The following is a 141,754-nucleotide window of genomic DNA, read 5'->3' as shown; positions in this document are numbered from 1 at the left end:
AAAAAGTATTTGAGAGACTCTTGAAAGCGACGAACCAGGAAAAGACCGTCCGGTATAGAATATAGAAACCTCCCCTCCATACCCAACCGTCATGAAGGTTAGCTCAGAAATCAAAAACAGGTAGAGAGGAAAAGGCCAAGCTGTAAAGACAAGTTTTTTACGTTAAAATCTGATATATCCCCCTTCAAAGCAAAAACCCAGAAGAGGAATGGAAATACAGGAGATAGAGAAGAAGATCGAGAAGAAGAAGTGAATATTACATAGTTTGTGTTGGGGTGTTTATTTTCACCAACCAGAATAGGGTTTGTTGGGTGAGGAGGAAAGGGAAAAAAAATGAGGTTTAAGAGGGAGATGATCGAAGATGTTGCTCTGATAGGGGGACTGGTAGGGGTGCAATTTGTGTATGCTGGGAATTCTATTTTGCTGAGCTATTTTATGTCTTTAGGCCTTGGCCCTCTCACCATTGTTATCTACTCAAGCTTCGCTACCTTCATCATCCTCTCTCCCATTGCTTACTGTTTTGAAAGGTAAATCCTTGTTTTGATATAGAAAATCATTAGTGTTATATTTCTGAATTAATAAATGCATTATTTTAGGTTAGGTTTGATGTATTCATCTGTGATTCTGTTAATTGCAGGAGCAAATGGCCAAACAAAATCAGCCTCAAGTTTATGATTCAGTTGGTCTTGATCGCCTTTGGAGGGTATGTCAAATTTTACGTTTGTTTTTTAATTTTGACGGAAATGTAGTATTTTTCCTAGAATGCCGTTTAGCTATATACTCATTTCTTACCCAACCCACAAGCATCAATCATCGTAATCTAGTAGCAAGTCTTGGTTGGATTATTCTATTTCATCACTTTGGTCTAGTGTTGAAATTAAAGTTCTGAACTTGTGGTATTTAAAAGGGGGTGAACCTCGGGCAAAAGAAAAACATATCCTTGTTAACCCGAGTTTGTAACAAATCTCATGTTTGTTTATAATAATCGAACAATATTATGAAGCCAGGCCAAATACAATTGTTCTTTAATTCTGTTCTCAAACTAAAATCAAAATATTCTTCGTTCTTGAATTAGATCAATTAATTTGATATTGAAAGGTATTTAGAATTGAAGCCCACTCGTCTAGGATTCTAGGGCATTTGAGGGTTTTGAGTATTCGATCTTAGATAGACCTTCATATTAGTGTGACATATAGTTTGTCAATTAATCTACTCGTTTTGTTTGGTATAAAACATCAGAATAAGCTTACAATGGGCAACTGGGCAAAGCCTAAAGCAACGCCCTCGAAACCTAACCTTCTAGTTTCCATAGGTATAGTGTATACAAGATTTTGACTTTGAATGTTAGTTAGTTGCTGCATCTTAAAACGAGAACTTCTATCAACTTTAAAGTTTAAACTCTCGTCTACCATTTAGTACTACTTATTCTCGCAAGTCGCAAGGAACATGTTTCTTCTTATAGATTACTCAAAAAAATGTTTCTTCTTAAAGCAGTAAATACACAATCCCTTTTTATTCTGTAAGAACATAGAAGTGTTAACCTAACCCTTTGCCTACTGGCTAAAACAACTTTTGTATTTCAGCAAAAAAAATTTGTAGATTAATAGTATAATCATGGTGGTGGTTGACCATGAATGGACCTGCTCTACGTCCAGTACTTCAGCTTAATCGTAAATTAATTTGACAAAATATGACATTTCTGCTTTGTTTGGCTGCAGAGTAACTTTGTTTCAGGTTCTATTTTTAAAGGGGATCGTGCTTACTTCACCAGCAATGGCAACAGCCATGCCTAATCTTGCTCCGGGATTCATATTTGTCATCGCTTGTACTGTAAGGTATCTAGAGTTTAACTTTCACCACTTCTTTTATAGAATCACTGGTATATATAACAGAACACGACTTTGTTCTGATGGCAAATGCAGATTGGAGAAAATAAAAATTAGTTGTCTATACAGCAAAGTAAAGATTCTAGGCACAATGTTGTGTGTGGTAGGCGCTCTGATAATGAGCGTGATGCAAAGCACCACTTCCAGCCAAGCAACAGAGATTAAATTTCAAGCTCATTCTCCTGATGTGATCTTCGACAAGCAGAAAATTATCGGTTGCTTGTATCTCCTTGCTGCCGTGTTTGTTTTATCCAGCAATATTGTCTTGCAGGTGGTGATCATCCTTGACAACTAAAAAATAGTGTTATCTTCCCTTATACATTGAGCAGTATTAATCAGTAAAATTTGTGCTCATTTTATAACTGCAGGCTACAACATTGGGTGATTTTCCTGCACCTATGTCCTTGTGTGCCATAACATCTTTGATAGGGGTGTTTATAACTGCTGCTGTACAATTCATTCAAGTTCATAAAATTGAACTTGGTTGGCCCCTCGTCAGTGCTCGAGACTTGATTGGCTTTTCTGTACTGGTACGCATGACTTCTTGTCTTTAGTTTTGAGAGCTATTCCTATTTCCTAACATTATTAGATTAATTAGGAATATATGGATCGGGGTTCCAAACCTAAAGTCTCTATTAAGTTGCAATCAAGGTTTTGATACTAATAGGCTGGCAAATAACATAATACATCAAACAAAACAGTTGCTACATGGGTTTCGGGAATGCATTGCACTCGCCTTGTGTTCTTTTTTTGCAAAATTGAACTGTTAACGTGATAGAGATAAGAGGTACTGTAACATTTCTTGATTTTCTTCTATAACTTTCTATTTCACAGGGAGGTACAGTGAGTGGGGCTTGTATTAGCTTCAATGGGTGGGCAATGAAGAAGAGAGGGCCTGTTTTGGTGTCGATGTTTAGCCCCATTGGAACTGTCTGCTCAGTTGTTCTTTCAGTTATCACCTTAGGAGAATCCATCAGTGTTGGAAGGTACTTCAACTATTTTCTACTTCTTTACTGAGTATAATCTTTACACTGAGCTGTAATTCTGTAAATGGCAGAAAAGTATTAACTTAATCTACATATGTAAATATATCTTTCAGCCTTGCTGGTATGTGCCTCATGTTTACTGGCCTCTACTTTTTCCTATGGGCGAAAGGAAAGGAAGGATTTCCAGGGATTGACATGGAAAGTGAGTTTGATGCAGAGAAGCCTCTTTTAAGTTGATAATTTGTTTCAGCATCATCATCTGGTTTGTACATATATTTTGGTAAACTCATAGGAATGCTGGACGAAATGGTTCTATGGGAGTAAGAATCTGATATAGACTACTGGCCCCCTACACAATGTGCTCTCAGATCTATCAAAACAATAAGATTAATCAAGGCCTTTTCATCTTTTGCATTGTGCCCAGAAATTTTGAACTGCGTTCTTTGCTTGATATTTGCTCAATATTAGTCGGTAAGAATAGGCTTGGGGAGGAGGATGGATCTGAATAGGCTTTTCTTTTCTTATATAGACTTATAGAGGGGTGGATTAATTTGGAAGGCTCTACAGAATTTGTAGTTCCTTCCAAGTATATCCATAGAATGGACTCATTTACCACAAATTAATCCTGCATTCTTTTATAAGAAAACAAGTAGGATTACCATGCCAACTACTGCATAACCAAGTAGGTTATGTAAAATTCTCTCAATCCTCACCACAAATAGAAGAAATAAACTGCGACAATCTTCATAGTTAAGCCCTCCAATTCTGCTAATCCACACCTGCAAAACTATCCCCTACACCATCAAATATGTGCACTGGGATTGTAAACACAAATCCGGTAAGATTTGCAGCTCGTATGAGTAAACCAACAGTATAACACACATCACATACAAAAGAAAATAACTGATAACATTTAAAGATAAATGTACTCATGAGACGCCCCATCTGGTTATCCAATAATATTAGAAAATATGTACTCATGAGACATTGGGCAACTCATCTGTTTACCGTAATACCATTTAAAACACGGGTACTCATGAGACCAAGGTACTCATCTGTTACCCCTCATGCAGTACGCCGACAAATACTGGGCAACATATCTGTTACCCAATATCACACAAAAACATGGGTATTCATGAGACCCATGCAACTCATCTGTTACCCCTCATGCATTACACAAGTAGACAAACTAGAGCTCTAACTGATTGTAACTGACACCCGGCTAAAGCTTGGTTCCGATTACTGACAACAACGTCTGAAGACCAGAAAAACGTTTTAACAATACTTCATGTTAAAACCACGTACAATACCAATCAACGCATGTTTATTATACTTACAACCAAGCGACTTTTGCTCAACAATATAAATATAGTTGCCACAATATAAACTCATTTGGAAATAAAAACGTAACATTATATAATATAGCAACTCATATATATGTATCGTATTTACCATTTTTATACACGTACACAACCCATTATATTATATACATGTCATGGTTCAATCTTTTTAAAAAATCGTAATGAGTCACCTCCAAGGGTAAACTCATCATAGTGAGATTTACTCACCTTATTTCCTGCGTGAAATTTCCACGACACCGAGAACGATTCCCTCACTCGTTTCATCGGTCACCTAATAGCATGATAAAGTGTTTAGAAAACGATACGTAAAATCTCAGGTGCCGATTCAGAACGACTGATTACTGTTCATAAAATTATTGTTCATGTAATTACTATTTATAAAACGGACGGTCAAACTCGACTTATTAGGCAATATTAAGAGAGGTTCCCATTCCATAACGACTTATGCGTACAGACTTTGACTTGATTTCAGACTCGGACCCTTTGACTGGACATTTGGACTTGGACTTGTGACCTGGACCATAATGACCTTTGGACCTAAAAGACACTTAACCGGACTTCTTAACAAAGACAAACTAAAAAAAACAATTTTTTTTTATGGAACAATTTTTTTAACTGTTCTAGGAATTTCTTTGTTTCGTTTTTGTTTGTCAGATCTGCTGAAATTCTCTTTGATCTGAAAGCTAAGCAATTGAGGTAGAAGAATGAGACAGAGAGATAGAGAGAAAAACGTAGAAGGCAATGTAATATGATTTTTACTGACTTGCATTTAGTCTTACAGTCTGGAATGCTTTTATACTAACTACATCAACCTGTTATACCTATTATACCCTTAACATTCCCCCCCCCCCCCCCTTTCAAACCCCAACATGTGTTTGAAATAACAATAGAGTTAGAAGCTCAAAAGCCAATTGCGGCACTGCATTTGACCAGAAGGAATGAGAGATTGATACTGAGACGTGCTGATATATGGCGAAGAGTTACATCGGCTTGTATGAGAGGAGAGGGAAGTTGTTGTAACTTTAGGATCTGCAAAAGCAGGTAGTTAATAATCAAAGTGATGCCTATGGAAGCATTATGTTGCACTATAACTTGTCTTTAGGCAAATTTGACATTGTAATGAAGAACCAGAGACAACAACATGTCGAGGAGCAAACCTTTGAGAACAAATTCTTTCCAAGTGACCAACTGTGAACATATTTGACATATAACACCAAGAACGAGAAGACTCCGACAGTTACTATTATATCCAGCTTTAGTAACCTTATCATTAGGATACAATGCATGTTGCAAATAGCTATTGGTTCCATATGCATTTAACAAACGCATCACACTGATTACTTCATTTATCAATTTTTTGGCTTCCTCAATTTGCTCCTTCCCTCCATTTATATATATCGATCTTTCTGTTGACTTAGCACAGTGAGGAAGCTGCAATGGTACAATCTGAATACGAGATCTTGACCTGAGAGCTAAGCAATTGAGTTAGAAGAAGGAGACATAGAGATAGAGAGAAAACATAGAAGGCAATGTAATATCATTTTTACTGACTTGAATTTAGTCTTACATGATCAAGCTAGTTGGTACAATTCAACATATATATGACGGTGTTATGAACTATCAATACATGTTAATTTTGGTTGTGTTTAAGTTATTATTATTATTTTAAGAAGATCGATTGAACAATCGTTAAGTAGGCCTTATGCCGAAATAGCCATCACACTCCTTCGTTGTCATCTTTAAACAAAAAAAAGAATATGAAAAAATCGTTAAGTCTTACACTCCTTTGTTGTCATCTTTGTTTCTGCTATGGATGTCCGGACAGTCCGCACTGTGCGGATTTGGAGATTCCGACCACCGACGACGCGCAACGATGACGCCAACCAACACAGCCACATTCCCCTCCTCCTGGCGCTCATGTATGTGCCGGTCGGAGCTGCAGCACTGGCCTACGGTGACCGAAATCTCGAAAATTCAAGTTTATGGGCACAATGCGGAGATTTCAAGATTTTGGGCACAATGCAGAGATTTCAAGATTTTGGGCACAATGCAGAGATTTCGAGATTCTGGCCACCGTAGGTCAGTGCTGCATCTCCGATCAGCACAGACATGAGCGTCGGGAGGAGGGGAGTGCGGCTAAGCTGGTCGGCGTCATCGTTGCGCGTCGCCGGTGACCGAAATCGCCGAATCCGCACGGTGCGGACTGTCCGGACGTCTGCATCTGAGAATATATATATATATATATATATATATATACAGTTCATATCCAGAGTGAAGCTTCACTCTAAAATTAATGAGTGAAGTTCTAATTTTGACACACTTTTCGGTCAAATGTTTTCACCATAAGTAATTCAATATTTAGGTATGTTATTCAAGATCATCTCTACAAAATTTCATCTAATTCAGACATCGCTAAAGTATTGGAATTAAATTAAATCAATGAGTGAATTAAAAATGTTCAACATGAACTGTTTGTGTAAATCTCAATTTTAAAAGCCTAAACCATTGTCGAATTAGATGAAACTTTGTAAAGATGATCTTGAATAGCATACCTAAATATTGAATCACTTATGGTGAAAACATTTAACCGAAAAGTGTGCTATAATTGAAAGTTCACTCTGTAATTTCAGTGTGAAACTTCACTCTGGCTAAGGACTATATATATATATATATATATATATATATACTTTCGTTGTCCATTTTGCTTGGTTCTCCATTTTCAGATTGACGCAAGACTTAAACCAAAGCACATTAGATGACGTTAAATTTATCCTCCATAGTCATATGCTAAGAATTCATTATTGACCTGAGTTGCTGAGTATATCGATTTATTACTATTAGTCGAATTGGGACGTTGGCTGCCAAGCAAGGGACTTGACCAAGATCCGGTAAGGTGGGTTGCATTCTCCGGAAAGCTTTTAGTATAGCTACTCTGATCAGGTTTGAAACTGGAATTCCTAAATTAATACAAATTATGGAAGCAGCTACTACCACTCGTCCACTCTTCATACAATCAACTGTATCTACTTCTGCAATCTGAAATTTTTCCATGTGCTAAAGTTGGTACAAAACTACAAATTAATGGCGACTAATAATACAAGACACAGATGCCAGAAGCAGAAGCAAAGTTCATAGTTTTAGAGGCCCAAAAATTGATGTAATTAATGCAGTCGTGAGATTGAGAACCTAAATTTAGACTCTTAACTCAGAACTTGAGGATCACTCCCATCAAGTTGGTTTACTCTGAAGGAACTGGCCTAAGTAAGAACTAGAATCGAGATATATGTCTCCCACACCAAATTACGACTAGATTTAAGTCATGTAACTAGCACCTCCAGAGATGTAAGTTTCCCCAAGGCACTTGGGATCTTTCCTGTTAAGATATTATAGTGTAAAACACATATATGAAGCTGAGATAAGTATAACCTCGCTAGTCCAGAAGGAATGTAACCCAGCCCACTGTACGTTATAACCGAATGGAGATAGTAGAGCTTGAAGCAATTGATATATTAGCAGGAAATCAGGAATAGGGAGACTCATGAGTTATTGTGTCGACTTAATACGTGAAACCTTGAACCTACGCAAAGCCCCGATCTGAGGAGTGATTTGATGACTACGCAAGTCACATCCACAAGACTATGAAGATTCAAGAGATATGTGAATGTGAGTTTCCAGACATGTTTATAGGGTGGAACCTTCACGTAGATATTTGCAAAAGGGGAAAATTAAAATGAAACATTGAAAATCAGAACCACTCAACTACACCGGGGCTTGATCTTTATATCTCAACACTCGTTATGTGGTTGGTCATGAACCACGATAAAGACCCCTTACGAGAATGAAACTGTCGACTGTCAAACAAAATGCATTTCATCAAGCAAAGAATCAACCTTTCCTTTTCTTTTCTTTTTTGAAAGAAACCTACCTTCCTTTTCGCTGGCCAACAAAGTGAACTATATGAAACAACTTAATATATTTTGGCCTAGCTAGTTTCTATTCTTTTTTACTAATTGTTGCGAGCAGTTCATTTGAATCATATGACAACCCTTGTATATGTATATGTATGTATGTATGTATGTATGTATGTATGTATGTATGTGTGTGTGTGTGTGTGTGACAGTTCCAAATTAAACCTACTTAAACTCAAGCTTGAACTCTTTCTCGAGAAAATATAAGAAAACTTTGATAAACGAATTTTTTTTTTTGGAAGCGTACGTATGCATTTGACATATGAACATTGCTCTTAAATTTCACAAAATGATCGAGTGTCAAATTATTGGTCTGCTTCACAAGACATACAGACAAAGATATTACTCAAGATTACATTTTTTCTTAGATGATGAATACGAAGTGGACCAGAAAAGGTACGTTAGACTCAGTTTCATTCGGTGAAACTAAAGGAGCATGTACAAAACTACAAATAGAAGACTCAGCATCGCCGATTTCGCATCATATTTTGTATCAAAGGCTCTATGTATATATAATCTCTTAGCCAAATAAGTGTACATGAACCATTCTCAATTTCCGAACTTTTCTTCTTTTCATTTCAACAAATTTACATTCTGAATACAAATACTTTACACTTCTCCAAAGTTCTAAAAGAATCTAAAACTATGAACTATCACAGTCGATCAAGAAGCGTACAAAGCTAACCGATGAAGGCATTTATCAAGTCATGCTAGTTCATGTGTAGCTTGGAGGTCAAGAAGCAAGTGCATATATGGAGAGAGAGCTATGTGTCACACATGTGATGAATCTCACCTAACGCTGGGAATCTCCCGTTATCCAATTGAATGAACCAACTAAATGAGAAAATGAGAGCAATTTTGAAGTGGACAGTATAATCCCTCATGCTATATATAGCCAAATAGCTACTGGCTGCTGGTGATGATAAATCCTTTTATACATGTAGGTTCTAAATTAAGCTTTAAAACCACTCACACCCAGAAATAGACGTACTTAAACACTGTGGTGTCAAGTCTATCGTTAGCAAACCTTATCATAAGTTCATAACCCTCGAGCAATCAAAGTCTTCTAACATGCACAAGGTCAGGCAAATTGATCTCATGAACTAAATTAAATTTTTAGTGTTGTTGACTAACCCCAATTGCAATCTGTCTCGATCGGAGAGATTTTGATGTTTTTTGTGTGTTTGATTTTATGTTTGAGTCTGGTTTTTCTTTGTCAATTAAAGTTAAGTAGTATATTATGTTGGTGTCTATATAAATTTCGTCTTTGAAATTTTGTATCCGGATTATTTCTTTTTTTTTTTTCGGAATGATCACATTACTTTAAGTTCTGAAAGCGTTATGATCTTTATTTATAAATAAAAAATAATTTGATTAAATATAAATTATCACATATGTAATAATTTAATCTTTTCGTACCCACCTCTGTCAAGAACTATAACACTCCTCTATCTGGAGAAACCCTACAATCGAAGACCGACTTCTCCCTAATTACAAAATTGGGCTCGTCACACAACAACACTCGGACCGATGTTGGCCTCCAACCTCACTGGTCTTCGGTTTTGGTCGCCTGACGGGTGCTTTGATCCAATGCAATGAACTTGTTTGGGTACCATTTGGGAATTTGGAAAAAAGAAAATTACAAAAATTCGTACTCATGAGGAGTCCTATCGTCTTCACGACTAACTATATGCAACTGTAATCACATATGATACTGTATGCATGGACCTACCTTCATTAAACGTACCCTCATATCCCCTACATAATCTTTGCAAAAATAAATAATAAAAATTCCAAACATGAAAACTAAAAAACGTACCAACTATCAAGTGCATGAGCTCTAAACTCTCTAGTGCATGAGCTTCTCAATATTTGTAGAATACCTCCCACAAATTAAAACAAAAAGGAAAATCAAATCTCATAAGGGCCCAAATATTCAAAGAGATTGAGATATACAATACAAGTGAAACACTGATGCCGTTCTTGTTTCTGGGTTTGTTTATACACTTGAATTGCACTGTGGGACGCAGAGAAAAACTGTAAACTGCGAAGTATGGGAGATTGGTATCTCTTGCCAATCCTACTCTGTTTCAGTTTGTCGGCATAGGCAGAATGCATGCCTCGAGACACGGGTCCAGAGCCAAAATTGGGTAGGATGGTAATGGTGGATGTACTATGGCTAACCACTGTGCAACCACTGCCCTTATTCTACAATTGGTTTACTCACAGAGTTACAGCCTTTCCCTGCATTTTCTGGATCATCAGTTAGTGTGTGACTCGGTCCACTCGATCCCTTTCACTGTGCAGATACACAGCGGTTCAATAATGTTGTGAGTTGAATCGAACACTAGGCACTAGGCAGGTAGGGTGAACTGAACACATGTAGCCATGCAAGTAAGGTTTTCGATGAAATGCACACAAGGTTTTGAGTTGCTTTCGGTGAAAAATTGATTAATTCACCCTACATGAATGGTTTTTTTTTTGTAGGTAAAACTGTAAAAGTATTCGATGAATTGTTTGGGGGATAATCTTTACAAGCTAAATGCGCAGGTGCATGATTGCATGCTTCTAAGTACCATATAGGTGAGCTACACTTATCTAGGTGTACAGTTTGTGGCTTTTGTATGAACAAACGGAGAATTGGATTGAAGGCAAAGACAAACTGTGACAAGTGTCATAACTGTGCTACTTATTGACGAATACAATTCCAGTCCATCAACCTGAGTCACCTTAAGTTCGGTGTCATAATAATTTTGATTCATTTCTCAACGACAAAATGCAAATGCTAATGTTGGTTTTTTACGTACTAATCCTTCAGTTATATTATGGCTGCTCTTCCAAGTTCTGTTATAAGACTCTAATCGATGAATTTTTTTTCTCATTGAAGAAATAATGGTCATTTTGCTATAAACACGTACATATTGAATACAAGGCGAGAAACCATTTATACTTCTGTCAATATTCCAGAATATACTTAAAATTCCGAATGATATAATTGACAATTTTTAAACAAAAACTAGTTTGCAAGTCCAAACTTAAATCTTCACTATATAACTATAAATCGATTTTTTAACGATCATCGGAATTGCTCAATTGTAAAATTAGGACGTAGCACAAGATAGAAGAAAAATTACTAAAATGAAGACCAACTGAGAAGTAAATTTGGCGACCACTTTTATTTAACCGCACTCATGCCCACCCACTTAGATTAATGACACATGGTCATAGATTAATTATGACATGATTATCTATATAAATTAATAACAATAAATTATATTTCTTCTAATTTTAAATTTAACAAAAAATTTAGAATTTATTTTTCTTACAATTTTTCAGGTTTAGAGTTTAATAGGGGTTTAGAGTTTTAGGGTTATGAGTTTAGAGTTTTAGGGTTTTTAGTCTTAATTATCGCAAACTCTAAAAATTCTAAAACACTAAATTATAAACTTGAAACTCTAAACTTGTTATATATTTATTATTAATAATATTATCGAATATAAAGTAAAAATAAGAAAATAAATCAATAACAAATTTTAGAATTTTAGAGTAAACTACGGTATAACATAACCATGGTACTTAAAAAGGACACATGTCATTAATCTAAGGAGTGGTCATAACCGGGTAAATAAGGAATGATCCCAAATTTGATTCCATACCTACTGTATATTGCAAGTGGATGTAGGGAGTTTATTAAGAGCACCAAGATTTACTTGAACCCACTAACTTGCACTAACAGAGTTTGGTTAGTCAACCAACTGCATACAAAAAAAAAGTCTTTCCTAACTATCTTAATTTGAGTGATAATGGGGACACAAAAACCTAAAAGAAGTGTCATCCAATTTATTTGTTTTATATGATTGATTTCATTGTCTTCTCTGTCCTCCTGACTCCAAATGGTAGTGAGAGATTTCTATTATAATTTCCCATGAATAAATATCGAAGAATCAACGTCTCCTCATATTCTAATTAACCCAAACTTTACAACACAATCTCAACACCTCCATCAAGCCCAAAACATCAATAGCAAACCCAGAAATAAAAATTCATCAAAACTTGCAGGAATCTCAAATTACCTTCAAATTTACATAAATCTTTTGATGGCTCTGGAAACCCCCTTCTTGCTCTATGATAATTACCAAACACAGGAAGCCATGGGTTTTTATGGTGACCCATACCAAAATTCTCCTCCACTTTTTTTGTTATAATTTGATTGATTCTCGTTGTTGTTTTCTTCTGCTCTTCCTTATTTTTCGACGTGAATGACTATCGATCTTGGCTATTCTCGGGCTTCTTTCTCATTTTCCTTGCGTTGCAGCCGAGAACTCTTTTACAAAGCTCGTCAGTAATCACAGGGGCATCTTATCGATCTCTCCAACCAACTCAACAAAATCTCCGATTGTTCATGAAATGCTCCCAGTTCTAATTTGATTTTTTTTTTACAGTTTGACTAGATTTTCTTGTTTTAGTCTTTTTTAACGGCGTCAATTTTGGTGTTAGTGTCATAAAAATATCATATCAAATAAATGACTGAGATTACACAATATTTGTTGGTGCAAATGGACTTTGGTGTCCTGAATAAGTTTCGATGTAACGATCCATATATGAAAAGCACCGGCCGGCATGGCAAAGCAAGCTGCTGGTTATAATTGTATAATGTAAGAGTTGGTGCTGACAACCAAGGCAAAAGGTTGAAGATTCTTAAATATTAATTAGCATAGTAAATGCTGGGATATCACTGTTTCTCTTAGGTTGGTGGTAACATACATTTGCTGATGAGTGATCAGTATACTCTTCTTGCTAAAAATATCAAGCTCTAGTAAATACAAAAATCTACTTGACATTTCCGTTATCCATGCACATAACTAGCTATTCATCGCCAATTAATTTTCTGTTACAGAATTAAGATTTTTCTCAAAAATAAGAAAACTGAAGACTGCCATTCATGAGTATGCAGTTGAAAAGTATGAGATGAAACCACAAACTAGTAACTCAGATGAATAAGTAGAAAAATTATTGGTTCATAGTTGTAATCACATGATCTGATGACCTTTAGTCTATTGTTACAACAAACCCAACAGTTTGATTGACTTTTATAAGCTCTCTAAGTTAGAGACAATTCTGTTCTCAAATCTCACCTTTAGACAATTCAAGAAGTCTCAGATAAAAAAAAACTATTCTTGTTGAGAAAAAAAACGAGTAAAAGGATTCAAGGGAAGAACAATTTGTGTATGGGCAAGTACGAAATTTCTTTACTTTATTCAGTACGGCAACCCTAAATTATCCAAAAAAAAAACCTACAAGTGATGCCAAATTGAAATTATGTTGCAATATAAAGTTAAATTTCTTTGATCAATCATGCAATGTACCACCAAGAAAGGTTGCAAATGAAGCACAAAGAGCATAGGCGCTCATAGGATTTAAACCAAAACCATGGCACCCAATGGATTTGATCTTGAACTCAACAAAATAATGGTGTTTGGCAATGAGTACAACTTCCATAAAACACACATTCATTAAAAAAAAACTTCAAGAACATGGAATGGGAGGGTGTTTAATCCTCCAAATCTAAAAAGTGGTAAAAAGAAAAGGTTATTTACTGAAATGAGCAAGGATTGCATGTTACTTGTTCCTCTTTCCTCCATTCATCATCACACTTTTACAAATTTTAGGCACCAAAAAATAAAAAAAGATTTGGTCTTTTTTCAAAAACAATTTTACAACTGTTTATATCTCCATCATATTTTGTATATGTTTACTTAAAATCATATATTATTTTTGGGTTGTGCGTGTCTTTTAGAGAAGGAATGCTTGTCACCTACTCCTTTTAAGTTCCCAATCTCTTCATACTACTACTAGTTTCTCTCTCAAAGGCCAAAGCTGCAGTCTTTAGAGAGAGAGAGAGAGAGAGCAACTTCAAACTCTCATCTTTGCTCTGCTCTGCTCATGGAGAAGCACCAATGCAAGCTCTGCTCCAGGGTTTTCAGCACTGGCAGAGCATTGGGTGGTCACATGAAGGCTCACATGGCTGTCCTTCCTCTTCCTCCAAAGACACACCAACAACAACTCTCTCCTGCTGAGTCTACTCACTCTGCTTCATCCTCTTCTTCTTCATCTGAAGATGAACAGAAAAAAGGTGGTTATCAACAAGAGGAGGAAGATCAGAAGGCTTTGTCTTATGGGTTGAGGGAGAATCCCAAGAAAAGTTTCAGACTTGCAGATCCTGAGTTTGCTTTTCAGGTTGATGCTGGTTCTGTTGTTATTCAAGACAGGGAGAGCGAGACTGAGTCGAGAAACCCAACTCGGAGACGATCCAAGAGGAACCGGAGAATGAGTTTTACAGGGAAACTGGAGATGAAGAAACCCAAGTTGACAACTTCAACGGTTGACTCGCCGCTGGCCGAGCCGGAGCCGTTGAGTTCAGTCTCCGACACTTCACCGGAAGAGGATGTTGCCATGTGCCTCATGATGCTGTCGAGGGATGTTTGGATGGTAACAAAATATGGGGAGGCAGATCAAGAACAAAATGGGAAAGAGGTGGTGGTGGTTGCAGTGAAAGGTGAGGAGTTCGAGCAATTGGAGGAGATCAAATTGAAGAAAGTGAGAGGTAAGAATCGTTGCGACAAATGCAGCAAGCTGTTTCGATCTCATCAAGCAATGTGCGTACACATGAAGATTTGCTTTCGAACCGAAGAAGAAGCCAACAATGCAGCTAGCAGTGCCAGTCTGTTCAAGTGCCCATTTTGCAACAAGATTTTTGGGTCCGGACAAGCACTTGGGGGTCACAAAAGGTCTCATCTTTCGCGTACTTCGGGTTACACGAGGGTTGTCACAGAAGTTAAAGAAGTTCGGGAGAGTTTCATAGATCTCAACATGCCTGCTCCACAAGAAGAAGATGATTTCAGTGTTGTTTCTGATGCTTAGAAGAGTTGCAGAGTCTTGTCATGGTGGATGTGATTCAACTTGGGATCAGGTAAAAAAATATTTGATTTTTTCATGAGCATTGTGGCAGAATTGGGTGGTAAAGAAACTGGTTCATTTCCATTCAAATATCATAATGCTCTTTCAGCTATTGGGGTTTTGCTCATTCTTGACCATAATTCATTTGTTCTGAACTTTTCAAGTACTGTTTAGTCAAGTTCAACTGCAGTAACAACTTGTTATATGTGTTGTTGACCAGAAGACAGTGGCTAGGAGCCTAGGATATATCAGAAAGTTGATCAAAGTTCCTTATTATATTGCAAATTCAAGTAATGGGTTACTAGTTCAACTGAGTTTTTGTGTTGGTTCAAGTTTTTTTTTGATCAAGGTGTTAGTTCAAGTTATGTTTAGAAATTAGGTACAACTTTTCATTGTTAGAAGAGTTTGTTCCATAATGCCCATCCGACTAGTTCATTCAAACAGTGATTACTCTCACGACTCTGTCGAGCTTTCGGCACCACTACTTACTATTCGATTGTTACACATGCCAGAAAGCAAAGTACCATTCTTTCTTAAAACCCATGTCTTGTCTACTCCATTGCAGTGATTGAGAGCATCTTTTGCTTGTGATGTAAAACTTGGTTCTGACTTCTGACCAAAGTGTTGAGTTGTGCATAGTTGTTAATAATGTGCTTCTGCTTCCTTCTGTTTCAGGTTCAGTTTTCCAGTTATGCTTGTAAATTGTCCTATACCAAATTCCCAATATTTCCTTTTTCTTTAATCTAAAAAATATGTAGTGTTCTTTTCTCTATCATTTGTATTCTCCTTGTCCTACTCCTATCTACTGCGCTCTCTTCCAGTGGGGGTTGTTTTAGCTTTGAAGCATAGGGTCAATGATTTGAGGGTGATCCACAAACAAACTGCAAGCTTTTTCACTGACCAAACTGACCTCGAATGAAGAAGTAAATTACATTTTTTATGGGGATATGTTTGATTGTGACTGGAGAAGATCCCAATCCTTCATTTTCTGAATTTCATAATTAAAAAAAAATGAAAATCTGCCTTGAAATGAACGAAGTATCCGGGCAAAAGGAGAGTGCCCATCTGCCGATGCTACTATTCTTAACGAAGAATCAGTCAGACACTTAGACTTGTTAAATCCTCGTATGAATGATTTGTGTGCTTTCTTTAATGGGTAAGAAGACTGGTTGTCAATAGCAATGCCACAAACAAGGGGCACTTTGGAGTTGAATGCCCTTATTACGGCCTTGTGGGATTGATTTACGGCTTCTTTCGTGCATGTGGCTTTTCATGCTTCACATGATCCTGCTCAAATGATGGCTTGTGACATTACGACTAGAATATGCTATTTGGATCACACTACATCGGAGGTGGACGAAGTGATGGTCCGAACCCTATTCTTGTAGAGCTTCCTCATCCCCATTTGTACCCCATTTTCGTCTGTCGGTGGTAATTTCGAGGGTGGCAACACGGTATAACTTGTCGTCCAATTCTGATCCCCGTCCTCATTCCCATTTGTGTCGTATCACCGCCTACTGTTAATGACGTTCTCAATCCCCATTTGAAAATAAGTTTTCCACCTGCTTGAGATGACAATTGTACGACACGGTTGAGTTTTTCCTCCCATTGCTCAGAACTCCTACATTTCGATTATTGTTCCATTTACGGTCTAGACTTAATCTAGTCCCAGTGTGAAAGTAAAAGTAAAATTGTTAAAATAAAATTCACAATATTCCCAATTTTCTTACCCTCAAGGCCTCAACCGCTCCACTAGAGGCGGAGACCTGGTTAAGCCAGGAAAGTTCTGATACCTAAGTGACACTCGACTATGCAAGTAGATCTCGTTCTTAATAAATGTGATCCAAACAAACAATGGTATAAAACAAGTATTGCCAACTCTAATCTGCTCACATGTGGCATACCCACATCTAACAACCACCCTTGTTGTTTTATAATCCAAGAAAAGAAAATGACAAAACAAGAAAGAGCAAAAGTGGGAGAAAATAGTTGCGGAAAGATGAGAACGCAGAGCTGTGTTTGGAAGCACTTGTCTGGGCTGCTCTTAGTTTTGTGCAGTCCTAATGATTCTGCATTTTTCCTACCAAAAGCCAAAATTATGCTTTGGGAAATTGTTTGTTTCTCCTTTACCTCTTCTTCTCCTCTTCTTCTATCTTTGCTTTAAGTCATCGATGATCTCTTTTAGTTATTCAAATGCGAAATGTTTCTTTTGCTTTCAAAACCAGTTGCGGGCAGCTTAATTCAGCTTTTGCTACTAGTTTAAATGATAAGTTCTGGTCATAGTAGATGATATGGTCAATAGTTGAATTAACATGCTCACATGTAGTCATGGTTGAAGACGATCTTTCTGTTTCGATGTGACCTTAAATCTAAGACGATGTGGACGGGGGAGAAGGGGTTGAGATAGTTCTTACCGACTGAATATACATAAGGTCTATCTTTTATATGACTTGGTAGACGATTCCTTGTTACCTGTGATTTACTCCGACCTTATATATCCTCCAAGTATTTTATTTCTGAAAAATTTGTGTTGTCTGATCTATTTTTACACAGAATAATATTGAACGAGTCGCTTTGAAATATTTTAAATTTTGTACTAATTTGTACATTTAGCAATTATGAATTATTTCAGTTTGTTGAAAATATATATGATGTGCCGATAAAATCTAATAAATTTCACGTAATGAAGTCAAGCTCTATATCACTTGAGTAAATGAGAATAGTATTTGTAGCACGAAGTGACGGAAAAATTTACTAGAACCAAAACCAGCAATTTCGATCAAATACTATCGAGTTTGAAATAGATATTGTAGAGGATGAAATTATGGTATATTTTTCTCCGGTGGCATTTTTCATTTGTGGCTATGTAGCCGTCCTATGCCCACCTGAAGGAATTGTGTTCTTTTCGAACATAGGAAATGGACCATATATGGTTCTGCTAATCTTTTGCTTCATCGCAACCACCCAGGCTAGCTAATACGATAATTTACAAATGGATAATTGGTCATTGTGAGCTGTCGTTCTCTTCGATATTTATGTAACTATTTATATATAGGCAACCAAGTTATAAACTTTGGCTATCAATTATTTATAGTTCGCTATGTCTCTAGCCACCTTAAACGGCAATCCATTAGTCTCCATTATTAATTTGATTGCAATGAATTTGATTTCAGAACACTAGCCGATCATAGACATAAAAATTTAAATGCTTCTTTGAGAAATTTCTTTGTTCAAGATCGAAATGCTTTCAAAAATTGAAGATGCAAAGGTGCTGTAATTAACCACACAAAATTCTTGCTCGGCGAGATAATTCGGACGAATATAATAGAGGACACTGTAACCCCTTCAAATAAAAACCTACGAAAAAGTAGTATCAAACCAGCAGCGTACTTTTGTTCTCTTTTTGTTGTTGTTGAAAATGTACATTTGTTTCCATGCACAAATAAAAATAAAATACTTTTAATTACTAACCCTATAAGATCGACTTGTAATCAGTGTTTGAATTTTGAAATTAAACAATCACATAATAGTAGATGGAGACTAATTAAACGCGTATGGAGGATGATGGAAATTGGAATGCATATGAATCTTTGGCCAGTTGTGCAATAGCTTTGCAAGCAAGTAGGAACTGTCTTCTTCACGTGATTTAACCCTTTCAACATTTGCATGCTAAACAAGAGCACTCCTGGTGGAACCAAACTAATTTGGTGGTGTTCCTGCCGGTTCCCTGCAGTTGGTCCTCCGTCGGTTTCGTCAGCATCAACTCTTTCGGGGTAATGTGGCCTCTGCTGGATGTCATGGACTAACCTATTGGGCTCCTTCTATGCTTTTGGGCCTTGGTTGGTGGGCCCTGGAGATGTTGCGTGTTTGTTTTCTTTGGATCATAAGTCTCGTTGTTGGGACGATCAGGCAAGTACCGGATCAATATCTTTGACGTCCCATATCTACCCTCAAATGGCGAATCCTTTGACTTGTTCCTTGATCAGAGCCTCTGTGGGATAGGATGAAACTTCGTGTCACTGCATATCTCAATAGCAGGGATTAGCAGCATCTTTGGAAGGCTATGTTATACCTAACTGCTAAAGACATAGATCACACGTTATGTCATATTGTTATCTTCCCCAGATGTTGCCTCCTTTGTAAAAGCATATGGAGTTGCCGTAGTTGCACTCCTTGCTACACGTGCGCGCTCGAATGCATAAGTTGTGTATTAACTCATGATATTATTTCAAGATGTTGTTACAAATTGTATCATACAGTTTCATTAATAGTAACGGTGTGAGAGTTGACGTTTTTAGCCCTTATGTAAAAAAAAAAACTAATTTCTTGCATGAAAACCATACTTTCATTGTACGTTTATGTATGTCAAAGGTGAGCACCATGACAATTGTTATGGGTCCGATTAGTTCTTTAAAGTGGGCTGTAGCCCACAATCCTAACATATTGTTCACTTGAATGACTTGATAACTTGATTATTTGAAAGAAGACCAATAAGATTCATGTAAGCCGTTGCCCAAGATTCATTATATAGTTTTCATCATAATATGATGATGATACCACAAGTATAACTTGTTAAACTCGTTCGCCATCCAATGGAAATATAAACTAGCTTGATATTCTAATGACAATGAGTATAACAAGTAACTATACGTCTATACATCATTATCGAATTGTAGACTGTGATAAACCCAACCATTTAGCAACAACCTATTGCTAATTTTTCATCACATGTTGGCAACTTGGCATGTTCAGTTTTAATTTGCTCTCTCTCTCTCTCTCTCTCAATAAAAGTACCCTTCAACTCGGATTCAACTAACACACTGGAAAACCAAACCGAATGTGTATACGATCATATATAAGTGCAGTTTAGTATATCCACACAAATATGTATAAGGTACTTAATCAACAGTTTTTACCAGTCTCTCAAAAATCAAAACAATACCGTAGTTGTCATTCATGAATCAATGCTGACCTCGCTACTAGATTGTTTTTGTGCATTGTGCTCAATTCGCAAGCACTTCAGCTTCTCACAGATTGTTTTACATTAATACCAAACATGAATAAGAAAGAGTATATATCTCAGAAAGTCATGTGATAGTGGGCAGTTCCTTGACTAGATTGATCAATGGAGCTTGACCGGCCCTTTTCAGACAAGCAAGATTATTTGAAAACATAATAGTACGGTGCATGAATACAGTTACATAGGTATAAGGAAGTTGGTTATAAGAAGTTGCTTTTCTCCCACATCTCACACTTCCGCCGGAATCGATTCCATTCCGGCGTTTACTTGCACATAGGAATAGAATTCATGGTGGGACCAACCATCAAAACCCGGAATCGATTCCGGAAAAGGCCCATAATAGGGAGGTGGGAATGGGGTGGAATGAAAAATTCTTCCAAAACTACCCGATTCTTTTTTACGGAACATAAATTTCCAAAATCTCAATTATAGGAACTTGATCAAAGTTTCACATGTTATGAACCATCTCCACCGATTTCCATTTGCAGGGGATTAACCAAACTCCATAGACTCTAAACAACCAAGGAGTTCTCAATTCACAATTTCATTGAATTCTAGCAAGCAACCATTACAAGGAAATCAACTTCAGATTCAAAGTTATAATTCTACCTTCAAATTTCCCAAATGGCAGAAGCTTCCTCATGAATTCGGTGAAGCAAAATCCATCAAGGTGAAGTCGGATAATCAACTCAGCTCAATGATACCTCACCAACTGCATACGAAGCCTAATGAATCCAAAATCGATATAATTGATAGCTTGAAACACTGATGGCACCCCAAAGCTTGACACCCCTCAGTGCAAATCCTTCGTCCATGGTCACCGGTCGGGAGAAATTGGAGTTGAGATGCGTCGGCGGCGCTGAGGAGGCTTGAACGGAGGGGACGCAGCGGCCGGAGCGTAGCTGACGATGGTGGAGGACGGCGTTGAGTCGTTGGGGTCGCGAAGGAGGAGGTCGGGAGCTTGATCTGTTTTTGGGAACACCGAAGCCTTATTGTGTTCTCACCAATATATATAGCTTGAATCCAAAGGCCGAGAGTTATTTGATCAAATTTCTACGGCCCAGATTGCATCGTAACAATTCTGATTTTCCAAATAATTTTTTTATGTTTCCATACTTCGAAAAATCATAAGGAATAATTCGGGAATCTAGAGAATTTCCCGAATATTTCTACGTTCTCGTTGTAATGTATACTCTAATACCATACTCTTAGATCAACGAACTCACATGACAGAAAATCTCTAATAAACATTTTCAAAAATTTACTTCAATTAATCACCGAGATCGTAAGACAATCCAGAAGCAAAAGAGATTGTGAATCTTCAAGAAAAGAAAAAGGGTTATTATGGTAATTAATCAAAATTTAATTCTGGTTCTTTATCGTAAGTAAACAAAAACAATCGTAATTAGTTTCATTTCTATTCCTCAGTATTATTCCATTCCGTTTCTCATTCATTCTGATTTTTATTTCATATTAATTTCATTCCGGATAAGTAAACGTGTCATTACAAAGTTGGTTCTCCATTCCCTTTGTAATCAATTCTTTTTTTTTACTTAGTTTGAAAATGCCTTCAGTAATCAATCGTCACATGAAGTTCATTATCACATATATGTGATTGAAAAATTTAAATATATGTTGCATATCGTTCATATTACCTCCATTTGTCTGATTTTTATTCACTTGAGCACCAGCTATTTCACATAAACTAATACTAATACATATTCATATTTTTAGTGTTCTCTTTTGTCTTCTTATTTACGTATATTGCTTGAAAATCTAAACAAAACACTATAGTTTTAAGTCAAATATACAAAATTGTATGAGCAAAAATACGGTCCATTTATATTTAGACTCAAATTTTACAAGATTTAGGCGTAACTTATTTGTTAGCTAGTCCAATTTTTACCTTACAGGTCATTTACTCATACAACACATGAGTTAAGAAATTTTAATTAATAACTTTTTTAATGAATTACCGCAAACAATACCCTCTGTAGTCAAAAGGTTTTACCACAAGATAGAAAAATGCAATCACCCAACAATAGATCCCAATCAGCCCCAAATTTGTAAAGCTGTCACATAAACAATACATCTTATTAGAAAAATAATTATTACTCTCCTAGTTTAATCATTAGCCTTCTAATTGCGATACCACGTGGCTTTGTTCCTCACTACGTTACCCAAATACTTGATAACATTGATAGTAAATTCTTAAGTTCTATTTTTTACAGCTCCCATTCTCAGACAAAAACACCACCGTCATTAATTTTCAGGGGCAGTAAATTTAGGAAAACTAAGATTAAACAATAAAAGAAAAACAGTAAAAAATTTATAATAGCGCTTCCTCTTTGGTGGGTGGGAGGTGCGAATTTGTGGGCTTTCCTCTCTCTCTCTCTCTCTCTCTCTCTCTCTCTCTCTCTAAAACACACCATTGCTTTTCTCTATTCTCTCATCCCCTCGATCTGTAAGTTATGCTCGTTTTTGGTTTGATTCAATTTTTAGTATTCTGAAATTCGCGCGACGAGAATGCGTTGGATTGAAGCTGGGAAAAGCAACGGGAAATCCGCGATCTCCGGTTTGAGTTTCTGAGGCGGTGGGAATGCCGGAGTCCTAGATCTTGGTCTGTGTTCGGGTTCGGGGCCGGAGGTGGGCTCCGGATCTTGATTGGAGGCTTCAATTATTCGAGGCGGTGCTGTGAAGTTTGTGGAAGATTGGATTTTGGTGGTTTAGGTTTTAGATGGCTTCCAATCCTCCTCCATTTCTGGTGGAGGATACGGATGAGGATTTCTTTGATAAACTGGTGGAGGACGACGTCATCGAGCCGCCGCAAACGGCGGCGGCGGGGCCCGGTTTGAACGAGGGGAGTGATTCCGACGAGGCCAGGGCGTTTGCTAATCTGAGCGTTGCTGACTCCGCAGCGGAGATTAAGGAGGAGGCGACAGGCGGTGTGGATTCGGACGTCGGAGAGGCGGTTGGGGTTGGAAATGCGGCGGAGCAGAGTAATTTGAGCAATGGCGCGGCGGCGGAGGAGGCGGTGATGGAGCTTAGCAATGGTGGATTGAGGCCGGTTTGGGATTCGGATTCGGGGACGAGTAAGGGGAACGATTTCGAGGGTTCGGGGATCAAGCAGGTGGATTGGGGTGTGTTTTCTGTGAAATCGAGTCAGAATTTGAGCAATGGCTTGGGTGGATCCTACTCGGATTTCTTCAGTGAGTTGGGGGACGACACCGGAGAGTTTCCCGCCAATCTGGCGGCGCAGCAGCAAACGATTGCGAGTACAGATTGCGGCAATGCGGTTAATAATGGGCAGCAGCATTATCATCAGGAGCTTCATGGTGATGGTTACAGAGGAGGAGAAAGCGAAAACAACAATGGGGTGGTGGATGTAAACAGTATCGAGTATTTGGAAAGTCTGTATCCTGGGTGGAAACTTGACCCCAACACAATGAAATGGTATCAGGTGGACACGTGGAGCACTGTGACTGATACTAAAACGGAGGTTTCGCATTTGCAGCAAACAGCAGCTCCCTCTGCTGCTGGAAGTGTGACCGAACCTAGTAGTACCACTGATGGTTCGGTTGAATCTGTTCACGTTTCACAATGGACTAATGGGTACCCGGAACACATGCTTTTTTATCCTGACCACCCTGGTTGGTACTGGGATACAATTACCGGGCAATGGGGTTCGTTGGAGGAGTATCATGCTTCCATTCAAACCACCACGGTCCCAACTGCAGCTCCGGTGCAGAATGGTGATAATGTATATCATCCTTATATACCTCTTGACAATGGGGCCCGTAACCAAAATCAAGATGGTGGTTGGCCGAGTCATGTTAATTACAATGAGCCTGTTAAGGTGTGGCAACCTGAGAATGTATCTACCAGCGAGCCTATTTCGAGTTCTGGTGGATACCAGCAGTTGGGAAATTGTAATTCATTAGGTTCTACGGGGAACAAGGATCAGCAGATGGGAGCAGTACATTTGTATAACCAACAGTTCAATCAAGGAAGTACACAGCTGAATGGACCTACCCAATTTCATAATGATTACCAACCGAATTATCCGCAACAACCTCCCCAGGGTGGCAACCAGTTTCCATATGCTCCAACTGTTGGAAGATCTTCTGACGGTCGTCCTCCACATGCACTAGTAACTTTTGGATTTGGTGGAAAACTCATTGTGATGAAGGACAGCAGTAGTCTTGGGAACTCGTCTTATGGAAGCCAGGTGAGGCCCTGAAACCTTCTTGCTTTAACATATATAAGTTTCCATTTGAATGACATCAAAAGCCAAATTCTTGAGGTTGTTATTTTAGGTGATTGTTTTATGGGGTCATAACATCTATTAGAATTTCTTGAGTGGAGAGTTTTGTTTTGTTTAGTATTTTTGTTCAATTCTCTTTTGTCCCGTCATCTTTGCTTTCACTCTCTGAATCATGGATGGAGTGAGCATTGAACTATTTTGGTTACATTGGTTTTGAGCTTTTGCTAAATGTGTATTTATGGATTTTTGTTATCATGTGAAGGATCCCGCAGCAGGCTCAGTTTCTGTCCTTAACTTGTCAGAAGTTTTCATGCAAAGGCCTGATGCTTCAGGTTTTGGGATGCCTACTTGTGATTATTTTCGGGCCTTGTGCCAACAATCCTTTCCAGGGCCCTTGGTTGGAGGGAATGTCGGAAGCAAAGAGTTGAACAAATGGATTGATGAAAGGATTGCTCACTGTGAATCACCCGACATGGAGTATAGGAAAGGAAGAGTATTGAGGTTACTTATTTCTTTGCTTAAGATAGGTTGTCAACACTATGGAAAATTTCGATCTCCTTTTGGTACCGACACTCTATCCAAGGTACATCACCTTCATGTCTTTTGATCTTGTTTCTTTTCTCTCCCTCTCCTTCTGTGCACATTTAGTTCTATGATTTTTTTTTTGCACAGTTGCTTTTACTGGTGACTATGGGTCTCTATATAGGGTATGGTTAGGTATGATGTCCTGTTTGGATCCTATTTGGTTGTGTAGTCTATAAAATGTTGAGTTCTTATTCTTCATGCTTTAAGTTAGTAGGAATTTGACAGATCAATATGGTTCTCTGGGGGTTCTTAAGCACCAAAAGGTTATGTTCTGACTCAATGCACTTGAGTAAAGTGAAATGCATTATAAAAGAAAAGAAAAATGCTGTTAGTGTACATGGGTTTCCTACTATTGTTCACCTTTCATGTTATTTTCTTTTTTATGTAATGGAAACTTGTCTGAAGTTGAATTCTTCATCATTTAAAGTGATTGGTACCGAGTCACCCGTATTGTCATCTCTCTACCTTGATAAGTACATATCATCCCAAAATGATTTCTCAAATTTTGTTCCCAACAATAGTGTCTTTTAAGTGCCACATTCATGTGCCTGGTGTAATTTTGGTATTCTCTTCTCCATAGGAAAATGATACTCCTGAATCAGCAGTTGCTAAGCTTTTTGCATCTGCGAAGAGCGATGGTGCACAGCTCGGTGTGTATAATGCTCTCAGCCACTGTGTACAGAACATTCCTTCAGAAGGACAAATACGGGTATGGGATGATTAATCTCCTATTGTTTTCCTATTATATTACTTATTGTAATAGATCTGGTTTTATTCCTAGGCAACTGCTTCTGAGGTACAAAATCTATTGGTTTCTGGTAGAAAGAAAGACGCTTTACAATGCGCCCAAGCAGGTCAATTGTGGGGGCCGGCGCTTGTCCTTGCTTCACAGCTTGGTGAACAGGTTCATTCTCATTCATCATTATATTGAGCGACTTGAGATAAATAGAGTAAAGTTTTCAGCTTATACTAATGCATGCACTCTTCTAACTCTTTCTTCTTTGTTTCTTCATCCGGTGGCTATGGTGGTTGTCAACTAATCCAGTTCTATGTGGATACTGTTAAGAAAATGGCCGTATGCCAGCTCATTCCAGGATCACCTTTGCGAACGTTGTGCCTGCTAATTGCAGGCCAACCTGCAGAAGTGTTTTCTGCTGACACTACATCTGAAATCAGTGTTCCATGTGCTGTTAATACCTTTCAACAGCCAATGCAGGTGAGATTTTTATCTATTGCGTATTGATTGTTACTTCCTTCATCACATCCATACATGATGACCTGTCCCTTGTAAAAATTCCAATGAAATTGGAACAAGATCATATGTACTGCTGAAGCTGGTACTGAAATAGTCTTTGCTGAATTTCGTAGCAATGCCTAAATAAGAATGCTGTATTCTTGTGTAAATACAGTTTGGTTCAAATAAAATGCTTGATGATTGGGAGGAGAATTTGGCTGTGATAACTGCAAACAGAACAAAAGATGATGAATTGGTAATCATACATCTTGGAGATACCTTGTGGAAGGATCGGAGTGAGGTATGTCACAAACATGTTACTACTAGTTTGCATATCAAATTGTTTTATTCCTTAATCTGACATGGTATTATTTTAGATTACTGCAGCACACATCTGTTATTTAATTGCAGAAGCAAATTTCGATTCATACTCAGATACTGCAAGACTATGTCTAATTGGAGCAGATCACTGGAAACTGCCTCGAACATATGCTAGTCCAGAGGCCATTCAGGTGCATTCAATCACTCCTGCAATTTTTTCTTTCATCCTCTTCAGAATATCTTTCAGTGCATGTCTCATATCTGATATGGTGGTTCAGCCTTGCAGAACACTACATTTAAATTTTTAACTATAAAGTGTAGCTCCAAATAAACATAAGATGTATAGCTTTCGGGGATAAAAAATGTAGTGAATGATGATGCTATCTGTAGCCTCATCATATTGTGCAAATAAGGAGGCTGTGAGACTGCAGAATAATAGTGTCCTTTCTCTCGTGTTTATTGTGTCCTAATTTTTAATTCAACTTTTTGACTTTAAACCACACAAACCAATCTTATATTTTGGCATAACGTCTTATTTTATTCTACCTGGCCACCTGGGTATATATATAAATATAATATAGTTGGTAAGCCCCCAGCACAACACTGTGTCATCATCTCTGGTAGTGTTGAGCATGATTGGCTGATTGGTAGATCATCCTACATGAATGTAGTATTGAGTAGATGCGTGACCAGACCTTTTTTCTTTTTATACACATTGTATTTTGGCGTTGTTACTTGTGGTAGTCTGGTAGTCCTCTGGTCTGTATATGAACAAAATATGTGTGTGTGTATACAAATGTAAAATCTGTGTTATCGTCAGCGATTCTAATTTGTTTGATCATATTCATTGATAAGCAGTTAATAAGTGTAGTTTATTAATTTGATTAAGTATTCCTGTCTAAAGCTTATATATACCTTTTGTTGCTGTCGAGCTTCAGGAGAGGGCTTGGTTTTCTGAATAGCAGTTTACCAGTAAATATATCCACTCAAAATTGTCACTGCAAATTCCCTGTAGTTTCGACGTTTGTAACTTGTCGTTATTTGTGTGTTCATATTCAGTGAGACCTAATACTTGTTTAATACATATTGGTTGTTAATTCATTTAGTGACACTCTTTGGAATTTATAATTAATTCGTCCTTATCATTTTGGCAGAGGACTGAGTTATATGAATATTCAAAGGTTCTCGGAAACTCTCAGTTTATTCTTCTACCATTCCAGCCATATAAGCTCATATACGCATACATGCTTGCTGAAGTTGGAAGAGTATCTGATTCATTGAAGTAAGTAGGTGTATTTTTCTTATTCCGAGTCTACACGTGTTCCCTCAATTAATGAGGTAAATTTTATACAGGTATTGTCAAATAATAGTGAAGTCCTTAAAAAATGTAAGAGCAGCTGAAGCAGACATGTGGAAGCAGTTAGTATTATCTCTCGAGGAGAGGATCCGAACTCATCAGCAGGTACTTTTTTGTCAGTTGCTTGGTATGTTCATCACTTTAGAGCTGTTATGATCATTCTATGAATGCATTTTCCAATGGCAGGGTGGATACTCTGTGAATCTGGTTTCTTCTTTCAAAGGTAAGTTGCTCAACTTTATCGATAGTACTGCCCATCGTGTTGTCGGCCTACCACCACCTGCACCATCCACATCCATAGGAAGTGGTCACGGTAATGAACAATACCATCAGCCAATGGGCCCCAGAGTATCTAGTAGTCAGTCAACTATGGCAATGTCGTCCTTAATTCCTTCTGCTTCTACGGAACCCACAAATGATTTTGGCAGTAGAAAGCCAATGCATAACAGAAGTGTTTCAGAGCCAGACTTCGGCAGAACTCAGGTGTGTACTACTCCAAACTGGTGAATTTTCAAATTCTGGCAACCTGCTATCAGACCCTATATATGCATTTTGGTCACCTAATTGGTATGTATGATTGATTATACAATCTATGTGACATCTAGCTTGTTGTAAGATCAGGTTGATTCATCAAAGGATATTGACTCGTCTGATGGACAGGGAAAACCCTCAGGGGGGACTTCCCGCTTTCCTTTTAGTAGTATCATTGACAAGTTTGTGAGACGTGGAAAACAGGTAGCTCATGAAGTTTCTATTGTAGGCTTTCCTTCCTGTTTCTAGATAAGAACTATGTGGAGTTTTCTTATGGTGACGCTCTGTAATTGTGCCCTGCATTTGATATTGAAGGCTAAGTTGGGTGTAACAAATAAGTTCTACTATGACGAAAAACTTAAGAGATGGGTTGAGCCAGGTGCTGAATTTCCTGCTGAAGAACCTGCATTGCCTCCTCCCCCAACTACTGCAGCCTTCCAGAATGGTGTTTCTGATTACAACTTGAGATCTGCCTTAAAGAAAGAAGGGTCCCCCACTAAAGGGGGCCCAGAGTTACATAATTCAACTCCTCTGGGACCAACTTCAGGGACCCCTCCTATTCCACCCAGCTCAAATCAATTCTCAGCTCGTGGGCGAATGGGCGTTCGATCCAGGTACCCCTCTTTTTCTTTACTTATAAATTTGATGATGTATAAAATGCTAAGTAGGGAATACAATTTTGTAACGAAGTATTTAAAGTTACTCTTTATACAGCCATATTTCTGTGGATTTTATGTAGCAGCAGTAATTTATATAATTGTAATTTAATGAAGCAATTTATAATAAAGCTCAAAATGCAAATAAATTATTTTCAATTTTCAGGGATGAGTTGAAAATTCGTTGCAGTAGCAAACAATGTTTAGGATTAATTTTTTATTAATTGAGAATAAAGCAATTATTCTTAAAACTTTCTGCCCTTTCATCCCGTTATTGCTATAACTTCACTACTAATGGTTTTTTGGCAGATATGTTGACACTTTTAACCAATCTGGCGGAATGCCGGCAAACTTGTTCCAGTCACCTTCTGTTCCATCTGTTAAGCCTGCTGTTGCTGCCAATGCAAAGTTTTTTATTCCCACTCCAGTGTCATCAGGTGACCAGACAATGGATGCTATTGCCGAACATGAACAAGATGGCACAACTGCCAAAGAAGATCCTTCAACATCAGCCAGGAATGACTCTTTCCATGCACCACCACTAACATCATCACCGAGTATGCAAAGGTTTCCAAGCATGGGTAATATCCATACCATGGGAGTTGTATCAAATGCCAATGGTCCTGTTCCACCTCACTCACGAAGGACGGCATCATGGGGTGGGAGCTCCAATGATATATTTAGCCCTCCAAAGATGGGTGAAGTAAAACCTTTAGGGGAGGCATTAGGCATGTCTTCTGCTTTATATAGGCCTAGTGAGCCGCCTTTTCAGTTGCATGCGCCAATGAATGGGGGTGGGGGTTATGGTGACGATCTTCATGAAGTGGAACTTTGAGCTGAAGTAGTGAAGATGTAAATATCAAATTTTGCTCTTAGTGATCAATACAAATACTTGTGACGTTCCTGCTCCTGCATCACGCAAGAGATCAAAATAGTGGTATGTGCCAGGAGTAAGTTCATAGAACGTTTATTTTCTTTCCCACTCTTCATACTCTCCCACCCTAACATGTATCTTGAAATGTAATTGGCGCAATTCCCTTTCTTTTGAGCCAATGCTTATATAAACTCCCTGAGAGTTGCCACGATCCAAGTGTCTTGGGAGAAAGATCTTTTTATTTTTGTTCTGAACCCTAAAAAGAAAGGAGAAGCCTGGGCTGGCACCAATGTACAGATCATTTGTTCATTTTAAACAAAAAACAGATAATGTTCCTTGAGGTAGATGGAATGTGAACCTCTATTGATCCTCTCAAGGGGAAAAGATAGTGTATTGAATAGAGAGAAACATAAGATGTCTCGATTTGTTTGTTTGTTTGTTTTTTTTTTTTTTGGGAAATAGGTTCCTTTTCATCTCGCTATAAAGAGATAGTTGCAATTGTTGCTAGAATGTACTGCTTTTCTGTGCAATGAGATAGAAGCGTTCTGCAAAACATGTTGATCTTCCTCCGGGAGGAATGAAGCATCATAATGGCATTTTTACTAGTCACTCTGGCTGCCGTACACAGATTTGATGACCGGCCGATAGACTGAGTAATCAATACTGGGATTCCCGAACTTGCAACTCTTGTCGATTATTTTGTGACAAATCAAGCCGGCAAATATGGCAGCAATGGTGAGACTCACTTTTCTCATCATATTCGTGGAAGAGATGCCGAATCCTGCTCCATAGGACCAGATTCAACCAAATAATCGAGGCCGTAATTCAAGTGATGCGCGTTCTTGTCGAACAAGAACTGCTTGTGTTGTGATTTGCTTGCTGACCCATCTCTACCTATTGATAAAACGATCATGGAAGAACAAACGACGACCTGCCTAAAAAAGTTAATAGACCTCAATACACGTTACTACCCCAACCTGAAAATTGAGCACAATTGCATATGGAACGACTTGTGTTACTGGTGCTATCTGTTTCTGGTTATTTATTCATTTATTCTTACAACTATCGGGATTTGGGTGTTGGTTAATCTTTCTAAACTTCTAAATTAGAGTATGAACGTTGCTACCAATGTTGATGCATATTGCATGAGATCTAGAGTTGCACGACATTAAGATAGCTGGTTCTGTAAGACATCCTTTGGGAAGATCGATGCTTTTGCTTTATTTTGGCGGAGTCTCTAACTTGTTGCTTAGAATTCGCAATCTCTCTGTTTATATACATTCTTCATTTTTCGGTACTACTTAGATCATCTAATGTAAAAAATCAGAAGTGCACTCATATTATTAACTTCACTTCATCTAATCGTAAAGCATTCATGATTGAACAATAATAATAAAAGTTCAATTTCCTCTCCAAATGTTTGCCTTAAAACTGAATGACTTTTTTAAATTTGTTGAATTTTTTGATTTTGCCAGCTTGGTGTGTTGGGTGTTGAATCATCTCTCATCTTTTCCGACGGGATTTGGCTTCTCTATAGTTGGAGGCTCTTTCAGATTTACCCAAAGATGTCTATTTCATAATGCCCCTCCTCTCAAAATGTAGTCACGTACGCATTAGTCATTGTGAAAACATACTCTATATTCAGACCTAACAACCAGTCCAATTAAGAGCATCAATTACAGAGATGGTTACGCCATTTTACACTTACACCATTATATCGATGTTCAAATGGCAAATCTTATTCCTCTGGTATTCCTTTGCTGTTGATCAGTTTAACCCCATTGCAATATGTGATCACACTAGCATTATACATATAAATACACTACAAAAAAAGATAGCAAAGACCACAAATGAATTGTGGCTCTATTGTGGGTGTTGATGGTGTGGCATTTGCCCAAATCCCACAAAACCCCCCACAAATGTGGCATTTTAATGCTATTAATAATTAACATGTCACATTTGTGAGGGTTTTGTGAGATTTTAGGTAAAGGCCACACCATCAACACCCACATTAGAGCCACAATTCATTTGTGGTCTTTGCTAACTTTTTTTTGTAGTGATACTCTTCTTATACATAATTAAGGCTCCCATATCCTGCACATGCTTTGCATTACAAAATAACAGTCTCTACAGATGCTCATCAAAATGTCTGGCGTTCCATCTCTCTTGTCTGTTCTAATATCCTTTCTCATTTTTGCTTCAACACAAAGCTTCATTATCAAAATCAACACCATACTCTCACCAAAGTCGCCCTGTTAGAAATAAAATGGACTTGACATTATCTCAACCACTTCAGATAATACAATTGGATTAAATCAAGTTGAATAGCAGAAATTATATATGCAGTAATCCTATTACAGTAGTTATCAAGATATATATCTCTTGATAAATCTAGAAGTCTTATCAGATTGACAACCTGTTCAATATGAAGATTGTGATAACAATTAGGTCTCTTAACAGATAATATTTCAGTCTACTTTGGACTCTCTATGGGTGAGCACAAAGTGGAGTTTTACACCGGTATAAATAAGAGAGATATTCCCTGATCACACACAAGAGAAAAAACATTAAGTTCAGCCCCATACTGTGTTCTTGTGCTGTGTTTCAGAAGAGTATCTTGGTGCAGTTGCAGAAAACGTGAAGCAATGGCAGGCTTAGGAAGTTCTTCAACTGGTGAGTTTCTACACTATCAGGAATTCATAATGTTCTGTTTTCATATTCTGTGTGCCATGTTTGTGGAATTAATTCTTGCTTGAGATGTTAAGATGTGGTCATTCACATAATTAGTCTAACACGCCCTTCACCCAAAACCTCAACCTCGCCGAGAAACACCAAAAACTTGCTCAAATCTCTAAGTCCCGCGCCCTTTACCTTCAATACATGACCAATTCGTCTGCAGCATTCTCGCCAAACACCATAAGAGCCCCAACTAGACATGCATTCAGTGATTTCTTCTATGCTGAAATCTCCATTGGAAGTCCTCCGGTCACGGTCTACTTAGCCTTGGATACGGGCAGCGCTTGCACTTGGGTTCAAGAAGAAGCGTGCGTCGATTGTATTGAAGTGTCGTCACGTATGTACAATCGGTTGACATCAGCACATCTCAACCTATGAAGTCTGACAACCCTCTTTGTGTTCCTCCAAATCTTTGCCACGATGGATTTGGTCTTTGTATGTATGAGCTGCTCTACGCTGATGGCTCTACAACTAGAGGTCTCTTTGCGCTTGACGTGTTTTTCTTCTCGACTGAAGGTGGCCAAAAACAAGCCATCCAGAACGTGGCATTTGGTCTAGGATTCTACAATAAGATGGACTTCTCAGATCTTTTACTCATGGCCAGCCAAATCTGATTTCAGGAATTCTCGGATTAGGGAGGGGTGACCCTACTGGTATCTTACAGCAGTTAAGCTCTATCACCCTCTTAAAGTTTTCCTACTGCCTTCCATTACGGTTCGAGGACGAAGCATTGTTACATTTCGGTGATGATGCTCAACTTACAGGTCCTAACGTACGCAGCACACTATTTTTGGGAGGCCAGAGTAGCCATTATTTCTTGAAGCTGAATGGTATAAGCGTAAACGGGGATCTTCTCCAAATCGACCCGAACCTGTTTACCGCGGGCGGAGGAATGGTCATTGATTCCGGAGCGCCATACAGTTTCATAATTGAGGGGGCTTTCTCGATCTTGATGCAAGCTATGGTGGAGTACTTCAATAACAAGTACGGATGGGAACCATTGAAGAAGAGTGAGCTGGCTGACCAAGGGTTTGATTTGTGTTACCAGATTCATGCAATATATAATGTGCCATCCATAACGCTTCACTTTGAGGAAGCAGACCTTTAGCTGGAGAAAAGAACACTGTTCGTCGACTTTGAACAACACGATCAGTTCTGCATGGCAATTTTTTCAGTCGGTGGAGATGGTCCAAACGTCTTGGGCGCGTCTCAGCAAGCAAATTACAGGTTTCTGTTCGATGCTGGTGCGTCAACATTGTCATTTGCTCCGGAGCAATGTTAACCAGAATCTTGTTTACTAGTTACTGGTTAGTATATAATAAAAGGTGGTTGCATGTGTCCATTTAACACTTGGTGATCAAATGATCAACTGCAAATGCATATATATCAAATGATCAACTGCATAAGTTTGTAATGATGAGTCACAATTTCACAAATACATAGATACACTGTCCTTGTGTCCAACACTCGGGCAGATTGACAATCAATCCTAAACTCCAAATTATATGATGGTGTAACAGTAACACTACAACACATGAACGTAAAATGAGAAATATATAGCCGGAATGGAAACGGATAATATACACCTTAGAGTATGGGCACCGACTATTAAAATATTCGGATCAACCATCCGCATAACTCCAGTGTGTCAGTCAAACATTTGCAATGACGGTCAACGTTAACGTTGCTAAAGATACTACTTCCGACAAACGAAACCAAAGCCTCTTGCCCCAAATCCTCATCCATATCATCTCTTGAAGAATTGAGCGTTGGGAATCGAAAAGGTTTAGAGAGGGACGAGAATTTGAAGACGAAGAAGATGAATATAACCAGAAAGGGAAAGAAAGGGGTTGCATCACTTACATGCTTCTAGTAACTAATTAAGCTTGTTTCTAGGTAAACCTCATCATATCTGAATCCCAACAAAGAGGCTAGAAATTTATCTCAATCCCAGGATTCACCAACACAAATCGTACTAATTTTTATAGTTCTTCATATTTTTAATGGGTTTTTCGTATTAATGATGGTTTGCCCCATTATAAGGAAATTGGGTAAGTGAGCGGGTGGGAGAGAAAGCCCTCGTGTTCTATACCCTTCGAGGGCTTTCGAGCTGTGGATTTAAATTGGGGTTTTTTAGGAATCAGAATATATAATAAGAACAGATAATAATAATCTCATAGAATAAATGATAGATTATGAATATGGATTGAGTAGATGGAACTATGGAAGTATGATAATTAAACTGTTTGTTTGAGGATGTGAGAAGAAGAGGAATTCAAAGGTTGTAGGCTGTGTTTGGTATAGCTGGACTTATAAAAAAAATTAGTTTATGCTGATTTCTGAAAATAAGTGGCTGATAAGTAAAGTAACTGAGTATTTGGTAAACTGACTTTTATAGGTGACAGAAGCAGTAACAAAACGTTTGGCAAACTCAAACTGGCTTATGTTTTTAATTTGTCAAATGACCAACTTAGACGTTTTAGAAACTTTACATGAATTGTTTGGTGATATACCGTACTCAAGGGTATTATTTATGTATCATTTTTTCTTAACTTTCAAAACTTAAATGACATTACAATTACTATGCGACATTTGAAAATAAACTTATACATATTGGACCAGTAAGAGAAACTCCAGTGGGGAGGTCTAATTTTGTTGTCAAAATTGAATTTTGACATGTGACATGTCAATTACAACAAGAAGTTAATTTGACTAATTTCATCTCTAATGGAGATGTTAAATTTCAAATATTACCAAGAAGTTAAACATTCATTTAAATATGTAAATAAGTAAAAACAACAAATGAAGTGATCTGAGCTGCTGTTATACTATGTTACATATCGTTATACATCTTCATATATATAGCAGCTGCAGTTAGACATTGCTGTTATGTAACACATAGTTTTACATCTTCATATATTACACATTGTCATATTTAACTGAAGTAGATACAGAACTACTGTACTGAGTAAATTTAGACTTCCGCGGCATATCAAAAATAATTTGCAGATGTATACTATATCCTATAATGAGATTTGTATCTTCAAATGAGCTTTGTGTGCATATCTGTCTTTTTTCCTGGAAGGCATACTTGCTTAGCTCCCAGATGCCTCTGCATGTTTATTAAGGCTAAGTAAAATAGCATATATCCATTACATTGCATCATATATATCTTCTAGAATGTAAAACTTACCTACTATGGAAGAGGAGAACGTGAACAACAGTGGCAGTAGCCAAGCAAAATATAAAGCAATGAGTAGCAAACCCAGGAAATTGAAGATAACATTAGGAATAAGTAGCCGGGAAGAATATAAAAAGCAAAGCTACAAATGAAAGCAATGAGGCAAAACTGATTCCTTGTAAAGCCAGCTCTAGGCCTCTCGTCCTTCTCATGTAAAGCTCTGTTCACACAACCATTGGACTCAAGACTCAGCATTTAGTATACCTGATATGTTCTCTGCCAGACCCTCAAGAAATATTCTTCAAGTCCTCTTCTCTCTTGACAAGTTTGAACATAATTACACCATACACCAATAACCATTCAAACACAAAAATACCCCAATTCTAAGGAAGTCTGTGTAAGCTATTCATATAGCTTAGGACACTATATTAGACCTGCATAACATATATAAACACTCATATACGAATATGTGTATTGATCTGAGTTTAAATAAAAGCTGTAAATCATATTGAATTTAGATGAGCTTAAAATTTTGATTTTGAATTCAAATTCTGGCTGCAGTTAAAGAAACATTTGAGATTTCAAATTGGCAGTTAAAGGACGTTACAGTTTTATGGATGAAACTGCTATGGTCACATTGCCTATATATGTGTCTAATTAGTCCCTCCTTATACACGTTCTGTTCTTACTTCTTGGTCCCATATACTAAGAGAACATCAAGGGTGCAATGAGGAGAACATTATCAATGGACAACAACAATCCAGGTAATCAATTAGAACTGATATGTTCAATTTAGATATGCAGCAATCAATCTCAATTAAACATAGAAGTAATTAAACATTGCAATTGATCTAATATATTATTCAGTGCTCACCCGAAATGAGATAATCTTTCAGTCTGGACAAGGAAACAAGATTGAAAATTCATATGCTAACTAGAACCCCATCACACCAAAACCCCCAAGAATCAATCTTTGGCTACAAAAAAACTAAAACTAGAGCACCTGAGATTGGGGCAATAGATTCCAATTGAAGCAAGGACTTGATACGACATTAATGAGCAACACAACAAGTTCAGTTCTTGGAGATGCTTGCCCAGAAAAATCCACAACGACGAGTTGTTCAGGCAAAGGCAGTTGAGGCTTAGGCTACTAACCCCTCTGCACCTACCAAGAATGCTACTCAAAATTTGGGCATTGGGAGAAAACGCCTGCAGAGTATTGGGTTTTAGATTCAAGCTTCAATCTTGAAAAACTAACAATAAACACAACCAAGTTAAAATTTTGAGATCAAAAGGTGGAGACTTTACGAAGAGATTGAGGAGAGAAGGAAGGGCTTGGGAGACTGAGGAGTTCATTGATGTGCTGACGCAAGATGAGACTGACCTGGAAAATACAATCAAAATCAAAATCACCAAGACCCCGTAGACTTGAGTTGATCGACCATGGACGAGAACAAAAAATAAAGGGGCGCCTATGTAAGATGATTGAGAGAGCGATCAGAGAAGAGTCGATGGAGAAGATAAGAGTATTGAAATAGATATCGGCGTCGAAAAGACAAAGGTCGGATCGTGTAATTCTTTTAACTGCATCAGGGTACCCACTCCAATTTTGAAAGTTTCATTAATTGTCGCTACAGTGATCTCTGCGCACGGATTCTGCTTCTAAAACCTGCCTTCTATGGCTCTCCTTACTTGTGCTTATCGAGCTTAAAAGCCCGAGTGAGAAGCAGATTTATCAAACACTCATGTGGACTTTGCTTATAATCACTGAAGGCAAAAAACTTTACCAAATATAGCCAAAGTCAGTGAACTTCTCTGGTTCTCCCTGCCCAGATTTGTAGAAGTTGTAGCTAACGTCTGTATTTTAAACTAACGGTGCACATGACCACGTGCTGCTGATAGTGGCGGATCTAGAGTTCAAAAATTAGGTAAGAGGAAATTTTTTTCATCAAGCATAGGAAAAAAGTTATATTCCTTCATTTTTTTTACTTAGACCTTGTTGGTTTAGTGGCTAATGAATTCGGGCAAGTGCATTTGTTATCAGAAGCTACCAAATTTTATTATGTCAAACTCATAAGTTACTTGACACAATCATACATGCGTACGGAACGGATGGAATGAACCAATGTATTGGTTATTACCTGTTGAATTTAAACAGCAAAGCAACAAACAATGAAATACCTCACAAATTTACCAAGTGGAGGCTAGGTTTTTACCCAGCAGAAAAATAAAACTAAGGTGGTGCAATCAAAGTTTACCCAGCAACCGCTGGGTGCGGTTCCTCTTAGATCCGCCTCTGGCTGCTGGTGCTCGATGGTGTGCTGAATAGGCTCTCAGCCGGAAGTGAGTTTTGCAGCTGTGACATAATATGGCTCATATATACAACACCCCAATTCTAAAGTACTAGCTAGCTGAAACACGCAAAGCCCCACAACTCCACACTTCTGCCGATGGTTTGAATCACCTTGTCTCAAGGCGCGCCTTTTTAAACATTGTTGATACTCGTGATAACTTTTTAGAGTTCCAGTCTTCATTCGCAAATAAAGAGCAGTATAAGTGCGTATCAGAAGGTTAATCCAATCATTCCAATGGTTTCGATCCATTTCCACACATAACTCTTACATTAATGTTATCAACTCGTCAAATTCAGATAACAGAAGTTAAATCATAAACACAAACAAATAACTATAGGAAGTTTACTCAGGTGATATTAATGTGACATTACTGACTTCAGAGTTGTATTATAAAAGATCAAGGTGAACAAACAGTTCAAAGAACTTTCACAGTTGCAGTACACCAGGGCCGGCCCTGAGGGAGGGCAGCCAGTGCTACCGCACTGGCCAGGGCCCAAAATTCCAATTTTTTTTTTCTCTTTGTTTTTTGTGTGTGTGGTATGGAGTTTTTCTTTGCCTTCGGTTAGTTAAAACCCCATTTCATTTTCACAATTTCACATCAGAAGGAGAGAGGGAGAGAGAGGAAAGCTTTGGACTCACCATGTCTGAGATAGTCAGCGAGGCTTGGAGAAAATACCTTATACAACTTCAGTCCCACCCTCTCAGGACCAAGGTTCATTTCCGCTCTTGAATGAGACCCAGTTCTTGTTTCATTAAATCTGTTTATAGGGAGTCTTGTTTGTATAGATTTCGTTTTGTTTCAAAGATGATTTATTTGAGCCTGGTTTTGAAGATTTCCATGTTGCTGTAATGAAGTTGATGTCTTTGTTTAATTTGGTTTGAATTTTTCGGTTTTCTAGGCAATTACAGCAGGAGTTTTGGTCGGGCTTAGTGATGGAATAGCCCAGAAGATCTCTGGGATCAAAAAGCTTCAACTCAGAAGACTGTTTCTTATGATGGTATTCTTATTTTGATCAAGGTGTTCAAAGTTGTGTTATTTTGTTGTGTCTTATGTGCTTTTGGCCTCTTGGTGTAAAATCATCATAACAAGTACGTGTCTTTATCATATTAAGAAAGCCAAGAGTTATGAATTGAAAGATTTGATTCCCAATTTCCCATTTGTCTTTTCTCATCCGGCAACTGTCAATTTCAAATATGCGGCTCGCGTATAAACTCATGGATTCACTAGGTTTATACATATGTAATTATGTTGTGCCATGCCTTGTGTATATCATGTTGGCATCTGAAGGATTTGTGACTTATTTCCAGCTCTATGGGTTTGCATATACTGGGCCGTTTGGACACTTTCTCCACAAACTGGTGGATATAATATTCAGGGCAAAGAAGGACAATAAAACTATCGCAAAGAAGGTATAATCTTTTCTGGAGTAGGATTCTTGGGCTTTCTATGAATGTTATTTTCTTGTTTGTAGCATTTTGTGTTTGAAAGATGAACCATGTCTCTGTTGCTTTGTACTCAAGGCCCTCATTGAAATTGATATAATAAAATTTTGATAATGGTTGCAATTTTGGCCTATTGTTGGTTGGGTGAACTACCAGTATATGCCTCTGCAGTTTCGGGTTTTGTTTCACAGTTTCATTGCTTCATGCTGGTAAGCTACTATTTTTAGTAATTTTTTCTTGCCTCTTAACTGACCTTCCAGAAATGTCCCCCCCATTGTACCATGTTTTAACATATCAATAAAAAATTTCAGGCGTGGGGATGAGCATCCTAACATTGCACTTGGCTAGGTTCCAAACCCCGAAAAAAAAATTTGTTTTTTTTATGTGTAAGGGCCCATTTTTTTTCTTCGCACTGGGCCTCAAATCTCTCAGGGCCGGCCCTGCAGTACAGTCGTACTTATTTACATTGTTCCGAACAGGGGAAGGAATCCCTTTTAGTCAAAGTGGAATGCAGAATTGACAATAAGGATTAAGGTCATCACCATTTACCTCTGACAATTGGGACCTAGGATCACAAACTCCAAGCCATAAAATTATAATCACCACATTACTTGCACAGAATCATAGATACATTGATGTAGACACATTTTCAGTTTTAATACAGAACTGAGCAGAGAGAAGCATTTCAGGTATGAGGAGGCATAACGAGAGTTTAGAATGCAGAACTGAATTACAAAGGGAAACCAATGGTTCATTTGTTCACTACTAAGATCTGCAAAATGCATTAAAGATTTCTCATAGATCAATTAAGGATTACCAATTGGAGTGTTTAAGTTATCAATGTGTAAATCTAAGTTAGGAAGCATGTGATCAGTTACCATCATGTAACAAGAATTTGCCAACTGAGAATATCTTACTGCCATTTTCAATCACAGATGAGTTCTTCTTGGTAAGACAAGGGTCTGAGCGCTAACAAATACTCAAAACCATACTCAAAGTTGATCCAATTGTGGTAGCATATCAATGCTTCCACTGTTTTTCTGTCAATATATTATAATAATCTGAATTGGCAAGAAGCTCAAACAATAAATATGATATGATTTAGCACATGATCAAAAAGCATAACCAGGAAACATGAATTGCCAACTTGGATAGCGAACAACAGACCACTTTTTGTTTATTACTGTTATTCTACAAGTCTTTTTTTTTTTAGGCAGCAGGATCACTATTTGCATCAATGAACATCACTGTAGTGTAACAAAGGCAACGTTTGTAATGAGATAATATTTGTTATAATGTACAGAAACGAGATTCAAATGCGTAACGACTTTGCAGATGGGTCTTCATCATCATCATGTTGATGCATCAATGCACCGTAATCAGTTCAGTTTTCCAACTTGTTGAACCAGGGTCCTTGAAATAGATCACAAACCTTTAAGTAGGAGGTGAATCATGAGCAACAATATCTCCTGCTACTTGGTTGTGATCTGCTGTGCAAATTCTACAAGTCGATATATTCAAATAATGCAATGCTGCAAGCACATACATACAGCAGAAGTATGTTACTAATAATGATCTATGTGACAGAAAATATTGGAAGGAAATGATAATTACCAAGGACTTGGCACAAGATCAAGCAGCACAACCAGGAAATATGAATTGCCAATAACCATAGACCTATCCACTAAATTGCCTCAACCATATATGTTTCAGCTGGCAATTCACTAGCAGGGCTGGCACTCTTGAAACATTTTATTGACTGAGCCTAACAATAAACACAACTACAGTAATTAGAACTTGGTATGAAACTTGAAAGCCGGTTAATTATATGTTGAAATGTATAGCACATTTTATTGTAAAAAGAACACATACCGTGCCAACAGGGTCATCTGTTCCTTGGAAATCATTATCATGTAGATCTTCCTGGTTATGGATTAGTGAGAAGAACCCCTTGAGAAGATATCTTGAACTCAATCCGGCAGTAACTGACATATAACTCAGCTGAGGGTGGGATTTTGACAGTGCAACTGGAGCAAAGGGCTTGAAGACGAAATAGAGCAAGAAGTGTCAAAGTTTGCAAGCGGTCGAAAACAATCTCACAAGTTGCTCCTGGTGTATCATCATCTTCGTTGCTTGCCCCTTTAAATATTTCTGAGTACACCCCTCCACATACAGTGTTGTCCGTTGCGTTAAGCTCTTAGCTACAGCATAACTCGCCAAGTGTTCCATTCCTCCACAAAACTGTACCGACAGACTTGTTAGATTGCGGATGACTCTATGCTCTTTAAGTTTATACACTCAACAGAAAGAGTGTCCATATGACGGATCTCTAAAGCTTTGACAGCTGAGAGGGTCTCCTCCTCACCGCCAGTCATTTCTTGATTCACAAACAATATCTTCGTGGAAGAATTGGCGCTCACTCTAAGTCTCTCAAGCTTGGGTAATTTCAGGAGGAAATCAAATGTGGCCCGGCTGGAGAAAGGTGTCATCTCGTACACAAACCTAACAGATTTTACTTTGCTGAAGAACTGTACTGGCGATGATGGACCGTACCAGATCTCCGAGACATGCAGCGCTAATTCTTCCAAGTTGGTAAAGGAATCCTGGAATACAAATCAAGGCGTGCTTCTACTGAGAGGCAGTTTTTCATTCCCAATTATTTGTGTTTATTACATTCCCAATTATGTGTTCTAATAAATAAATGCCGGATTATCATCCATTTTAGATAAAAATTACATGAATTTGGACAAAATGAGACTGCCACAGTTACAAAAGTGATACACTCATATAAACATAAAAAAATTGAGATTACAAAAAATAAGATCAGAAAATGGGTCTCATAACCCATATATTGCTTACAAAATCCTCAACTAGTGATCATTTTAGTAATCCTTACTGGCGGACTCCATTGTTTTCAATCAGGGGCTCCGAATCACGTTTTTCTGAAAAAACAGAAAGTTCTGCGGCAAGCCTCTTCACTTTACGACAAGAACATACTGAAAGTTGTTTGAGTGACGGCCACCCAGAAACATGCATTCCTGAATAGAATCTACAAAGTTTGGGCAGAGAATCAAATTTCACATTTGTTACTTTCGGAAACACAAACTGAGGAAGCTCTATTTCTACTCCTTGTTCACCAATAATGATTTCCTCCAGTTGTGGACAATTAAGCAGTCTTAGTAATTGTAGCTTCTGAAGATTTTTGACTACTGAGGCTGGAAAGATATTTTTCAGACTATAACACACGCGTATAAATACTGTCAGACTTTCCAACTTACAAAACATATTGACATCAATTTCTCCATTTGATTGATCTCTTGTGGATACTATTTCTTCCATCACTCTACATAGGGATGCTTCGAGATGCTTGAGCTCCACCAGACTTTTAGCCACAGAGATTGAGAACAAGAATTTTAGATGATCACACCCACTAACGCTCAAGGTTGTTAAGTTGGGAAACCTAACCTGCACAGACACATGTCATATTTATTGTTACAAACCTTTGTGTAAATTCCAAATGAGCACATACCATTATAACTTCATAGTAGTACAACAAGATAAAGTCAAAGGATTTACCTTCATAATAATGATATAGGTGAAATCAACATTGTTTTCAAGACGGAGGTGTATCAGTTGCTGTAAATCTTCGACATGTAATTGACACTTTCTGATCCCCCCCAGAGATAAATCTTCAGATTTCTTCAACAATGGTATTATAACATGCTCCAATACATCACTGGTAGTGAGCTTACTGAGCTCTAGTTTTAGCATGTGGAGAGCCGTTTCAGCCATAGTCCCAATTGACCAGTACCTTGAATAGCCATTACACACTTGGTACCTCACCAAGTTACTGAAGAACAAGTTTGATGGAAGAATATTGGCATCACCAATATATATCTCCAATGCAGTTAGTTGAGACAAGTCTTTCAGCTCTAAAAGACTAGCATTTCTTCCTCCCCTATTAGCCTCCCAGTTGAGAGAGACGTTTCTCAAGTTCAAGTCTTCGAGTTTTCCCAAACTTGAAATAACACCAGGTGAAATCACTTCTAGTTCGCGACAATTACTCAAATCCAACCATCTCAGTCGAATCAATTGCCCTACTTCTTTGGGTAGCAGCTTAATGTTGGATCGTGCAAAACTAAGAATCTCCAAGTTTATTAGATATCCCAACTAGAGCTACATCTCCCAACACGCATTCTTCTAAACTCAACGTCTGAAGATTCTTCAAGAACTCTAGAGATGAGGGAAGTGACAGCATAGACACTTTAGTGAAACCGTACACTTTCAACTTCTCCATCTCAGAGAAGAAAATGGACGGTATTTCCATTGATGCAACATCTTTACTGTACAAATAGAACATTTTAGCCTCTGGCGTTCCCCTGGAGGTATTTGAGAAAGCATGGGAATGTTGCTGGATTTTAAAGACACCTTACTGCACACTCTAAAGAACTCCTTATCAGGCCATTCTTCACCTCCATATTCAACTGATAAGACTTGTTGTTCTTTGTATGCAATCCACGCAGCAACCTCGCATACAAGATCATGCATTCTAACATGCATGTTTTTATCACTCTCCAGCAACAAGCAAGAATCCTTAAGCTTTTCAACCAGTTCATTCAGTGCATCTCGTGCTTCTTCTATTGTGTCAACATTTTTAAACAAACCCAACCCAAAGCCATATTTCAACAGGTCTGTTAAACAAATATGGTTTTGAACTACAAGAATCCCACAAAGCAAGAACAACGGCCTGAGCTCTTTATCTTCCAATTGATTGTAACTCCATTCAAGAGCCAAATATGCCTTTTTTTTTCTGTTCTTTTTTGTCAAACCCTCCAAGGCGTTTCCTCCTGGTGTCTTTCCATGCACTCAGCTTGTTTCTGTCTTTCATTGCTCTTGCAACTGTGACAATCAAAATTGGCAACCTTCCACATTTCTTGGCTACTTCAATCGCCACACTTCGTATGCTGCTATCTTTGACAACATCACCAGCCATCTTCTCAAATAATTCCCATGCTTCATCTTCATTCAAGACATCAAGCGGAATATCTACTTGTGTGCGCATATCCAATGACAATTTCTTTCGGCTTCTACTTGTCAACAATACTTTACAATTCACCAAGCGGGGAAGCCCGATAGCCACCAGGTTAATTTCTTCCCAAACATCATCTAAAGCTACAAGAATCCTCCTGTCTTTTATCCTATCACAGAGTTTGGGTGCTCTTTCAGCTAGAGTATGATTCTCAACAATACTCAGACCTAACTTTTTGGCAATTTCTTTTTGAATTTTTACAAGGTCTGGGTTCTCTTTAACATCTCTCACCATGACCACATCATCAAATAAGTTCTCATGCATAGCTTGCCTAAGAACTTCTTCTACAAGTGCATGTGGTCTTCCCAACTCCACCGATTATACATACCAGAATCATTTCTGTATATCAGGATTTCCCAGTTCATTCATGACTCTCGTCACAATTGAATTCCTTGAATCAAATTTACTGTAATCTCCGGTAGATAAGAGACATACCTCTTGTGAAGGAACATCATATGCAAAGTTGGAGAACTCCTTCTTTCCATAAAGTTGATCAATCTGCTCCACCAGTCTTGTTAAATTCCTGCTTAGTTGATAACGGAGCACCAGATCAGGACACAAACCATGAAGACACTCGGTCTGCGCATGGCGGCCGTCTTTCAGGAATTCCTCTGCCTCTGTGATGATTGCATCCACTCTTGTCTTCCAGTTTCATACAGTAGTCTCGATTCTTTTACCTCCTCTCTCGACTTGATCCATCTATGTTGAACCTCATCCCTGGCAGCTTTTAAGTCATCCAGTTTGGTCTTCAGATTTTGACGGTGTGTTTTGTAGTGAGCTAGATAACCCACTTGACGTCCAATCGGTGCCACTGTGTACTCGACAAGTTTTGCGGCAATTGCAGCAAGAATCTCCATCTCTGTACAGACATGAAAAGATACAAACAAGTAAACATGAGGACGGGATGAACATGCACATAGAGACATAAAAAAAACTTAGAAGAGTTGGGGTAAATTCTAGACCTAGTTATGAAGGAATTACAAGTAAACATGCAAACTAAAGAACGTACCTTATTTGGTATGAATGAAGGTAGTTGGCACTGCAAATGTTGTGTCCTTCCCTCAGGACACCAGATCAGGAATGCGAAAACAATCAATCAGTCTGTAGATGCGAATAAAGTTGCAAGTAAGAACAGAGCGTATGCATATGCATATCATAACAAGTTACCAACAAATGAGCAAATAGAGAAAAACCAGGAACATCAAGAGGCAATACTTGTTTCTTAGAGAAGTAGAAAATCCAAATGCAGAGCAACAACAAAACTGTGTTACTAAGCTTGCTTCAGTTGCTTGAGAGAAAGGGTAGGAATGGATGCCGTGAGTGGCGTGAGTGCTAGACAACAGTATTTACGAGGGTTAGCATCTCATCGATTCCTCAACAGATTGTGATGGCTCATTTGCGTTCTTGCTGTATTTGCGTCTAAGCGTCTTCATTCAACATCAAAGCAATGAGTAATGGTGTTCCGCTGCATGTGTTTTTGCATGCTGTATTGCTTTTGCCTTGGCGCAAAAGAGTAGAATGGCATGCATTCTTTTCAACATAGACCTACCTGCTAGTCAATTTCTTAATTTTGAGAATATAATCCGGTTTTCTTTTCATTCTTTTTGGCTCTGAAGCCCTGAAGAAAACTTAGTCTGTTGCGTTTTCTAAATGAATCTCATCTTCTGCTCCATTGGAAAATTGACCAAATTGTCTTTGGAAGGCTGCATACAACTTCTCCTGCATCACGAAACAAGCCAATGTGTACAGAAAAAAGGGAAATGATATCGGTCACTCCGGCATAAGCAATGCCAATCAGTTCTCACTGTAATCCAACTTGAAGATGGGTGGACAACACTGTTGAAGCATAAGCAACTCAACTTTATTCGATAAAGAAAAAAGAAGAAGAAGAAAACAACTTTACTTGATTCTGAAGCATAACCTCCCAATCCATCAGCATCTTCACTATTGTATATTGTCTATAGTACTACTGACAACCCCCTGATGTTTACAATAAACGGTCCAATATCGACAATATTCCTCAGCATTATGTGTTTTGTCCACAGCCATGTTACAGAGCTTGCTCATTTTATTTTCGCAATTTGAACTTTGAAGGTTAAGGTTACAAACACTACCAACTCATAAGAAAATGTACTGACTGGACGACAAAAAAAAAATCAAACTAATATGAGAATGTCGTCCCAAACTGCCAAACAAACCAGAAATACTATTGTTATATACACAATTTAGGTCTTATATGAGATTATCGGTCTTCACTTTAAGGCCTGAAGAATCAAATCAACCTGGGGTTCTTGTAAAACGCAAGTTGAGAAAACGGCAACATAAAATGGAAAGGTAAGAAGCGGGTGTCTTGCGGATAATGAACTACGCCTCTGATATTCCTTATCCCAGTTGCAAACTATACAAGCCTTTTAAAACCTAAACATAGCCCGCATGACGAACTGGTGAATCGAGAGGGGAAATTGAACCAAATATAACTTCCACAACATCTGTCATCTAACCCTTTCCCATACTATATTACAGCATTACTATACAAGTACGTGTAAATATTAAAAAAAGAGCAATCATTGATTGTTCGGTTTTTTTCTTTATACGAAGATCCTTCGGTTGGAGTATGGAACAACAATTTAGCTTTCTCAATACTTGCAGACTTGCAGTGTGTTTTTTTTTTTTTGGAAATGACTTGCAGTGTGTTTTAAAGAATATAATATCAGATAATCCGTTAAGGAAGCCATGATTTCCTTGCTGAAAGAAAAGAAAAGAGGAAGGCCCTTTTACAGCAGTGGGCAATTGGGAGAAACATTTGAAGTTCCAAAATAAAGCCCTTACCTGAATCACAACGGTGCAAATTAAGATACCACCAGTAGATGTACTTATTCCAAATAAATTCAGCTAATTGATTGTCTTTCGGGATTCCACCAGTACAGTGCCCAACATGACAAAAGGAGAATCACAATCTAATTAGTAAGAACAAGTACATGCAACAACATCAATTAAAATGAGCCTCTGACTCACCAAGGGAACTCGATTCTTCTTATATGTACTTTTTTTAATCTTTCGAAATAATTGCACAAATCAACCAATTTATTCCCATGATGAAAGTTTTAAAGCACTAGAAGAGAGGCTTAACAATTACACAAATCAAAATAAGAGAGAAGCTTCTCTGCGTCTCTTCTTCTTTTTTTTTTTTTTTTTGAATAGCTGTGTCTCTATTTCATGGACAGTAAAAGGGCAAAAGAATATAGAACACTTCATTCTATCTTTTTTCTGAATCAGACACTTTCATTGTAATGTCTCTAATCAATTTTCCAAATAATCATATTTCAAAAAGAGAAAGAACCAGCATATAGAAGAAGATAACCATGTCTCTAGCTGCCGTATACCCATGAGACGAGACTTACCAACACACAAGTACAACATCACACTAGCTACTTCATCTTTCTAAGCGTGTTCACATATGTGCAACTGGAAAATGCCACAAAAAGCTTGTGAAACCTGAAGATAAAACAAACTTTAGAAAGAATGAAAGCTCCCATCTTGATTGTAGAAATATGTACTATCTAGGGATGTTGAACAAGTTACTGCTTGGAGTTCTTGTAGTTGACAGAAGTATAATAGATTCACCACAAGATAGAAAAACAAGGAGGAATGTAAGAGCATAACAAGGACATTTCAATGTTTTCAATTGATTACAAGTAAAAAGCTTACCAAACCCATTGGCTTGCGTGTTGTGCCATCGCCAGGAAGCTCTTTCGGGGTTGCTCATTTACCAAGCAATGCAACATTTCATTTGAGCATTGCATGGAATATAAGTTCGACAACCATATATCGATTGGTCCGCTATACTTGCGTAATATATTAGTACTGACCTGAAAGTGGATAGGGCAACAAAAGAAAACCGTATCTCACATATTGATGGTACTTCTTCAACAATCATTATAGTACTAAAACGAAAAGTCTTTAACTGTATCAGCTTATAATTGTTAATAGAAAAATCAAAACTGGGGGACAGATCACACAATGTCACTATGTTAGGATACTGTAACCATAGAATGCGCCATTTAACTAAAATGTCAGAGATGAAAAAGCTAATAATCTGAAGAAGATATCATACAAGTTCCCAGGCTTCAAAATTCCTCTGTGACGATGCAATTAAAAGGTTCCTGCTCGTAACATCATCAGTTATAATATAGATTGAAGCATACTGTAAATGCAATCAAATAATCAATTCAGCAACTAAACAAATAACAGCACAAGATGGCCTATCCTGGAAATGGTACATCCACAGAAATGGAGTAGGCACTGACATGAGCTAAGTTTATTACAACTCAGCCCAAAAAGAAACATTTATACCATTTTCTTATTTTCTCGTAGGCACAAGTTAAAGAATTTGCATAAAATTATCTTTTATCATGGGTTGTGCAAAATACACAACTGGAAACCTTTCCCATCAAAAAAATTGCTCAACAATATAGGTTTATTTCTTTCAACTTATCACCTTTGGAAATACATAGAGTGAAAGGCTTAAAATTAGTTTTAGCTGCTTTAACTAGTTTTCATATACTTCACAGCTGAATGCAGAAAAACTAAAAGTTGTAGTAAAGACTGAAATAACTGAATATAGGTTAACAGTAATATAGAAAGAAGCAAACAATTGAACCTTGATAACTATTGGAATCGTGAGTTGAACAACTTACTAAAATACTACAACTCAGAAACTCTATCAGAATATTTTAGCAAACATATACTGGCACTATTCACAAAGTTAACTCGAGGAAAGCAGAATAAGCACTTGAATGTGCTAACTCAATCAGCGCGCTGGAGTTCCAAACATGATATTTTCACCTCATACATGAGATTTACATTTGATACTAGTTTTTCCTAAGGCATGCCACTTATAATTTGTCTAGAAGTGGTGAAATATAAAAGGATAAATGTCCAAAGGGTAGACAATCCAACCAACAAGTCACGTGAAGAGTCATCAGTTTGTAATATATGTTCAATACCTTAAAAAGTTATCAAGCATACATGGGTATTTGTTTACCATGAATTTATTTAGAAGTTTATAAGTAGTGCCTGGAGATGATTGGAAATATGGAGTTCAACATACCTTACACCATAATGCACGTCACGGTGGTTACAGTGCCCCGAAACTCCATAATTGTCAAAAGTAAGTATCTGTAAAGCCCATGTGAAATAGTTATAAGAAATGCAACATGTGATCAGAACAAGATTAGGGGTGCATATCACCAGTTAAGAGTGTTAAATGATGCTTATTTCATGAGCAAAAAAAATCACAGAGAGAGAGAGAGAATTGTAAATTCATCAGTGCATCATTGAAAGTAGAAGGTGAAGAGCTAAAGCAAAGTAACTTTAAAAAAAAAAGATTATCTTACCGTGTCAATTCCATGAGTTATGACTTCCTCTTCAACAATTTTTGCCACTAAATTGTGGTTCCAGACGTTGCCAAAACCATCCTAAGGATTTAAGAATTAGTGGGTTATAGACTCTCAAAATATTACAAATATAGGTGGTAATTACATAGTTGAAGCAGAACCTGTAGATCTGGATGGTCCAGAATCTTGACTTGTTGCTGTGGAACCTGTACAACCAATTTCAAACGTTGTAAAGTAATATGAATGCTTTGGTGGATCTTCTCAAAAAAGAATGCTTTGGTGGAAGTACTCCACAAGATATCACAGGCTCAAAAAGACGAGAAGTTCTCCAACCAATATCCCTTTATAAAGTTTTCAGAAAGGAACAAAAATAAATTGAACAGCACACAATTAACTTCCGCACTGTTCTGGTGCAACTTAGCTGCAGTCACAAGTTTATTACAAATCAATTACAAAAGCCTTATCTCTCAAGTTCCAAATTTTATATCACCTTGAGGGTTGCAGAAGCCTGGTAGAGCTCTTCTTTTCTAGTATTACCTTTACCATCTGCATCACCTGAATACAGATCAAAAAGAAAAGGAATTGGAAAGTACCATACATGATAGAGGAGAGGATTTGTAATTTATCTGCGTCTTGCCTAGAAATTTGCATAGCAATAGTTACCATCGCTTAAACAGTGGCAAAGCCTGATACTATCGTGGCACTACACAATGTATTCACAGAAAGATTTGGAAAGCAGTTTCTATCCAAACATACAGGCTTACATTTATCCTAACTACACATATGGATGGAAAACACCCCATGTATAAATGCTACTGAAAATGCAATCCAATGTAAGTTGTAGTAATAATTCACACACCAACTGTATCTTAATTTAGTGGTATAAAATTTCCCTTTTGTCAAAAAAAAGAGATAGCCCAGAAATTCTATAACTCATCCTTTAAATGCATAGAAAAAAGAAGACAATAAAAGCATTTGGTTACAGATAACCATCTTACAAATGCTCATGTACTGTTCAATTCTGAAAAATAGAGTCTCAGTGCAGTATATCTATTTCCATAAACTTTATTGACATATGACCTGAGCTATCTACACAAATAGGTCAGGTTGTGTGCAATGTAAACTTGATACGCTTGATGTATCAAAGGAAAATACTATTTACGAACAAGGCTTCAACTTCTTCCCTATCTTCATCTAGCATGGGAATGCCAAAGTTTATACTTCAGGTGTAAAAATCAATTTTTCAAAGATATTGATTGAAAAACTTGATTCACAACATTTTTATGAGCGACTTCATGGCTTGTATTATGTAGTGAGATAGATTGAACAGAATACCAGAAAGGGAAAGGAAAAGTGCAAAAGACTAGCGCTTCAGATCAAAGGGATGGATTTCTATGATAGAGTGTTACCAACTGACAAGCATAAAATGTGAATAGTATGCCGTCTTGAAGTAAGGTAGTTTATTGTTGGAGTAAAGAACCTGCACAAATGTGACAAAGAGTTTTAAAATTCCAATGCGTTACATTTTACAATTTAGCCAACAAGAATAGGCATCCTCTCTCAAAACCTAAAATTCCACCAATTGCATATAAGTAAATGACTTTCTAGGAATCAAATTAAACCTTATCATCAAGACTTACAATTGAGTTTCATCAATGTCCAAGGCCATAAGAGGCAATCTGATGTTTATATGATGACTACCTCGGCCATTTCAATTGGACTTGAAACGTGATAAAGCAAGTTGTAAAGCAATGCTTACATGGACTCATCATCTGGGTGGGCAACGACCAGCAACACATTTCTCTTCTTGCCACCGCCACCTGATATCAGAATCACCTTTTACAAAAACCAATAATCGAAAAGCGCCCTTTAAAATAGATATTGTACAGACCACCCACCATCATTAGATTCATTTAAGAAAGCACTCTTGGAAGGTGAGTAAGAACCATGGAGTAATTTGAACAGTGAAGCTATCCATATTACAATCACAGACGAGAAAATCAACAACCACGCCATCTACAATGCACCTGCAGGCAATAAAGAACATAACTTTCTTTAACTATACCCAATTCATATAACAAAAGAGCTACAACTGAAACACCTGAAACGCTATGACAGTATTAGAAATCATCAATGGCAGTGAGGATTTGGTATCAATTGACGAACTACATGGTCTATGGTGGGCTTAAGAAACCTCATAAATCAATAGGAACACCAAATTATGAATCTTTACTGTATAAAACGAAGCCCAAATGTAATGGCAAAAGATTGGTAAGATCAAAAGCAAGAGAAACAAGTAATCGGCCTGGTGAAGCAGGGGAGTCAATGGAGGGCCTTTATAACTTGAAATGTAGATTGATTGTTAGAAGCAACATTGGTATGTAATCATGGATATCAGTTTCAGTTTGAAACCAAACATTTCGACTCCAAACTCATGATTTCATGAATCTAAAGTTAAAGCTCTGCAATTCGACTTAGACCAAGAACGGATCGAAGTGAAAGTCTAGACATACTCGTGTTGGATAAAATGGTTGTTGGTTTACTTGCTAGAAGAACAGACGTACCTGGGATGCCTCCTAAGACCAGAGCTTCTCCTCCTCTTGTGTAAATACCCATATACCGAGTCACTCGGTAGCTTTCTGTTTTCTTTCTCTCTCTTTTCGTTTTTGTTTTCGTTTTTGTTTTCGTTTTTGTTTTTGCAATGTCAGAATTTTCCTAGGGTGCTTAGTGACGTGGCTTTTTTGTTGTTGTTGTTGTAATAGATGAATAATTTGCAACACCACGAAGGCACAAGTTCATGTCACTATTGTACTTCCATCTCTCTCTCACCCTGCAACAAAAAAAAAACACAACTACCTCTCTCTCTCTCTCTCCGTTGATTTCAGAAAAAAAAAAACTCAAAAGCCCCAATCTTTCATCCTCCCCAACACAACAATGGACCACCGCCAACAGCTTCAGCTTCAGCAACAGCAACTCCTCCTCCAAGCCCAACAAGAGCAAGAACACCACTTCATCCAACCACTCCAATTCCCACAACCCCCTTACAATCCCAACACCTACCCACCTCACGACCCTCCTCAATATCAATACCAGCACCCACAATTCCCACACCAAAATGGTTACCACCAATCAAATCTCTACCCCCAGTCGGCTGTGCTCCGGCCACCTGATCTCACGGTGCCACCGCTGGCTGCGGCGGTGGCTGTGCAGTCTCTTTTGGTGCAATACTCCGAGGCTTCGGGGTCTCAGTGGAACGCTCCACCAATGGTACAGTGTGCTTCTCTGTATTCTTGAATGTTCATGGGAATAGTAGCATTGTCATACTCTTGGCTAAATATTTGTTCTTGTCTGATGTTTTGTTGTGTAATGTTGAGAATGAAGTGTTTGGTCTTTTGGTGGATACAATTGTGGAACCGGTTTTATTTGATTTTCAGGGTGTTTGGAAGTTTATAAGAGGTGCATGATGTTGAGTTTGGGTCTGGGGAGGGAGAGGTTATTGTTGAGTTGCATGAACTGGAATGCACAATTGGGAGCTAGGTGGGCTAACTTGGGCAGGTCCTATGTAAAGATTTAATCTTTTTTGTAATCTAGGCCGGAACAACCGAACTACTTTACTGTGCAATGTTCGGGATCAATTGGCATCTGTTTTAACTTTTAAGGGAGTGTTCAGATTGGTCTGTTTCTTAGTTGTGAGGACTTATGCTATAATCCCAACTTCCAAGTTGTGATGATTTCTGATTTTGCTGATATTGCTTTCTAATGTCAATCTTTACGTCTCTAACTGTGGTTCTTGTTTGAATTTTTAGTTAGGTGATTTATGACTTTTGGTCTTCGTGTTATATCTTAGGAAAGATTGTATCTTCACTTAGTTCACTATTTGATGTCAGGTATAACAGATTCCCACCCCTGAAACAGTCATGGATATTGGACTTTAGAAATAAGTAGTGAGGGAGGGGTATCTCCTTCTTCTCTTTTTGGTTCTTATTAAGTGAGATACCCTTATTTCTTCTTAGCTTATCTGCACTTTTTTTCTTTAAAAAAAAAAGTATTGATAAGAACTTTCTATTAATACTTGAGGAATGAAGTTGCAATTATCAGGACAATTGGAGTTGCCCTTTTAACTGTCATGATGTGGTCGCTTCTTCTCAAAGTATACAAAACAAAATGTATCCCATATGCAATTGCTTGTTCTAACTTGACCCTATCATGTTCCTCTTCCCGCCCCCTTCTTCTTCCCATTCTTTTAGAATTTTTCTGTTTAGGTGATATGATGCTTATTAGAAAACAAGTCTAAACTCAAAACAAGTGCAAATGGTTGTGCTGATATTAACTATTATTGCCTTTGTTATTTTATTTTTTGCTCATATATGGTAAAATCAAGCTGGTAGCGTTGATTCCTGGTACTAACCTTATAAGTATGCTGAATAGCAGTGTTCATTCATGTGATAGAAATTGCACCTTGAGAATTAATATAAGAACCAACATAAATGAACACCTATTGATGAATGGCAGTGGTCTTGATTTAATCTGACTGCGGTGCCCTCTTGTTCACGGTATTCATGGTCTTACATTTTAATCTGACCTTAAGGTGTGGTCCTTTGAATAAAAGTGTTGTGATAATACTTCGATGATTCACTTTCTCTCTAAATATCTTAGTTAATATATGTTGGATCTAGTTTATTTGGGTTCAAGATTTTTCATGTATTGACTAAGTGTTTAAATGTTTCAAGGTGATGAATCTAGAGAAGGGTCGTGCACAAGGTCAAGGACGGGCAAGAGCCCGAAGTCGAGCGAGGGCTAGAGGCCGAGTCCGCAATGTGGAGAACCTCTATGAGGAGGTGGCATCACAGGATGAACAGGTTGACCCCGGGGCAGTCATTAGAGACGAGGGTCGTGTGCTAAAGCTGATCAAAGACATTAGTAGTCTGTCAGCGCCATCATTCCATGGAGGCCTGGATCATATGGTGGCAGATCATTGGATTGAGAGTATGGAAACCTACTTTGACATAGTGATGTGCTCTGAGATCGAGAAGAGGATGATAGCCACATTCTTCTTAAAAGATGATGCTATGTATTGGTGGAAGAGTACAAGACGGACTGTAGATGTGTCCACTCTGACTTGGGAGGGTTTTGTGACACTCTTTCGAGAAAAGTACTTCCCAGTTACAGTGCAGGAGGAATTAGAACTAGAGTTCCTTGATCTAGTACAAGGAGGTATGACCGTCAGGGAGTATGATGCCCGTTTTGCACAGTTGTATCGGTTTGTCAAGCCAATTGGTGCAACCTCCTTAGCCCAGAAATTTCTACGGGGACTTAAGCAAGAGTACAAGACCATCATATCAGCACTTTGTTTGTCTACCAAAGAGCTGATGTATGAGAGTGCCCTGAATATGGAACAGGCGAATAAGACTCACGGAGGAGATGTGGAAAATATGGATAATCGAGGAAAATGCAAGGCAATTAATTCAGGCAACGGGTCCACAGGACCGAAAGGTGGATCTTGGAAGAGGCCGAGAACCTATTACCAGACTCCAGCTAAGGCTGCATGTCCATCTGCTAGGACTGCACATGTTAGACAGTTAGCATCAGTAAGGTGTTTCGTTTGCAACGAAATGGGGCACTGCGCCACAACTTGTCCGAAACCAAAGAGAACATGCTGCTTTAAGTGTGGGCAAGTGGGACATATGGCTAGAGATTGCACCCGACCTCCGCAGGGTAGACAGGAACATCAGCAGATGCAGTTACCAGCGGGCCAAGCTAGAGTGTGTAGTGGGTCAACGAGACACAGGAGTAGAAGGTACCTTATCTATTTTTGACTACCTTACTATAGTACTGTTTGATACAAGAGCATCGTATTCTTTTATTGCTAGTTCAGTAGTTGAGATATTATGATTTATTCATACACCTCTTGGGAACTCTCTATGTGTCACTTCACCTCTTGGAGTGTCTCTCGAACTAGAGACAATTTGCAAGGCTTGTGATCAGAGGTAGATAATTTTCTGCTTCTTTGATAGTGATTCCGGACCACACATATGATGTGATCTTAGGAATTGATTGGTTGAGGCCGCAGCACGCATTGATAAATTGCTTTGACATGGTAGTGTTCTTCCATAGTCCCGGAGAACTAGTTTTTCGTTATTGTTGCCTCAAGTCAGATAATGTCATGAGAGCAAGAGTTTTGGCACATGCGGAATTTGTAGATCATAAAGTAACTATTGCAGACATTATGGTAGTATCTGAGTATAGTAAGGTGTTTTAGGAGATACCAGGTTTACCCCTATGAATAGTTGTGAACTTCTGCATAGATGTGGTACCCGGTACGGCACCAGTGTCAAAGACGCCTTATAGAATGAAGCAAAACGAACTTAAAGAGTTGAAGGTGCATATAGATGAACAATTGGACCAAGGGTTTATTAGATCTAGCGTCTCACCTTAGGGTGCACCGGTGTTGTTCGTGAAAAAGAAAGATGGTTCTCTGCGGTTATGTGTGGACTACAGGGAATTGAATAAGGTGACTATCAAGAATATGTATCATTTGCCTAGGATTGATGACTTGTTCGATCAGTTTAGAGGGGCTACGGTATTCTCTAAGATTGATTTAAGATTCGGTTACCATCAACTCAGGGTGAAGAAACAAGATATATCAAAAATGGCTTTCAGGACCAGATATGGACTATGAGTTTGTTGTCATGCCCTTTGGTCTGACAAATGCACCGGCTGTCTTTATGACTTTGATGAACCAAATCTTTAGTCCGTACTTGAATGAGTTTGTTGTAGTGTTTGTGGATGACATTTTGATATACTTCAAGTCTCAAGAGGAGCATGTGGTGCATCTGAGGATGATATTGCAAACTCTAAAGGAAACAAAATTGTATGTCAAACTTGAGAAGTGTGAGTTCTTGAAGAAAGAAGTCAAGTTCTTTGGTCATGTAGTCTCAAAGGATGGTGTATTAGTAGACCCGTCAAAAGTAGAGGCAGTGAAAAGTTGGAATCGTCCAAAAAATCCTAATGAGATTCGCAATTTCTTTGGTTTGGCAAGTTACTACCGGAGGTTCATTAAAGGGTTTTCTAGTACTGCATCGTCGTTGACCAAGTTGACTATGAAGGATGTTCAGTTTGTGTGGACAGAGACATGTGAGGAGGCTTTCAACAAACTAAAGACGAGCTTGACCACGGCTCTAGTGTTGACAATTCCCACTGGCGGGGGCGGCTATGTCATTTATAGTGATGCTTCGCATCAAGGCTTAAGGTGTGTGTTGATGCAGCATGGAGGTGTGGTTGCATATGGCTCTAGACAGTTAAAGGTCTGAGAATAACTACCCCACTCACGATCTAGAGTTCACTGCAATTGTTTTTGCCTTGAAGATTTGGAGGCATTATTTGTATGGTGAGAAATTTCAATTCTTTTCTGATCATAAGAGTTTGAAGTATATGTTCTCATAGAAGGAATTGAATATGAGGCAGATGAGATGGATGAAACTCCTTAACGATTACGACTTCACCTTGGAGTATCACCCTGTAAAAACAAATGTGGTGGTTGATGCCTTGAGCATGAAACCAAGGGGTATGATAGCTTCTCTCATGGTTTAAGAATGGATTATGCTCGAAACTGCATCAGAATTTGATTTGGTGTAGCTTCTCTCATGGTCTTTCTTGGTAGCGTCTCAGTGCAACCTACATTAATCTCAAGGATCATTCAGGGTCAGGCACAAAATAGATTCTCGCAAGTTAAGTTGGCAGATCTCGTGGTAGATTCACTTGATGATTGTCCATCCGAGTGGAGAGTTGAATCCGATGGAGGTTTGAGGTTTGTGACAAGATTGTGTGTCCCAGATTGTACGGATCTCAAGGAGTAGGTCCTTCATACAGCACACCGATCTCGTTATACAGTACATCCAGGGAGCACTAAGATGTACAAAAACCTATGCATGCAATTCTGGTGGAACGGGATGAAGAAAGACGTGGCTGAATTTGTATCAAAGTGCCTTACGTGTCAGTAAGTGAAGGCAGAACATCAACGACTTGCTGACATGTTGAAACCATTGACCATTCCTTTTTGGAAGTGGGAACAGATATCAATGGACTTTGTGATTGGACTGCCTAAGTCCAAGAAAGGTCATGATGTGATATGGGTGATTATCGATCGATTGACGAAGTCGGCACATTTTCTTCCAGTATCAATGAAGTACTCAGTGGATGTGCTAGGGAAACTATATGTGGATGAGATAGTGAGACTTCATAGAGCACTTGTTTTGATTGTTTTAGACCGAGACATACGTTTTACTTCGAAGTTATGGGGTGGTTTACAAAAGGCTATAGGTACTACCTTTGATATGAGTACCGCGTTACATCCTCAAACTGACAGACATACAGAAGGGGTGAATCAGGTGATGGATGATATGTTGAGAGCTTGTATGCTTGATTTTAAAAGAAGTTGAGATGATCACTTGAGGTTGATTGAGTTTGCCTACAACAATAGTTACCATTCTACCATCGGCATGGCACCTTATGAGGCTCTTTACGGTAGACCATGTAGATCACATATCTATTAGGTCGAAATTGGTGATGAAGCACTAATGGACACGGAGGTGGTTCAGGAAACCATGGAGAAGATCTCGATCATTCGAGATAGGATCCGAACGACACAGAGTAGACAGAAAAGTCATGCTGACTTAAAGAGGACACATGTCGAGTTCGAGATCGGCGATCACGTGTTCCTAAAAGTCTCACCTATGAGGGGTGTAGTGAGATTTGGTAAGAAAGGAAAGTTAGATTCTTGAGAAGGTATGAGAATTGGCCTATCGACTAGCTTTACCTACTAGCATGTCGAGCGTTCACAACGTCGTCCATGTTTCCATGTTGAGGAAGTATGTATTAGATGAGTCGCATGTGATTGATCACAGCTCCATAGAGGTGAGGGAAAATGTCACTTTTGTTATTGAGCCGGTTCGTATTTTGGATAGATCCACAAAGAAGCTTCGTATGAAGGAGGTAGAGTTAGTTAAAGTGTTATGGAGTCACCATGATGAGGGTCTGCCTCTTTGGAACTAGAGTCGGATATGAAGACAAGATATCCGCAGTTGTTTGTTGAGTAAATCACTTGAATTTCGGGACGAAATTCATTTAAGGGGGTAGAATGTAATACCCCGATTTTTGGGTCAGCGATGTAAAACAATTATTGTAAGTCTTTTAACTTGAGAATTTAATAAATCGCATTTTTCGTTTTCTCGTCAATGTCAAACGAAACAAAAACTGACTTCGGAAAGTTAAAAGTTAAAAACGTTACGTTCCGCGACACGGGAGTCGATTTTTACTCTGTCGCTCATTTCCGAAAACTTCATTCACAAAAGTTGTAGAATTCGTCGATACGATTTCGTGGACACGTCACGCGTCTTAATCGGACGTCGTATGTGAAAGTTATTGACGACAGAAGTTTGTTTCCGATTTTAGAAATTGTATAAAAGGAGATTTTTGGAAACCCTAGTTTCCAAAAACTGAAATTTCTCTCTCTTCTCTCGACCCTGACCCCTTCTCAAAAAAAAATTCCTTCGCCGATCTCGCACCTCCGGTCGGCGTGGCTCTCACCGTCGGTCCCAAGACCGTCGCAAGTTCGATTGCTCCAATCCCCAGGCGAGACGCGTCCTCCCTCGCCGCCGTGAAGCCCCGCCAACAAGTGGCGATTTTTGGAAAATCTCGCCGCCGATTCAAGCTTCGCCGCTCGTGAATGGAGCCATAGATCCTTGCAAATTGACCCTTGGGTAGAGTGTAGCACGAAATTGGAGCTCAAATCAGAGGTTTTAGCGTCGGAGGTGAGCTTGGGAACTCCCAGACTTTCCGGCCAATCCCCGGCGATCTGGGTTGCAACGAAGGTATGATTGTGATCAGCTCTGCATGTTTTTCATCTTTCATGTTCAATGTTTGTGATTTTGTGGAGTTTTAGGCGGAGTTGTTGGAGGTGGCGCGTGGGTAGTTGTGGAGGTGCAAGGAGACGGTATTAGGTCGTGGAAGGGAGGAGAAGAAATGAGAGTTTTGGGCGGCAGTAGGCAAGCCATGCGCGCCGGTTTGGGCGGCATGTGAGCTCTAAGTGCTGCTACTGTGAGTGGTTTGGCGCGTGAACAGTGATTCTGAACAGTAATTTTTGTAAAAAGTAATTTATGTACAGTAAAAATAACATTAAATTATAAAAGTAACTTCTGTACAGTAAATTAAGTAATTGATGAGCAGTAAATGTAATTACGTACAGTATTTGTAAAAGTAATTTTCTAAATAGTAAATCAGTTATTAGTATTTACTGGAACAGTGATTACATTGAAACAGTACATTGGCGTACATGAATACGTAAATAGTATGTCCATGTACAGTAATATGTGAATAGTAATTACGTAAAAAACCGTAATTTGCTTAACAATAAAAAGTAGTATTGTTTTGGCATTTGAGGTTTTACGTAACGTTTCTAACCAATTTATTATACAACTAGGTGATCGACAAAACAAGTGAATGATTTGCTGTCAGTATTGCGGAATTACGCTCAGGATAATAAGGTGAGTAAATGTCACTATGACGAGTCTACCCTTGGCGGTGATTCATAATTACGTTTTATTTTAAAAGATTGAACTATGATATGTATATGATATAGTGAGTTGTGTATGTTTATAAATGGTAAAAACGATACATATATATGGGTTGCTATATTATATACTGTCATATTCTTATTTCTAAATGAGTTTATTTACAGCACTAATATTTATTTTATTTGAGCATGAGTCGCTTGGTTTTTGTACAATAATATGTGAGGATTTTATTGTACGTGGTTTTAACTTGAGTCATGTTAAAACATTTTTTTGTCTTCGGACCTGTCTTTGGACGTGATGGCATATCGGAACCTAGCCTTGGCCGGGTGATAGTTACGATTCAGTTAGAGCCCTAGACTGTCTGCCGGTATATTGCATGAGGGATAACATATGGGTTATCTAGGTGTCATGAGTACCCATATTTTTGTGATATTTGGTAACAGATGGGTTGTCCAATGTCTGACGACGTACTGCATGAGGGGTAACAAATAAGTACCTGGGTCTCATGAGTACCCGTATTATAAATGTATTTGGGTAAACAGATGGGTTGCCCAATTTCTCATGAACACTTATATTTTCAGATATTATTTGACATCCAGATGGGTAGTCCTGTGCTTATGAAGGCATTTATAATTAAACGTTTTCATTATTTTTCTCTTGTATTTCTATGCGTGTTATATTATTGTTTTACTCATACGAGCTTTAAAGCTTACCAGGTTTGTGTTTACAATCCCAATGCACATATTCGATAGTGTAAGGGATAGTTCTGCAGGTGTGGATTAGCAGAATTGAAGGGCTACTATGAAGATTTCGAAGTTTTCATTATTTCTATTTGTGGCGAGGATTGAGAGGATTTTATATTTCCATTTGTTATAATGTTTGAATTATAAACTGGTTTTGTAATAATCAAATCGACTGAGATGTACTATGGACTCAGTTACGATATCATGTGACTATAAAATGATTTCGATTTATTTAAGATTATTTTAAAGTTTTACATGGTTTTGAATTCGAATTTTTATGATTTAAAATTTCGGGACGGTGACAAAGAGGTTGTTAAAAAACAAAAAGTACGGAAGGAATAGGCGGAGAATACAATGAAGCAACTTCAGGAACTAGAAACAATGACTGAATGGGTGGAGAATGCGTGTATCTCAGGTAATGTGATTTACCCTGCCAAGTCCCTGATTGAGTCTTCACGCGTACGCAGCTTGAGCTAAGGATAGTTTGTGAATGTTAGACATAATATTTATGGTCTAATTTCGTTATACTTGTGAGTTGTGGTGTTGATGCATATGTTTTACTAAAATGTTGTTTTTAGCTAATTTTAGCTATTGAAATTTTTAATATTGTTGGAAATGCCCTTACATGCTGGGTTAATACTTAACTAGCTCAACACACACTCAAGGTGTGTCAAGCGAATTAGCGAAGTTACAAAGTAGTGAGGAGACTTTTTAGGTAACTACCATTGTTGTATTTTTATTTTCTTTTTAATTACTATTTTAGTCCTGTTAATTAGAATTATCATAAAGTTTTTTAATATCTAAGATTCATATTGGTAAAAAAATTATGTTTTAGCTAACGAGTCTTGTTATTATGAGCCGAAATATGTTTTTTGTTTTTTTTCTACGAAGGTAAAAATAAAAAATAAAAAACATGGTAGATACTTTGTGGAAAAGATGTCTTGAAAGCTGAAGACCTCGGCCGGCCCATATCTACTACTTGACTGCGGCGTTGCCTCCTCAATTCCCTTCACTTCCATATTTGCTTTCCCGACACAAAACCCTCCAAAGTTTCATCCATGGCTGACCACTCCGACGACTTAGACCAACTACTTGACAGTAAAGACTTAACCTTTACTCTCTCTCTCTCTGTAATTCTTGATTTATTTAACCTTTTCAATTTTGCTTTTGCAGGTGCTTTAGATGACTTCCAGAATCTCAACCTCAGCAAACCCTCCCTTGAAAGGTTCCATCTTTTTCTTCAAAGCTTTCAAAGCTATAAGCTTTACTGCGGAATTAAGAATTTCATGAGTTTCTATGGGTGTTAAGATCATAAATTTGGGTGTCTAGAGCTTAATTATTTTGCTCCCAAATAGCCAAATCAGTTTCTAATGATTCACTAAGGTTGTGTTTAGAATTCTTGTGTGAAAGTAGAACCAGGAATAGCATCTTGTTTTTAGTTCAGTAAAGAAATTTCGCAATCGGTGTTTGAAGTTTACTTTGCTCAATGTCATTGCCAATTTGATGAAGTTATGTTTTCGATCGCATCAAACAATAGCGAACTTGGTAGAATAAGGTGCGTGAAGTAATGTCTTTTTAAGAATCTTGTTGTACCGGTGGAGTGCTTAAGTTTTATTCTCCAAACTGAATGTTTTACTTTCTTTTGCCGATTGTAGCAGTAAAGAAGCTGTAGAGACCAAGCGAGAATTTCCTTCATTGCCCTCTGGGGTTCAAGGACTTGGTATGGGATTACCTGACCTTAAAACTAAGAAGAAGGGGAAGCAAAAGGTTGCTGGGGGATCCCATGTCACAGAGGCGCTTGATAAGCTCAGAGAGCAGACGAGAGAGGCTGTTAGGGGTCTGGAAACCATGAGCCCACAAGCTGGGGGAGATGATTTTTCTAAGGATCCGATGATGGATGAGTGGGTCAAGCAGTTTGAGGAACTTGCTGGCGGTCAGGTACGTTGCTTTCTCATCCCTTATAGATGTCAAATTTTTGGGTTTGTGATGAATTTCAAGCTTAAATTGTTAAGAGTTGTGTGTGATGCTCTCCCTCTTATGATTTTGCATATCACGTGTTGTGTTTGGTTTAGCACTATAATATCTACTGTTGATCTTGTTCTAGCCTGGTTCATAGATGTGTCTTGGATCCATATTCTCATAGATGGAGAGGCCCAACTTTGGTTTATGGTTGTGCTCGAGTTATATATAATATGAGATAATCACAAAATCGACCAACCATGGGGTAATCCTCTACTCCATGAGTGCACAAATTATTGTAGGCTCTGCTTCTACTACGATATTCTTTCAAAATTGTGGCTATAACCTAAAGGTTATATCTGTTAATTGACCAGCTGATACTTACGTGAATACATTGGAGGTCATGACTTAATCAGGTGGAGTTCATTTAAGGGCTTAGTAGTTTATCTAGAAAGAGTATTGATTAGAAAAGAAATATCTTGTTCGGAAGCAAAATGGTTCAATGCCTATACAGAACACTTTTGGCCTACAGAGAAATAACTTTTCTAATATTATTCAAGAATCAATCTATTTGAGTATTTAACTTAAGAGTTTGTGGAACAGTGAATCTAATAGTTACTGAGACATTGTACTTACCACCAGTAGCAAAAGAAGGCTGCTTTGAGGGGGGAGGTTGCAGTAATTGTAATTTAAGTCTCTTAGCAGTTCATGTTTAGCATGTTTCTTTCCATTACCTTAACACAAAAATCTTTGCCTGGGTTAAAAAAAAAAGATTGCTGTCATTTAATACTCCTTTCCACTATTAACTTCCAATCAAATGGGATAGGCAAGTAGGTTTCTGAATTTATGTGCCTTGTGCTTTTGACTTCATTTTTATTAGTTAGTTCTTTAGCGTAGGGCCTGCATTTGGCGGAAGGAGTACTACAGCTTAAATACTTAGTGAATTAGTTTTCCTATGTTATTCCTTTTCATGTAAGTTATGTGTGTGACTACCCTGTTTATGTTAATTTAGCTTTCAAAGTCTGAGATTTTATACCCAAACGAGTTTATATTTATAAATCAAACTATTTAGAGTATTGAACTCTTATATTTCTGTACTGTGTCCCTTTGTTGATCTTAATGGCGTGCTTCGTTACTAATGTTTTGTTTCTTTGATAAATATGCATTAAAAGTTCAATATCCCCCTTTAGACTTTATTAAACTGGTAAATCTCTATGTGCTCAAGTTCTTATATACTTTTATTGTTAAAATTCCACTTTTTCTATAGGATGTGGGATCTGTGGTTGAGACCATGATGCAACAGCTTTTGTCCAAGGAGATTCTTTATGAACCAATGAAGGAAATCGGAGAAAAATATCCAAAGTGGTTGAAAGATAATGAAGCAACTTTGAGTAAAGAAGAATATGATCGTTGTTTCCACCAGTGTGAACTCATTAAAGAGCTTAATGGAGTGTATGAAAATGATTCTGGCAACTACAACAAAATCTTTGAGATCATGCAGAAAATGCAAGAATGCGGCCAACCACCTAATGCTATTGTGCAGGAACTTGCTCCCGATTTTGATCTATCTAGTCTTGGACAAATGTAAGTCTTCTACTGTTGATAAATAATAACTAGCAGTATACATGCAAGTTCCAGAGTTCACAAATCTTGAATCTAATTGATAATCACATTAGTATTTTTTGTATTTGTTCTTCTAAAAAAAATATTCAAGATATTCCTTTGGGATTTTGGAAGGACCGTTGATTAGGTAATTTTAGGAAATTTTTGTTTGAAAAAAAAAAGAAATTGATTTAGAATTCAAGCTGATGAATGAATTGTTCACCACCTTGTTCTATCAAATGGTAATGTCATTCTGTTATAGAATTCTAGAATCTGTTCTACTCGTCAAGTGTTAGAGGCCAGCCCTTCCTTAAAGGTGGGAAGAACTTCATTGTGTGATATTGGACGAATGAGAGAAAAACTCAGATGCAAATTTTTACTAAAGGATTCTGGTTGGAGCATGAGTTGTTATGCATGTGTACTTGTCATAGCCGGAATCTAAAATGCTTTCTTTTTGTCTACTTTGTATGGCTCATGCAACAATCAGTGAATTACTTTCCCAGTGTAACGTGTTTTCCTACAGTTTGTAAATTACTGTCAGTGTCTAAACTGCTTTCCTATGGCACTATTTGTATGATTCATTTAAAATTTTGAGCAGTTCTATCAAGCTAGTGTCCAACATTGCTGTTGTTTTCCTTTACAGATCTCCAGAGTTGCTAGAGTCACAGGGAAATTGTTGTATTATGTGACAGATGTCTTCACTCAGGGATATTTATCAGTTATCCCCTTAATTGTTTCCTTTATCCCTTGGGGGAACACGAATATCTTTCTTTCTCTCCTCCTTTTTTCATATTTGTGAAAGATAAAGTCATTAGGCTCCTAGTTACAGTATTATTACATCAATTTATAATTCAGTTGCCAATTTCAGATCAAGGTTTAGAACATGTGAGCTTGTATAAAATTTGGGGTGATATGAGAAGGAAAATTTAAATTTTCTTGAAGGCTACTGAACTAGATTGTTCATTTTGTTAGTTTATTGATCTATTGGAATAGATTTTCCCATAATATGTTATGGATGTAGGGATGGTGTAAGGCGCAACAAAACAACCCTTAGACCGCAAAAATGGATCCATTTCCCATATTTGTTGAAATGTATAAGTAAAAATTGTGAACTATTTTTATGTATGTTACATGTAATGAATACACGAGCTGACGAGCCAAATGGGGCATCAGGATTATTTGAAGTAAGGAAATACAAATCTTTGTAAAATCTGTTCAGAATTGAATGAAAGAATGCTAGAATGAAGAATGGAGAATAAGAATAAGAATGAACCAAAGAATGGATGTTGGAAGAACTAATGGCACAATGTACAGCCAAGTTAAGCATCATTTGGGGCTATCCAGTGTCTTCCGTTGACGAAGCTCTTCCTCAAAAATGGGTGCGCCGTGTCGAAATCAAGCTCCGGCGCATACGATACACCACGCAGGGCCTCTGCTCCGGGACCCCAGCACTTGTATACTCCTAGAAAATCAGTCCTGCACCAAAAAATAATTACACATCATTAGAATGCGATAACGTAATCAGAAATTCAGAATCGTAACACGTAGGAACTTGCAAAGTTCTGCTAGTTTCCGGGTTTAGTGTAGCACTCACTTTGTACTGGTTGTGTTCCAGTCATCCCATGCACCATGTGCGACCACGTCGTCGAAGTATGTGTAGGAGTATACAATTCTGGCGTACTTGCCCATGGCCCGACCCACATAGAGTGGACCCTTACCCGTTACCCGGCAGTTGAGAAATGCGAAGCCGGATTTATCGTCCGGTGATTTTTCTGAACTGTGCAGCAATGGAGCCGAACTTGGAAGCTATCGAGTGCAGCTCACAGTCCTGCGCCAACAGTGAAAAACGTCAGACCAGCTCATTGCAAGAAAAAGGCATCGTAGTACAGTAACAATTGTAGAAATAAGGGTGAGTTTTGGCGCACACCACTTGGATCTGTGCTTAGAAATGGCTTTGCTACCACTCTTTCATTGTTACCCAACAAGATGTCGAACCTGTCAACACGATTTGAATTTAATCCTAGATGTGAAGATAAACGCTCCCAACCATTAAGCTATAAGTGTTATTTCTTGTTTGATATATAACGTTTATCATTCTATATAAATCGTGGTTAGAGTTTAGGGTTAGACGTCATAATCACTCTTTGTTTATGATTTTTTTTTTGTAAGGTGTAGCCTCATATTACATATTTCAGGTTGGGTGATAAAAGTGTTGACGCTAATACATGGAGCTGGTGGTGAAGGTGATAAAATGCTTCCTTCATTTTCAAAAGTGACGGATCACTGTCTGCAACAATTTTTTTTCTATCTTTTACCAGATTGATACCAAATAATGCGCATATAAATCAAGCTATCCGTACTAACAATTCGAGGTCACGGGTTTCCATATTTTTCCTCACATCACTCTCGTGTATGTGTGTTTGATGCACATTTTTCAAGACAAGCACTATATCTTGATTGGAGGGCAAGACATTAAGACGAGGACAATTATTTAACAAGCAAATTAGCAATGTAGTACTTTTTAAAATAGTAATCAGCTAGCTAGCTAGGTCCTTACTTTGTACATGGAACGGCCATTTCCAAAGATGAAATCTATGGAACCCTCGATGTAGCACTCTTTGAAGTAATGGCGTCCAACATCGTCGCAGAGTGTGTCTTGGGCACCATAGAAACCACACCCCGAGAAGTATGCCTTATCGCCAGATATACGAAACGCCACCGCCTGCCATCCTTGCATTCCCGGCATCGGAGCCGGTGCCGTATTCTGTAACACACCCGCACATTTTCATAACACGTTAATATTGATAGATTTACGTACTTACTACATGAACGCTAGATGTATGGAAATCTAATGGTTGTTATGTTATATTGTCAAACGGAGAGTTACACGAGATGAAAAGAATTTGATAACAACCGTCAGGCTGTCAGGCAAGAAAACATTATCTTCTACCGTTCTACGTACCTTGAAGCTGATGTTTCTGGCTGAGAAATAGTTGGCCAACACCGTAACAGAAGCAGTTCTGTAAGTCCGCAGCTGCTGTCCGTTAGGTCCACGGTCACTGGCTCTGTCGTGCCATTCGATCACCGTCGCATCTTTCCCACCTCCTTTAAACGTTATGTACGGCTTAGTCGCCGGCACCACCACTTTCTCTCTGCACACCCCACAAAACTCTGCGTAAATAAATAATCTCCCACACTAAACAGACCTTTTTCACAAGCTTAACAATGTATACATAATCTCATTTACATGTAACATCCAGGCTTGATGTGGATGATGACATTGACCGTATTGTTGACTGGAACTGCATTGACAGCGGACTGGACGGACGTGAAGTCGCCGGAACCTCTTATGTCCACGGTGATGTGGCGGTAGCCGACTGGCCCGACCCACTTCCGCTGGTTGCTGGTCCGGTTGGAGGAACTGCTACTAATATTATTTCCTGTCGCCGGAGAGCTGAGAATATCGAAACTGCTTCTCCTAGCTTGAGCTTGTTCTGCATGAAACAACAGCAAAGTGAGTATGAAACAAAAGAAGTGGAAATAAAGGAATGAAGATGATAGAAGAGAAGCCATCGAATGAAAGTGAATTAGAATAGCATTAAGCGGATTGGTCAGATAGATTATAGAAAGAGAATCGAAGGAATGTTTTAGTGTGCTCGATCTTGTAGGTTAGATTCGACTACTGGACCAAGTACGCAATATATCTGTGGAAGACAGACAACTTAACACATTTATAATCTGTTTTTACTCATATTTTTTGTATTTTAGGGGAAAAACAATTGTCTTCGATTCCAACGGTCATTTTTTCTTAGGCTTCCTTCCACAGTTGCCTTATAGTACGGATAAGGAGGTACCTACTACCTTATCATGGTTTGGCTTTTGAGTTCTCAATTATTATTGTCATTATCTTCTAGGCTAGCTTTGCTGTAATGCACAAGTAAGTCAGATACCTAACTAGATCTTACAATATGTCTCTCTAACTTTGGAATCTAGCTCACTAGCTCACCAGTACTGTGCATCCGTGATTGTAGAAATATTGCTTGACGACACTAGGCTAAATCCACTATTAGAATAATGCAGAAACTGAGGTTAATTGATTAGGTTATCTTGAGTTATGGGTTGCTACATCTGCTGCTTAGTTTTCTCCAGGGTAATAGTCTTTTAAGTATATATTGGTGTTCCTTGCTCTCAGGTTGTAATCGCCATCATGTGCCTATTAAATAGTTTTAAAGGGAAAACATGTGTGGCTAATAAGATTGATTTATCACAAAAAAAACAAATGTAGCAGATTAACTGATCTTGACCTAACTGGTTTCTGCGATGATATAAAATCATCTTGTCCGGGCAACAGCTTTGACTAAATACACATATTTCATATCATTTCCAGCAATGTGATATTAATATATATACATGCAGTATCTGCGTTATTTCCCATATGTAATATTCCCATTGTGACTATATTTTTCCAACTTGAAACTTTATTCGAAGCAATACATATATCGATCAGATTATTTTGCTGATCTTAGAAGTCGTATTCTTACCGGCAGCTTTAATATATATGATGCAGGCTAGTCAAAAAGAACTTCACTTACCGGAGAGATATCGATCATAAGAAAACCAGGAAGAAAATGTCTTGATGATCGAGTAGCTGATAGTTAAATTAACTTGAGTAAATGGACACATGGTGTTATATATGGTGCAACACAATGGTGTATGAGATTTGAGTTCAAGAACTCTAGCTAGAAGAACCCACAGGGTCCCCAATAGGAAGGGTATTCGATCCGTTATGGTTAACATATATATAACTTAATGGTCCAGAGAGCTGCTGATAGTCCAGACTGAGACAACAGAAAGATGGAGTTATTAATAACATACAGTCCCATCTTTGTCCAAGCATACATCTCATGCATTCTTCAACTCCTTGCTGTTCTTCTTCTTCTTCTTCGCTCAAATTATATTCAAACGGTTATGTAAGTTGCCCTACAATATCCGAATTAATCAAATTACGTTATGTGGTGGTGGTGGTGGTGGTGGTGGTGGTGGTGGTGGTGGTGGTGGTGCGCATGAGGATGCAACAATAGGTTATGGTCCAGGCATGGTTAAATACCATTTTGTATTCTTGCTCTAGCTCATCGGCTTTTATGTTCCACAGACATTTTCAGTCCCCACTTATATTCCGAACGTTGGGATTTGAGCCCGGCAACACAGAAACTGATCAATATAGAAAACCCAATTTGGACGTAGAACTCAATGTTTTAAAAAAACTCGCCTTATGACTTGTCTGGGCTTAAAAAATTTTAAGCTACTTCGCCTATGTTTTTCGGTCTGGACACTGAGGCTTGTCTTTTACGCCTTATGTTACGTTTTTTACGCATTTTACTACGTCTTAGAAAATAATCTTTTTAAGTATTTTTTATATTTATTTATATAACGTGTTTAATTTGAAGAAAACTATCTAAAACGTTTGGATTATGAATTTCATTATATCTAAATGCAATAAATTGGTAAGTTCTTATGTATATTTGTACTTTTTGTATGTGTAATTATATATTTACACATTTAACACACAATTAAAGAGGAAATTTAATAAAACTATAGTTGCTTGACAGTTCACGGATACATATGAAAGACAAGAGTTTTTTTCACCAACAGTCCCTTAACTCTGGTGTACATACCAATGTGATACCTCAATTCTTAATCGTACCAATGTGATACCCAGACTCTAGTATTGCTATCATTAAAGTACTTCTGTTAGTTTTTTTCAACTTCTCCGTCATCTTGGTGACGTGACAAGTACGTGAGGCCCACAAAGAGGGTTAAAAGACAAAATTAACCTCATCTGAGAGGAGCAATGTTTTTCCCACCCTTTACCTTGAGAAATACATCAAACAATTCCAATTTTGGCGCCAATTTTCCCTCCATATTCCTTAATTTGTGTCTCTTATCTAACTAAATAACTACCGCCAATCAGTCGACCACAATCTGATAAAACCTAGATCAATCTCATTTTCTATTTTTACCCTAGCACTTGTTAAACTAACATAATAAATATATAAATTTATATGGAACATCTCATTTCCACAATCTCATAAGAATATAAAAACACATAACTTAACGAAATTCAAATACATGTTTAAGTACCATTAGTTCTTACAATCAAAAATCATGGCAGATCAACATAAAAGGTGGCAACTAATGGTACTTAAACATGTATTTGAATTTCGTTAAGTTATGTATTTCTATATTCTTATGAGATTGTGGAAATGAGATGTTCCATATAAATTTCTATATTTATTCTGTTAGTTTAACAAGTGCTAGGGTAAAAATAGAAAATGAGATTGATCTAGGTTTTATCAGATTGTGGTCGACTGGTTGGCGGTAGTTATTTAGTTTAGATAAGAGACACAAATTAAGGAGTATGGAGGGAAAATTTGCGTCAAAATTGGAATTGTTGGGTGTCTTTCTCAAGGTAAAGGGCGGGAAAAACATTGCTCCTCTCAGATGAGGTTAATTTTGTCTTTTAACCTTGTTTGTGGGTCTCACGTACTTGCCACGTCACTAAGATGACGGAGAAGTTGAAAAAAAACTGACGGAAGTACTTCAATGATAGCAATACTAGAGTCTGGGTATCACATTGGTACGATTAAGAGTTGAGGTATCACATTGGTAGGTACACCACAATTGAGGGATTGTTGGTGAAAAACACTCGAAAAACAACTTGAGAAATCCCCTACACAGCTACGTAACGGACAGCCATGGCGACACTTGAAAAACAACTTATGATAAACCTGGTCATTTAACAATCACAATCATATCCGGCTGTGCTATTGATCAAAAGGCCAGTATCGCTGGGAAAAACACAAGCTCCAGAGTACAAGCTTTTAGCATGAAAGGTTGGGGCTATGTCTTGATCAACATTTTCTTGAATGGCGAGTGTGAATTTGGACCAGTGAAGTGAAGTCTTCCGCTCATGGAAGGTCCAAAGCAGAGCTAATGTCAGTTCAGCTCTCCGAACTTGCATCAGAGATGCAAAAATGACCTCTTCTTCGTACAAGGGAAGGGCGATGCCATTGTTTGCAAGACCCTGAACTGGTTCCGGGAGCCATTGACGGCGACCAAGATCATAAACATACAAAGCCGGATGAGGGCAGTTATTTTATCGCGGGATGGCAATGTGCAAAGCAAATCAGATACGAGTCTCTCACGAGGACGGCGCTGGCGAAATCATGATTGCACCAGGGTACGGACTCATCAATGATTTTCAATGAACTGGACTCCAAATCGTAGGAGCGCAATTGAAGAGCGCCGCCGCCGGGTACACGCCAAAGCAGGAGAATCTTGGAAGAGGAGGTGATCCCAAGCAAACAAGGTGGAACAGGAGGAGGAGAAGGCAAACCGTGGAAAGAGTTCCTTCTGTCGACATCGAGGCGGTGGAAGCGGACCAGATCTGAGGATCCGATTACATAAATCCAATCCCCATCATCAGAAAGAGCCGACGCACTGCAAGTGTCGAGATATTTTGGAATCTTGATGGGATGCTCATCACTTCTCTTCCAAGAGAGAGGGCTCTGCTCCAAGTCAACTTGGAGAATGTCGTTAGGTTTAAAACCTTAAAGCAAGAACGATGGCTCGGAATAGCCACCGATTATGAATAGACGGGACCCGGCGGCGGCGATGCAGTTAAAATGGATAGTAGGATCTAAATTGGGAAGATCCAAACCATTGATTCTATCCTTTCCATTATTATGGATCATCATGAATTCATCGCCCGACTCACCTTCTGCTTGTACTTTGTTTGTTTCATCCTCGATCACAGCCCACCGCCTCCCAAGGCCATCGTGAATAAACTCGAGGAAGATCGGCATATCCACAGCTCTCATCCTTTTGGTTACCGTTGTCGTATCCATTCTGCTGCAATTTGCAAACCCTAATTTTCTAGAATTGTACCTAAATGGCTACATCTATATATACATGGATTGCGTTTTATCAATGAGTTGTCTATAGCATCATCGATTATATATGCAAATTAAAGGGCAAAACATACACGATATAATGCATAGAAAAAATGGTCATTAGCCCATGAAATTTGGGCTAAAATATTCTTAATTATATATATATTATTTCAGGAGAATTACTATTATACCCTTCTGTATGTTTTAACTTAATAGGTTTCTTGTTAAGAGATAGATTAGCATCTCCATAATAGATTAGGACTCTGAATCCTACGGGATTGTGGTTTTGTAATGCCTATATATAGGCCCCCATATCATTTAATAATACACATTTATTTCATCATGCATCACGCACGCATTTTGCCCTAAAACCCTAAACTTTTAGAGCCTTAGGTTTTTTTTCTCTCCCGCCGGTCGTCTTCGTCTCCGGCCTCCGACATCTTCCCGTCGACGCTCCTCCTGCCCACCGCTCTTGTTCGCCACCGCTATAGACCTCCCTGCACACAGCTCCGCAGGGTCTCCTCCGCAAAATCATATTTTTGCCCTGCAAGTCCCCGCATCAAAGCATCCAAGATTGCTCTTCCCGCATATTCACGCAAGAAACGCGAACTTCACAAGCAAAGTCTTCGCTCAAGAGAAGCTACTCTCGTCTTCTCCACACCTTCAAAGGTAAATTTTTCATTAACGTTGCTGCTTTTGAACGTATAGATATATTATATCGGGCACTATTAGCCTTCTTCTTGTCTTCATTCCGGCCTTTCTTATAACACCGATGAGACTATAAAGGGATGAGTTTCCCCTCTTGGTCGATGTTTTTTGTGTGACGGTCCTGGGGGAGTCATGATTGTTTTGAAAGGGAAGTTAATCGATTTTCGTGTGGTCGCCTGAGTGCACCGCTGTTTTGGGTGCGATCGTGAGTATCGTCGTTTGCATCGATTTTTCTTGTGACCATATACGTCACCCATTCTAATTCCTATTATACTTGATCTAATCGATTATGTATTTGTTTTTGTAGATGTCATTGTCATCTCGACCAGAAATTGGCATTCTTGATCTAGAAGGCAAGGAATACCACCGATGGGTTTCCGACATGGAGGTCGCTTTCGAGAGCCGAGGGATCGAAGGCATGTTTGCCGACCCTCCTACTGATTTTCCACCCATGGCCAAGACTCAAACTCTCATCTTCATGAGACGTCACATCCATGCAACTCTCAAGAGGCAATACTTGAACGTAAAAGATCCTAAAGAATTATGGGACAAACTACGCTTGCGGTACAACAACGTTCATGATAAGCTTCTCTCTGAATTGACCGTTAAATGGGATAACATCCGTTTATTAGACTATAAGAGAGTGGATGACTTTAATCAGGATATAATATGCCTGCAATCCGATCTTGGCACCGTTGGTGTCATCAAAATGACCTAGATCTTCTCAATAAGACATTAGACATGTTTCCAATCAACTATAAGGTTCAAGCTCATACGTACCGCACTCATGTAGAGGAAGGGAAGATCTAGTCTTTCGCCGACTTAATGGCGCTCTTGGCTAAGAAGGAGAGACATTCTGAGATCCTCCTAAGCAACAACAATAGACATGTTGGCACAAAAAAGATTTATATGCCACAGTCTAACTATGGGAAAGCTCTTAAGCAAAAGAATCAATCAAGGAACGCTCCATACCAGCACCAAAACAACAACTCTCGTGGTGGGAGGCAACATGGCCGGTCTCGGCCCAAGTCCAATACATGGACTCATGATGGTTGCAGCGCCGCACCCTCCGGGGGAGGCCGTCCCCATCCCAAACCTCAAGGAGGCATGTGCCTCTACTTCCGGTAATGGCAAGTCTCCATGCTTCAAATGTGGCTCCTTCAAACACTTTAATCGCGATTGTCGCGTTAGTAAAGAGATGATCAAAACATACTCCGCCTACAAGAAGTTTCTACAACCCGAACCGAATCATGTGGATGAGGACCCTGAGATCAAGACTCACCACATCTCCATGAAGCCCGAGCCCCTTGCTTCCAAAGCTAAGCCTCCGGCCACTACCATGGATAACCCCGACTTTGATTAGTCGTTTTTATCTTCTCCTAGCTTCATAATTTCAAGTATTGTTATGGCCGACCGCCATTATTATTTTCATTGACTTTGTAATAGTCTTTTGATTTTGGAATTAGAAGTTCATGTGTGATGTATTAAAGATTAACATTCAATAAAATTTCTCATTTTCTTGTTTACAAGACGATCTCTTTGAGAATTTTATTTACCTTACACATAGGATGATAATCAACGTGTGCAACTCACATGGTTTTTAAATTGGACTTTTTGGGTTACATGAGACCCCAATAACACTACATTGTGAATTTGGAACTTCAAAATTTGGAAAATGGACCTCGGAATGTCAAAAATGACGTCGTTTGGCCTTTGGCCACCTTCCGACCACTTGCCGGCATTTCTGGCGCCGCCATCCGTTACTGTCGGCGTCCCCTGTCGGACCTGCAGCTCCGGCCCCCATACCAGTCAGCTCCGGTTGCCACCGGCCGGTTGTTCGGTAATCGGTGCCGCCGGTTTTTGACGATTTTTTGTCGTTTCTCATCATTTTTCTGGCATATTTCCAGTAGTACTTGCTGCCACGTTTTCCTTGTCCAAATTTCACCCAGTTGTAAGTTCTTATGACATGGTTTTCCGGTTTTCTCCAAGTCTGTTATATGCACTCACCGACACTCTATTTGTGTGTTTTTACACCGTTTTTGGATGGTTTCTACCACCCTAGTTTATTGTTTGGTATTTTACTACTTCAATACCATGTTTTCCAACTCTTTAGTTGAAAAATGTAGTATTATTGCCATGTGATACATTCGATGGGATCGCACTATGTTCTGATTCCCTTTCTTGCAATATCTTACGGCGTATTGTATATAATTATTCTCGTGCCACTGACTCTCTTAATTGTCATTTTGTAAATGTCTCAAGGCGAAATTGAATGTCTAGCTGATTGCAAAACCACCAACACTGTCCTACGGCACATGCAGCTGTTCACGGATCTAGTGTTTTCGACTTCTTCGATGACTACAATGATTGGCTCGAAATCCATCATTCAAGGAAGAGGTACTGCTTCTTTCATGTTGCCTAATGGTACGACTCTCAATGTCGTAGATGCTCTTTATGCGCCGAAGTCTCGCCGCACCTTGCTAAGTTTTAAGGATATGCGTGCCAATGATTTTCACCTAGATACTTATGTTGAGAATGGAGAGGAATATCTTTGTGTTACCTCTGAGAAAGCAGGCCAGCGCCGCATCTTAGAGAAGATAAAGAGGCACGGGAATGATTTGTATCTTACTTCCATTCGAATCTTTGAATCATATGCGGTTGAACGCAACTTTTGTGATTCAGACTCTTTAATGCTTTGGCATACCCGACTCAGGCACCCGGATGTGATATGATGATTATAATTCTTAAGAATTCACATAGTCGTCCATTTTTCAAGTCCCGGAAGTGATTAGAGGATCACCTTACCCGTGCTCCACACAGTGAAGCCGTGCCTATCTGTGCACCGCACGGTGTGGCCGAGCTTGCCTCTCTCGGAAGATCCAAGACTTTCATGCCGTCGGTGGTGGCATCCCCTCTTTCACAGGAGCTTGTGATGCATCTCATACTTTCTAATGCCTCCATGGCAATTTCTAATGCTCATCGCTCATTTTGCAAAGTTTGTTCTCTTGCTAAATTTCGAGTAAGTCATTCTTTTGCTAAGGCTTCGACCGAGAACATTCAATTCTCACAACGTATCCAAGGTGACATTTGTGGACCTATTCAACCAGAATGCAGACCTTTTAGATATTTTATGGTATTGCTAAATTATTTTATCTTTGTCACACGTCGCTTTACTATTCACAATGAATGCTACATTTGCTAAGTTATTAGCTGAGATCATCAAACTTCGGGCTCACCACCTCGACTATCCTATTAAATCCATTCGTTTGGATAATGCTGGAGAATTCACCTCCAAAACTTTTGATGATTACTGCATGTCTATTGGGATCAAAGTTGAACATCTTAGTCCTCATGCTCATTCACAAAACGGTCTAGCAGAGGCTACCATCAAGTGTATTCAGCTTGTTGCTCGGAAAATGATTATGGGTACTAACATGCCGGTCTCTGCGTGGGGATATGCAGTGTTGCATCCAACGACACTTATTCGTTTCAGACCCGCGGCTAACCAAGCGTTTAGTGTGTACTATATGTTAACTGGTTACGAACCCAATATTTCACACTTATGCATTTTTGGTTGCGCCATCTATGTGCCTATTACGCCTCCACTGCGTACTAAGATGAGTCCTCAAAAATGATTAGGTATCTATGTTGGCTATAATTCCCCAACGATTTTCCGCTACTTAGAACTAACCACCGGAGATCTTAAGATTTGCATATTATTAGTTTGATAAGACATGCATCCCGTCGTTAGGGGGAGATGGGAATGTTATCATTCCAAATGAACGTCAGGAATTGACGTGGTGTGTCTCTACTATGTCTCATAATGATCCCCACACTGCTTAAAGTGAGTTAGAAGTGTAACGCATTATCGACCTTCATAAAGTCACAGATTTGATGCCCGGCGGCTTTGTAGATATTGTTAAAGTGATGAGATCAAACATACCCGCTGCAAATGTACCGGCACAGTTGGATGTCCCGAAATACGGGTGTGGAAGACAAGCTCCTGGACCTAGCAACGTTGGCACCGCCCCTGCCAGTGGGACGGAAGCCGGCGGTGGCACCACCATACGTCGTGGTCTTGTCGGCGTCCCTATGGACGGCGTCGCCCAGATGGACCTGCATGGAGTAGCTTCGGCCTCGGCTCCTCAAAGGAAAAGGCGGAGACCGATAAACTCTAGGAATTCAAAGCCTAGAAAGAAGCGAATGACCAAGGCACAACGCGTCATCAACGATGAATCACCATCGTATGAAATTGTCTCTGATTACAGCTATGTTCATGAATCAACACAAGTATTACCGTGGGATGCTATGGAACCTTGTTTGATGTCAGAGAACAACGAAATCTCAGTGAACTACATAAGTGAGCAGTCGATCCGAAATCGAGCCACTACATGCATTGATGGTGTTTTCGCTTATTTCGTCGCACATGAGATCATTTCTGAAGACGACGTTGAACCTCGCTCTGCTCTGTAGCTGAATGCGGACGCAGAGCAGATTGGCCGAAGTGGAAGGAAACAATTCAGGCAGAACTTGACTCTTTAGCGAAGAGAGAAGTCTTCGGAAAGGTTGAATTGACTCCAAGAGATGTCAAACCAGTTGGACATAAATGGGTCTTCGTTCGTAAGCGTAATGAGATGAACGAGATCGTGCGTTATAAAGAAAGACTCGTGGCGCAAGGATTCTCACAACGACTAGGCATTGACTATGAAGAGACTTATTCTCCTGTTATAGACATCATTACATTCCGCTACCTCATTAGTCTGGTAGTGTCTGAAAGACTAAACATGCAGCTTATGGATGTGGTTACAGTTTATCTCTATGGGGATCTTGACACAGAGATATACATGAAAGCTCCAGAGGGACTACATTTACCTCCATCAAGTACCTTCAGACCACGGAGTGCTCATGCAGTCAGATTACGTCGTTCGTTGTACGGGTTGAAGCAATCCGGAAGAATGTGGTACAATCAGTTGCATCGATACTTGGTGAGAAGAGGATATAAGAATGATGAACTGTGCCCATGTGTGTTCATACGAAAGACAAATTCCGGATTCGTCATCGTTGCGGTTTACGTTGATGACATGAATATAATTGGTACTCTTGATGAGATTGAAGAGACCGTATCTTATTGGAAGTCGGAATTTGAGATGAAGGACCTAGGGAGGACGAAATTTTGTCTCGGCCTTAAGCTTGTGCATAGGGCCGACGACATCTTTGTTCACCAGTCGAACTACATACAGAAGATGCTTCGACGTTTCAATATGTATCTATGCAGTCCATTATCTATTCCCATAGTCGTCCAAAGTCTAGATATCAAGAAGGATCCATTCCGTCTTAAAGAGGATGATGAAGAAGTTTTTGGTCCTGAAGTTCCATACCTTAGCGCAATTGGGGCACTATTGTATCTTGCTCAATGCACTAGACCAGACATATCTTTCGCAGTGAACTTATTAGCTAGATCTAGCTCCGCACCTATGCTATGTCATTGGAATGGAATAAAGCATTTGTTTAGGTACTTGAAATGTTCCCTTGACATGGGATTGTTCTACCCCTATTGCAGAGAGAACACCATCACGGTATCTCCCCACACCACCGCCGTACGCCGCAGCGACACCGCCGGCCGCCATGGCGTGGAGACCGTGCACGGTGCCGAGAGAAGTAACCGGTCCCGTGCAGCTCGTTTCTCCGATGCAAAGACTCCAAACAACTTGTTAGTTGGTTATGCCGACGTAGGGTACCTCTCTGACCCTCACAAGGTTCGTTCTTAAACTGGTTATGTGTTTACCATTGGGAATACGTCGATATCTTGGAGATCCACGAAGCAATTTTTTGTTGCTACTTCTTCGAATCACGCTGATATCATCGCTCTCCATGATGCAGTTAAAGAATGTGTTTGTCTACGATCACTCGTTTATCATATTCGTGATTCTTGTGGATTAGTCTCTACAACTGATCAACCTACGTGCATTTATGAAGATAATGCTACTTGCATAGAGTAGACAAAGTTAGGTTTCATTAAGGGAGACAACACCAATCATATTTTGCCCAAGTTTTTCTACAACGTTCAACAACAGAAGTTCTTGAATGTTTAGATCAATCAAGTGAGTTCAGAATCTAATGTTGCAGATTTGTTCACCAAATCTTTGCATAAATCTACTTTTGTGAAACATGTGAAGAGCATTGGCATGCGTCGTTTATCTGAACTTTAGAGTTTGGTAGACTTTAGGAGGAGTTTACATCACATGTTAAGATCTTTAAGTAGTTGGTGTATTATGCTTTTTTTCCCTTGGATCAAGCTTTTGTTTTACCCAAGAGGTTTTTATTTTACTTGACAAAGTTTTTACCGAGACAACGTTGTGCGCCATGCAACCTAGACATGCGACACAAGGGGGAGTAATCCGGGAGAATTACTATTCTACCCTTATGTGTGTCTTAGCCTAATAGGTTTCATGTTAGGAGATAAATTAACATCTCCGTAATAGATTATAATTCTGAATCCTACGAGATTGTGGTTTTGTAATGCATATATATAGGTCTCCATATCATTTAATAATACAGAGTTATTTCATCTTGCATCATATATATATATATATATATCTCATACTAGCCCAAATAAAAAAAATAACTAAACATGATTAGAGAGTCTTGCCATTAGTCCTCAACTCCTCATTTTGTCGACTTCCTCACTTCCACTTCATCTCTTCTAATATTCTTCTCTCTTCTTCACTTCTTCCTAATCTGCTGCTAAGACCTGCATGGCCGACCTGAAGAAGCTCCTCAGTCGTCACGTCCTTGGGTCCTCAACTCCTCACCTGATTTAGCTTACTGATCCAAATCTCCAACTCCAAATTAGGATTTCACATTACGATTAGGTATGGGTATTTCAAATTTCATTGATTCTTGTTGAGATTTATAAGTTTAGCTTGCAATTAATCATGGGTTTTGGTGGTTACATCCTTAAATTCAGCAATTAGATGACTTGTTTTGCATTTAGTGTTTTGTTGATATGTTGCATCAGTCTAAGAGATGGTGTTTTGTGTGGGAATACATCAGTGTCATGAATTTTGACACCAAGAAAATGCTAAGTAGCAAGGAGGGTGTCAGACCGAAACAACAAGACCCAACCCGTATTGACAGGTATGCTAATTGGGTCAACAGTGTGGTAAAACATCACAGAGCCCCTTGTGTTGATCATTTTTTGATTTCGTTTTATCTAGACAAGAGCTTTTCATGTTATATTGATAAGTGGATTGAGTTTGTGTTTGTATTTTCATGAGTTTGAATGCTTGTGTTTCAATATGATTATTTCATCATGCTTCCAGCTCTTTGCATAACCAAATTTCATAGTCGAATGAGCTTATAGGATGTTGTTGGCTTGAATTTTGCATTACTCTTATACTGGAGATATGAACATATCAATAGAAGAGGCATCATTAGTGTTCCTAACTTGCATAACTGTCTTGTTTTAGTTTTGTGTTGAGCTGACTCTCTTTCACTCTTGTGTATGATTAGGTAGTTTTCGAGTTGCACAATGATGGAAAAGATGACTGCATCAGATGATCCTCCGGTTGTGTATAGTTGCTTGAATTTGGATTTCATACAAGTGATACAACATGTATTTTTTTTATTTATAAAAGTTTGTTGATTGTAAGATATCATTATTTTTAATCAACCACTTGACATATATGTTTCTACACATAGTAAGTTCTGGTGAGGCAAACCAACTTACTAGCTTACTTACTGGCATTACTTTACTCATTCTTATTTATGTTTTAGTCATTTAGAAATAGAAATATAGAATGGTAAATAGTAAATAGGAATAAATATGTTTATTTCTAATTAGGAATTTGAGATGTCATGCATAACTACGGTCTATGTACTGCATATAATACAAAAAAAAAATTATGCACGTGAAAAGTAGCCGTACCCATCTTGAATTCTTCGTTCCACCCATGTTCTATAGGTGAATTCGATTGTACATATCGATTATTTATTTAGGGCAGATCGATCAGCTGGATTAATGTACTTGATATATGATTTGAGTGTGGGTTCACCTATAATATTGTGTGCTAAGCTAATTCAATAACTTGCTACTTCTTGAAATGGTGGAACGAAGAAGAATTTTTTCTCTGATTCTACCATTTCATAATATACAATAACAACTTCTTGATCAAAAAATGTACTTACAAATTGGTCCATCCATCTAACGTGCGCGTAAGTTTCTGTCCAAATTTTAATTTTAATTTTGGAAAAAGACTAACACATAACTTTATGGCAATTGAATTTTTCATTTTCGACATCACTTGGACTATTTATAAAGCACAAAAAGGACTAAAAAATTATCTCGTCTAAATAGAAACGTTTTTAAACGGTAGGTCTCATTTAGACACATTCTAGCATGGTTCTTTCTAGCCAAATTGAATTTTTCACTTTCAACGTATACATAGTTACATACTAACGTATTACTTTCTGATCAAATTGAATTTTTCATTTTAGACATCACTTGGACTATTTATGAAGTCTAATAAGGACTAAGATTTTATCTAGCTCAAATAGAAGATTAGTTTTTAAACGATACGTCTCATTTAAACAGATTCTAATGGAGTACTTTTTAGCCATATTAAATTTTTCATTTTGCACGAATACTAACGCGTAAGTTTTTGACTGAATTGATATTTTCATTTTAGACAAAACCTAATGCGTAAGTTTGTGGCCAAATTCAAATTTTAATTTAAGACAAAATCTAACATGTAACTTTATATGGGAAAATTGAAACTTTCATTTACGACATCACTTGACTATTTATAAAGTCTAAAAAGCACTAAAATTTTATCTCATCTAAATAGAAGATAAGTTTTTAATGATATGTCTCAATTAAACACATTCTATCATGGTTCTTTCTACCTAAATTGAATTTTTCATTTTAAACATATACTAACGTACTACTTTTTGGTCAAATTAAAATTTTCTTTTTCGACATCACTTGGACTATTTACAAAGTAAAAAAGGTTTAAGATCAAAGAGATGATTGGTTTTTAAATGATAGATCTTATTTAAACAGATTCTAACGGGTACAATCTAGTAAAATTGAACTTTTCATTTTGGACAAAAATTAACGCTCAACTTTATGGGCAAATTGAAAATTTCATTTTCGTCATCACTTGGACTATTTATAAAGCCCAAAAAGGACTAAAATTTTATCTCGTCCAAATAGAAAATAACTTTTTTGATGATAGGTCTCATTTAAACACATTCTAACATGGTTCTTTCTAAGTTTATTAGATGTTACATGAAAATACCTAGCAGAGCTCTGCTAGGGTTAGGGGGGTGGCGGCCGTTGGTTGCCTAATCACTTTGGCAAAATCCCTTCCTCTTAGAGGGGAATACAATTGTCCTCTCCCTTTGATTTGAAACTAGAGGGTGGCAGTGGCAAAGGCTCAGGGAGTCTTCTCGTTGGGCTTATGGAGAAAATCTAGCCTTGTGCTAGACAGGTGGAGGAGAAGGACAATGCGGCTGCATTGCTTTAGACGACGATGTCGAAGACCGGATAGGTGGCGGGCCTGATTGGAGCTCCTAGATCCAAATCTGGGATCCAAGTCGTCATCAAGTGCAAGCCGACAGAGTTGACTGGGGGCATGGATGGCTTTGGTTGGAGCGTTGGTGAGTTCGTGTTCTGGCTAGGTTGAGTTCTTGGTCTGTAGTCTGACGGAGGCAGTGCTTAGTTCCAGGTGGGTTAGCCCCATCGTCGTCGAGCAGTGAATGGTGGCATCAGTTGATGCTTTGGCGGCAACCGAAGAATGGTCTCCTTGCTCCATCAGAGGAGACTGGGGCAGCTGCTCCGTTCGGAAGTGTTTGGGTGCCCAATCACTTGGGTGGCTCGAGTACACCCAATTGGGCCACCTCCCCCAGGAAGCCCAACCTTTTGGGCTGGTGGAATCAGGTTGTTCTTGCCTCTCATGGTTGCTCACTTATTTTCGAGTCAGATTTGGATCCATATTTGGGACCCATGATGTGCACGTATTCGGATAAATCCGAAACAACTGCTCTTATTGTCCTAGGATTTGTGCTTGATAGGTTGGTTTCCAACACTTGAGTTTTTGTCGCTCTTAGTGGTTATCGATCTCCTTGGTTATGGTTACAGTTACATTTACTCTCATTTTTACACTGCTTCTGTGATATATGCAGTGCAGCGATGCCTTAGCGCATCAAGTCACATGGTTACCTAGTTACTTTTACACCTTGATGCGTTTGTGCATTTAGTTACGAGTTGTTGCTCTATCAGTTACCTTAGATACATATGTGCATTTTGTTATCTTTTATTATTTTTTCGATGTTTTGACATCACTCTATGTATTCTTTATTTAATTAATATAATTTCATCCATATTTCAAAAACAAACATGGTTCTTTCTAGCTAAATTGAATTTTTCTCTTTGGACAACACTTGGACCATTTACAAAGTAAACAAAGGTTTAAGATCAAATAGATGAATGGTTTTTTAATGATAGGTCTTATTTAAACATATTCGAATGTGGTACAATCTAGTAAATTTGAATTTTCCAACTGGGACAAAAACTGACGTGTAATTTATGGCTGAATTGAAATTTTCATTTTGGATAAAACTAACGCATAAGTTTCTAACCAAAGTGAAATTTTAGTTTTGAACAAAAACTAACACGTAACTTTATGGACAACTTGAATTTTTCATTTCCGACATCACTTGGACTATTTATAAAGCACAAAAAGGACTAAAATTTTATCTCGTCCAAATAGAATATAAGTTTTTAAACGATAGGTCTCATTTAGACACATTATAACATGGTTCTTTCTAGCCAAATTTGAATTTTTCATTTTCGACATATACTAACCTATTATTTTCTAGTCCAATTGAATTTTTTATTTTCGGCATCAATTGGACTATTTATGAAGTCAAAAAAGGATTAAGAGTTTTTTCTCACCCAAATAGAAGATTGGTTTTTAAACAACATATCTCATTTACACAAATTTTAACATAGTACTTACTAGCCAAATTGAAATTTTCATTTTGGACAAAAGTCACAAAATTAACACGTAAGTTTTTGATTGAATTGAATTTTTTATTTTCGACATCAATCGTACCATTTATATAGTAAAATAAAGGCTAAAATTTTATGTCGCCCAAATAGAAGATATGTTTTAAAACGATAGGTGCCATTTAGACATATTCTAACGTGGAATGTACCAAAGTACACAAATTTGTTTATAAGCTCTTTCCTTTTTTAATCGATTTTTTTAAGTTATTGAACAAACAATTTGAACATTATCAGAGAAGAAAATTTCTTGAATTCCTCCTTCGGTTTCATCAAAAACAAATAGGCTTTTTTTTTTGGTCAATAAACAAATAGGCTTTCACATCCATTAGTTTTGTATGTTTAAGCCCAAATAGGCCGAACCTAAATTTTTCCCCTTATATTTCAATTCGTCTCCCCTCTCTCTTTTGTCATCGACCCTTTACATAAACCCTAGCTCCCTCACTCTTTCACTCCTCACCGCCTCTCTTTCTTCTCTCTATCCTTATCGGTAAGAACCTCTCCCATCTTTTTAATTCAGCTTCTTTATTCTTCGCTCCTTTGATTGAAGTTTCTTACTTTGAATCTGTTTTCGATCTGGTTATTTGATCTGTTGTAGCTCAAAAGCATCGAAACAGTCCTTGTATCTTAAGCTGATAATGAACTCATTTTGAGTACTTGGTTTATCAATAAAAGCCTTCTCTGTGATCTGCTTTGATATAAGCTCCAGGTGTATTCCACACAGTTCCGGATTAGTTATTTTTTCTTTTAAACAAATTTAGAATCCAATTCGAGCATTACGATTTTTCTTGTGATTCAGCTGTGGTTTTTTATTTTTATTAATTTAATCTGATATGAACTTGAGGTTGATTTGTTTGCCGAAATTAACGAAGTTTCGGTTAACATTGTTTTCCTGTTGACTACTTTGAGACTTAATGTTGCCACTGATGATGATTCAAAAAAATACTTTCGTTCTTCCGAGATGCGTTATGCTCAATGTGGAAACATTTTGGAGACCTGAACTGAAGAGGCTACTGTTATATCTCCTTTTAGGTTATGTGATTTAAAACTCGAAAATGTTTTGGCAAAATAAAAGTTATGTGATTAATGAATCTGTAGTGCCCCTGATGATGATTTCACAAAATACTTTCGTTCTTCTGAGATGCTTTATGCTCTGTGTGGAAGAATTTTGGAGACCTGAACTGAAGGGGGCCTGTTTTTATGAACTTATATTGAATTTATATAGTCTAGGATGTATACCACTGTATTTGAATCGATTCTTATGTCTATTGTATGCCCCTGATGATGAATCAAAAAATACTTTCGTTCTTCCGAGATATTTCATGCGGAAAAATATTGGAGACCTGAACTGAAGAGGCTTGTATATGTGTACCATAGAGAGTTTCTTGAATATTTTGTCCTGTTTGATTAGGTGACTGTCCATTTTAGGTATTTTTTATATTACTGTAAAGTCCTGATGATGAATTAAAACTTACTGAGGTGCTCGATGCAGAAAATTCTGGAGACCTGATCTGAAGGAACTTATTTATGCCTGCTTAAAATTAAAATTATACTTATACTGGTACAATTATATTTCTAGGGATAGATTTTATGTGTGAAACCTTCTCCTGTTTGTTTGTTTGCAACAATGTTTGGTCATTTTGGCCATGTTTTAGACTATTGGATTACTCTTTTATGGCTCGTCTTTTGTTTTAAATGATGTTTATGCTGTTATTCATTTAGAACATGAAATGTCCTTCAGTACTGTTTCTAATCTGATTGATGTGTTCCTTGCCAGGTTGACTTTAAGTGTAGAAACCTGTCCATTGGCTCAAGATGAGGTATGAATTTGTATAACCTCTTTGACTTGTTATTGATCTGGTTGTTGGATGTCTTTTTCACTGAAATACTGACATTTGCTATTCATTTTCGTTTTGTGATTATTCCCACTTTTCCAGTCGGCCAATGGAGGAAGATGTAAGTTATACTTTCCTTGAGCTAATTTTACTAAATATTGTTTCACCACACTCTGGATCAATATTAAAATGTTAAAGATAGTGATTCTTAACCTTATAACTGCTTCTATCTCTTTGTAACCACTGGTTCTCATCCAACTTAATTGCATCAGGGTACCAAGAATGAGGAAGAGGAGTTCAATACTGGTCCGCTTTCTGTTCTGATGATGAGTGTCAAAAACAACACTCAGGTAAGCTATATGGTTACAATATTAGGGTTCTTTTCATCACTGGTTAATGTTTATATTTCTAATTCAGTTTGGCTGTAATTGTGCAAGCAGGTCCTCATCAATTGTCGTAATAACAGGAAGCTTCTTGGCCGTGTGAGGGCTTTTGATAGGCATTGCAACATGGTCCTTGAGAATGTTAAGGAGATGTGGACTGAGGTACTTTCCACAACTCATGATTCCTTGTTTTTTTTTTTCAATATGTTCCTTCATTTTTTGTGAATTATCTGTATTAATCTATGTATCCAAATGCAGGTCCCAAAAACTGGAAAGGGCAAGAAGAAAGCACAACCGGTCAACAAAGATAGATTCATCAGCAAGATGTTCCTCCGCGGTGATTCTGTGATTATTGTACTTAGGAATCCTAAGTAAATGTAATACAGCTTTTGGAATTCCAAGGATTTGTAGAAATGGGTTTTGTACGAGTGGTAGATTGTACATCCCCTAAAAGTTGCACATAAGCAACTGCGCCTTCATCCGTAGTCTGGAAAAATTGCGCGCTAATTAGTTATTTAGACTAATGAATGACAAGGATATGTTTGAGACTCCATTTTTGGCACTGTTGTCTTTTAATTGTGGTATATTTTGAATTGCATAACCTCTTTAACAAAGTCATTTTAGCCGGTCTTGATGCTGAGTCCATGGGACGCAATTGGATCACAAGGATCTCGGAACTTTATGCTATGCAAGAAGCCCTCAGCCTGTGAAAATGCCTGAGGCTGAAATTCCAGCAGCTGCGATTTCTCGCAAGGGGAGTGGGAGCTGGAAGGCGTGGATCAACAAGTCCCTCAACCTCAAAATCTCTTCCCATTAAGTTAAATCTCTGGACTAATGGGCTAGGTGATTGTTCTTCCATGGTTTTTGTTTTCATTTGCGTCTCTTCGTTAGTTATAGTCAGTCAGGCATGTGATTTCGACGGTACTCTTTGTTTTTGGAGTTCTGTTTTCGAATAAATTAGCCATTTGGTGTGTTTTTTCTTTTTCCCCATTGGAATAATATCTTTCAAATAAAAAAGAAGTAATTTTAGCTTGGAAACCTCGTCACTTTTGATGCATTGCAAACTAGTGTTTTCTCTTCTTTCACAAGAGTTCTGAACTTAACCTGTCACTTTTGATGCATTGCAAATTTGGCGACTGTTTTTTTGAAAGTGTACTTGAGTTTCAGTGTAAAATAACCCAAGTATTACTTTGTAAAGTAGGCGTTGTAACAAAATAGGCTTACCACTAATCCTAGACCATATAAAGCCAAAATCAAATAATAGCAATTTGGTATAAATACAGATGGTTTTCCTTGTGCCAGTCCCTTGCTGTTCGGTTCAAACTAATACCAATGCGATTTTTAGTACAAAGGCCACGGAAAATTATGCAAAATCGCTGCTTCCATTTTACTCATTCTGCCTCATCCCCAAAGTTGACAAACTTCCAACGAAGTTGCTACATCTGACTGAAACTTGTCTTCCTCTTCCAGTTCTAGCAGTATCTTGCTAGGACCTGTAAATGCCTTATCAATGTTCAAACTTCAGACCCTAGGAGAGGATTCACCCAATTTTAGGAAAATATGCTTCCCTTTCAAGTGAAGCTTGAAGAGATGTCATGATCTTCACGATGGCCACCCATAAGAATGGTGCTGCACAGAATGCATAGAGAAACACTGAGAGAGCTCTTACAACACCGTTTGGAAACCAAGGACAGACCATGACCAAAAGGACACCGAAAATGCCAATCCACGGTACTAATACAGGCAGCATTGGTAGCGAAAATGCATTGATTGCAATGAAGCAGAGAGTGAAAGAAGCTAGGAAATATAGACTCCAGCCTAATATTGGATGAATCGTGTGAGGAATGACCAAGAAAGGTACTGTGTAAGCAGCTAGAATGGATAACATAGCTATTAGCTTAAGGGCTGTGTGTATTATGCCCTTGTCCGAGCGCTTATAGCACAATTTTGACATGTTGGGGCGTGCTAGTCGTGTCATTGCTAGTATTCCAAAAAGTATGAAGACCTGGAAAACGAACACAGGCATCTCTGCACCATACCTGTAGCACAGAGGACAATTAAGACCGCAAGAAATTAATAGGGGTCTATTGCTCAAATGAGGTAAAAACATTGTTAGTTCCGGGTAGGGAAGGAGCACTCAGGTTGTATTGATCAAGTTTAAAGGTGTTTAGACAAGAACACAAGTAATTCATTGGTGTAATTCTTTATCTGTTCTGAACCTTGATCACTTACAACAAGTAAGATAGTGGCATGTACTCAACTCGTTAATTTGGTGACAAATGATAACCGAGTAATATTAAAGGATTTGCTCTTACCCGAGAGTATTATGACGTTGTTTATGCCACGAAATGCCCAATGGAAGCACAGGCCACGACCACCAATACCATGGCTTCAACCATGGTGCACCAGGGAAAGTAATCACGCTGTTAGGTCCGCAGGGTACGCTCCAGTGTAGTCGAAGATCTGGATCAGATAGAAGTAGGCCAAGTAACTATGAGAAACCAAGGTTTGACAAGCAAACACCTGCGGTCTAATATTTGATATTCACTTACAGTAATAAGAAGCATCCATTTGATATCCCAAAGAAAGTCTGTAGGTTCCATTAAGCTTGGAGCCATCAGGAGGTTGATGGAATAAGGGCTGACTAAGCAAGTCAGGGAAGTAACCACCAATAAAACCCTGGTCAGCACCATCAGGATTGTCTTTCCCAATACCCAACTGATGGAGCATGTCCTTGAACACTTCCATTGATGGCTGCAATAGAAGAAATGAAATGTGTGAAAAGAACGGAACTCAACTCAGACTAGACTCCACTTGAGTTCAACTAGTTTTAAGGAGTAATGCTACCATTGTTACTGACACTTCAGGTTTGTAATTCTCCAACTACAGTTATGACTTATGAGTGTTACGAACGTACAATTTATTTAACACAATCGAATTCAAAGTGCAGAATGAAAACAAAGACAGCTTTTGTAAAGACATATTCAGCTACAAAAATCATTGTCATTGATTAAATGGTTATTCTCTACTTTAAACATATTCAAACAAAATATGAAGTTGTATCAATTACCTGCAACACAAAGAGGCCAGTGTGAAAGATGCAAGGATTAATGAAAGCAGCACAAAATTGACCACATTGGAAGAGCTCATCAGTATTTTGGAGAAAGAGATTGTCTGAATCGAGCATGACCACCCTGTCATACTGCACTAGGCTCCATGCATAGAGCTTGTTCAGGGTTAACTTGAATCTTTTATCAAAATTGTGCTGATCCTTGTATGGATTGTTCAGATTTTCCACTCTCACCACCTTTGCCCCATCTTCCTGTTCCCTGAGTCGCAATAACAGAACTTGTTCTAAACTTCTAATGCTTTAATAGCTAAAAGAATGTAACTTATCTTAGTTATTTATCTACGCATGCTAGTGGTTATGCTATCTAATTCTAAGAGAGAAATGAATCTACATTATTGCGTGAAACTTAATTTATAGAGGAAGTTCTTTCCAAAAGAACGCCAGTACACTAATGCAATTCAATGATCAGAACCTTCCATGCCTTATATCTGGTTTAGTCATCTATCTATAATCCAACAAACGAACAAACAATAGTGTCGTCCTGTAACCATCAACACGATCATGAATCATGAAGATGATTCCTTGCTGATAATCTCTGCTGATTTTCTTAGGCAATGACTCTTTAATTAGTCTATGCAATTTTGGTAGTTTGGGTTTGTACTAGCTGCGGAACATGTATTACTCCAATTTTTTGAAGTGTTACATGACTTGCCTCTATTTTTTACCAACTCTAAACTCGAGCCATTAATCATCACATGCTCTGAAGCGTGATAGCACTTTTGGCCAACTTCTTATTCATTTTTTTTAATATACGAAACTTCTCATTCATTCTTCATGGCATTTCCTTATGCAGTTCTCTACCGATTGAACATGTAGGCCCTTAAGTTCTTGGCTGGGGGGATGTGGATGAGCTATTGTGTAGATGCCAAGTTGTCATTTGTCAACTAGTATTGATGTGACAAGGGAAAGGGCTATCTGACAAACCACATAATGACAAACGAAGCACCAATAAGTGCTTGCTCTAGATTACATATATAGATAGAACCAAATCAATTTGGAATTGTAGATGAATATTTGTTCCATTAGGAATACAATATCCGGATATAAAACATTTATCTGTGCTAACACATTCCTTTCTAGGAATCATTTTCCAAGAACTTGAGCTACTCTAACATTCTATGCGCGTGTCATCAACAATCTTGCTTAAAGAGGTCTCAAATGAGTCAAATGTTTAAAATTATTGCACTTTCGAATGTCCCTTAGATCAAAACAGAGATATAATTCTTTTTTGTTCCTAAAATTTTAATCAAGAAGCCGTAAAAGGTTAATATCAATCCGGATTCCTACAGTTCCTACATATTAACCTAACATTGATGAAGAAATTAAACTACATTGCAAGCCGAAAATATTTAGTCCTAAGTCCTAGGTTCGTCGAAAACAATGTTTTCCACTTGGGTTACATCGACTTCAAGTCCAACCAACCACAATGTGCCATCCGTCGTAACATCTAGATCTTTTTTTCCCAAGTGACACTACCACCTGCCCGTCCTTACCGGATAGTCAACGATGGGTGATCACACAACACGTGCCCTATGACTCGAAATGGCAACAAATATGGTAAATACCAACCATATTCTTATCCTTAAAAGGAGTCGCTGAACCCTCGACAATAATATCTTTCCGCTGAGTCTAACTCCACCGGAAAACGAGTGGCCTCGACCGAACTGGCTACCGTTTTCAACACCCCATCAGACCTAGTTTACACCAAACTTGACCCGAAAGAGGACCCTGAGAGCTTGGCCACCAACGTTTTGGTGTAACGAAAAAAACACTAGCGTTTTCTAATGTCACGTTAAGCCCACAAGAACAGGGAATACCAGGAATGCAAAAGACAAGGGACTGGGTATACTTACATGGCTTGGACCCATCGGAGTGGAACGTCCGGCGAGGCAATGACGACGAGATCCGCCTTCACGTTGAGCTTGACGAGTGATCTGATCATGACACGTGTGGCAACATAGAACTCGTAGTCCCTCGGCGTCCCCATGTACATCATCGCGGCGTAAGCATTCCGGTGTTGTTGTTGCTGCTCCTGCTCCTGCTGCGGCTGCCGGCTCAGCTCCCTATACGCCGCCGTTTGCCATACTGCAAGAAACAACACCGCCAGTGTCTTTAAAATTCCAATGCTGCCCCTCACCATTTTCGCCTCTTACTAACACCGAAAAGCCATTGCGAACTTTAATATAACAGCAGAGAGAGAGAGAGAGAGAGAGAGAGAGAGAGAGAGAGAGAGAGAGTTTGAACTAATGTTTAGGTAACAACGAGGGAAGAGTTTTATGAAGACAGAGAGAGAAACAAGATCCTTGTGGGATCTGAACCGTTGGTGTTCGTAGTTTAACGGTCGAGAAGGGGTGCAGGCTTTATTCCTTATTGTATGATTGGTGTAATACGTTAAGTTTTTTTTTTTTTCAGACGAAGCCGGTGAAGAGCGTAGGGGAACGACGCGCAGTGCTTCTTATGGTGGGGAGGCAGATATTTTTTTGGAAAATTTATTAGATAATATACATTTGGTCCATTACTGTGGTGAAGCCAATGTGTGGCTGCCATGTGGAGGGGAGTCAAGGAGTGGTGGAAGAAATCGGAAAGTTTTGTTGAGCGTGTCGACTGTGGAGTAAAATTTAGGTTACCAACAACTATAGATGGGTGCCTTTATTTTTGATGATTTTCGATTGCATTTACTGTTTAATGTGACAGCTGAGATTTCGTTACTATATCTTATGTAGTTCTCAAAATAATTCGCGAGGAGGCAGACATTACTATATCCAAATTGTTGTCAATAACAATGGTTACCTTGTCATGCCATGTCCAGAGAAATGGATTCTTGTTCTTCTGGTACCGGTTGGCATTGCCTCCTTGTTAACGTCAGCCAATAATATTCACTTTCGATAGTAGCTGATGGATGTAGCAAAATCGTGATATATAATTACGAACAAAATATATTGAGTACTTTGATTGAAATGAGTACTTGGAAATAAAGATGATATTGATGATCTCATTAATATCGATTTAAGGGCCGGGGATTAAGAAATTATCTCTGTATTACGTACTTGATCTACAATTTACCTGTCATGATGAGTATCCCCATATTGTGAACTCTATTGCTATAGAAGATAAACTGTTTTGGAAATTATTCATTTGTTCGATACAATTGAACGATTAAATAGTCTCATAGAAAAATTATAATAGGTTCTTTTAGAATAAATCAAAATCCTTATCAAAAACCACCATATATGTCCAAGAAGTACGTCCATAATTTTTTTGTCTCTTTTTTTGTTGAGAGAAAATGAAGCTATATTTTCACTAAAATGATATTACAATTACACTAAGAGGAACACTCCATGGAAGAACTAAGTTCTCCACACTCGTTCCTAAAAAATAATAGTCACAGAACTATTACAAGAAAACAATAAACATGAACCAAGAATGCCCAATATCAAACCAATGAAAAACCGATTACATAAGTAGTCGATATCATACTCGTCGCCAATCTCAAGAAAAGAACCGCTCCAATAGCATCACATACTAAAACCTCCGACATATTTGCAGAGACAGCCTCTCCATTACATTGACACCTATAAAGCACAGACATTAAGATAATCTCTAGACATGACATGCACCATAAACATATGCACTTAACGACACGACAAACTCTCGAACCAACCAACACCCTAAACCCAACTCACACATAGAGGAGGGACGACACAACCTGACTATAAATCCAAAAAAACAGGCCTACACCAAACCAGCCCAAACCCACTTAACAACACTCATCTTGGGCCCACAGAGCCCATGCCCACCACAAGGAAATACAAGAGACGCAACCACAAATCAATCGACCTACCGTCCTGAGTTCGGCCTCTAGCACCGCAGTCGCGCCATCGACGCCCACCGACACCAAAATTTCATGCCCAAGCCCACGACGGCAAGAAGACACCACCTTCACTGAAATCAACCAAATAATAGAAACACCAAACTCCGAACTGGATTAGACACCCAGATCCGAGATCAATGTCGGACTGTTCCTTCCCCTTCTCTACACCTTTCTCGAACCAACTCAGACTATCAGGGAATCCCGACTAGAACCTTGAAGTCGACCAGTCATCGCCGCCGCTGACGCACTGCAAAAATGACTAGAAACCACAAATCAAGCTACACCCGGAGCCGCCATACTCTCACAAACCACCACCATCAGCCTCGCAAGCCAGGCCACCTGTTGACCCGGCCCAACTCACATCCGATAGCCGCGTCAATGGACACATCGTCGGAGGGAATCCAAATTTTTTTCCTGAGATCCTAAACGATCCGAGGTTAGCGGAGCTCGGGGAGACTGATATTTTTTTAGGCTTATTTAGTACGTCCATAGTTTATACAGATCAAAGATAGAAATTTGTTTGCCTAGATAATAATAATAATAATAATAATAATAATAATAATAATGGTTAGTAACCAACTCAATTAATCATGTACATAAGCATGTGGATGAATTTTATAGTATGAGATTTACACTATATGACCCCGGATGCTCTTAAATTTCTCGATAGGTGGTTCCATTTATTATAAATTCAATGGATGATCGACCATTTTTATTGAGATTGCGGATTTCAGAAGACCTAATTTGGAGAGAGCCATCGTTACCCTCCCGTCCGGTTGCCACTGCATCTCTGTTCCGGTAGGGATGGTAGTGTAGCTGCGATGATGCAGGGGCGTTTTTCCTTTTGTTCTGATGGATGGGGTGTTGGAGGTTTGGAGGTGTGGAGTCGCTTCTTTGTTGTGGATTGTCGGAGGGACAAATCTGATTCGATCTGGTTGGCTTCTGTCGTGTTCTGATCTGGATCAGACTTGCTCTCTCAATCGGTGTCGACATCTTGGATGGCACTCTTTGCGTCTTTGATCTCTGTTGTTCTCGGATCGGAACTAGATTTGGAAGTTTTTTCTGCTTCTAGGGGCTCCGGCTTCTCTTTTTATTACTTGAATATAGTTCACCTCGTATTGGTGATTGCTTGGAGTTCGTCTCCCTTCCCATCCTTACTTGGAGGTTCTTGATTCCGATTTCATTCGATCTATTCGGCTGCCGAAAAGCTGATGGTTGGTTTTTGGCCTTTGGGTTGAGGTTTTGCTCGGCCCGACATTTGGCAAGGTGGTGTAGTTGCTCTGCGTCTATGGCTTGGTTGGCGTTGTTGTTGTCGTCTTGGGCCTTGGGCTCGTGTCTCTTGTTTTATGTTGCTTATTTCTGTTTTGGGCCTCTTGGCTGGGCTAACTTCATCGATTTGAGTTGTCAAAGGTTATGGCGTAAAAGGGTTCTGGGCTTCGCTTTCTCCTTCATAATCGACCATGATCAGATTCAACCGGATGCTGCTAGTCTAGTCTTATTATCATTGTCGTGTCATGTTTTGTTTTTAGAGTCTAGGTCCCCCCGTATGTTTTATGTTCTCTAGACAGGTTTTCTGAAATCTGGTGAACTAAACTCATCTCTGATGAATTATGATCTGAACTCGTTGTAATTATTTTTAAGTGAATGAATTATCTTTGATGAAAAATAAAAGACCTAATTTAGGATTTATACAAACCTTAATGGGTTAATCAACTAGCTCCCGATCGAATACTGCCCCCGATAATTATCTCGTGCAACGTAGTCTTTTAAATACTTCGAAAATATGATGCCAGTCCAATGCAAGGAAGGTTGATCTGAACGGATTTATGTTAACAAGTCGTAACTCGTAAGAGGGTCGATCATTTCCACTTATATATATATATATATATATATATATATATATATATATACCAACGTATTCAATTGAATTATTTACTCCTGCGGTTTGAACCACACAGTGGTTAGCATGTGGCAACGCATACGCGTACTCGGTCTTTTATAGAATATGATCGGAGCGGGGGATGTCGACGGAAGGAATTGGATTTCTTCCTTAATTTGTTCAACTTCATTTCTTGTACATGGTGGTAGATAGAATGACATCACTTGATTGATGAGTTTGGGAAAGGCTTGAAATTAGGAAAAAGACATTTGTGATTTGTATGTGCATAATGTATTGGCCTTGAGTTTGGAAAAGGCTTGAAATAGGTTTATAGTTTCAAATAGGTATGGCACTATGGAGTGGAATGCATACAGTAAAACACAATATAATCTTACACACTCCATCGTGCATCTAGATGAACCCTAGAACATATAGGTAATTTCATTCGGACTGACTTTGAAGTTTAAACTTTAGCATTTTAGTGAAAGAAATCAATTAGAACTAAAATCAATATAGGCTCTGAATCTCACCGATGCTAATTGGATTTGAATCTTTATTTATTTGGTCAGTGAATAGGGGAAAGAAGCGTTATAGTAAGAAGGTTATACTATGATTGAGTCTATATATATTAAAAAAAAAATTTAGACGGACAGCCCAATATTTGTTGCCAACATGTTTGTGCACTTCGTTCGTAACACACACACACAAAAGTGACACAACAACACCTAGAATGTTGGTAAAAATACAAATTACAATATATATGATAGGGCATCTCCCCTCCAGTGCTAGTTGAGATGATAATTATCTGAAAGATCGACTGAAACAGAAAGAGGAAAGGATTCGTTCCCAATAACAATCTCCTATGCCGGACGAACCACTACAGCTTCAACTAAAAATGCACAGCTACGAACTCGGTGACCTATGTTTAAGTGGAATTTAGTGCAAAATGCCATAAACTAGGGAAGAAATACCCCAAGTCATTGATTCCTTCATTAACAACTCGCAGTTGCCTTCAAACTTGAGGTTGCAAATTTCAAAGTTACCATGCTAGCGCTGCTCATTTGAGTCATTTCAGTAATTGAATTTTTGAAGCATACTAGAGGATTAATTGACGATCAACACGTACAGTACGTTAGGACAAAAAATTAACGCCATGAACGTGCATCCAAGTATTCGACTTCCGACCGCTAAATTACTCATCATAGACTTGGCATTCATGGACAAACTTTCCCTACGTACTATATAGCTAATTTACGAAAGGGCTGCAATCATATGTGGGAAAATACATGAACAAATTCATCATTATAATATTTTACAATCAACGTCCAAATTCAAGCTAGATACATAGTGATATACACAAGACGTAGTTACATACATGCTATGGTGGGCAACAGCCCATCCCAAATTCTCAAATTTTTTTTTTTGACTTTGTAACTTAATGTTAGTGTAAATTATTTAGTTTTAAAAATTAAGCCACCCTAAATTTAAATACTTAGCCCATATGTTTTTAACTTAGTTCATATATATTTCAAATATAAACTTTTCTTTTATTAAGTAATTCAATTAATAATTCGGCTTGCTTTTTTATAGAGAATTAGGTCAAAATTCTTTACCCGTTGCCTCTCTAAAACGGTTGTTGTTCTCTCTCTAGTGACCAAGTACAAGTCCATATGATTGTGATTTAATTCCTCATGCTAATTTATTGATATCCTAAGTCAAATTGATTTGAATTCAATAAGATATCATAATTCTCATCGTACTATTGTTAAATTGAGATTATATATGGCCATATATAGTTATCTTAATACATGATTTAATAACTTTAATTTACAAAAAAATATATATGTAGTGAACGTTCATTAATTTTTTTTTTCTAGCCCACTCCAAATCGGAATCCTAGCTTGATACATACATATATAGAAACCTGACGCATGCCTGATGCCTTGTAGTTGTAGATATTACTGCATAAAACAAGGAAACGGTAGAGAAAGGAGGCCATGCAGACTGTGCTATATATGTACCAAAGGCCAGGAGGCATGAGTTAAACACATATAACATGTGAACCTCAAGTCCCAATGCTAGCTTATCGATATACATAGGAGTTTCTTATCAATGACCCCTAGCTAGTTTCAATTCACTAACTCAAACCCGAAATACAAGGCCTGACCAACGTGACCAGCTGGTTCCTGACGCTGGATCTGGCGCCCACTGTGTTCCCGGGACGAACCAGCCGTTCAAGATCAGCATTTTCTTCGCTCACGAGGAAGGCACGTCAGTGCTATTCAAGGTGTCATAGGCGGTGACGTTCAGAAACAAGCATCAATTTGATGAAAATTGGCCGCATCGCAACGTACGGTACGTCGGATCATCGAAATAAGGTGAAGCCGTCTACATGCCCTTTTTCTACGTGGGTTTGAAGGCGTCGATGCGGAGGTTAGGGCTCAGAATGCGTTGGCGGAGGTGAAGGAGTTCACGTCTTTCTTTACGGTCATCAGTAGCTACCCCATGGAGATATGGCCCTTATATTGTGTTATAGCGCTATTTATTAACTAATTATAACCTCTGATCACTACCCTAGGTCCCTAACTTAAGCACATATAGTCGCATTGGACTCCAAGAGGATATTAATGTGGAAAAGTTGATTGTAACCACGTATAACCTGTGCTGCTAACTCTCTTGCCACTTTGGGACAGGGTTTGTCTTCACCCCAATGCTGGAGCTCTCATTTCCCCCCTTCTGTTATGGCTCCTGTGAATTTTGACCTCTTTGAGGCCGGTTGCTCCAGAGGTTTTTCCTTGTACTTTCGCATAAAAAAAACACGCAGTGGCATTGTACCAGTTTGATTCTATGCTGATTTATTAAAATACATGTATCATGTTCATTTGTGTAATTAAAAGGACTGCAATTAGTACAATATACTTAACCTTTGAGTTAAGCTTATTACAATTGACACCATTTACCAGATTAGTTTTATGGTTTTTTCAGGATATCATGTGAAATACCCGCTGTAGATTTCTTCTGATCAACATAGTGGACTTTTGTAGACTAGACATGCATACAGTAGTACTGGTTTTCCAGCAGAGTTTTCAACCTAAAAAATAAGAAATAAATTCAGCAAATTTTCACTTGATCCGACATTAATTGGCCGGTTTCACTCCCTGGAGTCCTGGACGAATGTACATGCATAGTTATACCATTTCCACGAACGTATCAAATCTCTATACAGCAGATCAAATAACTAGCTAGCTAGTAAGAGCTTTCCGAACTAGAATCAATAAATTGTATAATCTATCATCAGTTGATTTTAGGATCCACTGCACGTTGAAAATAGTTCCCATAGCTTGTTAAACTAGCTCTGAAAAATGCATAAATCAATATGCGTGATCGTCCAAACATGTCCAAATTGTGCAGTACCAAATCCATAAAATAAAACAAAATATCATCTATACTGTCAATTATGCATAAAACTATAAATGTATATAGTGATAATCGCTCGGTGCCGGATTCAACACCGGTGCCACCGTTGGACATTAATTCCGAGTCTGTTACAAATCAATTTATGAAAACCTCCGAAGAGGAAAGCTATGCCATGTATATCATGCATAAAGGTTCTTATAGATATCATATGCATAGCCTCACGGCCTCACCTACTTATAAATATGCAATGGAGCTAGACGGCTTAGAGAGCAATCATGGTGAGAGCGTGAATGCTTTGCTCATCTAACTGCAAGGCTTCCGATGACCGTCTGACGCCGTTACCCACAGTCTCGCGTACTAGCCGAAAAGCTCGGTCCAATCTAGTGTTGTTGCCAGTGATTGCCGCAGGTTCATCTTCATGGTCAGCACGAAAATCACGTTCATCAAAAGTTCTGACGATCTGATTCAGTTGGAAGAAGAAGAGCCTCGAGGAATGGATAACATCGGCGTAGGCTCGACGAACGCTCCTGAGATTGAAGGAGACTTTGATGACGAATGGCCAGATCAAGCTACTGACAAACGGGGTTATCAAGCTGTGGGAGGTACATGACAGGAATTTGAGCTTCACAGAAGCTACAATCGCCATGTGCAACACCATGGAAGCTAGCGAAGTACTGAGCTAGCTTGTAAATCTGGGATGGGAAATGGGTTTGGTCTTATCCCAGTGGCAAGCAATGTAGCTTTATGACATTTATGTCTGTGCTGACATGAATGTGAAGCTTTCAATTTTCATTTTGTCAATTTTGGTATTATTATTGGACTAATTAAAGAAATAATATTTATGTATATAAGAACGTATCCCCATATATGTATATGTAATACATATGTAATCAGACTATTAGAATAAAAATTCTACCGTCATCGATCTGTTTACTTGATAGCTAGATTAAAGAGCCATATAGCTAGGTCTCCTTATTCTCTTTCTAATTAATTTAAGTGATAGAGTTGGAGACACATACTCTTTGTTTAGACTTAATTTTAGGTCTATCATTTTGTATGTTTTGTAATTAGGTCTGTCGTTTGATGGCTAGCTTGATTAATGAATTGTTCATTTTGTCAGAAATAAAGTAGCTGCAATGTACTGTTCTTTAATTTTTTTTTAATGAGTTGTAGATTATGGATGATCTAATTAGCTAATAGACGAAAGAAAAGTTAATTTGCATTGCTGCATGATATATTACGTGGAGTAAGTTGCACTATATTAATGTTGCACCAAGTCTAAAATATGATTGGTATAGAATGAAGACACGACCAAAATGCATTTGCTTTTCACCATTATCATTTGTCAATTAATTATCGCGTACAAACGTGATTAAGGATTTAGCGAGAAGAATAGAAGATAAAATGATAGAACTGTATATATATATATATATAAGACACTTGTTGGACCACTATGATTGGCCTTCTATATCATTGAGGGTACGAATAAGTGGAGCCTATTGGTTTGGTAATGCGAAATTTCGAGGAAGTTTCTCATCGATTTGGTTGTCGAACTAGCTTAATGTCTTGATGAATAATGATATGGCCGGGGGCGACGCATAAGAATGAAACTGTTAACGTTCATTTATACCTTCTCATCAATCTTTTCTGGACTGACCTGAAATGCTTGGCCGACCATTGATTTGTTTTCTTCTGTTCTAAATTCTTATATGTACTATATATAGCTAATGTGTGTGCATGTGTGGTGTGGAATTGGGATGGAGATGAAAGAGATATTTCTTATAGCAAGGCTAACACGAAGGCTGAATCGTAACATATTCATACTGAAAATATTAATATACACCGTCTTCGATCAACAAGCATGTAATAGCTAGGTACATTTTCATTTTCTTACTGTTACTTTTAGAGAAGATAGTAAAGAACGTACGTCATATATATAGGTAATGGGACTGCATGTAAAGTTTGTAGATAATGATTGGCAATTTGAGAAAGAAGATTTTGAAACTATTTATGAACTTTGTTGAAGGAGAATCATCTCTTAGATATTCTTGGTGTATGTTGTCCTAAATTCCTAATTAATGTAGCCTAGCTAGTTCATGAATAATATATTATCTTATATTTATCGGGATCTTTGATGTAATGCATATATATAAGGCTCCATATCTATTAATAAAATTACTGTTATTCTCTCGAGTTCATTTTATTATTTCACGTTATCTAGCACGTAACTCTAGCCCTGAGTTTTCCTTAGGCCTAGAACCCGAAAAAAAAAAAACCTAAAACCCTAGATTTTTTTTCCGACCGGCCGCACCATCCCCAATTGCAGCTAGCCTCCTGTTCCGACCCCCTCCCGCCGCCGCTCCTCAATGGTCTAGCCTCCTCTGCCACCACACCATTTGTTTTGAAAATTAAGCTTCAAGGTAGCTGCCGTCCAAGAGGAAAAGACGAAGAAGAAGATTCAAGACTTTTGTTATTCAAGGTAAATTTATGAATTAAAGTTCCTGCTTTCAATGAAATTTTATTTTGATGAGATTTTTGTTTTGCATCGGGGACTTTCAAACTCTTTTTTCTTATCAACCTGATTCTTCTGCTTCTCAGGTAAATATCAGAGGAACTCGCCACTCAACTGATAATGAGTTTTAGGAGTGGCTGGGATTGCCGCTGTTACCATCCGTAACCGTTGTATGTAGCTACATATGAAAAAAAAAAACAACAATAAAAGAAAATTTCGATTGTGGCAGTCATAGCCGCAAATTCTCATCGATTAGACCAGTATAATTGTTATGAAATAGTTTATTTAATCAAACTTGTTTCGCTTATTCGAAACTAACATCTTTAATATTTTCTCTTGTAGATGTCTTCTGAAGGTACTCGAACAAAGTTTGGTATCCTAGATACTTATGGGAGTCAGTATCATCGATGAGTGTCAGATGTGGAAATCATTTTCATAGGAAAGAAATATACTCCTGCCATCAAACCTCCAAAAGCAAAAAATGATAAGGTTCTGTGGGACGTACTCAAGGAGCGGTTTGCCAATGTGCATGATGCACGCCTGTGAGATTGCTCACCAATATCGCCTTGATTACGAGGCTACAAGAATTAAGAGTTTTACAGATTTGATTAACCTTCTCAAGAAGAAGGAACGTCACCATGTAAATCATTCTTAACAATAACAATCTAAGATATGTAGGAATGAAAAGAGTTCCAGAAGCTAATTAGGTAAGTATGGGAAAAAGTCGAAAAGAGAAAGCTAGGGATCGATCAACACCCTACCAGAGAGGAGGAAACATAAGCCCTCGTCCCAGCATGACATGGACAAGGGATGACACCACCGCTGGCCTTTCTAAGCCTAGCTTTCTCTTAATCCTAGAACTCGGCCAAAGCTCCAAATATGGGCTTTCCATGCTACAAGTGCAATTGAAATAAACACTTTCATAAGCAATCTCGTACTCCTCTGGAGATTGTTCGAGCTCACAAGAGATGCAAGCAATATGTGTCAAAGGAAGCTAACTATTTTGAAGATGTGGAGATGTTTGATGCCAATGCTACCATCGAGCTCAACGTAGAAGACTTTCAGGCAAAGGATACATAGAAAGCCGGTCCTGAGGTTCAATCCACTCTTGATTTTGTTTAGATCCATGTCGATTGATTTTCGTTGTTTAGCTTATTCCATTTAAGTTTTTAAGTTTGATTTGTAATGATAGTGTCACCACAATAAGACTTTATTAATCCAAGTATTTACTTTTCAGAACAATGTTAATGTACGTTTAAATTTGACATATTAATAAAATTTGACTTTTGGTTATTTGTTATAAGAATGTGTTCAAGCGTTATTTTGATTTCCTTAATGCATGAATGATTTGGATATTGAAGAACAAAAGTATTCATAAAATTAAATTCAATCGGTTTAAAGTTATGGTGATGTTAGAAAAGTTAATACGTTTGAATTGAACTAATACATAAGAGCTTAGGGAAGTGGCAAACCTATAACAGGTTTTGCAAGATGCCTTGGCTTTGGCTAAAATACTATGTCTGTGGCTCGGTTTACCCCCACAAAGATGTTAAATAAAAAGAAACGAATTTTTTTCTAGCCGCTAGAGCTCAACCGGACCACCGCAGCTCCGATTCCGGCCCTGCAGACCTCCTTGCCCGCGGCCCCACAGATCCCCCCTTCCTCGGCCTTGTTCTACTTTGCCTCTGCCTCTGCACTATAACAGCCCTACACGGCCCCTGCCTCGGCACCCCTGCAGCTGCATTGCCTTGGCTCTGCCCCGGTCCTGTAGCTGCTATGCCCCGACCCTACAGCTGCTCTGCCCCGCAGCCCTGCATGCCACTCCACAACCTTGCCTACGTTGTTGAGCCCCCTGCACCCCACTACCGAGCCCGTCCCTTGCAGGGCTCCCTCGGGGGTATTACATGTTTCCTTGTAGCACTGCATGGCCTTCCCCGTAGTACCCCCATGCATGGCCTTGCAAAATTCTTCATTGTCTTATGTCGATCCTAGTTTTGGATGAAATGGCATATTCCTTACTCTTTGGCAACCAATTAAGCTTCTCTTGCGACTCATCTAAATTTCTATAACGTCGTTGTGCACATTTAAGGGATCATAACATGTTTTGGCCCTTACTATTTACATTTTTCAAAGATTACTTGTAGATATCATCCGACGAGATCGAGTGCTTAGCAAATTGTGGGACTACCCACACAGTTTTGCAGGATAAACAACTTTTTACGAAATTTGTGTCTTACAAATCCTTTGTGACTTGTCTCATTGGGACGGATCAATTGATCCATGTGCATGGTGTTGCAGAGTTCTTGCTACCTAATAGTACACATGTAAAGTCAGAGGATGCACTTTATGCACCAGAGAGGAACTAAACCCTGCTAAGTTTTAATGATATTCGTGTTGACGATTATCACCTGAATACCAAAGTTGAGAATGTAATTGAATATCTCCATGTTACCTCTAATTTCCCTCGACGTAAGCATCGCACTTTAGAGAAGTTCAAGTGTGTTAGTAGTGGGTTGTATTTTACCACACTAAGTCCTATTGAATAAAATGCAGTTAACAAGTCTTTCTACGATTCTAACTCTTACAAGATATACATGAATGTTTGGGTCATCCCGGACGTGATATGATGATCCGTATACTTAAAACTTCACACAGTCATCCATTTTTTAAAGCAAGAAGCATGTGGGAATCCCAATGCCATTGATGAAAGTGGCACAGCCTTGGACTGTGTGCCCGGCCTAGGCATGACCTCTAGGGCTGCCGGTGCTCTCCCACGGCCTCCAAAGGCTGTGACGGAGCCCATGGAGATGTGTGATGCATTTTCGCAATCTCTAATGCCCATTAATCATTTTTGTAAAGTTTGTGCATTCGTAAAGATGCAGACAAAACCTTCATTTACAGTTGATAATACACATAACATACTATTCTTACAAAGAATCCAAGGTGATATATGTGGACTTATAACACCAGAGTGTTGACCATTTAGATACTTTATGGTTCTGGTGGATGCATCAGCGCGTTGGTCATATGTCGATCTATTGTCCACACACAATGCTGCACTTCTAAAGCTCCTTGCTCAAAGTATTAAGCTCAGGGATCACCACCCTAACCATTCAATTAAGTCTAATAGATTAGATAATGTATGAGAATTCACTTTGAAGACATTTGATAACTATTCCTTGTCAATCAGGATATATGTAGAACATCACATACCTCATGGTCATTCTCAGATTGGATTAGCAAAATCTGCAATTAAGCAATTATAACTTATAGATATGGCCTTTATTATGCATAGTAGCTTGTTCATAACTGCCTGAGGTTAGGCAATATTGCATGCATCAGTACTTATTCATTTCAGACCCACTGTAAGCAACATTTGAGTGTGTACCAGTTAGGGCTGTAAATCGGCTTGAGCCGCTTGTGCTCGACTCGTGTTCGGCTCACTTTTAGTTTGTTCGGCTCGAGCTCGTAAAGTTAAACGAGCCGAGTTTGAGCTCAATATTTAGCCCGACCTTGAAAATGAGCGAGCTTAAACAACAAATATTCAACTCGTTCAACTCGCGAACTAGTTCGACCTTGTTAAAAGCTCGACTAGTTTATTAATTAAGCTTGACTTATTAACTTTTATGGTATATATAAAGTATAATTTTTATATGAGAAATAATATTAGTTTGAAAAAGCTGAAAATTTTATTTCAAGAATAATTAGTCAAAAACTTTAAGTTATATAACGAGTTTGATTTATTATTTTTAGTTTATTACAAATAAAATGGATTTTGTTTGATGTAATGATATTAGATTTTGAATTTTCTTTTTAATTTCTAAATTTTAAAATTTTAGTTTTGTATTATTCAAGCCGTCTTGATTCGAGTCCGATCTCATCTAATAAAATGAGCCGGCTCGAGCCTAGTTCGAGATTTATCAAGCCAAGCCGAGCTTGAACATGAAGAATAAAAAACAAATTTGGCCCCGCTCGAGCTTGATCGAATGAAAACGAGCCAAACATGAACAACCTAATATTCGGCTCGGCTCATTTACACCCCTAGTACTAGTTGGTAACTAGATATGAGTCTGTCATTTCACATTTGCGTACATTTGGTTGTGCAACATATGTGCCTATTACGCCTCCACTGAATAAGAAAATGGGTCCATAGAGACGATTTACAATATATGTTGGTTATAATTCTCCAATGATTATCCGCTACATTGACCCTCAGATATGAGATCTCTTTACTGCTTGATTTCAAGATTGCCACTTCGATGAGACACACTTCTCGCGTTTATAGGGAGATAAGAACATACTCGTTCCAGATAAACATCGAGAACTGATGTGGAACGCCCCCACTATGTCTCATTATGGTCCCCGCACATCTCATCCTGAGATTGAAGTGCAACGTATTTTGCAATTACATAAGGTAGCAAATTTGATGTTTGTCGCCTTTACAGATATTGCAAAAGTGACAAGATCAAGTATACATGTTGCAAAATGTCTTGCAAGATTAGCAGTCTCAAAATCCGGGCAAGATACCGCAGTACCAAGGCAAGGCTTGGCCGAGCCTACCTTAGGTGGAGGCATGGCGACACACTCGGTCTCTCCCAAGAGGAAAGGGATGCCGAAAAGTTCCACTAAGAAAAATAGTTAAAGTCAAGGCGCGAATCAACACTTGATGATTTAAGGGATGCTTCAGATTACTTATTGATATTAGAAAGAAAAGAAATCTCATTGAGCGAGTTAAGTGCTCAAGACGTCATGGATATGACTTCCATGTACATTGATGATGTGTTTGCTTATTCCGTCGCTCAGGAAATAATTGACTATGAAGACATGGAACCGTGCTCAGTTGAGGAATGTCGACGAAGAGCAGATTGGCCGAAATGAAAAGAAGCAATCCAGACGAAACTAGACTCACTAAATAAAAGACAAGTATTCGGTCTGGTCGTTGAAGTACCGCCGAACTTTAATCCGGTTGGACATAAATGGGTCTTTGGTCGAAAACTGAATGAGAAAGGTGAAGTCCTGCGGTATAAAACACGACTCGTCGCTCAAGGATTCTCTCAGCGTCATGGTGTTGACTATGAGGAGACGTATTCTCCAGTTATGGATATCATTACCTTTCGATATCTGATAAGGCTAGTGAATTCTGAAAAGCTAGACATACATCTATTAGATATGGTGACCATGTATCTTTATGGGAATCTAGATACATAAATATATATGAAGGTTCATGAGGGACTTCAAGTACCCAAGTCAGCAAGCCACACAAAGCCTATGCTATCAGGTTGCAATGCTCACTTTATGGATTGAAACAGCCTGGTAGAATGTGGTATACACATTTGAGTGAGTACTTGATTGGGAAATGATATAAGAATGATGAAATGTGCCCTTGTGTGTTTATCACAATAGTTCTGATTTTGCTATAGTAGTTGTCTATGTTGATGACATGAATATAATTGGATTTCTGAATAAGATTGGAGAGATGATAAGTTATTTGAAGGCATAATTTGAGATGAAAGACATGGGAAAGACTCGGTTTTGCTTAGGTTTGAAATTGAGTATAGAGTTGGGGGAATCCTTGTACATCAGTCTGCATATATCCGAAAGATGCTCAAACACTTATGTATGAACAAAGTTATGCATCATGCTAGTACTCCCAGAGTCGTAAGAAGTCTGGATACCAAAAAATCAATTCCGTCTGAAAAAAGGATGATAAAGAAATTTTAGGTCATGAATATCCATATTTGAGTGTTATAGGAGCTTTGTTTTATCTAGCTCAGTGTACTCGTTCAAACATTACATTCTCAGTTAACTTGTTGGCAATGTTTAGTTTTGCACCAACCATTCGTCATTAGAATGGTATTAAGAATATCTTAGGTATTTGAAGGGTTCTATTGACATGGAGTTGTATTATTAGTATTCTGATAAGAGAAGTGTTATTCCAGTAAGTTTAGATGGAGATGTCAGGCCGGTAAGTGACCAAATCACTATTGTCACCGCCCGGAAAGTTGGATACGGCCTACCGCCGCCACTGCGAATGCTAGTTCTCAGCATTTGAATTGATGAGTTGGGAGTGGAGGAAGGCCATCGCCATTGTTGGTTGTTTTGGTTTGGGTTCTACCACTTCGACCGATTTCCCTTTCTCCATTTCATTGTTTGGCTGCAGAAACCTAAATCTTAAAGAGGCTTGTGTGTCCCGGTCTCTTGTTCCCTTTGATTATCTTTTAATCTTTTTTTCTTTATCAAGATCCAAAGATAGAGAGATTCTTTTTTTTAACAGTTTGATATCTGCACATTTACTATTTCATCCTTTTTAGCATAATGGTTTTCCTAGTGTCACTATGAGGGATATTTACGTAAAAGTACTAAATTATGACAACGTTTTCAATTTCATTTATAACCCACACACATTCGTTTACTATCTTTTCAAAACTTATTTATCGTAGATTAAAATCTAAATTAATATTTCCTAGCATGTTGCATACCGTCGAGATTGATGTATTGTGTACTTGCCTGAACGATTTGTTATCCAAGTAACATTGTTAGTACGTTACATACCCAACGAAGGCTAAGTTTAATCAAATAAATGCAAGGCGCAAGTAGGTGCCGAGATAGGTACCAGTGCAATTGTATTACTATTGAAGATGATGTAGAATTCAGACTTCTTAGAGAGTTATCTTATGTTTTTGGTAGCTATCATCAAAGTAGTTGTCTTCGATCTCCTTGAGCTTTTCACCTTACTTTGACAAATTAACAAAAAGACCGAAATTACACACCGTTGAAAATACTTGGTTCGAAATTTAGTGTTCAATGAGGAGAAATGAAACTAAGAGATAGGGATATATGAGATATTGCATGACAAAGTCATCATTTCACAAAGAATTGGTTTTGGAGGTTAGCATGGAGAGAGTGAACATCGAATAATTAAAGAAACGAGATCAAGAGTGAACATAGTCGATTGATATGTGAGAAGAGATCAATTTTATAGTTTTCATAACAATCAGCCGTTATGAATGTTTATTTGTTAATCTCAGCTAATGAGAAGTTTGACATTGAGATTCCATTTTTATTTCAAATAAAATTTTGTATTGAGTTTATGAGAAAAAAAGTTATTGATATCTGAGAGTTACATCGTTTCAATAACAATATAATCAGTAGTAATGCACGTATTTTTTGTTTGTTTTTTTATATATTATAAAGAGTTGAATATTAAGATAAAAATTTTCATCTCTAACTCTTTTAGTTTAAAATTTTGAAATTTGGTGCGATTAATCACTTGAATTTTGTAAATTCAAATTACATGGGGGACCAAATTTAATTTTGTCACCGATGAAATTTTGGGACATATTTTTTTTTGTCCCTATCTAAAACTTCTTTGTCTCTAACCAGCGTGGAATGAGAGATTCGTGAGAACAAAACTTTTAGGGGCGAAAAAAATTCTTTTTGTCTCTAATCACATGTTTGGGGGACGGAAAATTGGTGCATCTCCAAAAATATCGTCTCCAAAGGGGTTTTCTATAGTAGTGGAGAATCCAGAGCGGTGTTGATTAAGCTAAGTTCACCAAGAGACTACTTCCAATATATGGACAGGGATGTACGTCGTAATATATGTTCAGTCAGTTGAGTGTAGCGAAAACAAGTATGGTGTTAGGATTCTAAAGCTTCTGCTGGGTTCTGTTTTTACATGCAGTCTTTGGGAAACTGCAGTCCTTCATAGGATTCGAATCAAGTTTATGCGTATAATAGCTTGGGGTATGCATTTCTCACCGGAAATGCGGTATTGCACTGGTTAAAATCAGATAGCAAACCGCACCGTTTTATGTGGATTAGATTAGGTTCGTGAAAATACCAAACCGCACCGTTTTATGTGGATTAGATTAGGATCGTGAAAATACCAAACCGTTTATAAATGAATTGGATTAGGATTAGACATTTTTCAAACCGGATAAAAACCGAACCACACCGTTTTAAAATAAATAATAATTATTGTTATTATTTAACAATAATATGATGATATAATAATACAACAATATCCTAATAGTAGCAAAATATTATCTCTAAGGCTCTAAGTCGCAAAATTGCCGAGATCTATTCTAAATTGACTAAATTCTCTATTTCTTTTTCTCTTTGTTTTTTATATTCTAGCATATATTTTAAGACTTAAAAGACATTATTAGGTAGTATTATTCAAAAATTTGTGCCTTCAAAACTTAATTAGTATTTTGGTATATAATATTATTCGGAGACTTGATGACTTTATTTATTTCAATTTAATATGTAGAAACAAGTGGTTTATTCGAAACCGCACCGAACCCGCATCGGAAATGTAGTTTATCCGGATAAACGGTTTGACTAAATATTGGGTATGGTTTGTAAAATCACCAAACCATTTAAAGTGGATTGTATATGGTTTTACCTCCAACCCGCACCGCACCGTGAAAAACCCTGATAATAGCCACGAACGACTTGATTATCGTATCGATCAGTCACTTTATAACTATACAGAGCCATGAATCGGGAAGATTATTACACTATCAGACCCTTTATCTCTATTTTCGGCAGCTCAGCAATGTATGCAATTAATAGTGTTTTGTACATAGATAGTTGCTTTTAATTTGTTCCTGAACTAACAGAATGTTTCTTATAATGTGATTCCCTTGAGTTCACATATGAGTGTTTTGGGTTTAGGGTTCTATTTCTCTGCTGTGTGTGTTCGTTGTTTTCATCTGTTTATATAGTATTTTTTTGCTATGTACTAGCTAGTATTCCTATATAATTTATACTTCTTCTTTTTTTCGGGTTTCGGTATAGTTGGAGTTCATTAAAACATTACCTCTAATGGTGGTTCATAGTTATTATATATATACAATAGTTGGAGTTCATACTGGACTATGTAAACTATATAAAACCATCTCAAACGCATTCGTTAAAATCTGTAAAGTGGCTCCCTAAATTTCGAAAGAGTGGAGGAAGTGTCATATAAGGAGGAGCCCTTAGACCTAAATGGTGGTTCAAGATGCAACAAGCTCCTTGTGAACATATGTAATCTGTTACAAATCTAATAAGTATACAGTATAATACAAAGGAGTGGTGTAATAGTATATTCACTATGAATTATTAGGAGCGCTCTAGAAAGTAATTAACGCATTCGTGCTGTTCAGTTTTCAGTTTTCAGTTTTTTTTTGTATGAGTAAATCATCCTTGAAAATTTCATATAAATTGATGGGTAAATTCAATGGTACATGATGTTTGGCTACTTGGACACTTTGGTATCTGATGTATGAAAACGGACAGTTTGGTACCTAAAATTCTCAAATTTAGGTCATTTTAGTACTTATGTCAATTTTGACCATATTTTCAGGGTTATTTTCGTCATCATATCTCTATTTTACTTCATTTTTTCATAATACCTTCAAATTGCATCTAAATTATCACTAAAAATTGATAACTCATCCACTTAATATCTGTGATGATTTACGTATATAATTTTTCATACTGTAGCTATCAATCTAAATTAATTTTAATTATAAGTAATTTAAAAATATATATTTTAAGAAAAAATAATAATTACATAAAGGCAATTTATTTCCTTTGTAAAAAATAATTAGGATACAATAAGTATATTAAGAAAAAAAATTTATTTTCAATATATGCAAAGTAGATGCTAAGTGGAGTAGATATATCAATTTAATTATGTCCAAAGAGTGACAATTATAAGAACAAATGAAGAAAAATGTGAATTTAATAAGTTTAGGGGTAGAATGACGAAAATAACCCTAAAAAGATAATCAAAATTGATAGAGATATCAAAATGGCTTACAAATGAGAATTTCAGGTACTAAATTCGTTTTCATACATCAGGTACCAAATTATTCAAGTAGCCATATGAGGAATTAACCCTAAATTGATTAACGTTTGGCGTGCCGAATCCCGAAAAACATTTAAGTTGGCCATGGAGGGATCAAAAGACTCGGTCATTTGATCAGAGACTAGAGAAAAGCCTTATTTCAACTTGGACTCCAGATAACATGAACCTTTCTTTCTACCGAAGAAAAACCTTCACGAGTTCACAAGACACCAAACTCGGCCCATGAAGATTTCTTGAGAAAAAAGAACCAAAAATCGTTATGACCAACAAGTTGTGCACTGTTTCAGTTGGTGACACAGAACAGAACAACCGGCTCCAGTCAAAACCCCTAAAACCCCTAAACTCAAACTCCCAAACACACAGAGAAAGAAGAAGAAGAAGTAGTAGAGACCCAAGCAGAAGCACAAGGATGAAGGACGAGGATGACGGACCACCCAATAGAGAACTCTACGCACTGCTTCACATATCTCCTGATGCCTCCGATGACGAAATCAGAAAATCCTACCGGCAATGGGCCCAAATCTACCACCCAGATAAAATTCAAGCTCCCCATGTGAGTACTTATTTGAATCTCAAACTCACTTGCTTTGTTGTTTTCATAAAGTTTCAATTTTTATCTTTTGGGTTTGTATCAGTTGATGCATTCCCTCAATATATGTGTTTTACTTGCAGCATTGACTTTGGTTTTCGGTTTTCTGGGTCATTGGGTCTATTGGGTTTGTTCTGTTCTGGTTAATTGTGATCAGGGGAGAGTTTAGAGGTTAGAACGATCATAAAGTTTTGTGCTTTGGAAGGCATTGGTGATATAATGAGTGCAATGCAAGTTTGTTCTATGTATATTGAACTCAGTCAATAGTTTAGAGTTGTATTGTATTGATTCTAAAAGACCGCGCTCAATTAAATTTTGTCATTTAAAACTTAATTTCAGATGAAAGAAGCTGCTACAGAAAACTTTCAACGAATATGTGAAGCGTATGAGATATTGACAGATGAGAATAAGAGGAAGATATATGATATTTATGGTATGGAAGGGTTGACTTCCGGTTTGGAGCTTGGTACAAAGCTCAGTAAAGCAGAAGAGCTAAAGGAGGAACTTGAGAGGTTGCGGAAATTGAAGGAATTAGAGAAGGTCGCGGCACAATTTCAAACTTCTGGTTCCATGGTTGCCAAAATGTCTTTACCACACTTTTTAAGTGGCAACGGCTTCATGAGAGGGTACAGCTCCATTCATTTATCATTACTTTTTGGTCCTTTGGTGTTGATCATCTTAAAGAAAGTTAAACAATCTGCCCAATTTTTTCTTTTATCTACTGGAAACAACTATATAGCTAAATTATTAAGAAAGTTATGCAGTTAGGGTTATTAGGCGGGCATACTTTGTTATAGCCGATATTATTGGTCCATCCGAGTGTCATCCTTTACTTCTGGCCAAGAGTCACACATGTCACACACATACAGGCATTGGCGATGATCTTCTCTTGAGAATCTAGTTACTTTATACCTTCTATCTCTATAAAATGTGCTGTTTTAATCGGCTTCGTTGTAGTTTGTAGATCATCACATTCTTGGGCCTGGCTCATTTTGTATCATGACAACTAGAGTTACTGTTGGTTATATATTTTTATTAAACTTTTGTTTTGATAGGCAATGCTAGTAAATGTCCTAGAATCTTATTATTATCCTTGGTATCTAAAAGTTCAGTTATGTTTGATATACAATCGTGCCAGTTGTTTTGTCGGATAACTAATATGTCCATTACATACATGTCAGAATGGCTATGACAAGTACAGTTCAGTCTCAGATATCAAAACGCAATACACTATCAATTGGCGGATATGTAGCAGCTAATGGAAACTCTGGCGGTGGAGGAGCTACTCTTGTTTTCGGCCATCAGCTTTCTCCAGTTTCTTCCATGGAGATTGTGGCCTCAACTGGTTTAAGGTCACTTCTTGGAGTGCAGACATCTCGGTAAGTGATGTATCAGTTTTGACTTTTCAGCACTTTATTGATTCCTCCTTACCTCTTCACTGGCTCTTCTTCCAGTCACTTATCTCAACATTTAAATGCAACAATGGGACTTGCACTGTCCTTGAAAGATGGTTCGTTGAATCTCTCCAATGTGTGGACACGAGAACTGTCTGAAACTACAAGTGGAAATGTATGTGTCTTGTTCCAGCTGACCTTTTTTTTGTTATGGCTTTATGTGGTACTGTGTAACATCAGTAATAGGAGATTATGCATGACTGATTTGCAAAAAGAACCATTTGCTTGTTCGCATGAATGTGTCGGATGCCTCCAACTATGTTTCTACTAGAAATGTTTTCCATCTTTACACAGACATACCAAATCTTTACATGACTGTGTCTTTTTTTTTTGTTGACGAGAGGAAGTTTATGAAAAGGCAAAAGGAAGTGAAAGCTTACCCAACTTTTGAATGTGTTTTGAATAACAAAAAAGTATAGTACTTAGTTGGGTTGTACATATGCATTTTTCTTTTTGGTGATTGCTAACATGCCACCTTTTCTTTAACAGATAGAGCTTAATCTGGGCACTGATTCATCTATTGCAATAGGATGGAAAAAGAAAGAAGAGAAATCCTCTGCTTCTGGACAGATGAAGGTACTTTTATGTTGTTTTTAAAAAAATGAAGGTACTTTTGTGTTGGGAGTTTGAAATCTGTCGAAGGAGAATAACATGGAGACATGCAGTTCAGACTACCCATTACCTACACCTTATCTGATTTTTCCATTCTATGTTTCAACACTTTATATATATGAAATTGCAGTACATTTTACATAGTGATTCTAGATGATACATAACTGTACTCCTTTTTATTACTTGCTTAATATCTTCCTAATTCACTTCTTCATTCATGTTCAAATTTCTCAGTTGGGACTAGGTTCTTTTGAGGTAACAGCTAATTATACTCATCGTTTTTCCAAAAAGTCTCATGGTCATCTAGAAGGAAAATTTGGAAGGTACGATTTAGTATCTTAATGGATACTAATTAAACAATCTACCGGTGATAACTTCATATAAATAAATGCTTACTTCTGCTTTTGCTGAACATTACTTATTAATTTGTGTACTTTACAATTTTATTATTACAGGATCAATAGGCCATGGATACCAGTGAAACCTTGTTCTTGGTTATGTTCTCTTAGAGAATAATATGATAGCTCTAATATCTGCAATTTAATTTGTCGGTCATACATATGTTAAGATTCTCTGTTTACTAATATGGGTCACCGTGCTGCGTAGAGGAATCTAGTTCTGGTTGTTTAGGAACTTATATGGAATGTCCTTTTGTAATCCTGTTCTGATAAATAATTGACCAAATGAATATAATAATTTTGATCGTACACTTCTGAATTTTATTTGCTGCCATTGCAGCCATGCCCTTGCGATCGAAGTTGGTGGTGGGAGAAAAATATCTAAATTTAGCACTGTCCGCATGTTGTATTCGATAGGAATTCAGGTGATTCAAATGGAACTGTATGAATATTCAAATTTTAGGCTGCTAACATTGAAGTATACCTTTCAGGAATTTTTTCTCCACTGGAAACAAAAGATACAAGTATATCTATGCTTATCTTATTTTTTTTCAGTTGTGTGATACTGTCTTGGGATAGTGATAATCAATTCAAATTTATATAATTATTAAACATTTTTCTTTCTAAAATATATTTTGAAGATACAGTAATAATGCATGGAGTTGTAAGATAAATTTTTAGGATAACTTTCAGGTATTAGGGTGCTTATCTTTTCAGTTGATAATTGAAAAATTTTCATATGTAGCAACTGGACTGATCTATGTTGGTTTTTGAAATTTGAACTTAATTTCAACTAATTGAGGAAGAGAAGCTAATCTCATCAAACCAATAAATACTTCAGTTTGTGGGATATGGGGTTCCCTGGATATTTTTTCCCAAGTTAAACAGGTAAATAATAAAATTAATATTTTCAAAATTTCGTTAATAATTTGTATTAGTTTTGCAACTGTCGAGTGTTCTGTTAAGGGTTATTGTTTAAAGTTCATTTGATTATTTCTACGTTTCTGATAAATTTACTGTTAGTAAACTCATATATGACTTTTATTGATCTTGACTGTGTGCTATATGCTTACGTAGATATCCTTCTGTCGCAGGGTATCTTTTGGAAATTGGAACTGCATCGTGGAGGCCAAAAGTTGATTGTTCCTGTAAGTATTTCCTCATCTTGCTGAATTTTAGATGTGTGCTTGTTTGACTTGTAGTAGTTGGAGGCTGTTATGAGCACCTTCTTATTTATGGCCTTGGACGTTAAAAATTGTGTCTGTTTAGAAATTTGGAAATAGCAGCTAGGGGTGTTGCTTTTGAATGCTTAGTTAGCTTTACAGAAAACTTGAAATAAGATATGCATGATTAATTAGTGCCATTGTAATAATTTCAAGACTGACATAGAAGCAGTTCTTGATCTGACAATTCGTTAATTTTTGTTTGATAATTTAGATCAATGACTTTACAATCATTTGTCAAAATGCTAATTTACATATGAGATGGCCTTATGTCATGCAATTTGTCCAAAAGATATGTAACAGTTACTCAAATTGGTATATTTTTCTATTCACAGGAGTACTGAAACCTATGACAGATATATCTATTTATCACTTTAGTAAATAAATGTACACTTTTTTTCCCTTCTTCAAAAATGTTTTATGTCCATGGTACTGGATTAATAAATAAACCTTTATATGAAACTGAGGCTGCAATGGGCTGCATCATAATAAGGTAACACTTGATATAACAACTTCCTAGTCTGTCTACAACACCTGTTTAATCTGGTACTGAATTTGATGGTTTTATTCTGGGTCAATTCCCAATGTTTGGAAATATATGCTTCTTTTACTATTCTTATGTTGACTTATTTCTCATGCGTTTTACATGCAGATTTTGCTTTCAAGACATTTGGATCCTGTTTTTGCAACTGCAGCATTCTTTTTTCCAACATCTCTGTACTTCTTTGCCAAGGTTAATATCTTTCTTGTTTTGACGCCTTTGGTTTGTATGTTACTGTTCTTAAACTTCTGCATAAAAGCTGGAATATATGTTAAGTTTTACTGACATAATTATATGGTCCTTTTGTTAATAATCATATACAGGGCTTCTCGTCTGTGGACGTCCGCACCATGCGGATGTCTGCAGCTGAGATTTTCTGTATATATATATATATATATATATATATACACACATCTATATATGCGTGTCTATATATATATAGTCTCTATTCAGAGTGAAGTTATCCAGAGTGAAGCTTCACTCTGAAATTAAATAGTGAAGTTCTAATTTTTGTTCACTTTTCGGTCAAATTTTTTCACCATAAGTGATTCAATATTTAGGTATGTTATTCAAGATCATATATACAAAGTTTCATCTAATTCGACAATGGTTTGAGCTTTTAAAATTGAGATTTACACGAATGGTTCATGTTGAACAGTTTTAATTCATTAATTGTTTTAATCTAATTTCAATACATTAACGATGTCCGAATTGGATGAAATTTTGTAGAGATAATCTTGAATAACATACCTAAATATTGAATCACTTATGGTGAAAATTTTTGACCGAAAAGTGTACTAAAATTGGAACTTCACTCTTTAATTTCAGAGTAGAGCTTCAGTCTAGATATGGACTGATATATATATATATATATATTAAAATTTTTGATTCATGTATCCAAGGTAGGAGGAGTTTCCTTGTTCTCTCCCTATCTCGTCATTTTAGGATGTAATTCATACTTTCCGATCCAGACGATATTAACCAGATTCTAATTTTGTCTTGTGATTTGCGTGTAAATCTTGAAAGAAAAAAAAAAGTTCCATTTAGAAGATAGCCATGTCTGAGGTTTCCATATATATATATATGATGAAAAAGAGAATCTTCTAAATTGAGGTATTGTCAAACTTGTAAGAGTTGGTGGTGATAATTGTAAACTTAAGGAAACAGCATCTATCTGGTCTGGTGTGGAGTCTTGAAGATGATAGTTGAGTCATTATCTCCAAGATCAGTAACAAAACGTGACTTTGGTATCATAGAAATAATAATTGGTAAGATATATGTTTACTTTAGGATAAACAAAATCGGTGTTATATGGCTGTAGAGTCATTAAGATGTAATCTATCTTGTTAACATGTCAGTTGATCGGGGAATTTGGTTTTCTCTGAAAACCCTAAGGCTAGTGGCAAAATTTGACTTTGTAATCATAGACTGGAGTAGGTTAAAGTGGGAAAGGATATCAACCAGGTGCCAAGATTTTAAATTAGAGTAGTTGTGCTGTTAATATTAAAGGGTAGAGATATCATCAGGTGCTAACTTGTATTTTCTGTCTGCAGAGTTTCTAAATAATCACTTTTCTGTTTGTGAAATTTATTTGGTATCAGTTCTAATGTTTTACAACTAACTAGGTTGATCAATATATTGTATATTGATTTAGTGTCCTCTTTGTATGCTTGCAGAAATTTATTATCAAACCTTATTATCTAATGAGGGAAAAGCAGAAGGCTTTAGAGAACATGGAAAGAACTTCTGCCAAGGTATGGTCATCCATATCATAGAATCTGTGTGCTCTGTCGTGCTTTATCTATGATTTCTGCTTGCCCTTTCATATTGAATTGAGGACCTGAATATCATTATTTTGATGTGAATAATCATGCCTAGCAGGAAAGCTCTATACAGTAGGCATGTAGTTGTTATTTGCAAGAAAATGTGGGAGGTGTTGTCCAATGAAATTCTTTGTGGTGAAATGCTATAAATATGCTATTAGTTTTGAGTTGGGTCCTTGTGTTATGCAAGTTTAAGTTGTATTGCATGCTCATATCTGCTTTTTAATATTTGGTAAACCTTTGATTTATTCTTGGCTATCTTGCTTTTCTTTTCTTTGGCCTCGTGTGAAAATGTGGAAACTTTTGTAACCCTGTTTATGCAGGTTCAAGAGGCACGAGCAGCGGCAGATAAAGCTCAAAAGTTATTACAAAATGTAGCAAATAGGAAACAGAAAAAGCAGCAAGAGATAGGAGGCCTGGTAATCACAAAGGCATTTTATGGGAGTGTTAAAACTTTGAAGAAAAGAGATGAAAATGTAGAAACAAATGATGAATTAGCTCTACAGTTCGTTGATGTTACATTGCCTCTAAACTTTCTCGTCAGTGACAACGGGCAACTCAAGGTTTGTTGTTTCTTAACTGCAATACTGTTTTACATCTCTACTCTTCCGGTAATAAATAAAAGGAAGAGGGAGTGTCAGGCTAACATGTAACTCATCCTTTAAAACTAAAGTGGAGTGGCTTGACATACCAGTCTGAGAAGACTGTTCTGCATCACTGCTTATGATTCACCAAAAGATAACTCATAAAAAAATAGCCTACCTTATAGTTTCAATAATTGTTCTCAGACTTCTGATTGCTTAATTTGATCTGGCAGCTTCACGAAGGCGTAAAGAAGTCTGGCATTATGGGATTTTTCGATCCATGTCCTGGAGAGCCTAAGCAGTTGTATGTAGAGTACACTTATGGTGGCAATGTATACGAGGTACACTGCAGTTTCCTTGTTGTTGAAACACAGATTTCATACGAGTGTTGGATTTCCTATGACTTATATGAATTTTGCCTTTCTATTGGTATCAGGTAGTAGTTGATGATTATGCCGAGTTGCTATTACCTCAGGAAACGCACAGAATTTGAGTATTCATTTTACAATGCTTTAATTTACATTTTGATTACCTCTCCCATTCTGTATGTTATACGCAATCCTCTTACCATGGTACCTGATACCCCAAAATGTAAAGGTATCTCAACTTGATTTCCTTTTCTTCTTTTACTTTGTTCCCTTACAGCCGCTACAATTTTTTCTTAAAATGTTGTATTTAATTTAATAAGAACTATGGAAAGAAAAAAGTCCAACTTATTAATTTTCCCTTCTTAATTTAACTTTTTAACTTTGGCAAGTTGAACTATAGCCATTTTTTTATACATTAGACGTGACCTACCGTACTTTGGTGTGCCAGTTGTAAAATATGTATATTCCATACCTTTGCTGCGTTTATATTAAGATTCTGTATTTATGTTTTATTTATTACTTATGTTGGTCCAGCAACTTGGAACTATAGCCAACGGCTAGCGATGAAGAAATGCAAAAAATTGTGAGAACCGGATTGAACTTTGAAGGGGTAACATTCTACTGGAACATAAAATCAACGTTGAAGTACTCCCATGTTTTGAATTCGTGATCAAGTCGAACTTTAAACCTTAAAAATTGAAACTGTAAGTTAGTGTTCGATTGAGTTGAAACTTATATGGCAGTAAGGCAGTAAGCATGTAATTTTTTTGGTAGGGCACTACAATTCCACAATGAATGTTATTGTCTTTAACACTAAAACGACTGATGTTTTGCAACGATACACTGCAATATTGCTCAATTCTAAGCTTCAAAAAATGTACGCTACTCCATTGGTAAGATTACGTTTGAGGAGGTTTTTACAAGGTTCGAGTAATGGTATAGTTTCCCTGTCAGATGAAAATCTGTGTTACCGCGTATCCTATATTCGTATGGAACCTATCAATTAGGAAGCATGTGATGTTCTCTTGGATTCAGGGTTTTACTCAAAGCTGAGGATTATGGTTGGAGGCCAACGAATTTAGATTCATGTTTTGGGATCCCAGTTTTACGTCTACAACGGTTATGCATCCAAGTTTTGGGGTAAACTTATTACTAGTTGGAAGCTTTACGAGTGCCACTTCACGTTGAAATGGAATTAAATTGTCCGGTGGCAGACTATTTCACTTTCTGTTCTAGTCTCTACTCTCTGAATTAGGAACATTGGGATCCCACGGGAATTGACTTACTAAGCATATGTTTGACATCGAAGAACAGGTCTATTTGCCTCAATAAATCAAAAAAATTGATGATAGTAGCCAAATTCACCAAGGAATGTATATCAAATGGTGCAAAACCCTTAAATATAAAGGGAAAGGGTAGCTCCCTCAACTAGTACATCATGCCTCTTCACAAATATGTTGAAACCCCAGGTGTGACTGACATTTTGAGAATCTATGAAAAAGCATGTCTAACGTCCATGTCGCCAGTTGATGGATCAAACCAAGCTTCAATTACTGCAGAAGAGCTTTTCCCGACTTCCACAGGCTTGGCCAGAAGCTTTACTCCTTGCTTCCAGTACCTCTTATCTGAACCCACATTTAACAATATGCTAGTAATGAGAGCGAGACCTTCAAGTTCCCCGTACTTAATTTCTTTTCTTTTCTATGAATTTGAGTCTCGACAACTAATACAATGTCCATTGAATATCTTAGATAAACAGCCTAACCATACCTGGCCCTGTACACAACACAATGGAGTCATCTGAATCCATCACCCAATCAATCCACAGTGCGAAACCGTGGCATATCCCTGGCTCAGCAAATTCAACCTACCAGGAATGTATTCCATAACAATTAAACTGCTGATCCTTTAATCATTTTAAGTTATAGGATAAACAATATCGCCATATAATCAAATCCAGATGTTACTTGAGAGGGAAGGGAAAAACAAGTTTGAAGGAAAGTCATGCAAACACACTCTTAATTAAAAGTTGATTAAAAGACAATTAATAAGGGTCCTTCAATCAAGCTATAGTGAGAACAATTCTAATTCATTCATTCCAGTGCTTTATTATGCATGCGTAAGAAGTTTACACGCAGAATTGCACTCTTGAGGCAAATGCACCTGTGACCAGATTTCAACAAGGAATACAGCATATATCACTACTGAGATTTTAAGGGATGATTGTTGTACCTGGGTTTTTCCATGAGATGGCATTATAGGCTTTGAGAAATCAAACTCCATGACCGTAATTGCTTCACTCAGTTTCTGAAATATTACAAATACATTTTTCCTATGAGTATATTTTTCTCTTCTGATTTCCGAAAGGATCTTTAAATGCCTCTCTATGAAACACAATTCTACTCAGAATGATTACCTTAACATCTCCACACTGCCAAATAAAGTAGGGAAGACAAGGGCCCTCTTGCTCCCCAGGTAGTTCACCACATGCCCCTAAGGTGGAATTTACAACAGAATGGTCAAACCCTTCAATCTTACTCAAGCTGCAACGACTATTCCAAAGATCCTGTACAAGAGACCAGATTGCATAACTTAGGATCTATAGTTAACAATTACGTGTATACGTTTCATACGGGAGATTTAAGGTTGCATGGTAGGACAAAACTTACAGGGATAGACAGTGCACAAGCCTTTAATATTGCCTTGCAAGGCATTATTAATGCATCTTCGGATAGGACAGACTGCAGCATTGTCCGCTCATTCCTTCAAACAAATGCAAAGAAAATTATATAATATTGTATATATTTTAAAAGTAAAATAATTATAAAAAAAACTCTCAGTGAACACTTATCAACTGATAAGGATAATATAGTAACCAATACAGAGTATTAATTTTTTTTAAAGACTGGTAACTCTGCTGAGAACACACACCATTGCATAATTGAGTCTACATAGTCATACATACTGTGCATGAAATATCTTGAGCAATGACTGGAAAATATTTTAAATTACATACCAGAATCGGAGGTTCTGCCACGGAAGCATGTTATCTGTTCCATAGTAGAAAGGTTCTCCAATCAACAGTTCAACCTACAAAATGAACAAAATCACAAGATTACGATCCCAAAATTCCAACAGCAAAACACCAACTTTCCCCCAGTTCTCAGCCTCAAATGTTTGAACATAATCAGGCAAGTTTTAGCTACAATACCTGTGTTTCAGATCTTTACTAGATTCAATCACCTAATGAAACTTTACCAGAAAACAAGGAAACAGAAAATAATCCTTCAATGTATCATTACTGTAGCCCATTTCAACTGGAAGCTTAAAGAGCAGATACAATAGTACATGGAAGTGATGGAACAAAAGATTTTATTCTCTTTTCAATTCTAGGAATTATCTGGTGGTTAATATTGAGAAGAGAATACCTTTTTCTGATGTGTGTCATGCACAGTTAACTCAGTTTTCTTCTTTTTAATATATTCTACACGATCAACTGAGAAATTGTTGGCTCTGGCGACAGCTTGCAAATATTGCACACCTTTGTCTTGCAATCCCGGAAAGAATGACATCACATGTGATGTTTTAGAAAGATGTGCAATGAGTAGAGCTAAGAAGACGCTGTCATCTGCAACAATGCATAATGGATCAACTCTTCCCTGTAACTGTGAAGAATACCATTTATGTCAAGAATGTGCAAATTCTTGAATTGCTCTTTTCTTTTGGGAGGGGTGGCTCAGAGAGATCTTGATTCTTACCACATTACTTATTGCATCAAACATGGTTTGCCTCCATTCACTGTCTCCATAAATTGCAATTCTTTCTGGTGGTAGTATGAGCCTGAAATCCCTGCCAGTTACGCCATAATGCATACTCGTGTTTCTTGATTCAGGGCTCTTGATATTATATGATATGCTGATATCCGTATGAACAGCATGCAAAAAAACTTCTTTATCCTTCTTTACGGACATACCTTCACCGGGGACAAACCATACACACTGTTTCCAATGGTCACACCAGTCCCCATGACCTATCAACAATAAGAAACCACTTTCTCAATTGTATACAGATTTCAGACAAAAGAAAACATCACACTGGATTACTTATGCTTTAACTGGGACTTTAAAATTCTGTATAAATGAAAGTTTCTCGTTTAAGGGTTTGTTTGAAGTTCTGACATCACAAAAGGGCCAATGCAATCAGGGTTGGTGGAGAATTATTACGCAGGAATAGGAAATTATTAAAACTATCATAACAAATTTTCTATCACATATAATATAGACATTTATATCTATTCAAATTCTGCATTGAGTTGCTCAACCTACTTTGAATATTGAAAAAGAATTAGTTATAGCACAAAGTTATATTAAGCTGGCTCTTGCTCATAGCAGAGGAATAGTGTATATGACTTACTAATGTTGGCTGGCAAATTAATCCACCTTGGGGCAGTGGAATAAAAGATTTTCCCTTCTCTATCAAGCTGAAGTATCCACCTGAAATAACACGAGTGCACTCAACAACGCCCCGAAATTGTTCTACTTGATAGGAATACTCAAGAAGTTCAATTACCATGAAATTATAGCATGAACTCGACCATCGTTAGTTGCCTTTACAGATAGCTCCGTTTCTCCACCACTCTCTGGCCGTCTTGAAAAATCAAATTCAAAGATCTTGAAAGGTTCCGACAGCTAGAAGTACCAAAAATTAAGCACAAATTAAACCACTATTCATCCCAATGTTACTAAAGACCAACGTAATCTCATTACCAGTTTCACTTCATTTGCTATAGCATCACAATGAAACGCATATTGTTGCGGCTTAACACCCAAAACATCCTCAAATCCGGTTGGAACAAGACTAATCCCATCACACGCTATCGCCTCATTACCACGCAAATCATGAAGCTTCCACAAATATGTGCTCTCAACCAACTGAGCATCAAGCCAGCAAGCTTTAAGCATCAAAACACAGTTTCAAGTACAAAACTTTACTAGCATTGTAAAAACATCAGCATCTCCACATACCTGACCGTAAGTAGTTGCTCTAAACGGCACCGTTTCAGGACTCTCAACCAGCAACATGTCATGCGCATGTTGCAGAGAAGGTATCAACCCTTCACCTAACAACTCAGAGTCCAGTATCTCACTAACCTACAAATTCGAACACACAAGTCTTGAACCAAAAACGGCAACGTTTTACATAAAGAATCAAACTTTCTTTACTTACAAGAACTTGAGCTCGGGAATCGATATCAACACCCAACTCGAGCTCATCAGAACGCTTGTTGATGAGTTTTATCTGATTTTCCATGTCGTTCAAGCGTAGAACCTTCTTCATAAGCTTCACCATTGGAAGGTACGACTCACAAGCCGTCACCATACGACATGTCGTCGACGACGGCGGCCCCATTGCCCGCGCAGCCATCATCGACAGCAACCCAGTTCCGGCGCTTCACACAGTAAATTAACTATTTACTTTCACAAATTGTAAATAAAATAAGGAGACAAATTCAAGGTGAATCAAATGGGGGAGTACCCAATGTCAAGAACACGACAAGGTTGAGTTACGGTCTTGTCTATGGCTTGGCGGTAAGCTCGGTTCCTGGGAGAGTCGTTGAGCATGTCGAGGTACGAGGTTGTGGCGAGGAGGGCAGTTTGGGAAGTGTTGGAGGGAGTTGGGGATTCTGGGTCGTTTTCTTCGATGACGATCCACTCCGAGTTGCCGGTGAGTGGGTTGACTCGGAGCTGGAACTGGGAGCTCATTGCTCGGGTGAGACGAAGGGGGACTTGTTTTGACAACAATGGTACTAAGTTGCTACGGAACATAGGACGAGGAAGACTGAAGAACTCTCAGTTACGAATCACTTGGAGAAGTAAAGAGTAAAGACTTTGACAATTTTGACTAGGCTGATTGAAAGAGGGATGAAACTAGCCAGTGAAGTTACCAAACCAACCTCCTTTTTGGGTAAATAGTCAGTGAAGTTAAAGCTATTTGTTTTAACTTTTAAATAGATTGAAACTTTGACCCTGACAAAGTTTGGGATCTCTAAAACTCACTTCTACCGAGCACCGACGATGTGGTGTATTCTCCTTGTTTGTATTAATATTATCGGTCTCATATATGAGATATAGTCTGACCGGTGGTAATGTATAGCATTTTGTTGAACATAAAATCTATTTCATATATGATTTCGATCTAACTTGCTTAATGATGTATTAATCTAATCTTTAGAATTATGTGTGCGGGTTTGGTGAGCTAGAAAGGTAATGACTTCCCTTTTGGAGTTCCATAAGTTTAGACCCTATCAAAGATTGAGCTTGAGTTTTAAGGAATATTTGTTTTGAAAGGTTTTGAGCTACATGTAAGTTACATAAATGTTTTACAGTAAAGATTTTGAGCTAGATGTAAGTTATGCAGAAGATGAATGTCTCGTGTCAAGTGAGTTCCCAAAGTTGCATTTCCTCACGTCTCGAGTGCCTCAAGCTTTTTACAATAGGTCTTAAGCTTGGTAATTTTTCCAAACAAAATTTTGCAGAAAACCCCAAATATGAGGACCCAAATGACAATAAAGAAAGAAATATTGGTGATTTTGTAATATACTTATTCCAAACTAATATAACGAAGCAACTTGAGCAGCAGCTGTCTTCAAAGCATTAGGGGGCCTCAACCTCATCAAATGGCGGGAGCTGCGGCAGCTTCACGCTGCATCTTCTGCCAGATCGCCGGAAAATCCTCCTCCACCACTCTCCTCTACACGGTCAGCTCTTTCTCTCTCTGGTTTCTCTACATTTTTCTTTTGCTTCTACCCTGTTTGGTTGCCGAGAAATTTGAACTCTCAAATGGGATTTAGCCTTTTGCATTTTCTCAGTAACCATCCCTGAGTTTGGTACTTGAGCTGATCTTGAGGCCGTAATTGGCGTTGGGTTTTTCTTGCAGGATGAAAAGGTGGTTGCTTTTCAAGACATCAAACCCGCTGCTTTAAGGTATTGAACTGTTGATTATTGAATGAATTCTTCTAATTCTATTCAGCATGATCATTTTGATTGAATGAGTAAAGTGAAAATCTTGCAGGCATTACTTGGTTATTCCTGTCGATCACATCCGAACTGTTAATGATCTTCAAAGGAGACCTGAAGACTACTCTTTGGGTAATCTTGACTTTGCTCTGAAATTTATATGTTACATGGCCTTGATCAAATGTGGCTCCTTTTTTTTATCATCAACAACTTCTCTTCACAGTCTTATACCGTTATTTAATTTGTTCTGTTTAGTTAGTCACATGTTAGAAGTGGGGAAAGCACTGATACAAAGAGATGCACCTCAGTCCCATCAGTACAGGTACATTATGCTCAATTACATTGATTCTGAGGAGCTCTTCTGTTAATTTTTTTCTCTAGCTGTGATATATTGTGAGTTTTGCAATTGTTAGTGTTGTTAAGACAAGGAGCTGACCATCATGTACTTGGCTAAACTGCTTTTTCTGAATCCTATTTATTTTTTTACTTGTGGCATTAAACCATCCCTTATGTTTGGCTGACCTTTTTTAATGCTTACTCTGTACTAATGTAAGAGTTGGTGGTGAACGCTAAACACTAGATTATTGCCTACCAAGAGAAAATATGAAATCTGCAAGACAGTAGATTTCGATGTTCACATCCACCTCCATCCATGCCTATCATATCTTAAGAGTAAGGTAAATGATTCCTAGAATGACAAGCAAAACACTTATTTTTGTTTTGATTAATAGACTTTAGGATCAAGAAACACCCGCTAACAGAAAGAACATAGTGAAAATTTTTGCAGAAACTTTCCGCTGCCAGTTTAGTGTCCATGGACCAATTTGTCACTTTTCTTGTTCTTTGGCAGATGGTCTTTCTGTCAAAGATCTTAAGATACATTGCTGAGGCTTAAAAATATTACATAAAATTGGCCAGAAAAAAAAAAACAAATTTGTTGGAAAGAAAAATGAATAATTGTTCTTGAGTGCATATCTCATTAAGCTATACATCAATGGAGTCATTTGTTTGACTGAAAGTTTCTGCATATGATGGCTATTGGAAGCTAAAAATGTGATTTTTTTTTTGGTGTAATTTTAACTAAGATCTTATTGTTCTTTTGACAGATTTGGCTTTCATCAACCACCATTTAACTCTGTTAACCATATTCACCTCCATTGTTTCGCACTACCTTATACACCCAGGTTTGTAATTTTGGGGTTTCCTGAATACATTGCTTTAGTTTTCTCTTACCTCCAATTTGTCATTGTTAAGACATACTTATCACATTCATAATTGAACAGATGGAAACGTATAAAATATCTGTCCGTGGGATCGTTTGGATTTATTGAAGCTGAAAAATTGTTGGAGAAGATCAAGCCTTTGCCTTCACAACTGTGATTTGTGTTATAAGTTAAACATGATACATGTGCTTTCCCTTAAGTGTGCAGACTTTGAAATCCAAGAGAAGTATAGACCACGTCAAAAGGTCTGTGCAGTTGTGTGCAACTTATAGAATCTAAAATATTCGGATTTTAATACCAGTATAGAGACTTACCTTCTCCACTGAGACCTTTCTTTCAGCTTATTGGGTTCATGGAGTACCATACGTAATGCACAATGCTACATTGCTACTATAGGAACACCCACACACATATCTATACTGGCAGATCATGAGGTACCCATACATTGTACATGTTTTCCAGAATATCACCGTCTGTGATTTAGAAGTTTGATATATGAGAAGACAGATCTTAATCTCATTCATCCTAGAATGCTAGCACATACTTGAACAGTGACATCCAGAATTCCAGATTAATAACATGTCACAGTTTACTGACCATGTACGAATGAATGAGTCGATACAATAACTTCAATGTCACACTGTGTTCATTGCGCCTACATGTGGCTAACATGACGATGAAAAACACCAGTAAACAATGGTTTATTCCCATAAAAACGGTAATGACAGATTGTTTCATTTCCTTTTCATTCGTTGACGATTATCATTGAGTCATGAACTCTTTTTTCACGCGGCTAATTATGTCTGAGAATAATGAGATATTGGTAGGATACTAGACATTATCAAGTTTAGTGAAGTAAAGCTTTTTAATTTAAAAAACATTAATTGATATGAAGCTAGTCGGCAACCAACAAGTTTAGATGTTGCAGCTACCGATTTTATTGTCTTCATGGAATGACTAACTACTCCTAATAAGCAAAGCTTGTGTATTGCATTTGCAGAGACACGTATGAGATGCACTCATCTACTATAATAACAGTTCACAATAGGCATCGCATCACATAGAAAATATAATTGATGTGCTTATGACCTTATGTCTATAATCTATATCAACATCATGAAATTCAGATTTATCATTTGAGTTGAATTGTTAGCTATAGTATAAATATATGATCAAATTGGACATAAGCTTTTAAGACGAGATAAAGAAAGCAGTGTACCGTGTAGCCGGTGTAGCTGTGTAGGTACTTTGAGCACTCAACTAACTGCAGCAGGGGTTATTTAAGAATTTTCTTAGATATCACGTGTATATGATACATATATTTATAAATATGATAATAAATTTATCATTATTGTGATAAACGAATCATTATTTTTAGGTAATTGTAGTTAATTATAAGTAATTACTCAACTTACGACATTTTATAAGTTTTTTAACAAATTGTTATAAACATGGTAATTTTGTTCAATGATATGTGAATGTGTAAAAGGAATCTGATAATTTTGTTGTCAATGTCGTATTTAGTTCAATTAAATTGTTGTCAATTTAGTAATTTTATTCAATTAATTGTATGATATACATCCCCGTACCATAGACAACCCTATTTATTTAAATGTCTGCATCACAATTCTTGTGGTTGTTGGGAAGAGCTCTTTCAATGGAGGCTGAGGGTTTCAACAAAATAAATTTGGTATTGTGGAAGGATAGAAATAATAACTTTGGAAGGGTACATACATAGCAGACGTACAACTGAAGACAATACTCTTAGCAATGCGCATGGTTGGGAGTATACCAAGGGATAAATTTTTATATGCCACCATAGTACCACATGACACAATTCCTAGTGGTCCTCTTTATCTGTTATATTTCGACACATGAATTTATTACAACAAAATTATAATTTAACATATTTTTATTATTTGTGAAATAACTTTCATGGATATTGATGATTTTGAATTATGATTTTGAATTTAGAGTTTAGGATTTAGAGTATATAGTTTAGGGATTTAGGTTTAGGGTTTAGGGTATTAGCGTGTAGGATGTAGGGTTTTAGAAAGAAACTTAAAATAGTTTTGACAAAATAGCTTAAATATAATTTAACTAATTAAATCTTACATGTCAAATTGTGATTTGAAATGTAGATCAATAGGCAGTGTCACGTAATGCTACGATAGTTCTGAAAAATTTCAACTTTGTGAAAGCTAGCTAGCTAGCTAATATATATCTTGAAGGCATACTCAACGATAGTTTCAACTTTCTACGTACCACTACCTCTTCAGAAATATAGGGTTATGAACTCCAGGTTCAGAATACTACTTGAAAGTTGAAATCCAACTGGATTTGGTCCACAGTTCTAGCTAGGTGAGCAGTGAACTGCAGCAATATATATTGTTTCATCAACAAGACTAATTAATCAGCAAGAAATTTGGTCCATTTTTTGGACCTTCTGAGTGGCAATGGTATATGATATATCCTGCATGCATCTACCTAGCTAGCTGCTTCACGTACTGACCATCATTATTGATCCTTGAATGATTAATTATCGTCAAAGTATGCCCAACATAAACCAAATTTCCTTCTACTGCCGGACACAATGGGTGGGTATAAACTATAAAACTATATATGTATATGTATTATCCATATTTAGAAAATTACACGAGACCACCTATCTATAATCCCAGTAGGCCAAGCATACCAACCCTTTTTAAGCTAGGCTTTTACTAATCATATACTCATTCAACAGATCCTCACTCACATATTTAAAAGAAGTTGTTAGAGACCTCCAATATGCTTTGTTGAAGGTTGTCTGAACAGATTTGTATAAATATATATTGAACGGCGCGGCACCCTAAACTTTCGTAGTTAATTAGAACAAACCGTATAATTGGAAGCAGATTAAATTAGAGGACGACTAATAATGATGTTTTTTCCTTCTGCATATTTATATATGCCACTGTCTGGTGAGCATTAGGCGTTGTTAGATAGCTAGCTGGCTTACAGCAATAAACTTTGAATCATGAAAATGACCCGAGTAGCAGGATAAGCTGGGCAAAAACTAGGAATCCCATGACCATTGATTTTCCTAGCTCTTCTCTGGAATTAATTAAGTATACGAAAGGCATGGTATCCATGATTTAAAAACCATGCCAGAACTGTATCTACTCGAAAGATCCAAATCCAATAGGACTGAATCGACTAATCGATCGCGATAAAGAAGACGTCTGTTTCCACAAGCATGCATATATTGCTGTAAATAGACATACACGCACGTACATGCTATGATACAAGTACTACGACCAATCGAGCATACGTCTCCATCGATCATGCATGCTTGTTACGTGTGTATGAACAACCCCTTTTGTGCATGTACACTTTTTTAATCTCCAAATTTAGGGGAAAAAATGGCTGCTACTATATGTTTGGTTTCTGATCGATGATTTTTTGGTTTTGGTTTCTGGCCAAAATCCCGAGTTTGATTGGTGGCCATGCATGCACTGGGCATTTGAGCGGTGCTGGTTATCGGGAATGAAGCTGAAAGCTAGTGGGAAATGGGAGACGCTGAGAAAACCTAACTATTATTAAGAATACTTGAACAAAGAAAAAAGTTCACTTTCAGACCCCAAAAAAAAAAAAAAGAGTTCACAAATGGCGATAATGAAAGAAAAGGAGGCGATAAATAAAAGAAGAGCCCCTGCTAAGAAGTTCTTAACCTAAGACTTCAAATTTATCTCTTTACATGAGAAACTTTTGTTCTTGCCATAATAACAAAGAAAAACAAATTAGAAAATAGACGGGCTGCCCTCTGAGGAGGAAGAACACCAATACACCATCATACAAATCAAAGATTCAAGGAAGAAGAAGGCCGATGAAGCAAAATGGTCTACAGCGAGCTCTATTGTCATCTCTGCTCGTCCAAGACCAATGCGGCTAACTGAGTGTGAAGAGATTGGACACTTAACAATCCCTGCGCATCAAAACTTCATATGATCGATCGGAGGAGAAACTTTTGTATGGTCATCGTTTGGTCTCCCCTTTCGTTTTTTTATGTTTAATTCTCGCCATCCAGCTTTTAAATTTTAGTCTGGCATATGAACTCTTTTTGTATGGAGATCCTGCTTCATCAACTTCAATTGCATTATTTTTCGCAAGCCGAACTGCAGCCCTCTGGTTTTTGCAATGCTCATCTGAGGGTGAGCCGTAGTGTTCATTTTTCTGTGTATCATCCCAAGTATGCGCCGCGTGCTGCAGAAATATACTCATACTTCACTTTGTGAAATGAGAGGAAATATATATTTTCTCTATATATTTCCTCTCTGAAACTGTTCTTTCTATTGCTTAATGAATTTTCTTATGAACAATATAAACAAATGAGCGTATTTATACGTACTTGTTTAAGTACAAACATAAATGACAACAACTTCCTACAAAATACGACTATATTTAAACTAATTTTTAATTTCTACGTTTTAATTGTTTGCCCTAATTTTCTACGTATGGGTTAAAGAAAGTCCCAAAATCTACGTTCTTCCACTGATTCTATTACGGGTAAGTACTAGCAATTCTCAAGTAATCAGTTTTTAAAGGGCCAGATTCATTTACCCCGCAAATTGAATAAGAAATTGCTGATTATAACTTCTTCTTTTCTTTTTTTTTTCCTCAAAAAGTTGGTAGCATGAATTAAGCAGACATGCAGAACACCTTCATAATATTGTACGTGACTCAACTTTCTTAAAAAAACAAAAACAAAAAGATAATAATTCTACTGTGACTCAAAAAAGCCTGCAATTTAAGAGCATCTATAAAGTTCTTTATAAAGCCTGTATTGGATCATCCGACACCAGTTTTGTGGTATAAATTTTGGTTTTTTATAATCTGAATCATTTCTGACGTACGTACCTTGATGACCTATTGTTAACAAATCGTTCATCTTTAATTTTATCTAGTACAACACAAATGTATAATTAAAATCGGTTTAAAGTTTCAATGTGCATGTAAAATAATAGTATGCCACTCACAAAACAATTAGGCCGGGTTCACCCAGGTCATGGATCGATGAACGTTAACCTTAGCATAGATGTGGAAATAGTACTTTTATACGTCTCTTCACCAATTAGGTTGGGACAGACTTTGGAATTGTGATGAAAGTTCACAACTCCACGAGGTACGTACATGGCTTAAGGCTGGAATGCCAATATGTTTTGAAACCTGAATGAGGTCGCAAATATGAAAGAAATGATCGAATTCCTTACAAAAGGCAAAACCTAATACAAACGAAGAACAAATTAACTTATGAGTGGCACGATTTCCATGTTGATATTACATATAGGGACTAAATACTTTGAAACTAGGATAGACATTTCTTAACATCTTCAATCAATAAAGCCTAAATTTCTTGACCAGCCGTCGATAACCAGATTCCACGTACAGTTACTGTTTCATTTCATAAGAATGAAGACTTTCATGGAAGGTATAAATTATCAAACTCTTGATAGATTTCAAGTAATTACACATTATTGAGAAGAGTTTCACAGCTTTTATACGTCTGCTGCTCTTGGATGTCTCATTCTGCCCAACCACACCTTCAACTGAGAAGCATACGATTTTTTCTTGAATGTAGTTGATCTTGGTTCTGCAGCTCTCATTGATCTATTCTTTGCCGGTAGCCGAAATTTTACTCTTTTGCTTCTGCTTTTCTCTTTCGTCGATTTCCTCTCCCATGTATGCGCTGCTTGTTGGAGAAAAATGCTCATAGTTTCTGTTCGGATCAAGGAGAAATCGACGCGACAAATTTAGAGAAAAAATTCGTTGAAGCAGATTTCTCATGCTTAGTAAAAATGATGCACCTGTTGTTTGTATTTATACATAGATGGGGTAACAAACCCATGAGCTACAAACTTACCAGGTGTACGTATAAGATGATACAAGTTAGTAACCATTTCTCTAGATAGGGATAAGTTAGTAACCAGTTGCTATAACAAATTAACTATTTTTAAGTACTACCTACATTTAAATTTTTTTTTTTTTGCGAGCCAGCTGAGTTTCACTACTAGAAACTTCATTTCGATCGTTTATAAGTTACTTATTTGTGGCTGCAGTACTATTAGGTCATAGAGTCCTACCATTCTTACGCGCGCATTCTTATCTATATATGTATCTCTGTTTTATGATAATTTTAACGGTGATTAAGAACTAACTATGACGTACGAGTATATATGAGCAGCCTCTTCGATCGATTAAGCGTATTCTGTGGTGAGTTTGAGAAGGTGGCTATGATTGACTGGTTGTGCCGTTGTGGTACAAATCTTAAGCGAGTGGTCGCTTGTCATCACTCATCAGCCATAATCCATATTAGTGGCTAGGGGAGTATAGACGCTCGGGATGAGGTGTCAATATATTACTGTGGACTTGTGCTTCTCACTTGGACGTTCTTGTTTTTAAAGATGATTGTACAGGTTAGAGCTTCATATTCCCGATTAGATTGCCCGCTAGTTGCATTACCAATGTTCATACTAACTCTCAAGTTCTTGGTAGTGAAATCCAGCCATTTTGAAACAGCACAAAAAAATGAAAAAGCGCACATTTACATGGAAGAGAAGTTCATCGATACAGCATACAAGAGATACACAGAAAATTCATTGGTGTGCATATATGAGAAGTTATACGGACTACAGTACACATATATTAAGTAGATTTAGTTTTTTTTTTTAAGGAAAATGAATAACATCATTTGGTGTAAGCCAATTACGACCAAATATTGTTAGATCAGACAAGAGCAAGCTTTAGTACATTGTAAAGAAAGAAGCTTATTTTTATCTACGACTACGAATGGAAAAACTTATATGAAACAAAAAAATTTGAGTCCAGCTAAAACGCAAAAGTAATAAAGCAAGAAAGCAAATAACCTTCAACACTAAGATATGACTTGGTACGTATGTATTAGATTTTAGACCCAACGGTGTACCTTTCAACCAAAAACGCACCAAGGGATACCCCACATAAAAGATGAAGGGATCGTCACTCAGGCACTAGCTTAAAAACCCACGAGAAGTCCAACTCAAACTACATTAGAGAGAGGGAAGCAAATGAGCTTGATCAATAAAGTCCAACCCACGATCAAAGCATGTATCCCTTCACCTGAGTTAACCATCGTCGGAATCTAAGTACCTCTGTTAGAACTGGTGCCGACGGCACTTAGTTTGGTGGCCTTCCCCAGTCCATAAATTATTAAGTACATTTAGTTCGATATACAATATACATGAATACTAGTTGGAAGCATGAATAAAATTACCATTTCATGGAGCCAACTTCAAATCTATCAAAACTTGTGTACTGATATAGCCGAGGAATCTCCTAATAAAAACTCAAGTCATTATTACTATACTTTAGGGTTGCACTACAATCATGAAAAATATACAAATGACGGTTAACAAAAATGATAAAGCACTTGCTTAAATGAGATCCTCACCCAAGTCCAAGCTCCAACAATCAAAAGTCCCTTATTGGTAATTTGATGAGTTGGAAACCTACAGATTCATATGGCGTTGGTATGAAGTCTCAGCTTCCATGAGAGTTTGGATCATCTCGAGACCTAAGGTCGATGACTGTGGGTTTACAAGGTGGAAAACCTTGAGTCAATGTGGGTCTGCTTGCGACTCAAGTGATAGTCGGCTTGAAGTAGATGTTAGTTGTGTTCTTTAATAAAATAAAAAAATAAAGAAGCAATGCTTCAAATGATTTCATTAGTTGTATTATTTGCGGGTTACACCTTATGTTGCTAAATACCTATTTCCCCCCAAAAAAATATATAAATCCATGGAAAAATCAATGACCAAATCTTAGCCTTCTGGCATAAACTATGCAACCAAAATTTGAGTTGAAACTTTACTTTCCAAGGAACTTTAATCACAACCTTGAATGCTTGACGCTGTTCTGTCGTACCAAGCTAAGCAAAGGTTTGAAGGCAAAGCTGGAAGTACCAGACTTTCCCCGACTTATTTGGTAGAAAGCTGTATCAAATAACAGTTCCTCAGTTGAACCTATTGATTATGAAAGAGTTACATCACTTACATGAATATCTGTACTTTTATTTAACTAAAGCTAACAACAATGATTAAAGCCAGATAGATATGAATACATTAGGTCAAAATGAGTTATTAAAGTTGATGATAAGATCAAACCTTAGGAAAAATCATATGTTATAATTCGTGTTCAAAGTAGAAGAAACTTCAGTCACACCCTTAGACTCTGTTTCTGTTAAATCCCCCTACTTTTATGCCAAATCCAAATCCCCTCTGCTAATCAACAAGATTTTAGATTTTTAGATTAGTCCATTTCCAATATACATCAGAACTAACACTAAATTCACTCCCCAAAACCCCTATATAAACCCCCTTCACACCTCTCTCTCTCTCTCTCTCTCTCTCTCTCTCTAGTCTCTACTCTGTTTCAAACTTTCAATGGCATCTCTTACTCCTATGTTTCTACTAATCTGTTTCACTTACATCTCTGTTTCATTTTCCCAGACACTCTTCCTCCCCCTAACCCACTCCCTCTCCCAAACCCAATTCAACACCACCCACCACCTCCTCAAAGCCACAGCCACGCGCTCCACCGCCCGCTTCCGCCATCACCAACACCACCGCAAAGCCAGCCAAGTCTCTCTCCCACTAGCTCCGGGAAGCGACTACACTCTCTCCTTCACCCTCGGCTCCACCCCTCCCCAGCCCATCTCCCTCTACATGGACACCGGCAGCGACCTCGTCTGGTTCCCCTGCTCTCCCTTCGAGTGCATTCTCTGCGAAGGCAAGCCCAACTCCACCTTCCCCCCGCCCAAAATCCCCCAAAGCGCCGCCGTTTCATGCGACTCCCACTCCTGCTCCGCTGCACACTCCGCCCTCAGCTCCCGCTCTCTCTGCGCCATAGCCAACTGTCCCCTCGAGTCCATTGAGCTCTCCGAGTGCTCCTCTTTCAAATGCCCGCCGTTTTACTATGCTTACGGCGACGGAAGCTTGATTTCCAAGCTTTTCAAATACAGCTTATCAATCCCCATGTCAACTCCGCCGCTCATTCTTCCCAACTTTACTTTCGGTTGTTCCCACTCTGCCCTCGGCGAGCCGATCGGAGTTGCCGGCTTCGGCCGGGGACTGCTTTCTCTTCCGGCACAGCTCGCCAGGTCCTCTCCCCACCTCGGTAACCAGTTCTCTTACTGCTTAGTTTCTCACTCCTTTGACCAGGACCGTGTTCGGAGACCAAGTCCGCTCATTCTCGGCCGGTACGATCAGAAATATATCCACGGAGCTGAGGAGTATACCTACACCTCCATGCTTTACAACCCGAAACACCCCTATTTCTACTGTGTTGGTTTGGCCGGAATATCTATTGGGAAAAGAGTTGTTCCGGCGCCGGAGTTTCTCCAAAGAGTTGATGGAAAAGGGAAAGGCGGAGTTGTGGTGGATTCGGGGACGACGTTCACTATGTTACCGCAGCGGTTTCATAACTCGTTGGTGGCCGAGTTCGACCGCCGTGTCGGACGAGTTCACAAGCGGGCGACTCAGGTCGAGGAAGGGACCGGGCTCGGGCCGTGTTACTACTACGACGGCGTTATGGAAGTTCCCGCCGTGGCTTTGCATTTTGTGGGGAACAAATCGAGTGTGGTGCTACCTAGGAAGAACTATTTTTACGAGTTTACGGACGGCGGTGATGGGGTGGGGAGGACGCGGAAAGTGGGGTGTTGGATGCTGATGAACGGCGGAGATGAGAAGGAGTCAGGAGGTGGGCCCGGGGCCATTTTTGGGAATTACCAGCAGCAAGGGTTTGAGGTGGTTTATGATTTGGATAAGCATAGGGTTGGGTTTGCAAAGAGGCAGTGTTCATTGCTGTGGGACAATCTAAACCAGAAGTGAAGGTGTTGACTTTTTGGGCGAGGTCAACTGGAGTGGAGTTTAGGGGTTTGACCGCACGTGTGGGAGATCTTACGGGTGGGGTTTCGGGTAATAAGGCGGGTTCGGGTATTATGTAGTACATTTGTAAATTTGGGGAGGTTTCTTGCTTGTAATGCACTTCATCGTTTGCATTATCTGTTAGATGATGTGTACTTGTAGATTGTTGATATATGAGGCTTTGATAGTGGAGATGCAAAAAATGAGGTGCATACAAAAATAAGTAATGTTTTCAATTCCAAGATGAATATGACTGTAAATTCTTTACTTGTCTTTGTGCTTATAGTGAACTGTCTTGTGTATACTTTGCACAAGATTGAAGCAAGGAGCTAAATTTGCAATTACGAATTTGATTTGGCGTCCCCAGAGAGGGGAGGAGTTTGTCTGATTATACTTGCTAATTGTTGTGTTTGTTTATTAATGTATTCCGTCCTTTACTCTTTTAAGTGATAACAAACGGATATATAATGACTATATATGTTGGCATGAGTTAATATACGACACTTTCGTCTCTTCCTAAAAAAAAAAGGTACAAGTCCTACATATACATTAACGGTCCCATACATTGACTACTCTTAAATGTGAATTTATATTGTTCCATCACTATAGCTTTTTAAGTATTTGTGGTGATAATATTTCCCGCTTGGATATTTTTAGTTATAAACTCATATTTGCATCTAAATATAGTCTAAGGTTATGGTTGATTGGGCATTCCCCGTCAAAGTTGTATGTACAATAATTCATGATGTACGTGCGCGTCCTAATTTTGTTTCTGGTGATCGACGATGAGATGATTATTATGATAGAGCCTAATAATGTACAAAGCAACCTTCCATTTCATGGCGTGGAGCCTCAGCCAAGTAATGAATAAAGATGATGGAGCAGCTAGCAAACTAGGTCGATCATCGAGGTTCGAGGACCTGAATCTTCTTTACTCTGGATAGACTGTTCACCGTAATGAATATCTACTTACGTTTTATGGCCTTATCGTAGTTGGACGTAGTCTCTGTCTCAAGTAAGGCATGGAGCGCCCATGATGTGGATGGCACCCTGCAAAGTCTAGCAGGCTCTTTCGTCTTACTTGGTTCGATCGCGGCCATTACTAGACAATGATGAATTTGCGTAATGACTTCATCAAATACATTAGTACATATCATAGCATTGAATTCATTCATGACAACATCACATACTCGTATCAAATGTTGTGCAGAAATGGCCAACAATCCCACACGCGAGTCTAATAATGTTGATATTCTTCCCAATTTCCGGTAGAGTTCGGGTATGAGGTTTTCCACAAAAAAACCTCGATATTAGTGTGTGTGGTATAAGTCTGTAATACCCCTAATTTTTGAGTTAAATTCGCATAATTTCTTATATATTATTAAGTTTGTTAATTCGAATAAAATCACATTTTTACGCCTTTTCATCGATGTCTTTGCAAATGAAACTGATTTCGGAAATCAAGGTGGAAAAACGTTACGTTTTCAATGGCTCAAAAGTCGACTTTTATCCGTCACTCATCTCCGAAAATTTCCTTCACGAAAGTTCTAGAGCTCGTCGATACGAGTTCGTGGACACGTGACACACCTTAATCGGATGTCCTATGTGAAAGTTATTAGCAACGGAAATTTGGTTCCGATTTTGGAAGGCTATAAAAGGACTTTTTTGGAAACTTTCAATTTTCCCACGAGCTTCTCTCTCCTCTCCCTCGACCCGAACCACCTCCTTCGACTTTTCCTTCTTCAATCTCTCTCCTCTGGCCACCGTGCACGACACCGCCGGTGTCGTTGGGACCGCACGGCCGAGCCATATCGACCCGTGTAAGTGGCAACCCACCCTGGGGGTGTCTCAGCCACACCGAGAGAGCACAGCTGCGGCACCAACGAACTCGACGTCTTCGGCGACGTTGGGGTTCAAGGTTGCGACGACGAGTCTTCCCACCTCCTCCTCGACACAAATCCACCAGCGGTGAGGCTCGAAACGAGCCGCTTCAGTTCCGATCTTTAATCCCCGATCCAGGATCTTGCGGCGGCGATTCCGGCGGTTTCTGGCCGACTTGGAGCGAACTGAAGGTATGGTTACGATCTCCACCTTGTGATCTACGTTTTTGATGTTGAGAGTTTGTTGATTTGAGGAAGTTTGGGCGGAGGTGGTGGTGGTGCGCGTGCCGCTGTCTGTGGCAGCGCGTGGGAGTAGGTGAGGGCGGTAGGGGCTAGGCAATCGACCTAGGACAGTGTAGGAAGATAAATGGCGGGGTTTTGGGGCTGAGTGTGAGGTCACACGTGCCTGTTTGAGCGGCACATATATCAGATATATCGTAAATATCTGAGATATTTTATATTATCAGAATAATATCACAGATACGGGAAAATATAAAATATTTTCCCCTAACATATATCGTTTTTTTTTAAAATGACATATTGAAACATATATCAGATATATCAAATATATTTTGAACCTTGTTTATTATCAAATGATGACTCTTGACCTTTTTCAATATGAGATTCTAAATAGTTTAAATTTAAGCCAATTAATTTACAACATCAAATGTTACATCATAAACATTTGTTTCTGTTCGTGTGATTGATATATTGCAATATGAAAATTGAGTCCAATTAAAGTTTCACAATGTCAAGAGCGAGCCTTAAAGTTCATGTAATTAGAAATACAATAGAATAACGAAGATAAGGAATATAACTAAATTTAGAGGTCTTTTAAAAAAAAAAACTAAACTCAGAGGCCTTTGATCTAGTTTCACAACAACACAGTTGATATCGAATTATCGATCAGATTTTGAAACACGGCCAACTCACCTGCCGGCCGACCACATCGGAAAATTAAGCCGGTGGTGTTGTACATAAACAAATCATACCTTCTCTTCACATTTTGGCGTTTGCTTAAGGCTTCTACGCCTCTCGAAGCAACCATTGATGGCTTGATCAAAACTCATCATTGGAAGCCAGCTGTACACAACTGGATTCTTATTCTCCTCTCAGATAAAGCCTCTGAGGCTTTTGGCTGCATCTCAAAGGTAGGCCCCCACCTCGGTATCTCACTTTTGGAATCAAACAATCATCACTCATCTAACAACTACCCACCCACCCCCCAATCAAACAGAGCTCCAGCATACCAACTGTAGGCCTGGTCGCACCGGAACTCCCTACCTTCTTCTCTTTTGAAATATCTGACGTGGAGAAATGGCAAAAGAAAGCCGCCACGAACCGCGAACCAGGTCCATGGGCATGACGTCAGCGTAGGGATTCCCAAAGCTCTGTGAGACTGGATACAGCTAGCTCATGCTGTCGCCATACGTGTGCTTCTAGTGGGCTTTCCACGTTTGTACCACTGTGGTCCCCACGGTCTTGAGATGGTTACACTTGGTAAGGGTTTAAAGTGGACTATTCTTCGAGCTAATTGAAGGGACTGTCGACATGCCATGGCCCAAATTTGTTGAAGATATTTGAAGGAAAAGCTTCTAAAGCTCCTTGAGTATATGTAATTAATTAAATAAAGTTAGTTAATAATGTGTAAGAAACTATTCCTTAATTGCGGATCATATGAAATTAGGCTGCATGGACTCAATACGAGTATGTAGAAGGGAAATATTTAAAAACGCGGAAGTGTTTTGTTTTCATTTTTTTTTAGAAATATGTATGTTTTGAAAATATCGAAATAAAATAATATATATAATAAAAATAAATAGATATTATAACAGATTTTTCGTTCAAAAAATTCAAATAATTTAAATAACTTAGTGTTCTAAGTTCGAAATAACACAAATATAATAAAAATACTATTTAAACATCACCTTCATTTTTATTGTGTTTAATATTATCAAATAAAATGGTCTCTAATGACGGTTCATCAAGTGAAAGGTCTTCAAACTCAAACTTCCCAAGATTAGTTTCATCCAATGAATCAAATTGATCACCTCCAATATCCCACATTTGAATTGGACCTTCCTTGTAAGATTAACTCCTTCTAGATAAAAGGTGAAGATTGCTATGAACAAATACCAAATTTTCGCTTTTTGTGGAGCAATCTTGTTTCTTGTTGCAGAATGTATGAACTTGTAACTACTTCAATTCCTCTCACAACATAAGGATGAAGAAGGTTGGCCAAACAACTTGAATGCTAAGGCTTGAAGTCTCGGTGTTGAAGCTCCATTAACTGCCCACCATGTTAAAGGTGGTAAGATGAACCTATCATGCATAGCATCAATATTACAGAAATCTTCCATGCATAAGGAAAAATTAGAGTACTACACATTAACTTCTCTATACTGATCTGCATC

The 141,754-nt window shown here is 38.0% G+C and overlaps 14 protein-coding genes, 4 non-coding genes and 3 pseudogenes across 22 annotated transcripts; 16 read left to right on the top strand and 5 right to left on the bottom strand.

Annotated features, from left to right (window-relative positions):
• Nucleotides 1–55: 55 nt before the first annotated feature.
• Nucleotides 56–3,318, top strand: LOC126794534 (WAT1-related protein At5g47470-like). The gene is made up of 7 exons (XM_050521283.1): nt 56–527; nt 638–703; nt 1,719–1,835; nt 1,923–2,157; nt 2,255–2,416; nt 2,721–2,872; nt 2,986–3,318. The coding sequence occupies exons 1-7, from the start codon at nt 334–336 to the stop codon at nt 3,107–3,109; spliced, it is 1,050 nt and encodes a 349-aa protein (XP_050377240.1). The 5' UTR covers nt 56–333; the 3' UTR covers nt 3,110–3,318.
• Nucleotides 3,319–14,095: 10,777 nt separating this feature from the next.
• LOC126794640 (zinc finger protein ZAT9-like) lies at nt 14,096–15,551 on the top strand. The gene has a single exon (XM_050521402.1). It carries the CDS (start codon nt 14,145–14,147, stop codon nt 15,120–15,122), a length of 978 nt encoding a protein of 325 aa, XP_050377359.1. The 5' UTR covers nt 14,096–14,144; the 3' UTR covers nt 15,123–15,551.
• Nucleotides 15,552–22,566: 7,015 nt separating this feature from the next.
• On the top strand, nt 22,567–30,425 carry LOC126793277 (protein transport protein SEC16B homolog). Its single transcript, XM_050519743.1, has 13 exons — nt 22,567–24,406; nt 24,705–25,025; nt 25,608–25,736; nt 25,809–25,931; nt 26,073–26,243; nt 26,437–26,562; nt 26,639–26,773; nt 27,737–27,864; nt 27,936–28,044; nt 28,126–28,422; nt 28,561–28,674; nt 28,786–29,084; nt 29,436–30,425. Exons 1-13 carry the CDS (start codon nt 22,916–22,918, stop codon nt 29,959–29,961), a joined length of 3,969 nt encoding a protein of 1,322 aa, XP_050375700.1. The 5' UTR covers nt 22,567–22,915; the 3' UTR covers nt 29,962–30,425.
• A 2,064-nt stretch (nt 30,426–32,489) lies between these two features.
• LOC126795476 (aspartic proteinase CDR1-like) lies at nt 32,490–34,018 on the top strand (annotated as a pseudogene).
• A 4,826-nt stretch (nt 34,019–38,844) lies between these two features.
• On the top strand, nt 38,845–39,927 carry LOC126793295 (peroxisomal membrane protein PMP22-like; annotated as a pseudogene).
• A 1,714-nt stretch (nt 39,928–41,641) lies between these two features.
• LOC126795475 (disease resistance protein RPS2-like) lies at nt 41,642–46,214 on the bottom strand (annotated as a pseudogene).
• A 1,269-nt stretch (nt 46,215–47,483) lies between these two features.
• On the bottom strand, nt 47,484–52,846 carry LOC126793288 (uncharacterized). 3 transcript variants are annotated; one of them, XM_050519756.1, is made up of 12 exons: nt 52,764–52,846; nt 52,098–52,226; nt 51,959–52,019; nt 51,609–51,679; nt 50,690–50,754; nt 50,361–50,405; nt 50,200–50,280; nt 49,914–49,981; nt 48,918–48,966; nt 48,512–48,672; nt 48,205–48,298; nt 47,490–47,707 (listed from the first exon to the last, which is right to left on the bottom strand). In XM_050519756.1, the coding sequence occupies exons 2-11, from the start codon at nt 52,213–52,215 to the stop codon at nt 48,232–48,234; spliced, it is 786 nt and encodes a 261-aa protein (XP_050375713.1). In that variant the 5' UTR covers nt 52,216–52,226; nt 52,764–52,846; the 3' UTR covers nt 47,490–47,707; nt 48,205–48,231. The 3 variants fall into 3 exon arrangements, with proteins under 3 accessions (XP_050375712.1, XP_050375713.1, XP_050375714.1); XM_050519755.1 differs by having other exon boundaries at nt 47,484–48,298; XM_050519757.1 differs by lacking the exons at nt 52,098–52,226; nt 52,764–52,846 and having other exon boundaries at nt 47,490–48,298; nt 51,840–51,987.
• Nucleotides 52,847–53,104: 258 nt separating this feature from the next.
• On the top strand, nt 53,105–53,757 carry LOC126793301 (uncharacterized). The gene is made up of 2 exons (XM_050519771.1): nt 53,105–53,466; nt 53,634–53,757. Exons 1-2 carry the CDS (start codon nt 53,134–53,136, stop codon nt 53,661–53,663), a joined length of 363 nt encoding a protein of 120 aa, XP_050375728.1. The 5' UTR covers nt 53,105–53,133; the 3' UTR covers nt 53,664–53,757.
• A 1,175-nt stretch (nt 53,758–54,932) lies between these two features.
• On the top strand, nt 54,933–56,015 carry LOC126795474 (uncharacterized). The gene has a single exon (XM_050522311.1). It carries the CDS (start codon nt 54,933–54,935, stop codon nt 56,013–56,015), a length of 1,083 nt encoding a protein of 360 aa, XP_050378268.1.
• Nucleotides 56,016–62,469: 6,454 nt separating this feature from the next.
• LOC126793289 (peroxisome biogenesis protein 19-2-like) lies at nt 62,470–66,020 on the top strand. 3 transcript variants are annotated; one of them, XM_050519760.1, is made up of 5 exons: nt 62,470–62,611; nt 62,687–62,738; nt 63,172–63,451; nt 64,740–65,056; nt 65,718–66,020. In XM_050519760.1, the coding sequence occupies exons 1-5, from the start codon at nt 62,572–62,574 to the stop codon at nt 65,761–65,763; spliced, it is 735 nt and encodes a 244-aa protein (XP_050375717.1). In that variant the 5' UTR covers nt 62,470–62,571; the 3' UTR covers nt 65,764–66,020. The 3 variants fall into 3 exon arrangements, with proteins under 3 accessions (XP_050375717.1, XP_050375716.1, XP_050375718.1); XM_050519759.1 differs by having other exon boundaries at nt 63,169–63,451; XM_050519761.1 differs by lacking the exons at nt 62,470–62,611; nt 62,687–62,738 and adding an exon at nt 62,834–63,068.
• A 181-nt stretch (nt 66,021–66,201) lies between these two features.
• On the bottom strand, nt 66,202–68,772 carry LOC126793285 (probable pectinesterase 68). The gene is given in 6 exon segments (XM_050519753.1): nt 66,202–66,550; nt 66,669–66,844; nt 66,846–66,902; nt 67,632–67,838; nt 68,037–68,226; nt 68,322–68,772. Coding segments are annotated over 6 exon segments (1,113 nt in total). The 5' UTR covers nt 68,648–68,772; the 3' UTR covers nt 66,202–66,393.
• Nucleotides 68,773–85,191: 16,419 nt separating this feature from the next.
• LOC126793302 (uncharacterized) lies at nt 85,192–87,571 on the top strand. Its single transcript, XM_050519772.1, has 6 exons — nt 85,192–85,292; nt 86,580–86,622; nt 86,740–86,758; nt 86,910–86,987; nt 87,078–87,182; nt 87,279–87,571. The coding sequence occupies exons 2-6, from the start codon at nt 86,618–86,620 to the stop codon at nt 87,393–87,395; spliced, it is 324 nt and encodes a 107-aa protein (XP_050375729.1). The 5' UTR covers nt 85,192–85,292; nt 86,580–86,617; the 3' UTR covers nt 87,396–87,571.
• On the top strand, nt 85,722–85,813 carry LOC126796563 (small nucleolar RNA Z159/U59). The gene has a single exon (XR_007672403.1). It is a non-coding gene; the product is annotated as a small nucleolar RNA Z159/U59 (small nucleolar RNA).
• On the top strand, nt 85,902–85,993 carry LOC126796562 (small nucleolar RNA Z159/U59). The gene has a single exon (XR_007672402.1). It is a non-coding gene; the product is annotated as a small nucleolar RNA Z159/U59 (small nucleolar RNA).
• On the top strand, nt 86,077–86,160 carry LOC126796565 (small nucleolar RNA Z159/U59). The gene has a single exon (XR_007672405.1). It is a non-coding gene; the product is annotated as a small nucleolar RNA Z159/U59 (small nucleolar RNA).
• Nucleotides 86,252–86,323, top strand: LOC126796566 (small nucleolar RNA Z159/U59). The gene has a single exon (XR_007672406.1). It is a non-coding gene; the product is annotated as a small nucleolar RNA Z159/U59 (small nucleolar RNA).
• A 685-nt stretch (nt 87,572–88,256) lies between the features above and the next one.
• LOC126793283 (putative glucuronosyltransferase PGSIP8) lies at nt 88,257–92,550 on the bottom strand. The gene is made up of 5 exons (XM_050519751.1): nt 92,004–92,550; nt 90,091–90,349; nt 89,573–89,774; nt 89,336–89,483; nt 88,257–89,059 (listed from the first exon to the last, which is right to left on the bottom strand). Exons 1-5 carry the CDS (start codon nt 92,288–92,290, stop codon nt 88,561–88,563), a joined length of 1,395 nt encoding a protein of 464 aa, XP_050375708.1. The 5' UTR covers nt 92,291–92,550; the 3' UTR covers nt 88,257–88,560.
• A 19,385-nt stretch (nt 92,551–111,935) lies between these two features.
• Nucleotides 111,936–119,725, top strand: LOC126793281 (chaperone protein dnaJ 13). Its single transcript, XM_050519749.1, has 13 exons — nt 111,936–112,244; nt 112,620–112,906; nt 113,462–113,659; nt 113,735–113,849; nt 114,224–114,310; nt 114,581–114,669; nt 115,085–115,169; nt 115,839–115,892; nt 116,620–116,700; nt 118,185–118,262; nt 118,655–118,894; nt 119,149–119,256; nt 119,352–119,725. Exons 1-13 carry the CDS (start codon nt 111,951–111,953, stop codon nt 119,406–119,408), a joined length of 1,773 nt encoding a protein of 590 aa, XP_050375706.1. The 5' UTR covers nt 111,936–111,950; the 3' UTR covers nt 119,409–119,725.
• Nucleotides 119,726–120,602: 877 nt separating this feature from the next.
• LOC126793280 (protein arginine N-methyltransferase 1.6) lies at nt 120,603–125,121 on the bottom strand. Its single transcript, XM_050519747.1, has 14 exons — nt 124,819–125,121; nt 124,510–124,732; nt 124,308–124,433; nt 124,050–124,214; nt 123,853–123,971; nt 123,697–123,776; nt 123,042–123,313; nt 122,712–122,948; nt 122,300–122,373; nt 121,953–122,046; nt 121,700–121,849; nt 121,516–121,590; nt 121,054–121,150; nt 120,603–120,908 (listed from the first exon to the last, which is right to left on the bottom strand). Exons 1-14 carry the CDS (start codon nt 125,106–125,108, stop codon nt 120,775–120,777), a joined length of 2,136 nt encoding a protein of 711 aa, XP_050375704.1. The 5' UTR covers nt 125,109–125,121; the 3' UTR covers nt 120,603–120,774.
• An 808-nt stretch (nt 125,122–125,929) lies between these two features.
• On the top strand, nt 125,930–128,141 carry LOC126793296 (bifunctional adenosine 5'-phosphosulfate phosphorylase/adenylylsulfatase HINT4). Its single transcript, XM_050519766.1, has 6 exons — nt 125,930–126,040; nt 126,220–126,266; nt 126,355–126,431; nt 126,555–126,621; nt 127,406–127,483; nt 127,583–128,141. Exons 1-6 carry the CDS (start codon nt 125,960–125,962, stop codon nt 127,677–127,679), a joined length of 447 nt encoding a protein of 148 aa, XP_050375723.1. The 5' UTR covers nt 125,930–125,959; the 3' UTR covers nt 127,680–128,141.
• Nucleotides 128,142–135,954: 7,813 nt separating this feature from the next.
• On the top strand, nt 135,955–137,733 carry LOC126793282 (probable aspartyl protease At4g16563). Its single transcript, XM_050519750.1, has one exon. It carries the CDS (start codon nt 135,979–135,981, stop codon nt 137,422–137,424), a length of 1,446 nt encoding a protein of 481 aa, XP_050375707.1. The 5' UTR covers nt 135,955–135,978; the 3' UTR covers nt 137,425–137,733.
• Nucleotides 137,734–141,754: the final 4,021 nt, after the last annotated feature.

Source organism: Argentina anserina, chromosome 5 (assembly GCF_933775445.1).
Source record: "Argentina anserina chromosome 5, drPotAnse1.1, whole genome shotgun sequence".
NCBI classification, from domain to species: domain Eukaryota; kingdom Viridiplantae; phylum Streptophyta; class Magnoliopsida; order Rosales; family Rosaceae; genus Argentina; species Argentina anserina.
The sequence above is the reverse complement of the archived record's forward strand: the minus strand, read 5'-3'. Positions and strand labels throughout refer to the sequence as shown.

Coding starts and splice junctions, on each gene's coding strand:
- LOC126794534 (XM_050521283.1), top strand. CDS start 334: ATGAGGTTTAAGAGGGAGATGATCGAAGATGTTGCTCTGATAGGGGGA. Junction 704..1,718: donor GTCTTGATCGCCTTTGGAGG/GTATGTCAAATT, acceptor GTTTGGCTGCAG/AGTAACTTTGTTTCAGGTTC. Junction 2,873..2,985: donor GAATCCATCAGTGTTGGAAG/GTACTTCAACTA, acceptor TATATCTTTCAG/CCTTGCTGGTATGTGCCTCA.
- LOC126794640 (XM_050521402.1), top strand. CDS start 14,145: ATGGAGAAGCACCAATGCAAGCTCTGCTCCAGGGTTTTCAGCACTGGC.
- LOC126793277 (XM_050519743.1), top strand. CDS start 22,916: ATGGCTTCCAATCCTCCTCCATTTCTGGTGGAGGATACGGATGAGGAT. Junction 26,563..26,638: donor TGTGGAAGGATCGGAGTGAG/GTATGTCACAAA, acceptor GTATTATTTTAG/ATTACTGCAGCACACATCTG. Junction 26,774..27,736: donor CTAGTCCAGAGGCCATTCAG/GTGCATTCAATC, acceptor TCATTTTGGCAG/AGGACTGAGTTATATGAATA.
- LOC126793288 (XM_050519755.1), bottom strand. CDS start 52,215: ATGGCGTGGTTGTTGATTTTCTCGTCTGTGATTGTAATATGGATAGCT. Junction 51,680..51,958: donor CACCCAGATGATGAGTCCAT/GTAAGCATTGCT, acceptor ACATTTGTGCAG/GTTCTTTACTCCAACAATAA. Junction 49,982..50,199: donor TAACTCATGGAATTGACACG/GTAAGATAATCT, acceptor TGGGCTTTACAG/ATACTTACTTTTGACAATTA.
- LOC126793301 (XM_050519771.1), top strand. CDS start 53,134: ATGGACCACCGCCAACAGCTTCAGCTTCAGCAACAGCAACTCCTCCTC. Junction 53,467..53,633: donor AGTGGAACGCTCCACCAATG/GTACAGTGTGCT, acceptor TTTGATTTTCAG/GGTGTTTGGAAGTTTATAAG.
- LOC126795474 (XM_050522311.1), top strand. CDS start 54,933: ATGAATCTAGAGAAGGGTCGTGCACAAGGTCAAGGACGGGCAAGAGCC.
- LOC126793289 (XM_050519759.1), top strand. CDS start 62,572: ATGGCTGACCACTCCGACGACTTAGACCAACTACTTGACA. Junction 62,612..62,686: donor CTTAGACCAACTACTTGACA/GTAAAGACTTAA, acceptor TTGCTTTTGCAG/GTGCTTTAGATGACTTCCAG. Junction 65,057..65,717: donor CTATCTAGTCTTGGACAAAT/GTAAGTCTTCTA, acceptor TTTCCTTTACAG/ATCTCCAGAGTTGCTAGAGT.
- LOC126793302 (XM_050519772.1), top strand. Junction 86,988..87,077: donor GTGTCAAAAACAACACTCAG/GTAAGCTATATG, acceptor TTGTGCAAGCAG/GTCCTCATCAATTGTCGTAA. Junction 87,183..87,278: donor TTAAGGAGATGTGGACTGAG/GTACTTTCCACA, acceptor ATCCAAATGCAG/GTCCCAAAAACTGGAAAGGG.
- LOC126793283 (XM_050519751.1), bottom strand. CDS start 92,290: ATGGTGAGGGGCAGCATTGGAATTTTAAAGACACTGGCGGTGTTGTTT. Junction 90,350..92,003: donor CTCCGATGGGTCCAAGCCAT/GTAAGTATACCC, acceptor ATTGCGACTCAG/GGAACAGGAAGATGGGGCAA. Junction 89,775..90,090: donor CTGGCCTCTTTGTGTTGCAG/GTAATTGATACA, acceptor CTTCTATTGCAG/CCATCAATGGAAGTGTTCAA.
- LOC126793281 (XM_050519749.1), top strand. CDS start 111,951: ATGACCAACAAGTTGTGCACTGTTTCAGTTGGTGACACAGAACAGAAC. Junction 114,670..115,084: donor CTAGAAGGAAAATTTGGAAG/GTACGATTTAGT, acceptor CTGCCATTGCAG/CCATGCCCTTGCGATCGAAG. Junction 119,257..119,351: donor ATGGTGGCAATGTATACGAG/GTACACTGCAGT, acceptor TATTGGTATCAG/GTAGTAGTTGATGATTATGC.
- LOC126793280 (XM_050519747.1), bottom strand. CDS start 125,108: ATGTTCCGTAGCAACTTAGTACCATTGTTGTCAAAACAAGTCCCCCTT. Junction 124,733..124,818: donor TGTCGTGTTCTTGACATTGG/GTACTCCCCCAT, acceptor TACTGTGTGAAG/CGCCGGAACTGGGTTGCTGT. Junction 120,909..121,053: donor TGTGTTGTGTACAGGGCCAG/GTATGGTTAGGC, acceptor ATGTGGGTTCAG/ATAAGAGGTACTGGAAGCAA.
- LOC126793296 (XM_050519766.1), top strand. CDS start 125,960: ATGGCGGGAGCTGCGGCAGCTTCACGCTGCATCTTCTGCCAGATCGCC. Junction 126,267..126,354: donor ATCAAACCCGCTGCTTTAAG/GTATTGAACTGT, acceptor AAAATCTTGCAG/GCATTACTTGGTTATTCCTG. Junction 126,622..127,405: donor CCTCAGTCCCATCAGTACAG/GTACATTATGCT, acceptor TTCTTTTGACAG/ATTTGGCTTTCATCAACCAC.
- LOC126793282 (XM_050519750.1), top strand. CDS start 135,979: ATGGCATCTCTTACTCCTATGTTTCTACTAATCTGTTTCACTTACATC.